The sequence below is a fragment of the Hoplias malabaricus genome, chromosome 16, assembly GCF_029633855.1.
Source record: "Hoplias malabaricus isolate fHopMal1 chromosome 16, fHopMal1.hap1, whole genome shotgun sequence".
In the NCBI taxonomy this organism is placed as follows: Eukaryota; Metazoa; Chordata; class Actinopteri; order Characiformes; family Erythrinidae; genus Hoplias; species Hoplias malabaricus.
In genome coordinates this window covers 4,515,888-4,637,838 of record NC_089815.1, presented here as the reverse complement: position 1 = coordinate 4,637,838, position 121,951 = coordinate 4,515,888, and the positions used below count along the sequence as shown (strand labels likewise).

At 41.7% G+C, this 121,951-nt stretch overlaps 8 protein-coding genes across 10 annotated transcripts in view; 5 read left to right on the top strand and 3 right to left on the bottom strand.

Moving 5' to 3' along the window:
* The first annotated feature begins 955 nt into the window (after nucleotides 1-955).
* Nucleotides 956-12,957, top strand: lrrc28 (leucine rich repeat containing 28). The gene is made up of 10 exons (XM_066648267.1): nucleotides 956-1,114; nucleotides 3,502-3,711; nucleotides 4,227-4,267; nucleotides 4,703-4,740; nucleotides 4,836-4,973; nucleotides 7,189-7,395; nucleotides 8,416-8,518; nucleotides 9,267-9,442; nucleotides 9,832-9,991; nucleotides 11,276-12,957. The coding sequence occupies exons 2-10, from the start codon at nucleotides 3,544-3,546 to the stop codon at nucleotides 11,343-11,345; spliced, it is 1,101 nt and encodes a 366-aa protein (XP_066504364.1). The 5' UTR covers nucleotides 956-1,114; nucleotides 3,502-3,543; the 3' UTR covers nucleotides 11,346-12,957.
* Nucleotides 12,958-15,499: 2,542 nt separating this feature from the next.
* LOC136671507 (myocyte-specific enhancer factor 2A-like) lies at nucleotides 15,500-45,897 on the top strand. 2 transcript variants are annotated; one of them, XM_066647209.1, is made up of 12 exons: nucleotides 15,500-15,966; nucleotides 17,591-17,707; nucleotides 20,405-20,480; nucleotides 32,098-32,299; nucleotides 35,786-35,894; nucleotides 39,594-39,731; nucleotides 39,858-40,056; nucleotides 40,271-40,327; nucleotides 40,459-40,616; nucleotides 42,972-43,089; nucleotides 43,198-43,327; nucleotides 44,116-45,897. In XM_066647209.1, the coding sequence occupies exons 4-12, from the start codon at nucleotides 32,283-32,285 to the stop codon at nucleotides 44,432-44,434; spliced, it is 1,245 nt and encodes a 414-aa protein (XP_066503306.1). In that variant the 5' UTR covers nucleotides 15,500-15,966; nucleotides 17,591-17,707; nucleotides 20,405-20,480; nucleotides 32,098-32,282; the 3' UTR covers nucleotides 44,435-45,897. The 2 variants fall into 2 exon arrangements, with proteins under 2 accessions (XP_066503306.1, XP_066503305.1); XM_066647208.1 differs by having other exon boundaries at nucleotides 35,691-35,894; nucleotides 44,116-45,894.
* Nucleotides 45,898-48,983: 3,086 nt separating this feature from the next.
* On the top strand, nucleotides 48,984-75,195 carry mctp2b (multiple C2 domains, transmembrane 2b). The gene is made up of 23 exons (XM_066647283.1): nucleotides 48,984-49,118; nucleotides 60,055-60,604; nucleotides 63,397-63,462; nucleotides 64,445-64,565; nucleotides 67,011-67,153; nucleotides 67,239-67,315; nucleotides 67,401-67,512; nucleotides 67,698-67,721; nucleotides 67,821-67,988; nucleotides 68,272-68,402; nucleotides 68,541-68,727; nucleotides 69,137-69,230; nucleotides 69,319-69,421; nucleotides 69,524-69,626; nucleotides 69,898-69,999; nucleotides 70,112-70,186; nucleotides 70,273-70,392; nucleotides 71,090-71,203; nucleotides 72,986-73,027; nucleotides 73,606-73,715; nucleotides 73,842-73,951; nucleotides 74,154-74,251; nucleotides 74,518-75,195. Exons 2-23 carry the CDS (start codon nucleotides 60,107-60,109, stop codon nucleotides 74,584-74,586), a joined length of 2,667 nt encoding a protein of 888 aa, XP_066503380.1. The 5' UTR covers nucleotides 48,984-49,118; nucleotides 60,055-60,106; the 3' UTR covers nucleotides 74,587-75,195.
* Nucleotides 75,196-77,950: 2,755 nt separating this feature from the next.
* si:ch1073-365p7.2 (GTPase IMAP family member 8) lies at nucleotides 77,951-84,495 on the bottom strand. The gene is made up of 6 exons (XM_066648104.1): nucleotides 84,362-84,495; nucleotides 82,184-82,861; nucleotides 81,172-81,951; nucleotides 80,977-81,053; nucleotides 80,016-80,130; nucleotides 77,951-79,930 (listed from the first exon to the last, which is right to left on the bottom strand). Exons 1-6 carry the CDS (start codon nucleotides 84,390-84,392, stop codon nucleotides 79,824-79,826), a joined length of 1,788 nt encoding a protein of 595 aa, XP_066504201.1. The 5' UTR covers nucleotides 84,393-84,495; the 3' UTR covers nucleotides 77,951-79,823.
* A 1,485-nt stretch (nucleotides 84,496-85,980) lies between these two features.
* Nucleotides 85,981-103,803, top strand: ero1b (endoplasmic reticulum oxidoreductase 1 beta). 2 transcript variants are annotated; one of them, XM_066646967.1, is made up of 17 exons: nucleotides 86,294-86,394; nucleotides 87,603-87,797; nucleotides 88,809-88,928; nucleotides 90,644-90,727; nucleotides 90,932-90,973; nucleotides 92,298-92,380; nucleotides 92,493-92,566; nucleotides 92,870-92,990; nucleotides 93,122-93,168; nucleotides 94,303-94,314; nucleotides 94,816-94,842; nucleotides 95,560-95,652; nucleotides 95,785-96,031; nucleotides 97,225-97,294; nucleotides 97,592-97,678; nucleotides 99,201-99,334; nucleotides 99,670-103,803. In XM_066646967.1, the coding sequence occupies exons 2-17, from the start codon at nucleotides 87,708-87,710 to the stop codon at nucleotides 99,728-99,730; spliced, it is 1,392 nt and encodes a 463-aa protein (XP_066503064.1). In that variant the 5' UTR covers nucleotides 86,294-86,394; nucleotides 87,603-87,707; the 3' UTR covers nucleotides 99,731-103,803. The 2 variants fall into 2 exon arrangements, with proteins under 2 accessions (XP_066503063.1, XP_066503064.1); XM_066646966.1 differs by lacking the exon at nucleotides 87,603-87,797 and having other exon boundaries at nucleotides 85,981-86,394.
* A 620-nt stretch (nucleotides 103,804-104,423) lies between these two features.
* gpr137bb (G protein-coupled receptor 137Bb) lies at nucleotides 104,424-112,082 on the bottom strand. The gene is made up of 7 exons (XM_066646968.1): nucleotides 111,371-112,082; nucleotides 109,153-109,202; nucleotides 108,594-108,816; nucleotides 106,912-107,061; nucleotides 106,474-106,602; nucleotides 106,091-106,212; nucleotides 104,424-105,633 (listed from the first exon to the last, which is right to left on the bottom strand). The coding sequence occupies exons 1-7, from the start codon at nucleotides 111,773-111,775 to the stop codon at nucleotides 105,525-105,527; spliced, it is 1,188 nt and encodes a 395-aa protein (XP_066503065.1). The 5' UTR covers nucleotides 111,776-112,082; the 3' UTR covers nucleotides 104,424-105,524.
* Nucleotides 112,083-118,481: 6,399 nt separating this feature from the next.
* nid1a (nidogen 1a) overlaps nucleotides 118,482-121,951 on the top strand; it is a 29,554-nt gene continuing 26,084 nt past the window's right edge. Inside the window, exon 1 of the mRNA XM_066647074.1 lies at nucleotides 118,482-118,710. Within this exon, the coding sequence (XP_066503171.1) occupies nucleotides 118,489-118,710 (222 nt within the window). The 5' untranslated portion in view covers nucleotides 118,482-118,488. The remainder of the gene's footprint in view (nucleotides 118,711-121,951) is intronic.
* eif4a3 (eukaryotic translation initiation factor 4A3) overlaps nucleotides 119,183-121,951 on the bottom strand; it is a 244,192-nt gene continuing 241,423 nt past the window's right edge. Inside the window, exon 13 of the mRNA XM_066647076.1 lies at nucleotides 119,183-119,192. The gene's annotated coding sequence lies outside the window, so the exon portion shown is untranslated. The remainder of the gene's footprint in view (nucleotides 119,193-121,951) is intronic.

Sequence of the window (121,951 nt, the reverse complement as noted above, 5' to 3'; positions counted from 1 at the left end):
TACGGACACTTTTAAGTTGCCAATCCACCTACCAACATGTGTTTTTGGACTGTGGGAGGAAACCCACGCAGACACCGGGAGAACACACCACACTCCTCACAGACAGTCACCCGGAGGAAACCCATGCAGACACAGGGAGAACACACCACACTCCTCACAGACAGTCACCCGGAGGAAACCCACACAGACACAGGGAGAAAACACCACACTCCTCACAGACAGTCACCCGGAGGAAACCCACACAGACACAGGGAGAAAACACCACACTCCTCACAGACAGTCACCCGGAGGAAACCCACGCAGACACAGGGAGAACAAACCACACTCCTCACAGACAGTCACCCGGAGCAGGAATCGAACCCACAACCTCCAGGTCCCTGGAGCTGTGTGACTGCGACACTACCTGCTGCACCACTGTGTCGCCTAGTTATTCTATTCATTTTATTATTTAAATATAGACACCTATAGGTTATTGTATCCAGGTCATATGTTAATATTTATTATTTTGGGAACACTAGGAACTTACGTACTGATAAATATTACTGTAATTACAGATTTATGTCTTTTCTTGGAGGCAAATTTTTAGTCATTTACAGTGATTATAGTTCAGCTCGGTCTGACATTCCTTCACATCTAACTTTAGTAGAAACCCGTTTTATGCTCCAATTCATTCATGTATTTCTCTTGTTTTAAATTACTTAAACATACAACATACCCATCAGTGTCACGATGGACTGACAACAGTCCTCCTACTGTCTCTGACTTTACATCTACAAGGTGGACAAACGAGGTAGGTGTGTCCTGGACACTGTGTTTAAAATCTCCAGCAGCACTTGCTGTTTCTGATCCACTTGAACCAGCACAACACCACGTCAGTGTCAGTTTAGGGCTAAGAATAGGGTGTAAGGGGGTAGCAAAGCATGCAGAACAACATATAAACCGCAGTCTCTGACTGTAGAGCTATGGAGTGCGCCTGTGTAGTCAGTAAAGCTGAGGACCGTGTCTGTTGTTATTTTGAAACGGCCTCGCCGTGGTCCACCGGAAGTGACGTGTTCCGTTGGAAAGACGGCAGAAAAAGAGAAACACGCAGAGCCTACATACCCTGCGATGTGACGTGAGTTAAACTACGTTTAAACTCTATTTAAACACACTTTCCAGGTTTTAATAAAGTGGTCTAAACTCCAGGGGGCTGTGCTGGGTTTAATACCGCGCACCGTGTTTATACTCCCGGTCTGAAACTAGCTGTAGCGGCTAAAACAAACTGCAGCTTAACTCACTTTAAACAAATCCAAGCTTTGTTTTTGCGTCATGTACCTCTTTTATTAACTCTCCTTTAACATTAATAACACTGTCAACTCCTTTAGCTTTCGTCACGTGTTACTGTAGGGTTTAAATTCCCGTCTTGTCCTGCAGCTTCTAACGCGAATGTTCCGTTCCACCTTAAATAGCATAGCATCCTTCAAGCGCTCTTAACCGTGTAAATACCTGATATACGCGAATATAACGGTATATTCTCCTAATGCCGAGGTCCCTTTTGTAAATTGCGTGTGATTTAATGAACTAAAACAGCCATATCTCAATCTGAGTCTAAGCTGTTTGTGTTACTGTGTCTTTAACATTCAAATATCATGTAAATTCTGTCTCACAGGGTAGCCAATCAGAGCAGTGGCCATCTGCATATAAAGTCACAAAACACAAGCAGCTTGGGCTACATGCAAATGAGCTCCACTCTGAGTGGCTGCCCAGTGGTGTTCCTTCTTTAAAAAGCATGCGAAGACACTATTACATATATAAACAATATAAAATGTTTCAATAACAATTAGGAGTGGGCGATATGGCCCTAAAATAATATCATGATATTTCAGGCTTTCACGATAACAATATTCTTGGCAAAAAAAAAAAAATACACTGAAAAATACTTTTATTAATTTCCAGAACACACTATTGCAACAAGATAAATGATGTATTGTTATTAAATAGATTCAATTAATAATGTATTTAATTTCTTATTTAAATTATTATACATAACATTTTATTTTGGAAACATATCTATTAATTTCAAACATTCAGAAGGAAGAACAAATAAATGTGTAAGCATTTGCTTATTTCTTAAAGCAACCGTAAGATTCTGACGTAAAAAATATGTACATAATATTGATATTTTATTTCCAACCCACCTCCACACGACTGAAGTCACTAGTCTTTTGGAGCAAATTCTTGGAACGCAGAGCAAATTGCTACCGTACATGTTGCTGTGATTCACTTAAATGATTCACATAATGAATTTGAATGAATGAATTGCATTTACTGTCACATACAAAGTTATACAAGTACAACATTGCAGCGAAATGATTATTTCCACTCGCCCGTTTGAAAAAGTTTTGCGATATTATTGAGCATGATACTATATGGCACAGCCCTAATAACAATAATATAACTGTAAACCTTTTCAGTTTTTCAATATACATTATTCACAGCATCTGTCACTGACTAGGGCGGCACGGTGGTGCAGCAGGTAGTGTCGCACAGTCACACAGCTCCAGGGTTCGATTCCCACTCCGGGTGACTGTCTGTGAGGAGTGTGGTGTGTTCTCCCTGTGTCTGCGTGGGTTTCCTCCGGGTGATTGTCTGTGAGGAGTGTGGTGTGTTCTCTCTGTGTCTGCGTAGGTTTCCTCCGGGTGACTGTCTGTGAGGAGTGTGGTGTGTTCTCCCTGTGTCTGCGTGGGATTCCTCCGGGTGACTGTCTGTGAGGAGTGTGGTGTGTTCTCCCTGTGTCTGCATGGGTTTCCTCCGGGTGACTGTCTGTGAGGAGTGTGGTGTGTTCTTTCTGTGTCTGCGTGGGTTTCCTCCGGATTACTGTCCGTGAGAAGTGTGGTGTGTTCTCCCTGTGTCTGCGTGGGTTTCCTCCGGGTGACTGTCAGGGAGAACACACCACACTCCTCACAGTGTCTGCGTGGGTTTCCTCCGGGTGCTCCGGTTTCCTCCCATAGTCCATAAACACACGTTGGTAGGTGGATTGGTGACTCAAAATTGTCTGTAGGTGTGAGTGAGTGTGTGTTGCCCTGTGAAGGACTGGCGCCCCCTCCAGGGTGTATTCCCACCTTGCGCCCAATGATTCCAGGTAGGCTCTGGACCCACCGCGACCCTGAACTGGATAAGGGCTACAGATAATGAATGAATGAATGAATGTCATTGACTATTACTTACTACGGGGTGCTGCTGTCAGTTAATTGCACTCAGTTTTAAAGCTGGTTTAAACCAAGAGGCTAATGTATGACGATAACGTCATGTTTCTTGTTTGTTCTGTAGGTTTTTTATTGCATGTCAAAATCAGAATTATGTTGTATCGACCAAAATTAAGACCTACATCGTGAATTAAATTTTCCCCATATCGTCCAACCCTAGGTTATGTCCGTTGTTAAAGACTTATGTGGGTGTCATGTCGCCTCATGAATAAGGGCTTGTGGCTAACCGTTACAGTTCCTCTAACTGTTATTTTAGGGTCTGATCACCATCCTGGAATGGAAAGAACCCACCATTACCATGGCCTCAGAACTGCACGAAACTATATTTACAGCCAAACGAGAGCGGCACAAGAACCTCTTCCTGAACTACAGGAACCTGAACATCTTCCCCGTGGAGCTCTTAAAAGATGAGGGTTTACAGTTCTTGGAAAGGCTCTACATGAAAAGAAACTCCCTCACAACACTGGTAAGAGTGAAGAGCAGTAATTGAAAGCTTGTTTTTTCCTTATGAAATGTACTTAATACTGAGCTTCATCAAACGGCAGACCTCGGGCCACACCTAGACAGAGTGATAGTTCAGTCCAGATCTTTAACCAATTTAATAAATTAATCAGAATAAATTACATTCATGATGCATTAATTATTCGGGATAGTCATGGTAATACACAGCAGACGCACCTAGTCCAGTTAACACAATAATAAAGTCTCTCAGTTGAGGCAAGTCTAATATGTTGTTGACCCTGCGTAGTCAGTTTTAAAGAGGGATGGGACCGGCTGAATGTGGTCATTTGTATCGGGGCCTGTTCTAAACCAGTGGGTCTCACAGGGTGCCAAAGCAAGGCGTTAATCAAGAGCAGCAGTGTGAGGCACCGCGATGAGACAAAGCACAGATCTATGGTTTGGACTTGTCTGGGAGGATATTTTAACAACTGATTATTATTGATTTACATTCATACACGTGTTATGCTCTCTTTTTTCCAGCCTGATAATCTAGCTCAGAAACTTCCCAACCTGATTGAGCTGTGAGTATTGAATTGCTTTGCTCTGATTCTTCTGCTGAATTCTAAATGTGATTAGTTAGCAATTGACATACATGATTCTCATCTCAGTCTTTTGAATGCTGCACCCGCCCTGCAGCCCCCCACTTTGGGAAACGTGGCACTACATTGAGGAATTTGGCTAGGATTTGATTTCCTGGGTCATATTAGATGGTCTGCCATTACTCCAGAAAACTCAGCTTCTCTGCTACACATCCTAGTGCTCTGGGCTCCTCATACCCCTCTGTCCAACGTTTGGCATTGAGCATGAGGATTTTACAGTCATTTGTGGCCGTTCCAGTGCTCTCAACATCTCCAGTGCATTTCTGTGGAGACACTACAAACTCTAAATGTAGTTGAACACATGTCAAATGATGTATCTTCCAAATGATATCTCTGATCACTCATTTTCATATGCAGGTATTTGCACTCCAACAATATAGCCATCATTCCACAAGGTAATTACACAGAGCATGTCACATGTTTCATATTTTATATGGTGTTTGAACTGTGCAGATTTTCTATTGTTGAACTGCTGTAACTGTACACGCAGCTATCGGGAACCTGGTGAGACTACAGTCTCTGGACCTGAGTGACAACGCGCTGCAAGTGATCTGCCCTGAGATTGGCCGGCTGCGGTCACTAAGGCATCTGAGATTGGCCAACAACAAGCTGAGGTTCCTCCCTCAAGGTTTGTAATAGTTATTAATGCACATGTTGGTTAGTTTTCATGTAGCGATATACGCAATCAGTATGATCACCAGAGCCTATCTGGAATCATTTGGCGCAAGGCAGGAACACACCCTGGAGGGGGCGCCACTCCTTCACTGGGCAACACACACACACACACACACTCGCACATTCACTTACACACTCACACCTACGGACACTTTTGAGTCACCAATCCACCTACCAACGTGTGTTTTTGGACTGTGGGAGGAAACCAGAGCACCCGGAGGAAACCCACGCAGACACAGGGAGAACACACCACACTCCTCACAGACAGTCACCCGGAGGAAACCCACACAGACACAGGGAGAACACACCACACTCCTCACAGACAGTCACCTGGCGGAAACCCACGCAGACACAGGGAGAACACACCACACTCCTCACAGACAGTCACCAAGAGGAAACCCACGCAGACACAGGGAGAACACACCACACTCCTCACAGACAGTCACCCGGAGGAAACCCACGCAGACACAGGGAGAACACACCACACTCCTCACAGACAGTCGCCCGGAGAAAACCCACACAGACACAGGGAGAACACACCAAACTCCTCACAGACAGTCACCCAGAGGAAACCCACACAGACACAGGGAGAACACACCACACTCCTCACAGACAGTCACCCAGAGGAAACCCACGCAGACACAGGGAGAACACACCACACTCCTCACAGACAGTCACCCAGAGGAAACCCACGCAGACACAGGGAGAACACACCACACTCCTCACAGACAGTCACCCGGAGGAAACCCACGCAGACACAGGGAGAACACACCACACTCCTCACAGACAGTCACCCAGAGGAAACCCACGCAGACACAGGGAGAACACACCACACTCCTCACAGACAGTCACCAGGAGTGGGAATCCAACCCACAACCTCCATAATAAATACAGTAAGATATATATGTTTTATATTGCAGTTGTGATATACTTCACAAGATATAAAAACATTATTCTGAAAAAGAAAGCAGGTATCGTGATGAAGAAGAACTAGTGATACATCGTGCAGCCCTCCTGGACTCCAGTGAGGGGTTTTTTTGGAATACACCCTGCACTTTGGCAGAATAGTGTTTCTGGGCCGGAGACGAGGCCCTGGCACCAGCACTAAATCAGCCTCCTGCCTTTTTGGCAGTGCCATTCTGTTCCTTCTCCTTCTCTGTTTTCCTAATTTAGCAACAGAGAGTAAAAAAAAACTGCTGTAATAAATGGAGTCTGATGTGTCAGGCAGGTGCCCAGAGAACACAGATCGGTCTCTTTCACTTGGAGAACACAGCGAGCAGGATGTACAGCCAAAAACCTCTTCGGCTGAGTCCTCCATAACTATCATCACAAATACATTTATCCTCATCTTATTATTATTATTATTATTATTATTATTATTATTATTATAAGCAGAGCACCATATGGAACAGGCTTGTAACACACTCACAGACTTACAACCTCAAGCACAGTAAGCATTAATGTCTCCATTAGGTGGCGTCACACACTTTTAGAAACTGCTCACAAGGAAATGCCCTCTTTATCATTACAGCCATATTATTAGGATTAGCCAATATTTATGGTGATTTTAATAATAACACTTAATTAACACATATACTATGTATATGTATTAGTAATTACTGATGTCTAATTTAATTTCTTATAATTATTTACATTTTTTCGTTTATTAAGTCTGTGGTGTCCTAATAATCGCAGGCTGCATTTCTTTCTCTGTCCACAAGATGGCAATGTTTCTTCCCAATGAGCCCAAGGGTTCTGTCAGTGGAGTCTTTATGTTCGTGACTCACGGGATCAGTAGTTAAGCAAAGCTAGCATGCTATAGAAGCTGTTGCAAATATTTTAGCAGTTTCAGTTGAATTATAGCCTGTTGAGTGATTATATTAATAAATAAAAATAAAAAAACGAAAGGAAAATCTGTCATAAGCATCAGGCTGCGGTTATATTTCATCAAAGTAGTGAAACAAAATGTTCTCATTTAAAAAGATGTACTTTAACTCTGGCTTCTGGTCACGCTTCATGTGTGGTCGTATCTGTTTGTTCCATTTCACATTGTGTGTGTGTGTGTGTGTGTGTGTGTTATACCGTTTAAATCCATAGTGACCTTCCAGAAATGCTGCAGAATAATCTTAATTTTGTCTGGATGTGTTTGTGTCGTGATGGTGTATCAGAACTGGGAGACTTGAAGGAGCTGGAAACTCTGGATGTGTCCATGAACCTCCTGGGGACTCTTCCGGAGAGGCTGGCTCAGTGTGTGTCCCTGCAGTGTCTGACTGCCGACCGTAACCGGCTGCACTGTGTCCCCCGACAGCTCTGCCTTCTGCCTGACCTCAACGAGCTCTCCATGGCCGCCAACTGCCTGACCTCACTGCCCCTGGGTGAGTCCTGCCGTCTGTCTGCACCAGTGGTCACCCGTCGTCCTTTTTGGACGTCTACCTTACTGCGGCTTTCAGCCCTGATTCAGGTCTTAAACAAAAAGCCTAGCGTTTCCGTGGTGTATTAAGTCCTTAGATGAAGAATGCTGGATTGTCAGTTAGATAGATAGTCGGTTCCAATTCTGCGATCCTCAGCTCTTCACCTTGTTCCACATCCTCATCATTTTCCACCTGCCTTCCACCCCTCCACCACAAGGTCTCAGACAGCAGCCCCCCAGCTGGGCTCCTCATCGCCCCTGGCTGTTAGTTGAGCTGAAGTTAGCGAAGGGGTCACACGGAGCTGCAGGTGCTGTGGTGGGCCGCCCGCTGTGAGGGGCCCCAAGGGCATTGTGGGTGATAATGAGCCTGGAATGCTTCTTGTAATGGTGTTCACACTGCTTCCGTGTCTCTCTCTCTCTTTCTCTGCTAAGCTATTCACAGCTTCAAAGGCTTCCATTCTCCATGATAGCATCTAACGCAAGTTTAGCTCAAGGACAGAGGTCTGTCTCTTTCTCAGTCAGCTGAGCGCTTTGATTTCAAGCTCCATTATGAATGAGTTTAATGTGCACCTTCAAGACGTGATAATTAAGCAATAGAACACGGGAGAGGGGTGCGTTACCACCAACAAACACCACAGCTGTGATTCAGTCCTTTTTTTAGGTGCAAAGAAAAATTAAAATAAAAACGTGATGAATAGGAATCTCATTTCAGTCTCAGTGGTGTTTGTTCCTCTGTCCCGTTTTCAACTGAAAACATGTCCAACGACAGGTTTGGAATCCAGTCAGGTCCTTCAGCGTCTGAGCAGAGAGCTGCAGCTCAAATACAACCTTATCAAAGTGAAACAGTCATTACTAGTCATCACTTATCATCCGATACCGATACCTCAGCCTGGACACCGGGCTCTGAGTGTATAGTCATAACTAACTCTAAATGAACATAATACACGATTGAACTTGATATTCACCGACTGTAATCCTCTCACAGATCTGGGGCGCTCCATGGAGCTGCAGTTTGTGTTCGTGGACACCAACATTCACCTCAAAGGCCTGCCATCTTACCTCTATAACAAAGTCATCGGCTGCAGTGGGTGAGTAGAGACTACTCGGTGGAAGTGGAACAAGAGGAAAACATATTTTTAATCCGTACCCAACAGGTCTCAGTTATTCTGCTTGAAATTTGACAGATTTATTTGACTTCAGAAACACTTTCTTATCAGATATTGGTTTTGGAGTCAGGGTCATTTCATTTGTTGTCTGTCCTTCATTGCTGTAGTAACAGAAAGGCTTTACACTACATGCCAGGCATCGCTGTGAGGATTTGTTAGCATTTGTTAACGTACTGAGATTGCTTGCTAACGTTGGATGACCAGCTCTGGGTCACGGATTCCACTTCAGCTCATTCAAAAGCTACTGAATGGAACTCCGCTGCTTTCAAAAGTGCAAGTCCACTGCTCTTCAGCCCAGTGCTGGGAGGCTTTACACTCCACCAGTCCATTAGCATTGAGCATGCTGATCTTATGCCCAAATTCAGGGTCCTAATTATATCACTAATGTGCAAATAAGATCTATGAACTTTAGAGTTTATTAGATGTTTATTAGAAAATGTTTTCCTAAGGATGGACTGGGATTTGAGTTAATGTTAATATCCAGGAATCTTCATGTACTGCAGTGATGTTGTGATGCTGTTACACGCATTGTTCTGTTTGACTGGTTAATTTCAGTTCACTATTACGAGTGCAGAACAAGTGGTACACTCTTATCTGTGCTAATGAAACGTGTTTTCAGGAATACTCTTTGTAGACGATCGTGTGTGTGTGTGTGTGTGTGTGTGTGTAGGTGTGGTGTCTCTTCCCAGGTGTCTGAAGTGAATCAGCTGTCTCTGGCTCTCGGAGACCTGAATGTGCCTCTTCCGTCAGAAGTGAAATCCCTCGGCTCTGAGGCTGATCGTGTGTTGACCCTGGAGGAGATGGCCATGAGGACGCTGCATGAGGCCTACAGTCGGGCCAGGAAAGGTGACCCTCCATCAGCCTCTTTCTGCTTTTCATAAAACAGCATGCTCTATACTCTGTATGCTCTATAAAATATGTATGTGTACCATTTTTAAAATGATTTGAATCTGTTGATGCTTGTTTGTAGTATTTTCAGAATAATGAGTCTCATACTTAACAAAAATATAATAGTGGCCTGCTGTAGATGTTAAAGCTATTCAGTTATATTTGTGATCATTTTGAATTTGGAAAGTTTGGAACATACAATGTGTTCTAGTCGAATGCGCTGTTAAATATAGCACTTCATGTAACTCACTCTCTCTCTCACATTTAACACAATGCTCAGGCAAGGGTCTTATTCAGTGCTTTGCTTCAATGACCTGTGTGTCCTGGTTTACTTGCTCTCTGCTCAGATGGGAGTTTCTTCCCTCCGCTCCTGCTGCCCAACAGTCTTCTGGAGCTGCTGCAGTGTCCTCTGGGTCACTGCCATCGCTGCAGTCAGCCCATGTTCACCATCGTCTTCCCTAAGCTCTTCCCCCTCAGAGAGACCGCACTGGCTGGAGTACACAGAAGGTTCAGACATTTACACGAGAGCTTTGAATACATTATTATTTCAGAAATGTTTCATATTTTTAATCAAATAATCAGAATGTTTAGACTTCTGTGGTTTTCTTTTCCGTTTAGTTTGACACACTGCCCCTATCATTTATACACGGCATGTCCAAAACTCTGTAGAGACCACGTCCAATTAGTAAATCCAGCTACAGTTCTCGATAGAGAAGCATGAAATGAAATAGGACCCTCTGGAACAGATGGACACAAGGGATTCATGCCTAATGCCAAGTGCTGGCTCAGGGTGTATTAAGCCCCCACCCCCCACCATTAGGCTTTAGAGCAGTGGGATTGCTTTCTCGGTTATGACACAGATTCATTCTTAGGGATGATTTGAGGTGGTTTTCGTGACCCTATATTGATGATCCCACATCAGTACCCGACCTAAGGTTCTAGATACTAAATACAGTCAAATTCTGATAGAATATTCCTACAAGGTGCAATGAAGCAATAGCGCCCCCTTTGCTTCCCGTAGTGTATTGCAGTCTGTCAGAAGGACCATATGTAATCGTGAGTGTCATGGCTTTGTTTTTGAACTCTTTTCCATTGTTTTCTAGGTTGTAGCCATAATGAACCTGCATTCTCAACCTCACCTTTGCACAGTTTCCCTGGTTCACTCACAAACACTTTCAGACCCTATTTATCTCTCCTTTCTTCATTTTAATTCCCCGTGCTCGCTTTCCCTCCCCTTATCTCCTCTCATCTCTCTCTCCTCGTTGATAAACTGATGAGTTGGCTGTTCTGAGCCGGACTCACTCTGCTGCCTGTCACGGCTCATTTGTAACGGGACACCAGCATTTCCGTATCAACATCTCCCACGCTAACTCAATCACAGCAACTAATTGCCTGGACTCAGGTCTTCCACATGCATTAAAGAGATTTAATCGGCCCGCCAATTACCTCTGGACCAGTCGACTGCGGCTTGCTAGATTAGTAGTTAGTCAGCAGCTGTGGGTGTGTGTTTTTTTGGTTCTGTATGTGTGTGTATATGGGTATGGGTGTACACAACATTCAAACGTTTTTTGAACTAAATTGAAACAAAACTAAAAGATAAGAGAGAACACTTTATTGATCCAGAAGGAAACTGCAGTATCACAGTGCTGTTCTGTGCAGTAATCAGAATTAATAGGGTTGGGATATAGTCGTAATTTGGGGAGGGTTGCAAAAGTAGTATTCAATATGTATTTCCACAATAATGCTTTATTTTATGTCAATAACTTGTGTTTTGTCTCTGTCTCTCTCCAGAACGACTGTGAGTTTTGTGGCGTACTGCTGCTCGAGTCAGTGTTTGCAGATGTTTGATCTGCAGGGATGAGCTTCTCATTCCTGCAGATCCCTCCTTCACATCCCCCCTCCATGGTGCTCTCCTACTAGAGGATTAGACTCCAGATAGACTTGAGCTCCACTGAGCTGATCCTAAAAAACCTGAAAGCTGAAGGCCCACTACACACTAACAACAATAAACGCAGCACGTGTCAGAAGACGTCCTGGTCCGACAGAGACGTTCGACCGCCTGTTCAGAGTGTACTGTGATTTATCAGATATATTTTCCAAAATTAACGCTCACAGAGAATAGCTGAGGCTGCTTTTATGTTTTATCATCGTCCCAAGAGAGATGCGCTCAAATATTTTTCATCTTCATGTTCACCAAATGTCTAGAAAGATCAGATTTATTTTGTACAGAATATTGAAGAGGTGTTTTTACATGATGGAAGTTCAAGGATTTTAGAGAAATGTTTTTCTGAGCATATATTACTAAAGTATTTATTGTTATGAAGATTTACATGTGTGATATTTTTGGATGGTATTTTTCCTGAGAGATATTAAACCCTACAAAAATATATATAGTTTGATATTTATGATGGAGCTAATTAAAAATCATGTTATATATAAATAGTGACCTTGTGTCTTTGCACTTAGGTTAAATAGTGACTTGAAGGAATATGCAGTGCCCTTTAAACTTATCACTTTCTCACACATCTGTACTTCACCAGTGATGACCGTAAATTATATTTCAGGTGTTTTGCTGTAGTCCATAGAGAGTGTAATTTCCAGTCAACAGTTGTGGACTAATGAACTACAAAACCAGTTTAATTCTCTTTGTGATGTCACAAAGCAAGTACGTTTACGGCTTACAGCAGTTTAGCTCCGCCCCTTCGCATTTATAGTTGAAAGAAATGTTTATGCCGAGACTGCTTTTTGTAGGAGGAACAATACAGACAGCCAATCATAACAGAGCGCATTTACATATGTCAGGTTTAAATGCACAATAAATAAAGCATCCACTTATGAAATGAGTTTGGAAAATGGTCATAAGTAATTACCATTACCACTTACGCCCTCTTTAGACAACATTAGAGTTACAATTTTAAACATATGGAATAGGTTATGAATAAACATGAATTTGGACTATATAATGCGAATTTGAATCAGCAGCCTTTTCAAACATACATTAATAATACTTAATAATTACTTAAACAATTAGCCTAAACTGAATTGTAGATTAAATTACAAATACAACCTAACAGTACATTTCTCGTAGGCACTTAGCAAAATATGAGCTTTAACGTTGTGTTGATTGAAGTAATCAGTGACTGCCCTTTGGTTTCCATGAGTTCTGAGACGGCAAAAACATACTAAAATAATTGTACACTACAAATGTGGCACGTAGAGATTAGCTCAAAAATACCGGAGTATTAATTTAAAAACTACAGATCCATATCTGCATCCAATGCTGCCATTCAGGCTTCTGTGATGTTTAACTCTGTGACTCAGCACTTCATTGTGGCGCTTGTCATTAATCTTTCTGTCTCATTTTCACTGAGTGGGACCCTTGTTAGATGATGTTTGTCATTGTTTCAGGCCACAAGGCCATGTTTCCAATAACGTCTAATTCTCTGTAGGCATGGGAACATTAAATAAATTAACTGCGCTAATGTTGAGTATTCATTTGTTCATTCATTCGTCTTCTGTAACTTCTAAATCAAAATCAGGGTTGTGTCTGGAGCATGCCTGGAATCACGAATCACGAACACACACTGGACAGGGCACCGATCCACACACACCCAGTCGTTCACACAATCACACTTGTGGACAGTTTCACACACTCGCCAATTTACTCACACACACATACCACTGGATTCTTTCACACAGCCAGTATACACCAACATGTGTTTTTGCACGGTGGAAGGAAACCCACACACACATCACACTCCTCACACGCAGTGACGCAAGGTTGGGATGAAACCCACAGCCTTAGGACCCTGGAGCTGTGTGGGGCCACCTCCTACAGAGCTGCCCTAATATTTGACTATCAGTTTGTTTTAAATGGTTTCATTTTTATTTTCTAACACTTTAAATGAAGGAGTGAAGAAAGACACAGGTAGAAGAGGCAGGAGGGAAAATATAAATGGTTTTAACAGAAACTGAATTTTTTCCGATGTTCTTTGGATGGAGGCACTGTCAATCTGGATAAAAATGTCCTAAAACAAAGAGGATCAGTCAGAATAACTTTGCACTGGTTTGCAATGAACCTTCCCTCTATACTACATTTTAAATCTGTCCTGTTCACGTTTCAGATGCTGAAAATCAGATTTGAGCAACCTGTGTGAACAAGGCTTTCAAATATATCTGTTACCATCATGATCCTGGGCCCGAGAGTTCATATATATACACCACAAACAACATGAATTTCTTGATAGTCTGGAAGTAGTCAAATTGAGACTCATGTCTAACGCTTTGCATGAAGCCTTGGAGACTCTGGTGCAGTTACAAAACAGTAACTATCAGTACATTTTTGACGATAGTTTAGTCAGTACAAATTAAATTGTGTGTCAGCATCTGCCAATATTATTGGCCAGCCTTTATATCGGTCAGGCTCTGGTCACTGGTGTTTTTTGTTCCGTTATTAAACATGGTGAAACATGGCTGTGTGGCAGATAGAAAAGTAGAGAACAGAGGTTGAAAATCACTGGAAGATTTACTGAATAAAACAGATTCTGACAAAATTCTTTGAGTTCAGCCCAAACTATTGTATCAGACCAGTGCCAACAATTACAAATCACAATAGCAATAAATTGGTATGTATTTTTTAGTGTAGCCAGAACATCACAATTCATTTCAACAGAACAAAATCTCGAGGACTCTCTGGAAAATTCCCTGACAGTTCTGCACTAGATAATAGAGCAACCAAGCCCCCCCTCCCCTTCTTTGGAAGGACTGGAAAAACAGATACCTGTGTCTGGTGCAGTACCACTCTTGAAAAGCAATGGAACGGTAAATTAGTTTTGACAGGTTAATGTGTTACAAAGTTGTCCAATAAATACATTCTTTGAGGTCTTATTTCAAGCCTAAGTTTCACAAAGTAGACACAACTTATTGAACACGTTGAACTAGTCCTCTCCCCATGTGAACACACTTATTATTTATAGACAATAATTTATGACGAGAATGTCAGAACATGTAATAAATTTTAAAGAGGAGTTATTCCCAGTCTGCAGAACCTTTTGCAGTACTGATTTTTTTTAGCCTCTTGTAAGTGGTTGGTATACTGACACGGTAGAAAACTTATTTAAATAAAAGCCATATCTGTATATATATATATATATATATATATTCCCCAGATATTGCCATGATGAAATTAAATTCTGCATTTCCCCCGAAGGCTAATGTCACTTCGGTTATATACCACACGTACAAATGGTTCATATTTCTCGCAATTAGTTTTCAAACTACATAAATGTGCACTAATCATCCAGCATCACCTCATCACCTTACCTTCCTAATGTTGCCAAGGCTGAATGCCATCAAACCCTCATGGACGTGTTCCAACATCTAGTCTTCAGTCTTCTGAGAAGAGTAAAGGATGCTGCTGCAAATAGAAATCAGATGTGTCAAATTAATACAGAAATTGCGTCTCCATCTTTAAATCTATTTTAAAGTTCTCAACATCAACTGATATACTGACACACAAAAAACATGGGGTCATTGAAGTAGCGGCCCAGTCTAAAAACACTTTAAATCTATCAACAATTGTCCCTACCTAATTACAGATTAAGAAGTTATTTCCAAGACAAATTTACCCTAATGCGTTAAAAGTGTTTTGAGATATAACTCTGCACCTTCACCGTCATTCAGTCGACACAATAAGTCGAAATAAATGAATATGCAATAAGTCCCACACACAAGGGTTTGAAGAGAAATAAAATGGCTGTATTTGGGATGCAGACGTTGCAAATTTGGATTTGAAGCAACAACACTGTACATAAATCTGAATATATTTCTCTACATTTAACCATTTCACAACAAAACATTCTGAAAAAAACTTATCAACCATTAAATAAGGCAAACATTTTAAAGATTATAGAATCCTTTTTTCATCTTAAAATGCCTTTAAATCTTTAAAATGACCATTTTTACTTTTTCCACATTGTATGAATGCAGTAAACGACACCAACGCCATATTTCAGTTTTGTCAGTTAGGCCCGATATGACTTTCATATAGAAGTGATACACATTTAAAAGTAGTCATTTCAGTGAATTAATGTAAATGCTATTTAACACAGGTCATAAATATGACCTCTACAACATAAGGGATTTAACCTGACCCACTTTTTAAAAACGAAATACAAAGCTTATTAATGAGAGGGTCATTTCAATCGTTTATTTTTTAGAAGAAACGGGCAGTGGGAAGCCTCCAGGAGAAAAAAAAAGGGAGCAGCGATTCAGCGGGACACTGAGCCAACTGTGTCCGCCCCTCGGGTGACTTAGCTCGGCTGTGAGGGAGGAGTCACGCCGCTGGAGCTTCTGACGGAGGATTACTACACCGCACATCACCAAATAAGTCGAGGACGCAGATGTAACTGACGGGGACATGTTTGCCTGAAAATGTCGATATTATTGGCCAGCTGGGTTTCTTTTTTTCTCTCGGAGAGTGGGTAAGTTACTGAAAGCTGATAGCAACGGTGCTGTAGCGCTGCCAGCCTGAGGGGAATTCTAACGGTTTTTTTTATATGCGTTAAAAGCATTTTCCTTGTCTTTAGCCGTGTTGTGGTTTATTTACACTTATTAACTCTAGTTTTGAGTGTGTAGTGTCCGGTTAGATGTGTTCTGTTTACCGTTTTAACAAACGCTTTACTGAAAGCTGTTTATAGACAGTACTGAGAAAGTCTAGAAATGAGAAAGAAACGTGAACGTTACTGAGATGTTAATCACGAAAGTCCGAATTCCTCACTTTAGCCTTTTACAAAAACATGTGTTGGATTCTTTTACATTTACAAAACTCAAACAGGTTTATAATACCGTTATTATCATTATCATAATCATAATATTCATTACTTTTTATTAAACATCTTCATAATTTTAATGATATTATTACTGAGGGATTTGCTAGTTACATTGTACTTGCTGTTAAACTGTAATAGCATTATTTATGTTACTTTTGAACCTTTGAGTTTTACCTTATTTTCAACTGTAGCTTTAAGCTTTTGAAACATTTTTAAGCCATTAGAGCTATATTTCTTAAAACTTTAATTTACATTACTTTAATCTTCCTTTGCTTCATTCAAAATCCAACAGGTGAAACACTCCTTATAACGTCATACTGAGTGGGCGGGGCTAAAGCTGCTGTAGGCTGAGTGGGCAGATATTAATACTATCAAATACCTTGGTTTTCATGACACAGCACAAAAGCAACTAGATTAAATACATTTTAGTTTCCATAAATTAACTCTATTTGTAGTTAATATTAATAACGAACATAATACCACAAATTATTCCATGTATTGGGGAAAAAAATGATACACGGACAATTATGCACTCCATGATATTGACTTTTGAAATACTAGCCTCACTGGGCACTGCTGTAAACATTAATGTTGTCGTTATATCAGGCTCAAACATAAATAAAAATAGCTCAAGTCTTTTTTTTTTTTTTGCAGCTGTGTGGGTTGAAAATAGCATACGCTGTGAGTTAATGCACATTCTCTGACTATTCCTGGGCTCTGAGGTTAATAGTGGACAGTCTATTAGGTTAGGGCACAACCTAACACCGTGTGCTCCAGATTTCAAAACATGGGCAATTTGATTAGACTGAGTGATGCCTGCTCTGAAAATTATACACATCACTGTGTTCATATGGTAAATCATGAGGCAGCACATTGAACATAACTGTATTACAGTACGCTCTTGCACTCATTCACTAGACTGTGATGCATGGAGGCATGTACATGGATATGCAGTGCATTAATATATGGTCAATCAATCTGTACATTGTGTTGAAGCCAAGAAAGCATGCAGTATGCACTTAAATGGGCTGGTTTGAGGTTACGTCTTGCTCATGAGCACTTGGCATAGTACTTTCTTCTGACTGAAACACTGCACCCTTATTTCTCCTTTACCTTGTGGTGGTATGGAATAGCAAGGGGAGAGTGGATGGTAATTCAAGTCTCCATCTCAGAAGACCAATGTCATGTCCTTGAGATGTGGTCTCTCTCTCTCTCTCTCTCTCTCTCTCTCATTCTCCCTCTCCCGCTCTATCACTCCGTCTTCGTTCTCCTCAAGATTTCTTTCAAGAGGAGCAGAAGGAGCCTAACTAGACTGCTTCACGCTCAGGGCTTGAAGAGATTTGGAGCTCAGGGCTTTCTAATCTGGAGAACCCACCCCTGCTCTCATTTCTTGGTAAGACTAAGACATTTCTGTCATTATTGACTAACTCTGTTACCATTTGTTTATGGGTTTCATCTGGGATGAATCTCCGAGCTGTAAACTCTGATGTCTTTATAGTTAATTTATGTTTTGATTAATACGACTTCATTACACCTCTTGAAAACCTCAGCTCTTCCCTTGACTTTAGGTTACAGTAACAACTGCAGAGTCGCTGTGAACTCATTTTTCTCAACACTGCTGCCGTAGTCAAGAATTAATTCAGTCTGGTGATGTTTAAAGTACTTTTTCTCTTTTTTAATCTCCTGAGCTCCTGAATCTGTTATTGTTGCTGTATAGTTAGCTTTACGTAATGTGGGTCTTCACGTTTATTTTTAACGTGGTACTTTAAAACTTTACAGTCTGTTTACTATTGTTATTAGAATTAGATCAATGGAAATCTTTTACTCAAATATAATGCATTATATATTTGGTTAACCACTGTATTACTCAAAACCTTATATATTGTAATGTATATTCATATTAAAAATATAATCACAAGTAGTATACCTTTTATTAGTTGTGACCATAAACACTAAGCTATAAACATATAAGTACGAACTTAAACAACTGACACTTATTACTGTAGATTTCTTTATACATGTAGCAGGTGTCTGTTGTTATGAGAGTTTTATGTAGTTTAACTCCTACATAAACACTCATAACAGACATAAACCTATGTAAGTGTTACGATTACATTTTATGAGATACCAGGGTTAGTTCTCAAACTATTATATATATTATAATCATATATATCTTTTATGACTGTATACCGTTAAATCAACATTATGACCTTCTCCTTCTCCTCACTGTCCATTCTCTCAGCTCCACAAAGAGGATCACTTTGTAGTTCTACATCTAAAGGGAGTAGTCCATCTTTGTTAGCCCTCTTTGACTCTGTTCTGTTAGGACCCCTACAGAGCAGGTGTGATTTGGGGCGGTGGATTATTCTCAGAGCTGCAGTGACACTGACGTGGTGGTGGTGTGTTATTGTGTGTTGAGCTGGTATAGAGTGGATCAGATACAGCAGTGCTGCTGGAGTTTTTAAACGCCGTGCCCACTTACTGGACACACCTGCCTTGTAGATGTAAAGTCAGAGACAGTAGCTCATCTATCGCTGCACAGTGTGTGTCAGTCGTCCTCTAGTCCTTCATCAATGGACACAGGACGCTGTCAGTGGGATACTTTTGTTTGGAAAACTATTTTCAATCCAGCAGTGACACTGAGGAGTTAAAAACACTCCAGCAGCGGTGCTGACTGGGCTACAGTCTGTAATTGTAGAACTACAATGTGCATCTTTATGGTCAGTGGAGCTGATAAAATGGACAGTGGGTGTAGAAACAAGGAGGTGGTTTTAATGTTATGGATGAATGATGGGTTTATATTTATATATAATAAATAATAGCCATTCTATTATATTTGAAGCCGTAAGTCAGTAAAGACCTCTAAACCGAATGTTGTGGGCAGCGCAGTTGAGTATAAGTTGAGTTGAAGTGTGAAGGAGGGAATGAATGTAGTCTGTTGCCAGACCCTAGTTTCTCTGAGCAATTCTGTCGTATGATTTGAGCTTCTTTGGACTCTCTTTTCTCTCTGGCTGTGGTTTTTGGAACACGTTCAGCTCGCAGCTGAAAGCTTATCCCTGTGGGGTCTCCCTCTAGTCTCATCCCAGCTCTCCAGCTCCAAAACCAAAAACCTCTGGCTGCCTCCTGTCTGACCACCAGGCCGCACGTTTGATGCTAAATAGGTTCCCCACGAGTCAAAAATTACACTCAATAAATAAAGAAATCAAATAAAATTGTCTGCAAATATTAGCTCCTCAATCTGCCTTCCTGTAGTCTCATGAAGCCGGCTTTTGTGGATTGTAAATAGAAACCTTCGTACTTGCCAAATCAAACTGTGAATCAGATCTGGATGGCAACTCGAGTGCGCTTTACTGACCTTACTGTTAAGATCCAGCGCCGGCATCCAGAGCGGAGCATTCGAGGCTTTGGCCCTGTGCCCTGGCAAAGGCCTGCAAACCGCTTTACACTTTATTACAGCGCCTGGCTTGCTCTACACACAACTTAAAGAGCATGAAAGAGCTCTAAACCTGAGCAGCCTCAGGTATTTCCTTTGGTGTGTGCTTCGAAAAAATCTACAGTTTTTTTTCCTTTCAGAAATACTGAGTGAAAACCTCATGATTTGAAATAAAGTGTTAGGAAATGGTGTAATTCCTGCACAAAACGTGATTAATATGATGTGAATAAATATACTTTATGGACATACACTCCTCCGATGTTTCCTCTGGAATGACAGCTTCTGCTGTTCTGGGAAGGCTTTATACTACATTTTTGAATATTGCTGTAAGCATTTGATGGCATGGATGGAATCCATCTCATACCAAAGGTGGAGCCAGTGCTGGACAGTTTTAAACCCATTTAGCCAGTGCTTGTTATTGGGCATGAGGAGTTCAGTGCAGTGTGTGTGTGTGTGATGGAATGGGCATGATGACCCAAGGTACATGAGTGTGTACACCAACATTCATAAAATGAAAAGTACAGCGTACAATGCTAGTTTCAGGCTGGGACGCCCTTTTTATTGCGAGAATGCTAATGTTATTGGGATGTTAATGAATATTCGTGCTATTCCACTGATGTTAAAGTTGTGACATGTCTAAAATGTATTCCTTTCCAGCACCAGGTTGCCTGCCAGGATGCGATGTTGAAGCAGATCCGAGAGAACTTTGGTGTTTTCTGTTCCAGTGGATAAGGTAAGGCTTTGGAGAGCTGCTTCTACATGAACATAAAAGGCAACTTCTAGCTTCAGTGAAACAGTGCTAATGGAAAACTAATTTTAGTCCTTATTTTTAATCAATTATTAAGTCAGCAACGTGCATTACAATCCCCGAAGGCGCGTGTCGCTGCGCTGCAGGCTTAACATTAATTTCAGTCTTGGACGCTAATGCGTGCCGTTCCCTTGGCCACGGTTCTAAACTGAAAGAGAGATGATGTACTTCTGAAAAGTTCTCCGGGAAAGCCCCAGCTCCGGCCTCCAAACGCGTTCGCTGACAAACAAGGCAAACGTGAAGCATCGTGCCAAAGCATATTTATCTGTGAACTGGAATGCATTTGGTAAGAATTTCCCTTTTCCCTTGGTGTCAGCGTGTGTGCGCCCCTCCACTGACCGCTCAGATGTGGTTTGTCCACTCTGTTCAGAGCCATCACTCTTCTGACCTTGTGAAGAGCGTGGAGCAGTTGGAGGGATCCTGAACTAATTGCCGTTGCCAAATACTTTGGCTAATCCTCATCCTCAGACCAATCCTCTTCTCTCTCTTAAAGGGCCTTTGACCTCAGAAGGTCAGCAGTGCACCGTATGGACAGAGTTGATATCACAGGGCTTGGTCTCACTGAGGGGAAAACCCCCTCACTTTTACTAATATCGCTAGAGACTTTGGCCATACATAGTTCTGGTCAAATAACGTGTTGATTTTCAGAGTGAAAATATATCGGGATAAATAATTATACATATATAATCAAGCATTAAAATCTGCAGAGGTGTATTCTATGTAGAAGGTGTGTTAATAAACAAATTATGTAAATTCTCTGGAAACATTAGCAGGCTACGGTATCGCCCCACCCCCAATATATCCAGAGACCCCTTCTACTGTAAAGAAATTCAGTTGTACTTACATTTAAAATAGATCTCTATAAAAATGAAACAACAAACACAGTGCAGTTCTGTAGAGTAGATCCACGTCAAGCCTTGTGTGGGCTACAGGTGAATAAAATTGTTCAGAGAATTATATAGTGGTTGGGCTTGATGCTATGCAATTGGATTAGCAGTGAAGTCAGAAGCGGTTAAGGCTCTCTGTCTTTGGGTAGTACTCAGTACAACATTTAAAAAAATGTGTGTTGTGTTCTTATTATTTGAGCAACATATTCATAATGATATACCATTGACTTCATGTGTTTTAAGAACATTACAGAGATGTACAATTTGGGATATACACTGGAGGTGTGTCATATTTACCGCAGAGTGGACGGATTTTCCTTTAAGGGGTTTGGTTAATTTTAGTTGTAAATATACTATAAAACAATTTGGGAAATAACCAGAGAAGTATAAATCTACCAACACTGTAATTAAGTACAAATAACTGAGTAAATGTAGTTAGTTAATGTAATAATAGTGACGTCACATTCCTGATTTATGACCCTCCCCTTGCACATTTCTCAGGTCACAGATAATCATTTCTGTTCGTTTCCCGTTAAATTGGTGCTTCTGAATTGCGAGCGCTGCTCCCTCTCTCAGAGGACAGGTTTCAGCTGATACAGAGAGAGTGAGGAGCCTGGAGCAGGCCTCGCAGCCCACCTCCCAGCAGGGGCTCTACATCTCTATTTATTCAGCCTCAACATAAAAAGGAAGACTCGAATCTCAAGCAGAATGAAAGACCAAATCCGAGGAATAGGAGATAATTAGATTTAGCAGATCAAACGATTTAGTCGAGTCCTGCAGTGGCGAATGCCTCGCAGTGTCAAGAGAGTTCCTCTGATCTGATACAGCAGCCTGGCTAACACGCATTAGAGAGCGTTAGGGCTGAACGATGCCGAGGTAATCGTCACATTGTGATATTATACGTGTTTGCAATATCACTACGCTTTCACTTGGATGCACTATTGTTAACATTCATTCATTCACTAATTATCTGTAACCCTTATCCAGTTCAGGGTCGCGGTGGGTCCAGAGCCTACCTGGAATCATTGGGCGCAAGGCAGGAATACACCCTGAAGGGGGCATCAATCCTTCACAAGGCAACACACACTCACACATTTACTCACACACTCACACCTACAGACACTTTTGAGTCTCCAATCCACCTACCAACGTGTGTTTCTGGACCATGGGAGGAAACCGGAGCACCCGGAGGAAACCCACGCAGACACAGGAAAAACACACCACACTCCTCACAGACGGTCACCCGGAGGAAACCCACGCGGACACAGGGAGAACACACCACACTCCTCACAGACAGTCACCCGGAGGAAACCCACGCAGACACAGGAAAAACACACCACACTCCTCACAGACGGTCACCCGGAGGAAACCCACGCGGACACAGGGAGAACACACCACACTCCTCACAGACAGTCACCCGGAGGAAACCCACACAGACACAGAGAGAACACACCACACTCCTCACAGACAGTCACCCGGAGGAAACCCACGCAGACACAGCGAGAACACATCACACTCCTTACAGACAGTCACCCGGAGGAAACCCACGCAGACCCAGGGAGAACACACCACACTCCTCACAGACAGTCACCCGGAGGAAACCCACGCAGACACAGGGAGAACACACCACACTCCTCACAGACAGTCACCCGGAGGAAACCCACGCAGACACAGGGAGAACACACCACACTCCTCACAGACAGTCACCCGGAGGAAACCCACGCAGACACAGGGAGAACACACCACACTCCTCACAGACAGTCACCCGGAGGAAACCCACGCAGACACAGGGAGAACACACCACACTCCTCACAGACAGTCACCCGGAGGAAACCCACGCAGACACAGGGAGAACACACCACACTCCTCACAGACAGTCACCCGGAGGAAACCCACGCAGACACAGGGAGAACACACCACACTCCTCACAGACAGTCACCCGGAGGAAACCCACGCAGACACAGGGAGAACACACCACACTCCTCACAGACAGTCACCCGGAGGAAACCCACGCAGACACAAGGAGAACACACCACACTCCTCACAGACAGTCACCCGGGGGAAACCCACGCAGACACAGGGAGAACACACCAAACACTATTGTTAACAGTGACACAATATTAATTCCACTTGTTACATGGTGTAGTTGTAAGAGTTCAAAGGAGAGAGAGAACAAGGAACAGAGAAAGAAAATGAGGTAGAATAGAGGAAGAATAGTGGTGTTGAGAGAGAGAGAGAGAGAGAGAAGGGGGAATTTTGAATGGAAATGTAATTGGGAGAGGCAGCATATGGTGCTTTTTAGTAAACACACTAAAAGAGAGTAAAGTGGCAGAGGACATGGTCAGAGCAGAGTGACCTCACCCTCTACTCCCAATAAACCACACCTTCCACAGAGAGTAGCCTTCAGTTCTAAAGTTGTAAAAAAATTATACTGTAGTTAAAACGTATTGTACGAGGCAGATGAACTAAGCAGGTGTTCTTTTATCTGGGAGAGTGTGTAAATACGGTGCCTTTTCTGAAGAACCATGACAGAGGAATTACACATTTCAAGCCTCCCAAATGAATCCCAGATGTTTTTAATCTTTTCAAGCGTCTGCTGTCACTCACCACTTACAGTGGAAAACACTCACTCATGAAATAACTCCTCAGCAAGGCCTAGCATCCCTCAGACATGTTCCTCACTCTCCATAACACTGTATCTCCATTACCATATGATTTATAATGCAGGACAGACATGCTCTGAACAGCACAGTCGCTGTTATATCATATCTTAATGTCCTGTCATGTCTATTAAGTTCTGCCTGAGCTAAAGCATGCGCTTTCATGAGAACAATAATACAGAGACAATGGCTCTTTACATTCTTGTTTATTCTGTGTAACACGCCATGCTTTCTCTTTCCCTGAGACATCAGCTTTACCTGAATCCAGAGACCCTCGGTGCCAACCTACAACAAACCTGTTAGTGTATATACACTACCACAGCATATTAAAAATCACACTCTTTGTCTAGGACTTTTATTATGTATTATTGAACATATTAACATAACACACACTTCTGCTCTGGGGGGCTTTTTGTCCTCATACAGGGGTCCAACATCAACCAAAACTACACAATGCTACATTTCTCACATTACTTTTGTTTTATAAAAAATAAAAAACACCAATCTTAATAATTCTGATTGCGAAATACAAATGTCAGTGTATGACAACAAAAGCTGTTTTAGGACAGTTGTTTAAATATTTTTTTTTGCTTCCTCACATCTGACCTGCAAGCCCCACCCAGCCCTCTACCTTGTTCTGTTTTTAACAGCTCCCAAATGAGTTCAAGCTCAAATAAACAAACATTACTCGTTGCTGGTGTTCTCCCTGTGTCTGAATGGGTTTCCTCCGGGTGCTCCAGACTCCTCCCACAGTCCAAAAACATATGTTGTTAGGTGGATGAGAGACTCAAAAGTGTCCGTAGGTGTGAGTGTGTGAGTGAATATGTGAGTGTGTGTCGCCTTGTGAAGAACTGGCGCCCCCTCCAGGGTGTGTTCCTGCCTTGCGCCCAATGATTCCGGGTAGTCTCCGGACCCACCGCGACCCCGAACTGAATAAGCGCTTACAGACAATGAATGAACGAATGAATTCTCATTGCTGGCTTTTAAAGGCATCTCAGCACCAGCCCAAAGGCAGATCTTTTGTTGTTTTCGCGTCTCAGTAAATGCATTTTTTTGGACTTTATTACTTACATGTGGAGCCGCAGCAAGATATCTTACTTTATCTGAGTCAGAGCAGTTTCCAACATCATTTGGGAGTTACTTTGAATCAACAGTTAGAAGGAAAGACAGCTAATCCTCCAGTTCAGCTAGCAGTAAATAATTAACACAAAAAAAAGACATAAAAAGACCAACTAGACGTGTGTCTGCAGAGAACTGAATAGTGCTTTTGGTGCAACACAACGGCTTTAATTCACACGCGTACGTTTCTCATTGCCTGTGTTGTGCCTTTAGAAAGATCTCAGGCAGTTCACACGTAAACAGAGTTAACCATGTTTAAATCAGGACACAAACATCACGTTGGTTAAGACTTCTTTCCTCCAGAATGCAGCTGAGTGTGTGTTTGAGCTGAGTGAAAGCTTGCGTGTCTGTGTGTGTGTTTACACTCGCATGTACAGGGGGATAGTTAATAAACCAGGCCAGAGCTGGTTCAGCAGGGATGTGATCTCCTCACTGACCCTTAAGATCTGTTCTGAAATGAACTGCACATAGTCAGACTGAGCACTTTTGATATGCTCATTGTGTTCTCCAGCTCATGTGCTCATGCTATTCTTCTGCTTTACATTACAAGATGATCAGGTCTGTACATGGTCACATGACCATTGTCCAATCTACCAGCTGCTTTTTTACAGACTTTTGTTTTACAGTAAGACTGAAAGCATGTAAATAGAAATATAACTGTGTTAGGGTCTTCATTAGAAGAACATATGTGTATTAATTGAATTAATGAATTCATTCATCTTCTGTGAAGGCTTCATCATGATCTGGAGCCTATATTATTATTATATTTAGTAAGTGCCATTAAGATTCCAATACCGTATGGATAGTGTTTCTCTAAAACGTCCTGGCTTCTGTTTGGGGTTCTTTGGGTTTCTTAATGGCTCCTTCATTATTTCTTTGATTGTATCCAACCGTCTTGTTATCCTTGTGCTCCTTTAACTTCTACATAACTGTTCCAAACATAACTGCCTTTTCCAATTAACTGGTTCGTCCCATAATGTGTCCAGAACAGTTTGGTTATCTGGGCTGTTAGTGAAAGGTGAAGCTTGATTTGGTCCAAAAACTATTTGTGTTTCCTTAATAGTCCAAGGTATTCTCAGAAGTGTTTTCCAACGCTGAAGTTCAAAATCATCTTCCGCCTTTTACATCCATAAAGAAATACAGAAAAGACCATAGTCTGTGCAGTTCTGATATTTGTTTTGGAGAGACACATCATTACATTTGAAAACCCTTTCCAGTTCCTTCATCCTGGCTCGGCCGAATACCAGTCTTTGTTGTATTTCCTGGCTGCTGGATGCTTAGATGTTGATAATGGATCCAGGCAGGCTAAAGCTATCCACTGCTAACACCTCTTCTCCATTTTTGTCTTCTTCATTCTGAACTGGAGACCTATCCTTTCACTTCAATTTTTAACTTGCCTTCAGTGCACATTGAAGATTGTTGATGCTTCTTCCACCATTCTTGAATCATCCTCAATCACCTTCCTCCAGTCCTGCTTTTCTCGTTGTTTATTCAGTGTATAGTTTGAACAGGTATGGTGACAGAATGCAGACTTGTCTTATTCCTTTGCTGATGTGAAACCTGTCTGGTCATTTTCGTAAGTCGAGGACCCCCTGTATAGAGATTTCCCATGGTCACCACAGTCAAAGGTTTTGTTAAAGACCATGAAACATGACGATTTCCTTCTTAAATTCCTTGGCCTTTTCCATAATACAGCATATATCTGCAATGATATCTCTTGTTTCTCTCTTTTTATATAAATCCTACATGCACATCTGGAAGCTCTCTTTCGAAGTCAGGCTCTAGTCTACATTGAATGATCTTCAGCATAACTTTACGGGCATGTGGTATCAGGGAAATTGTTCAGTAGTTTGTACTGTCCTTCCTGTTTTCTTTCTTTGATATTGGCATATCAACTGACTCCTTCCAATCTGTTGGCCATTTAGTGGTTTTCCAGATTTTTGGCACAATTTGGTCAGCACTGTAACTGGATCTCCTTCACAATCTTGGAATATTTCCCTTGCAATGTTATCGATTCCTGTGGCTTTCGTTTTTTGGCGGCGATCTCGGGCCCTGTCTGACTTCATCTTATACAACAGAAGGTCCTTAGTTGAGTTGTATTTGAGATCAACAAAAATGTCATGGTGACTAACATCTTGTTTGCAGAGGTCTTCTGCATATTCTTTCCATCTTCATTTGATCATCGTTTGGTCAATTATGACCTTTCTATTGGCATCGTTTAGCATAGCAACTCAAGGTTGAGATTTAGTTCTTATCTCACAGATCTTCAGAAAAACAAAACTTCAGTGTCTTTGGCCTATCCTCAATTCTTGTGCAATATTCACCGATTCATCAGTCTTCCTCTGATTTCTATGTCCTTTGCATTCTACCCAGTTTCTTCTCTGATTCTTCCTTGATGATCCCTTTCAGTTCCACCCATAGTTCCTCAGGTTCTTTGCCCGATGTGTCTTGCATCTGAAAGTACTTCCTGATGATTTCCTTGAAGTCAAGTATGTGGTAAGGCGATATGTTCTCCAGGTCATATTTTGGAAGTCTAATGGCTTGATTGCTTTTACTTAGCTTTCTCCTGGAGCTTTCTCCTGGAGCTTAGAAGTTTGTGGTCTCTCCTGCAATCATCTCCATGCCATGTCTTTGCCAATAAAATGGAGCACTTCCATCTCTTGGTGCAGAGAATGTAGCCCACTCGATTCTGTGAATTCCATCTGGTGAGGTGGTGGTGTAAAGGTGTTGCTTTTGTTGCTTAAAGAATGTATTTGTAAAGAAAAATAAATTATACTCCCAAAAGTTTACTATTTATACTTAAAATATGAATATATATAAATCATACCCTTGTACACACAGACCACACGTGATGTTATAATTCTCAGTTTGTTAAATCCAGTAAACAGTGATTATACATGAAACTGTGGCGTGTGTTTTACTGTTGATTTTTTTTTCATGTGAGTTACTGAACTTCATCATGTTTTACACAAATAAACCACATTCACAGACACATGCACTTGTGAAGCTTATTAACAGACGGAGAAGCACGTGTTCTTTCTGTTTTTGGAGATGGCGGTTTCGGAGGTGTGAGCCACACTAACGGTTGCTCGTTTTCTTCACTGAGAGGCTACATTTTGTGCAAAACTTCACAGATTTTGGGGCGTGCAGAATAATTAAAAATGATAGTCATTTTTAAAATGAGAAATTATAATTTACATTCGTTGAGTTTCTTCTTCATCCATTTGTTCTTTCAGTGTAGACCTCATCCACTGCAGCTTATTAACTAACTGTCAATATTCAGTAGTTCCCTAACGACAACAGAAACATTTTCACGGCTGTTTCTAAAGTGTCTTTCAATTTGAACACATATTTATTAAATTATGTATTAATGACACAGTTTAAGAGAGTGTTATGGACCAGTAATTGTCCTCCATTTTGTGTTCTCCTGCCAGTGTGGAAGCAACAGTCTACAAATATGCCTTCACAAGTCTACAATTATTAAAAAAAAACACTGTACAAGGATTTAATTAATTTAGCTAATGTTATCTACTTGTCTTCAACTGATATTCAAGTTTCCTTGGCCTCCTTCTACTATTAGTTTCAAACCAGAAGCAAAATAATGTAACATAATTACCATTTACTTTATTTGTAATGCACTGCTTAATTGTCTCAAATCTCCATTCCTTTGCAAAGCTCTCCAACCACACCCTGCTGAACTTCGATGCAGTTGGTTGGCCTTATTAATGCTATCTAATGTGTTGCCCTGGTAACGGAGGAGATGAGAGGGAAGGTGTGAAAGCCACTGAAACAGAAGCTGTTGTTTCTTCTCCTTTCTTGCCAATGTACTATTGTTTTGGTTTGAACTAGCGAGCAAAGCAGCATCCACCCTGGCAGCGAACGTTAATACAGCCCAATATAACCCACTGTTTTCATCTGACATTTTCAATTATTTTTAGAGCGCAGTAAATTCATACATTCATACATTCCTGCTGATCCTCAGAACAATAATTACTGTGAAACAATGGAGCGTCTACAAGACTGTGTGTGGGATGTTGCTGTGTTTTTACATGGCGTGGAGCTGGTTGAGTAGAAAATGACATATTGCATTGTGGGCTCTGTTGGCACGAGCTGCTGGTTATGTAAGTGCAGGACAGCTCACAGTTGGGTGAACTTGTCGTGCTCATTGAAGGATGCTATTGTAAAACAGGGTTTGGTTTCATGCTGCAGAGGAGAGAGAGAGAGAGAGAGCGCGACTCATCAACTTTCACGCACAAACCGGATCTCTGCTTCCTACTTCTGTGATGAAGTTCTGTTTCATTTTTAGCCGTCGTCTTTTGGAAGTGCTCCATTCATAGGCCTGGCGTACTGGTTCAGACAAAGATCTAATTAAAAAACTTTAACTTTCCTTTAATTCCCGCTCCGGGTGACTGTCTGTGAGGAGTGTGGTGTGTTCTCTCTGTGTCTGCGTGGGTTTCCTCCGGGTGACTGTCTGTGAGGAGTGTGGTGTGTTCTCCCTGTGTCTGCGTGGGTTTCCTCCGGGTGACTGTCTGTGAGGAGTGTGGTGTGTTCTCTCTGCGTCTGCGTGGGTTTCCTCCGGGTGACTGTCTGTGAGGAGTGTGGTGTGTTCTCTCTGTGTCTGCATGGGTTTCCTCCGGGTGACTGTCTGTGAGGAGTGTGGTGTGTTCTCCCTGTGTCTGCATGGGTTTCCTCCGGGTGACTGTCTGTGAGGAGTGTGGTGTGTTCTCCCTGTGTCTGCGTGGGTTTACTCCGGGTGCTCTGGTTTCCTCCCACAGTCCAAAAACACACATTGGTAGGTGGATTGGCGACTCAAAAGTGACCTTAGGTGTGAGTGTGTGAAAGATTGTGTGAGTGTGTGTTGCCCTGTGAAGGACTGGCGCCCCCTCCAGGGTGTATTCCTGCCTTGTGCCCAATGATTCCAGGTAGGCTCTGGACTCACCGTGACCCTGAATTGGATAAACGGTTATTGAATTGGATAACTTTCCTTTAAGTGTTGTCTATCAGCTAAGACATGTTTGTTCTTTTCTTCTTCAGACTTTTCTTCTTTGCTATGGCTCTACAACTAAAGTTCTGGAGTATGGAGCAATCGCTTATATATAAGTGCTAGTCACATGAGATAATTCAAATTGCTTTGTAGTTTCTAAATGATCCTGTTTGTGCTTCATAGGGCTGGTCTCTCACGTGGGGATGGCAATGTTGAAAATAGATTTTGAAACAGAAACTCTGACACATCCAGGCCAGTAGGTGTCAACATAATATATGTTTTACGAAGGAGATTAGTGCAGAAAATGACTGATTTCTCCTTTAGGCTGGTCATTTGTTGTATTCTGAATATACTGTTTTCTATATGTTCATTAATTAATGTAGGGTTTGTTTGTACTAAACATATTAAATAATGAATGATATTATGTGTTTAATTAATTCCTCTCCTTTGTGTAACTGTAGGAGCAGCATTGGGATTACTTGTAATTACCTTGATTATTCACTCCACTCAAACACATGAAGCAGCTTTAGTGAAAAAAGTGTTTTGGCACTGAAAGGGAAAATCATAAAAACAAGAACAGGAAATAAAAAAAAGAATTAAAAACTTAAAAAAACAATGATATGACTTAAAAAACGAAAATGATAAATAAAAACATACATTCATTCATTCATTATCTGTAACCCTTATCCAGTTCAGGGTCGCGGTGGGTCGCCTACCTGGAATAATTGGGCGCAAGGTGGGAATACATCCTGGAGGGGGTGCCAGTCCTTCACAGGGCAACACAGACACACACACACACACATTCACTCAGACACTCACACCTACGGACACTTTTGAGTCGCCAATCCACCTACCAACGTGTGTTTTTGGACTGTGGGAGGAAACCGGAGCACCCGGATGAAACCCACCCGGAGAACACACCACACTCCTCACAGACAGTCACCCGGAGGAAACCCACGCAGACACAGAAAGAACACACCACACTCCTCACAGACAGTCACCCGGAGGAAACCCACGCAGACACAGAGACAACACACCACACTCCTCACAGACAGTCACCCGGCGGAAACCCACGCAGACACAGAAAGAACACACCACACTCCTCACAGACAGTCACCCGGAGGAAACCCACGCAGACACAGGGAGAACACACCAACTCCTCACAGACGCGGGAATCAAACCCACAACCTCCAGGCCCCTGGAGCTGTGTGACTGCGACACTACCTGCTGTGCCACCGTGCCGCCCATAAAAACATACAGAAAAAATATTAAAAACAAGGCTGTCTTCTTGCTGCAGATGGGGTGCTGTTTCTACAAAAAATAAAAATAAAAATCTCTGCAGAAAATTCCTGCAATGCAAACAAAAAAAGATAACAAGCTAACCGCTAAAGCTAGCATGGGAGTTGAATGCTGCAGCAGTAATAGTTTCTGCTGCATTATTTAAGGTGGAATTCTAACTGAGATATTGGACACCAGTCGTTTTATTTCAGCTCTCAAGTTATGCTTATGTTGTTTGAAAGAGGAGAAAATACCATAAAGTGGGATTTCTTATGGCAGCCATATTTGTTGAAGCTTTCTTTACTCAAAATCCCATAATGCCTTTCATGTTAGTGTTAGCAGTTAGCTTGCTGAGTTCTTTGTATTAAAGCAGTTTTCTGCACAGACGTGTTTTTTTGACAGGGAGAAACAACACCTCATTTGTGCAGCAAAAAGGAAGCCTTTCTTTTTAATATTTTCACTGTTCTTTTGTGTGTGTGTTTGTTTTCATCTATCACTGCTTATATTTTACATGGAAGCCTTTTCTTAATGTGGTTTTCCCCTTTAAGGCCACTGTAAAACACACTTACTTCATCTGAATTAATGAACACCGTGTTATGTTCTCTTTTCCACAGGATTTGGATCCACAAAAAGAAGATGAGAGTGTTCATTTTCTGACGATGTATTAGTGGACAAAGTGTTTGCAGAAACGATTTTACCGAATCCGGCCCATTGTTTGGGTTTTAGAAGAAGAAAAATAGTAATAAGAAGAAGGTGGTTAGAATGGGGCGTAAGAAGATCCAGATCACTCGGATCGTTGATGAAAGGAACAGACAGGTAAGAGCAGCCGATCTGACCTCATGGGTTAATAGAGTGCATGACTATAACTCCAGCCTAATGTTGCCAGATTGGTCGCGTTGGTTCCTAGCTGAGAGCACTAAGGACAAACACGGCTCCAGCTCAAATAAACAGACATCACTCACCCTGCCCTCTAAAGACATTTTAACACCACTCAGATGTCTCAGTAGATGTTACCTGTTTTTTGTTTACATGTGTTGATGGCAGTCAGCCACCAGAACGACAGTGAGATCATGGATGTTGGACGATTAGTACTGGGTCATTAGCCAGTGTTCAACGGCTCAGCTCAGCTGCTTCAACGTATCCTATTTTATTTCATGCTTTTTTTGAACATGTAAACATATGCAGGAGGAGCCTAGGCTCATGTGCAGCTGCTTCTAGGCATCCTCATTTGATTTCATGTTTTTCTAATAGAGATTTTAGGTGTTTAAAATGTCCACAACGGTGCACCTTAGTCTTGTGTATAGCTGTATATGTTGCGATGTTTGATTTTTGTTGACTGACCACTCTTTCTGGTAGATGAGGTTGTGAGGAAAACTGTGTGTGTGTGTGTTGTTCTGGGAGGAGACTTAGTGGCCACACACTAGGGCGCTTGTCCTGCGTCTCACTGGACCTGCTGTCCCTGTGGTGTGGTTGCAGTAATTAGAGGAGTCTAGGGCTCTGTATCTCTCGTTAGCCAGCAGAGCCAGTCTGAGGAGTCAGTCTCTCTCTCTCTCTGTCTCTCTCTGTCTCTCTCTCTCTCTCTCTCTCTCTCTCTCTCTAACCCCTGATGGCCATCACTCAAGCCGAAGCCGCAGAGCTAGGCTGGAATCCGCAGTCTGCCCCGTGCTCTAAATATAAACCTCGCACAAGCACAACAAACCATATCTTGTCTGGAACAGTTCTTGTTTGCTACATCATGCACTCAGTGCAAACTGTGCCCTTTTGATTGAAATAATTTGACATTTGCATATTTTATTTAGAGTTTACTTCCATCTCTTCACCTCCTTTTGGGCCTTTTCAGTTGTAAAGCCATACGCCTCAGAATTTAATACTCAACGTCCAAACTGTAGGGCTGTGGACAACATTCTTTGGAGCGTTGGATCATCCTCCATTGCCTTTTGGATGAGTTGGATTGTTTTTTGTGTTCCACAAATAAAACCTTACCAATATATGTAGCAAAATGCAATCAAATATTCACAGAAATGCTCCAACATCTCTTGTAAGACTTTCCTAGAAGCGGATGCTGCTGGAAAACCAGGATAAACCCCATATTAATACCAGCGATTTCAAAAGAAATATATACTGTAGCTTGTCTGTGACATATAAGGACTTTAGTCATAAAAACTAAGAGTATTTTTAAGGTTAGGTGCAAACAATCACCTCGGAGCCTGACTGGAATGAAAGAATGTTCCTCGTGTTCTACAGCAATTGGAGTGGAGAATTCTTGTGTTATGGGCCAAAATCATGTCTTATTCTCAGAGGAAATGTCCCATTTATGTTCATCCCTCTGCAACCTCACACTCAGCGGACCACAGTCTGCTGTCAGCAGAACCAAACGTCGCTGGAGTATCCTCAAAATGCTGAGCACAATTTGAAACATTGTGAACTTTACTGGATGAGGAACCAGCACTGCACTTTACTTAGTTCAGGTGTCTACTTCACTTTCACTTAGCAATTAACATTCATTCATTATCTGTAAGCACTTATCCAGTTCAGGGTCGCGGTGGATCCAAATCCTACCTGGAATCATTGGGCGCAAGGCAGGAATACACCCTGGAGGGGGCGCCAGTCCTTCACAGGGCAACACAGACACACACATTCACACCTACGGACACTTTTGAGTCGCAAATCCACCTACCAACGTGTGTTTTTGGACTGTGGGAGGAAACCAGAGCACCCGGAGGAAACCCACGCAGACACAGGGAGAACACATCACACTCCTCACAGACAGTCACCCGGAGGAAACCCGCGCAGACACAGGGAGAACACATCACACTCCTCACAGACAGTCACTCGGAGGAAACCCACGCAGACACAGGGAGAACACACCACACTCCTCACAAACAGTCACTCGGAGGAAACCCACGCAGACACATGGAGAACACACCACACTCCTCACAAACAGTCACTCGGAGGAAACCCACGCAGACACAGGGAGAACACACCACACTGCAGCCATTTTATTTACTACACGAAAAAAAACAATAAAACTACACTTATCTTCCGATGGCTTATAAGTTGTTGATTATGGTAAAATAGTGAGGAATCATTTCTTCTTTAAGTATTTTACAAAATAAAGCTTCATGTGTACCTCTCCATATATTTAACCATAGTGTGACTCAGCTTTTGAAGCATTAAGATGCCTGGTTCCTATCACCACCCCCTATAAAACATTCTGACTTGGTCCGTCTCTTTGTAACGAAGCATTGCACAACAGTCCACTCCGGTCTGTTGGTTTAAATATTAATCATTTAATGATGTGGAGGTTTGGAGGAATTGATGGAAATACTGTACACAACTGAATCAAGTAAATCCCTGTTATTATTTTTTCAGAGTGGTTAGGACCACAGTGAAAACCCTTGCATTTCGAAAGTAATAATTTGTAATGGGTTTTTCACAAAGAGTTTGACATTGCCAAACCTGCTCAGTTGATCATTTTCCCAGCCAAGCCTCGTTCAGCTCTCTGCAGCCTGGTGCTCAGCAGTGAAGTGGTGGACGGTTTGGGATTCCTCGGAGAGGGGAAGTAATTGGCAGGGAACATGACGAGATCTGGCAACCCTGACAGCTGGGTTCTGTCACACTGCCTTGAACAACAGAACAGAACTGTGTTCTCCTGACACTCCTAATGAGACCATTACAGTCTTATATCTCTAAGGGCAGGATGCTGCGCCATTAACAAGAACCTCAGAGTCTAGAACGACCGGTGTCTAGAACACAAAGTGTCTGCAGTAGTATTTAAAGGAACAGATTGTTTAAAATGCTATTCAGTTATCCCAAATGTTATATTTGATCAGCTAATGTTTGTTGTCATATGTTTGTTTCACAATGTCTATGATGCTAATATAGTTAGCATGAACTGGAAGCATTATTAGCATTGTGGAAAACAGTCCTCATTGCCTCAAAACAGACTTGATTTTATGCTCAAATGTTAATGTGCGCTATCTAATGCCTACTTCATTACTTGTAATCTACATTATCCAAATATTTCCAGCCAATCTGAAGAACGTCTTTCCCAAACATGTCTTGACTAATCTGACATTTATAAAGGGGAGAGGACAAATCTGTTTTCAGACTGGGTTTCTAAACTAAGCTGCTTTTCTTTGCCGTGTGCTTGTGGATGAGCTCACTTTATAATGACCTTCTATTTCTCTTGTGGTCTGCTGTCTAGGTAACTTTCACCAAGAGGAAGTTTGGGCTGATGAAGAAGGCCTATGAGCTGAGTGTGCTGTGTGACTGTGAGATCGCCCTCATTATCTTCAACAGGTCCAATAAGCTCTTCCAGTACGCCAGCACAGACATGGACAAGGTCTTGCTGAAATACACAGAGTACAACGAGCCCCATGAGAGCAGAACCAACTCGGACATTGTGGAGGTGAGCAGAGATTTTAGGGCCTGACCAGTCTGAAACTGTAAAAGCTAATCAAACTGAATAGCCATCATTTAAGTTTTAAGTAGATTTCATTATTCGAATGCTTTCCAGTGACAAAGCAGCATATCGTAGTGTGTCCAATCGTTAGTAGTCCAAACAGAGAGGCAATAGTGAAAATGAAATAAAGATAAGGCACTGATTTTCTGATTTCCATCATGGCTGTGCTCTCGCTCTTCTTATCCTCAGAGTGAAAAGCCGGTGGGACATATTTTCAGATGTCTAATTGAATCTGATATGAATAGAACTGTCAATTGATGGTAAATAGATTAGAATAAAGCAGCCGGGACTACAGTGTCTGGGAATGCAGACTCCTTTTGCTGATGCTGTGTTATATTTGTGTCCAGTCCGTTCCCCATTTGGCTGCAATGCTTGCAATGATTACAGTTCATTCGGTCAATCATGCTAGTAGCATGTGCTCAGATTGCTATGGCCATACTGACCTTCACTTTTACTCCATTTGCTATTACCCATTAGCTATGAGTAAATTATCCTGTTCGTTACGTATGTCCTTGCTTGTAGTAATGGCTTCATATAGTCCAACTCAGCACAGTTTGTTCAGTCTGACATGCACTGGGACCGGTTACTGGAAACCAGGGTCTAAAATACATAAAAAGGTATAATTGATATTTTGTAGGACTTTTTACTATATTTATCTACACATAAATTAATATTATTTATCAGTGTAAAGTTGTCAAATTTAGTCAATCTGCTGCTCCGTGGAAGGATGCTAAGCTCTTTTTGGCTGTTCTTGGATGTTTAGTGGATCCCAACAGACATCAGGTTGCTTGAGCTCAAATGAACAAACATTACTGACTTCTGCTGTGTAAATATGTTATTAATAAACATCAAATAAACAAGTATTACTCAACACTGCCCTCTAAAGAGTTTCTGACATGAGTCAGAAATTTTGTTAATAATAATGAGTTAAATTTATATCGTAGGCAGCATGGCAACGCAGCAGGCAGTGTCGCAGTCACACAGCTCCAGGGGCCTGGAGGTTGTGGGTTCGATTCCCGCTCCGGGTGACTGTCTGTGAGGAGTGTGGTGTGTTCTCTCTGTGTCTGCGTGGGTTTCCTCCGGGTGACTGTCTGTGAGAAGTGTGGTGTGTTCTCTCTGTGTCTGCGTCGGTTTCCTCCAGGTGACTGTCTGTGAGGAGTGTGGTGTGTTCTCCCTGTGTCTGCGTGGGTTTCCTCTGGGTGACTGTCTGTGAGGAGTGTGGTGTGTTCTCCCTGTGTCTGCGTGGGTTTCCTCTGGGTGACTGTCTGTGAGGAGTGTGGTGTGTTCTCCCTGTGTCTGCGTGGGTTTCCTCTGGGTGACTGTCTGTGAGGAGTGTGGTGTGTTCTCTCTGTGTCTGCGTGGGTTTCCTCCGGGTGCTCCGGTTTCCTCCCACAGTCCAATAACACACGTTGGTAGGTGGATTGGCGACTCAAAAGTGTCCGTAGGTGTGAGTGAATGTATGAGTGAATGTGTGTGTTGCCCTGTGAAGGACTGGCGCCCCCTCCAGGGTGTATTCCCACCTTGCGCCCAATGATTCCAGGTAGGCTCTGGACCCACCGTGACCCTGAACTGGATAAGGATTACAGATAATGAATGAATGAATGCATGAATAAATTTATACCACAGCTTTCACAAACCAAGGGTAATTTCATAAAATAAAAATGTTGCTGACATTTAACAATGAATTAGTTTTCCATTTGCTTTAATTACTTTAATTTGCCTCAACTCAACTGATGAAAATGGTCCTGTTTCACGTGCTGCTTATTAAAGTTTGAACATACTGTGGATGCAAAAAACTGTGGAAAATGAAATGATTGCAATCAGGCGATTATGCAATAATCATGACTGGCTCGGTCTGAGGGCCACAGATTATTCCTGCCATCTTTTTGAAAAATGAATTGCTGGAAAGTTGCCAGCAGAAAATGACCATGTCCTTTCGGAGCGTGGTTTGGGATTTGGTGCTAAGAAGAGCAGATAGTTCACATGGAGCGATGAAGGCATTCCTCACTGAAGCCTGTGTTGACCAACACATTGAGAGGAAGTGCTGCTTTCAGGTCGGTGCTAAAAATACAGACACAGCCCTGTCCAAAACACACAGAAACTGGAGATGCTATCAGTCAGGACCTGGCACACGGGCTTGGCACAGTCTGCCGGTGTTTGCCCACTGCTAATGGGACATTTTGAAAAATCGGAATCACTTAGCCTGTGTGGACTCGGCAGGCCTTGGACATTCATTGCATTACATCTGCTTGTTTACCTGTTTATTTTTCAATTTGCTGGTACAGATTCACATACTTCTCAAGTTAGTGAGGAAAAAAACGTTATAATAAAACAATATTTTGTAGTGGAACAGTACAATTCCTAGGAATAGTGATCCAGAAGGTCGTTTTTAAACACTATTATTAATGTGTGAATTTATTTTAATAACCAAAGGTAAAACAAAAATAAATGACATGTTATTGGTTTAATATTTATATATGTTCTTTATATATTTTAAACACCATTCCAGGTAATACTCATTTAAATAGCAACAGATTTAACTATGGTGGCAATATGCATTGATCGTAGTTGGGGGCATGTTAATCAGCTGCATTGGTTTGGGAATATTATCCATTAAAATCATTAATTCATTCATTGTCTGTAAGGGCTTATCCAGTTCAGGGTCGTGGTGGGTGCAGAGATTGGGCATCATTGGCAGAAGGCAGGAATACACCCTGAAGGGGGCGCCAGTCCTTCACAGGGCAACACACACATTCACTCACACATTCACTCACACCTACGGACACTTTTGAATTGCCAGTCCACCTACAAACGTGTGTTTTTTGGATTGTGGGAGGACACCGGAGGAAACCCATGCAGACACAGGGAGAACACACCACACTCCTCACAGACAAGTCACATGGAGGAAACCCACGCAGACACAGGGAGAACACACCACACTCCTCACAGAAAGTCACCCGGAGGAAACCCACGCAGACACAGGGAGAACACACCACACTCCTCGCAGACAGTCACCCAGAGGAAACCCACGAAGACACAGAGAGAACACACCACACTCCTCACAGACAGTCATTCGGAGGAAACCCACGCAGACACAGGGAGAACACACCACACTCCTCACAGACAGTCACCCGGAGGAAACCCACGCAGACACAGGGAGAACACACCACACTCCTCACAGACAGTCACCCGGAGGAAACCCACGCAGACACAGGGGAGAACACACCACACTCCTCACAGACAGTCACCCGGAGGAAACCCACGCAGACACAGGGAGAACACACCACCCTCCTCACAGACAGTCACCCGGAGGAAACCCATGCAGACACAGAGAGAACACACCACACTCCTCACAGACAGTCACCCGGAGGAAACCCACGCAGACACAGGGAGAACACACCACACTCCTCACAGACAGTCACCCAGAGGGGGAATCGAACCTACAACCTCCAGGTCCCTGGAGCTGTGTACCTGCTGCGCCACCGTGCCGCCCCTCTATTAAAATCAGTTATAATAAAATTAAATATGTTTGCACATCGTCTTTTCCAAATTAGATTATCTTTCGTGCACTGTTTAATGTTTAAATTGCCGTCCTTACGTCACATTTATATATTCATTGTTGTTTTAAATTATATTATACTCCAGGCTCTGAATAAGAAAGAGCAGCGCGGCTGTGAGAGTCCAGAGCCGGACACGTCCTCCTACGTCCTCACACCACACACAGAGGAGAAATACCAGAAAATCAATGAGGAATTCGACAACATGATGAGAAATCATAAACTTGTAAGTCTTTGTTTCAGAAATGATATGAAATTCAGAAATTACCGTTAAATATTTGTTACTCCACAAACCAGTTTTTAATTCAGCCGTTGTAAACAGCCCTGTGTGTGTGTGTGTTTGTGTCTGTAGCCAGCCGTCGTGTCCCAGCAGAGCTTCACGTTGCCCGTGGCCATTCCGGTGGCAGGTGACCCCAGCACACTCTCCTACAGCACGGCGGGATCACTGGTCACTCCGGGTGTGCCCTCAGCCACAGTGTCCCTAAGTGAGGCAGCCATGCTGTCCCTTTCCTCCAGTTCACTGCACACGTCTCCCAGCACTGGGTTAGCAGGTCTGTTATACAAGCACTGCTCTTTCTCTCTGCTTTCTCTTGCTCTTCTGACTCATACTCAAGTGTCTCTGATGTTTAATAAATGGTTTAGTAAGGGTTAACCATGGGGAGGGGACACACCAGGAAGGATGGAACCATACAGCAAACACTAAGGATAATGTAATGCAAGATATAGTTTGTGATGTTGGTCATTTTGCTTTATTTTGGTGTTTAGGTGCCATTCAGGGTTCTTCAGACTCTACATCCAATGGTGTACATTCCAGTTCCATAGGTAAGTCATTCCCAAAGAACCAGCCAAATGCACAAACGTGGGGAGTAGCTATTTGCATTTACTCAGATGGAATAGAAAATATTAAGCTGATGTCTTTCTTGCTTTTCTTTTCTGTGTGTTCCCTTACTCAGTGAACGGCTTTATTGGTACTAAGGGAGATAGCAGCTTGGGAAGGGGACTGCAGGCCAAATCTCCAGCGCCCCCTGCAGGCAATCTGGCTCCTGTAGGCCAAAAGCCGGAGCTGCGGGTGCTCATCCCACCGAGCTGTAAAGGCACCGTCCAGACACTGGTGAGATCACAGCCATTACAACATTTGTATGTGTGTGTAAATCACTCTAGTAAATTAATCAACACTATATATCCTCCCTACATTAAACGACACCTGTTATAATGAGTGACTTCAAGGTGCAGCCATTATAGGTTTGTGTTTAATGGTACACACACGGCACGTGTAAAAGCAGAAGGCAAAATGAGCTCAGCAGCATTGGAACTTTGTTCTCTGAAGTAACTGAGCTTCAGCCAAATGAGTTTGGAGTGGCGTTGGGATCCAGAACTAATCATTTAACATCAGCACCTGACTCTGTTTAGTGTAAAGACTTCCCCTGAAAAGTACAAGCTGTTGCTGCAGCAAAGGGGACGAAGGACATAATGATACCCTTGTTGTAGTTGTAGTTATTTGTAGTGCCTGTAGAACTAGGACAAATTTACAAACTTTGTAAAAAAACCTATAATGGGCGGCACGGTGGCTTGGTGGTTAGCACGTTCGCCTCCCAGCGCTGGGATCTTGGGTTCAAGTCCCATCTGGGTGGAGTTTCCATGTTCTCCCCGTGTCTGCGTGGGTTTCCTCCGGGGGCTCCGGTTTCCTCCCACAGTCCAAAAACATGGAGGGTAGGTGAATTGGCTTCTCTAATAACTGTCCTGGTGTGTGAATGAATGTCTGTATGTGTGAGCCCAGATATGGATTGGCACTCAGTCCTGGGTTAAACCCTAGTGCCCGATGCAGTCCTCCAGGTGGACGGTCGTTTCTGGTTGAGAGTACGCTGTGCGCGTTTGGCTGCCGCTTCTCGCCTGTGTGTGTGTGAATTGAGCGTTCTGAGCAGTGTAGATTGTAAAGCGTCCTTGGGTGTCTAGAAAGGCGCTATATAAGTGTAACAATAAACTACCTCTGATACATCAGATAAACTGATAAAACTGGTCTTGTGATGTGTAGTTTTCTGTAACTACTTTAATGAGGGTGTAGCCCTTTTCTACCAAATGAACGGGTTCCTGAACTGGTTCAGTTTAGGGTTCTTAGATCCTTGGTGCTATCCGGCGAGCCAGCCCATCTTTGCACCAGATTTGATGGGAACCACAGCTGCATCACTTCATAGTACATAGCACCGGAGACATTGATTAGATCATAGTGACCATGCCTCGAGTCAAACAGGAGCAGCATTTTCCTGTTTTTATTTCCTTGTGATTTTCCTTTTTGTTTTCAGATGAGAAAGAGGATTACAGCTCCACTGTGCCCTAACTCTTTACTCTCTGCACTATTTCTGGAGCTTCTTTAACATCACATGCCAACAGACATGACTTTTTGGGTTTGGGAACCCATTTATGTTGCTGAACCTTTCCAACACTGGTGTAAAAATGGCTCACAGTTTCTTAAACGTGAAGCCCCTGGTGGAGAAGGTCCTGTGTGTTTGTGACTGAGTGAGATACAAGCCAGTTCTGTGAAGTGCTTTGTTTAATTACCACCCACTGACAAGACACAACACTATTTAATATCATGGACATCATGTTCTAGAAAAGTCACAAAACTGAAAAAGGCAGACTCAGAAATCCCTGAGCAAATGGAGTGTGACATAGAGGGTCTGTAAATTGTGGCTTAAAATCTCTCTCTTGCACGCAGCCAGAGGAGGGAGAGGGGGATTTGGTAAGTGAAAGTATTAACGGATGATTATTTACCTCTTTGCCTTTTGTTAATTTCCTCCTCATAGTCAGTGTGTGTTGTGTCTGGGGCACACGGCTGATTCAGCTCATACATTTATAATGAACTCAGGAGGCAATCCGGGTGTATGACATCAGAATGTCTGCATTTTCTTACAGTGTAGACTGAACTCCAAGACCAGTAACAGAGATGTTTATTGACTGTGAATATCTGGACATTGATTCTATCGTAGTACATCCACTGCTTAAGAATATTCTGTTTGAAGGGGAAGTCCACCAATGTTTGAAAAAGACATGGACACTGAAAAAGACTTCAAATTAAACTCACCAACTCGTCACCACCAACAGATTTCTTTACACCGGTTCATGTATTAAGGTTTTGTGTGGTTCCTATCACACTGTGAACAGTTCTCATTGTAATTATATTTAGAAGAAAGCATATGTTAATTTATAATGCAGGAATTAGGAAAAACTGGTGAACTTCCCCTATTAATGAGTGTGGTTAACGAATATTTGTCAAAGCATCATGTAAGTAACGCACTCATATAATCTGGAAAGTAAGTGGTTCCATAGGGACCCCTGGTGGACATACTGCTCCCAAATATTAAGAGCTTTCCACTTGTCAGTGGAGAAAAAAATAACATTATGTTTTACATCTGAAAAGTTTTAGAGATTATATTCAGCTCTGCTCTTCCTTGTTTTATGTAAATCTCAGCGGATAAACAGCCCACAGTCCAGCCAATCATTGACCACGCCGGTGGTTTCCATGGCAACACCCAGCCTGCCGCCCCAAGGTCTGCCGTACACGACCATGACATCTGCTTATAACGCAGGTAAACTCCCATCTGCACCTTCCCTCCCTTCCCCTGTGGGACTTGTGTACTGTCAGTAAGTGCTGGGGATGTTCTACAGTCGCCTTCTCTTTGTTTTCATTATTTCAGATTATTCACTCAGCAGTTCAGAGCTCAGTAACTTCAACAGTGGCTTTAACTTACCAGAGAGCCTCAGTCTTACCTCCGGGTCATCGTGGCAACACACTCAACTGGGCCAATCAGCACCCACTTCTCAGGGGTGAGTGGTAGTGATGCACCATAATAAACAAATTGATTAAAACTGAAATTCGGGAAACACCAGGCTGAGTTACCAATGAATACACGCTAACGAGGCAGTATTTATTAATTATCTTTCCTAATCTTCATTACTGCTGACCTGATTTGTTATTCATTCATTCATTCAATGTCTGTAAGCGCTTATCCAGTTCAGGGTCGCGGTGGGTCCAGAGCCTACCTGGATTCACTGGGAGCTGTGTGACTGCGACACTACCCTCTGCACCACTGTGTCGCCCCCTGATTTGTTATGTTTTATTTTAATCATATTATTTATGATACGATTTTTCAAAAATAATTGTTATTAATGACATTATTTTAGCCTAATGCTAATAGCTTTTTCTCTCAAAATGTCTCTCTTCAAATGGGTTTCTTCATATTTTCTGCTCATCCATGGAAAATGATGCCGTGTCTGAAATGGCTCCCTATTCATTATTCCATGTGTTCCTCACTATATAGTGCACAATTATAGGGAAATGAAATCAGGGCGGTTTTAACCAAACAAAACAGTGGATTATGGGTATCCATTATTCACTAGTGTACATGGGTTGTACAATATGTTTTGTGGTGCACTGTGGGATTGTTTGAGTTCACAGAAAATTTTGGACCATATTACACAGTGGCAGAAAATAGTGCACTACACACTGTGAATTTGGCACAGTTTGGGACTGAGTCTCTGCCCATCCATCCATCCATCTACAGCTCTGCAGTAATGATCAAAAGAGTAAATATCATTTTTTCTTTGTTCCACAGAGTCTCTCTTCCCCTAACTCAGGTCTCCAGCTCTTCTCCGAGTGTTGATATCAAAGCTGAACCCATTTCCCCACCACAAGAGCACGGGACCCCGCTGGCCTTCCTCACTCTGCCCCCACCAGCATCCAGACAGGAAGTGGGCCGTTCTCCGGCAGAGAGCCTCAGCTCATCCTGCAGCTCGTACGAGGGGAGTGACCGTGAGGACCAGCGCCGAGACCACGCTCACTCCTCCGTCCCAGGACAGGGAAGACCCCCAGGGCCTGAAGGTAGCGGGGGTCCGTCACTCAAACGGCTGCGTACCGAAAATTGGGTCACATAGCGCCCCCTAGCAGCCAGGTGGAATTAAACACAGGGATTGAGTGATGGTCAATATTTATTGCAGTTAATGGCAAAGCCATGGCCCCTTCTTTGTGCTTTATGTAGCGGGACCTCTGGGGCCACCCAGAAATACAGGACTGAAGGGAATAACAGTGTAAAGATTGTTCTTGCAGTATTCAGCACTGTACAGGTGACTGATACATTTTAAAAGTTAATTCTATGAAATGTCTGAGAGACTGAACTTGTGTCATCAGGAAATGAGGATTAGATTTACTTGCTGTTTTTGTAGAACTTCAGTCTAAAGCCAAAAGTGTTAGATTTCTTCTTCTTCTTCTTCTAATTATTATTATTATTATTATTATTATTATTATTATTATTATTACTGGTTTGTGGTTATTTGACCGAAGCATGAACGTGAGCCAAATGTTTGTCCTTCATTATCCTTCAGACTCTTTTCTGTGGTGCTCTTGGAGAAGGACATTTGCTTTCTATTTTTCATGCCCTTTTTCTGAAGCTAGGCCTGAACTCCTCCGTTATTAAAATTCATTGTTGTTTTGGATAATTAATGAAGAAGCTGAAAAATGTGTTTGGTTAAAGTTGAAAGTGATAGTGGAGCGCGTCTGACTCCACCGCATTCTTCAGAATTGAGAGCTGTGTCTAATCTTCAACGTGTGCGACTTCCCACCACTTTATCAGTGTGACTGGACACGTCGTGTTGGAGCGGAGTAAAAACACCCCACAACTGTGGTCTTTTATCGTAGGACCTCGGCGAGACTAGGGCTGAGTATGGTTAAAGACATTTAATACAAAAACCATTTGCTATATTCCAACACTCGTCAGTGAACAGCACTTCGGTAAGACTTGGGCACCCCTGGTCAAGTGTCTGTGTCGTCGGCACATGTGCAGCTGCATTGGAATAGCCCCCTATTCTTCTGGCTGTAAGGGTCTGTGGAGATTACACAGCTCTACGTGCAGTTGGACGGCTGCTAATTAAAAAGGCTGTCTGGATGCTGTGATACAGATAAACAGCATGTTCCGCTGAAGTGAAAGTAAGTGCTCATCCTCTACAGAGAACACATTTCAATCCACGGTTCCTTCTTGTTTGTGAAACTGTACGTGTCGAAACGCCAAAATTAAAATCTTTCAAGTGCAAAAGTAATGGTACGTTTGGTATTTTTGTTTTATTTTGTTCTGTTAAATAAATAGAAATGGTGTGGTTTAAATATCATTGACACTGTTGATGTTATTTTCACTAAGACCTTGACTGGGGGGGTGTCCAAACTTTTGAATAAAGCTGTAGACGCTGGGTGTTTCTGATAAATTGGCCAGTGAGAGTAAGAATAACCAGTTTAACCCTATCATTCCACATCCAGGGGTGTGTGCACGTTAGGATTTGGACATTCTCAGGCTGAGGGCGCTTTCTCTTCATATTCTATTTAAGTGGCAGTGCTCCACAGACTTGTATTTGAAAGGAAAACATCCTGGACGTTCATAATGATGCTATTTATTAATACATTAGCAGTGCTGAGGCTGATATATGATTTATACCGTGTGTTGTATATGGTGTAAATACTGTTGCCTTGAAACAGCTGCATATGAAACATCTTTAAAGACGTGGAAGATGTTTAAATCACATTTTGTCCATTTTCTCTCCTTCATTTGATCTTTCTCTTCTTCACACCCACTCTGAAAATAGGCTGCTTGCTACAGAAGGATGTCAGTGGGTGTTTGGTAGGATGTGACCTATTTAAGGTTGATTTAAAGTTAAGTTCACATGATACCCCCCCTCCTCCTCCTCTACGCTAGCGTTCTCTGAAGGTGACTCACTCCATACCACATACTATTGAAAAACCTCAGAGGGAATAGTGTCAGATATATGAGTCATAAATACACACACATAGCCCACACCCCCACACTGTGGTGCATGGTGTGCTGGGTAATTAAAAGACGTGTTTGATGTGACATAGTATTTATGATTAACTTGTTGAATTGATACTTACTCACAATGTCTACACTGCACATATTCAACACGTTCAGAAGTCACTGCTCTGATGCTTAAGAGGTATTAAAGAATTCCTGGTGAATGTATAGGTTACTTAAGAGGGTTGCTCAAAGAAAAAGGGGAGCAGTGGAGAATTCTCAGTAAATTACCTTAAAATTACAGCGTCAAAATCACTGTGATTCTTCACTGACCTGTAATAGGGAAAACAGAACCTCCGTCATTGCTACTCCAGGTTCCCCAGTAAACATTTAACCGTTGATTCAACGTTGAAATAACGTAATGACTGCCGTCTAATCAACGTTCTCTTAAGGTTGAAAATGAAAGTTGAAAAGACGTCCAAACACAGACATGGAAAAGACGACTATTAGATGTATTTTGGACGTCCACTGACGTTATCGATTGGTCACCACTTAACTAACTTATTAAGATGGATTTTGGACGTCCATTGACGTTATTAATATGTCCTTGACGGACAGACTACTTTTAGACCTATTTTGAATGTCCAGGGATGTTCCTTGTTTACTGGGTCAGCACTGCAGAATCAGCACTATGTAACTTTGGAGTAAAGTAGTAAACCACGCCCTGCTTCCTCCTCCCCACTGATTTTAGGTACAGTGCTGTAAATGCAAATTACTCTCTTCGACGTAAGGGGGAGATATCTCCACACACACCTTAACCACTCACTCGGCTCGAAAGGATTGTCTATTGCATAAACACCACCACACAGACCTGTTAAACATGTCATTTTCACTAGAGGGTCTTTAAACAATTCATGCAGTAACCTTCTATGAGGAAGCTTTCGGGGACAGACACACTGTGGGCAATTTCTGTGTTCAACCACTAGAGGGCAGCAGACTTTCTATTATAAGCCCTTCACTTTCACTTAAGGTGGCAGTGAACTTGAAGGGAAGTAGCTAATGATAAAAGGGAGAAAGAAAATAAAAGCAGAGATTATATTATTAGAGTATGAATCTAATGCATTTAGATTTTATTCTAAACAGTACAAGCTTTACCTAAGGAACTCTAGGTTGTTTCCTACATTGTAGTCTTGTGTGTTCTTGTGTTCTTGCTTGACATCCCATTCCACCACCCAAGTTTCCTTCCAGAATTACAATCACAAAGTATCTAATACCTAGATGTGGTTCTTACTTTCCCCCAAATAACAGGGACACAGGGTTCCTTGCATTGCCAACCAGAGTGACCTAAATGTCCCATCATTCCGTGCAGCTTTACGAATTTGCTTTTGCTAGGTTAATACCTAAGAACACTGTTCTAAAGCATGCCTTTCTGTAGAACACAGGTCCATTCTCCTTGTTCTTGCTGGTGAGAAAAGGCCATTGGCTGCTCTTCTGCAATGAGAGCACAATGGTTACGGTGACATATCGAACTTCCTCAAGTTAATGCAGTTCCTTGGTGTCTTAAGGTGCATTCAAACGCAAGTCGGGTGGTGGATTCTCCGAGGTCCAGCTCGTTCCCCCAAATTGGTTGCATTCATGTGATTTTTGTGAGGTGTTGTGGTGCCAATTTTGCTTCGATAAAACCATAAAACCAACAACACTTGATTGCAGCAAGTTGAAATTAAACATATGTGAAATGCTTTGGTTAAAATACCACAACACAGCTCTGCCCTGGTTTCAGTGTCTGTCAGAGATAGAGCTCACACTCAACCTCATTTTATCTGTTTTAGCTCAGTTCTCTTCCTTCTCCGTTCTTGTTTTCACAGGCTGTGAAATGCCCCCTACTTATTATTCCCTACATTACTCACTATATAGGGCACTATTACAGGGAAGTGAGTTCAGGAGGGCAGTGTATGATTTCAGACACCAACACAGACTTTTTTTTTTCTTAATCAAACAATGCAGTGTATTATGGGTATCTGCTAGTGAACATGTGTTGTCCACTACTTAATGTGCAGTATGTTTTTGACAGAACTACAAAATGGAACCCCAGATGATTGCACCAGTGAATAGGACAGAGCTTCTGACAAACTAAGTGTTTTTGATTGGGTCTCTCGATTCTCCAGTGTATTCCTGGGTTTTACAGGGTTTACATTCACACTTTCACATAAACATAGGTCCAGCGCTGTGACTGGAGAGACCCAGACAAATGGAACTTTAAAATTCCCTGAAAGTCTCAGCACGTGACGTCAGAAGTCGAGCAAAATCATAACAGCTCATTATAGCCAAAGTTTTCTGAATTGGGCAGCCCACAAAAACCTGACTGGGTGATCATATTTCACATTGTGTGTGGTGGTCGGGTCCAAAAAAACACACATAGGGGATAGTGTGCACTACATAGGAAGTGCGGCACATATTATGCACTTCATAGGGCGTATAGTGTCATTTGTGACGTAGCATTGTATTCCCCGCTCAAGTGCACTGTGAAGGACAAGGAACAGTAGTTTCCCCATTGTAGTGTTGCATAAAGTGTACTATATAGGGAATATGAATCGGTTTGGAACGCTGTTCCTCTCTCTCTCTCTCTCTCTCTCTCTCTTTCTTTCTCTCTCTCTCTCTCGCTCGCTCTCTCGTGCGTGCGTGCGTGCGTATGTATTTGTGAGAGAATTTCTTTCCTCCGCCCCTTGTATTTCTGTTTGCACATGTATCTCTCCGGTGTTTCGGCACAGAGAGTGGACGGATGCAGAGGAGGATGGTGTGACAACATTTTAAACTTTGAATATGAGGTCAGTAATGATTTATTTAATCTCCACAAACAGAGAGACTCTAGCAAAAGTGACTTACTCTTATCTAACACTTTTTGTCCTCTCTCTACACCCACGACTCTGTCGGCGTATCACTAGTAACCCCACCGTGTGTCTCTTGACCGTCTTCTCAAAACCCTGAGCCGGAGATGTCACTGTCTCTCTGGGTTTTCCGGAGAAGTGTAAAGTTGCCTAAAACCTTCGTTAAAGTCTGTCCAGTTCAGCTCTTTGTTAGGCTTAGTTCCATATCACAGTTTTAAATGTAAATAAACCTACATTCAAACATAAAAACATAAAGGAGTGAGCTCCATTTTCGAAATAAAATGGTTGAAATGAACGAGGTTTCAATGTTTTTGCGTAAAATGTGTAAAAACTCATCATTTGTTAGAAATAAATTGATATCTCACTTTTTATATATTGTTTTTAATGAATAATTCACTTTGAAACTATGCATCTGTCAAACCTGGCTTCTCCAGTCAGTATCTTAGTATACTTTTACATTATATATTCATAATAAATTCAGATATTCAAATGTCATATTGTTGGACATGTGGAATAATCCAGGTGGTAACAGATGTCCGTGAAAAAAGACTTTAAAGAAAGGTTCTAGTAATGTTTTTAAGTTGTTTCTCTGAAATATGTAAATGAGGTTTTGTGAAATGTGCTTTACTAGAGTGACCAGACGTCCTCTTTTACCCGGACATGTCCTCTTTTTTAGATTTAAAAAAATGTCCGGGCGGAATTTCATAAACGTCCGGCATTTTGTTTTTCTAGAGCTTACATGGAACTTCGAGAAGCGTTTCGTTCACAAACTAGTCCCACCCTCCCCTACTCCGATTGGTTCGCTTGAGTGAGAAGGGGGCGTGGTGAAGTAGACTAAAATCTTCTGATTGGACGGTCTGACTGTAGCGCTACCATTATTGGTCGATAACCTTCTCTGTAAACATTTAATTGGTCAGTCTGCACGTCAGTAGTCGTACACCCCCCCCCCTGGAGACGTGTTCTCTTTTTCACCGTCTCAGATCTGGTCACCCTAGCTTTACCTTTGAATATTTAAGTATTATATTGAGAAATTATATTCACTTAAGTCTGGTTTTCTCAGGTAAAGTAAATTTGTTTACCTTCGTTAGTTAAAAAAACATTACAGACGTTGGAAGGCAGAGATAGTCTTTAATAAGTGTACAAAACAATTAAAACACCATGTGGTGATTATAATGATGTATGATAAGTTTACGATTAACTTCTTAGTATAATATAGGGAAAATGTGTCCAGGAGTTTGTGCACACATCACACCACACATCATGCTTCTTCAGAATAAATAAAGGGTATTGATAAGTAGTTTTTCCCCTTGTCATAGTCTCTTGCCGTTCTTCTGCTACACAGGCCTTTTTGGGAAGCTTTACACTCTTTTAGTCGACACTTGGCATTGAGTAAATTTATCTTAAGATCTGATGCATGATGGAAATCATCCCGCTTTATTTCACGCCTGTCCCTGGAGAATACACAAGCTGTTATTTATGATGTGGGTGAACTTAAATTAGCTTAGTTTACTGTCAGATGCTTATTAAATTATTTGGACTATTGATGCAGTCACACATTTTTTTGGTAAACGGACACGTCTAAAGTATATTAAAGCTTGTCGACTTCTATGATTATGTCATTGTGCACCAAAAAAAAAAAGTAGTAGCCAATAATATTATGTTGCACCTGTCTTTTCTATCGTTGAACATTTTGAGGTTTGAGAAAGTGTAAGACGATTTTAGCAAACAGTTTACACAGTAGCAGACTACTACCATGCATTAATTTTTAGTGACATTAGTAGGAATGAAACATGAATGGTTTTATATGGAATTACAGTTTTAAAAAAGCAATTTTTAAAAAACAAGAGTTTTAAATATAGACTTAAATATAGACTAGGGTTTAAAGGCTAAGCACCACTTAATGGACCTCCATGAATATTTCACATTACATTAGTTACTGACAGATATAAGTATGAATTAAAATGAAAATAGCAGCTTAATTTGCTTTGAAACTGACAATTTTATTCTTGAACGCAACCGTGTGACGTCACTGATGGACAACAGCTGAACAACACCGTGGTAAAACACCGTTATGACTGACTTGGAATGCGAATTTTCTAGTGCTGGTTCTTCAGATTCCGATGATATTCCGACACTATAAACCTTCGTAATGCAACTAGCATACGAAGCCTAGTATAATCTGAGACACCGAGTTTAGCGAGTCAAGCTAACGTTAACTAACACCAACTAAAACAGGCGAAGTGAGTGTCCTTACCCTGTTTACCTCCATGTTACAGAGGCTCTTGAACACCTTTCGTTGGTGTCCTTACATGCCCATATTGTTGGAAAAGCGCCAGTGAAATGAGCTACAGATAACGGAGTGAGCGGATGGTCCTTTCCAAAGTGCCCGTTTAAAGTTGACAAATTTAGTCCATTTTCTGGATATTGTGGGATCTTTGGGCCATTTGTTCACAGATGTCCCACTGTACATTGAATGATTGCAGCCACAAACAACACACCTTTTCGTCATTTTGCATTAAATTAAGTGCAGCTTCTAGAGTGTTGTCCACCATCTACGTCACAGGGAAGATGCCTATTAGAGTTTCCCAACACCGTTTGGTCTTTTGTTCCAACGGTCTTTTAAACCTTATTCCTTGAATTAGTAAGAAATAACATATTTTCTGACTATCAATAAACACAACTCAAATTCCACTGTATTTATTTGTTTGACTCTTTCATATCGCTGGTGCTTAGCCTTTAAGTGTTAAATTGGGGCAATTAGAATATAAATAATAGAGTTAGGGCAATCCAAGGCCACTGTGCTGTGTGCACGACAACAACCACAAGCTGTGAATGTTCTGCTGAAAATTAACATCAGATCTTGGTTCTCCTGGTTATAAAAAGCGACCCAAACCTCAATTTACAGAAAATAATTGTAATTTAAATTGCGCCTTTACATCAGTCTCATAGCTGCTTTGCTAAAATGAAGACGCAAATGTCAAACCCCAAACAGAGGAATATTGGTATGTTTGGTTTTCACTAAGCTGTCCCTTCAACATACAATGCATTTTGCAGCCGTAGTGAACAGTGGGCCAGGTTGCATTCCTTTCAGATTGCTGTATGCTGCTTAAGGGCGTTCCTGTAAACGCAACCAAATACTCACTGGCATGGGAACCCTTCACTTGGCAGGATCTCGTACAGAACAGAAACAATCTGAAAGCTGTTCTGATCAGATCTCTGCTATAGACACACGCACTTCTCATTATTTCCCACCCTCTAAAAACAATAAATACATTTAAAAAAAACCAAACATTTTTTCTGTTTTGCCAAGAGGAAATGTAGTGTTTAACTGATTTGGAAACTCTTAACAGCATTCCGGTCTTGTAAGCATCTTTTACAAACAAATGTTTGGGAAGGAAACACAGTAAATGCATGTTAAATTAATCCCCTCTGGGTTGTTTTTGCTTTGTAACCACAGATTTTTTTTCCGCCTGATCTGCTTAGTGAGTGGGAGGGCGTAGTATTCTCGTAACAGCTTGTCAGTTTGCCCTGGCCTGCGCGCAGCTGGACGATGAGAGCCTGAATGAATGAGCACATTAAGGTAGAGGAGGATTAGTGGCCAGTTTGCTGAATGGAAATGCGCGTGGTGGGCCCAGCTCTGTAATGTAGCGATAGGAGAAAACCACTCGTCATTGGCTGGTGTTCAGTCAAACCCAGCACTTTGTTTACCTGAGAGGTTAATGATTGTGTGTGGGCTTGGTGTAAGTGAGAGCGGCACTTTATCTGATGTAATGGGTTTGTAGTCCAGTCTTATTATCGTTGGTAGAGATGCCACAGATATGACTCCAGTCAGAATTTCAAACTGATATTTGATATAATATCATATGTCATTTGATATTCATTTTTCTGTTTTTGTAACTATACAGAAATTATGATTTATAAGACGTGTTTGGAGCAACAATGCTAACATATCACAAAAGTAATGGATGCTGCTGGTTAGCGTTGTGAAAGCTGTTTAGCTAAACTCCTGCAGGCTTATCTCAGGCCTTTTCAAATCCTGAGGTAAACTTCAGTAGACCTTCTTGTTTCAATTTCTGTGATATACATTGTGATATAAGTCCAAATAAGTACAAAGTTCAGACCTAATATAGGCCACAACTGTGTGCTTTTTTTGTTTGTTTGTTTTATTGTACTTTTGTGTAAATGTATATGTTTGGAGCAAAATAATTTTAAGAACCACTAAAAAAATTAAATGACTGGAAACAAACGTTAAAATCTTTCCTGTCATAGGTGTGAACAAGTCAGTAGTCAACCCACCCAGTTCAGCAGTCAGAGAGAGACAAAAAAAAAAAACTGTGAATCAACTTCTTAGCATCTCTCAGCATGTGGGAATGACTAGTGCTTCGTTCATGTTCTAACAGCTATCGGCTTTAGTCACATTATACACTTGTCTGTTTTTTAAAGATTGTGTAAGGGGTGAAGCCAAACCTGGGCTTCTACATGTCACTTCAGTTTTGATCTGTGGGGTCAGGTTAGCGAGCTAGCCCTTTGCTATTTTTAAGAGTCAACATTTACTTAGTATAGGCTCCTCTACATCCACCTCACATGGAGAAAGAGCTAGACAGTACTGGTTATATATGTATATGTTAATATCCGTATAATCTTAAGACTCTATTTTTTAGCTTTATAAGAGAAAGTTTAGCATTTATGCTAATGTAAAAGATTCAATTTGGCATTATTTTAAAAATCCCATTGATATTGTAATAATATTTCCCCAGATCATCTGGGCAGAGTCACTTTAATCAGATTGAGTGTTGTAAAGGAGAAGTCATTACTGTAATTGCAACCAGTGTTCAGATTTTATTCATGTTTTTTTGTATGCTGTGATATCAGTTAGCATAATTAGCCCTTCTTTAAATATCCTTGCTATGTTACTTCTGCAATGTTCTCTTGGTCTGCAGATTTTGTTTTCTCATTCTCGCAAACAGTTGAACTACCACAGTATCAAATCTGCCTGTCACTGCATTAAAACATATAGTTAAATTAATAATTTAGCAAGAAAGCAAATTAATGATATATGAATGAGGTGTGAGGGAGGGTTGCATGCTTATACCTACATTACTCAGTGAGATTATGGAAAAGAAAAAAAGAAAAAAAGTTTGTTCTGTAAATAATGTAATCCAACCAGAATGCATGGATTAATTTAATTAATGTTTAATAGGGTGTGTTGATCCGTGTTGTTAGCTCACTTAGCGTGATTGCTAGCTGTGAACTCTGATCGCTGTGTTTTGAAACCCACCAGTAAGTACATAGTAAAGTGTATATTATTTTGAGTATTTTGTATAAATATCTAATTTATTGTGACACAAAACTAGATTTGAAGCTTAGTAATTACAGGAATTACACTGAGTTACCATCATCATTCATGCAACCTTTGAAAACCACACTTAAAGCATGTGACTCTTTGCTGCGTGAGAATGAACACTAACAATACAGGGGCTATTACTTCAGCTGCCCACTTTTTACACTGTAAAACTGTAAAAAATAAAGCTGCTACAAAGGGTTCTTTGAGCGATGCCATAGAAGAACCACTTTTGGTTCCTTAAAGAACCGTGATTGTTTAAGAACTCCTTGTTACCAATTTAAAACAGAATGGCAAAAATGGTTCTTTCTGAAACCAAAAGTGGTTGTTCTGTGACACCGCTCAAAAAAACCCTATGTAGCACCTTTTTTTTTTTTTTTTTTTTTTTTGCTGCCTTCTGAGCTCAAGCTCAAGTTGTGCACACTCATCTTGTATCTTCATAGAAATGGGACCCTTCACGTGGCCCTAAGGTCACCATTAGCATCATTGTTCTGTGGAGCATTGGAACTGCATTAACAGAAGTGACTTAGCAATAAATTCCCAATTACTTGTTACCCGTAATCTCACCAGAAATCCCAGTAATCACAATATTGGCAATGTATAGTTTAATATTAACTCATCTGTCAAATAAAACGGAACATCTTGATATCATTCAATGCTTCTGAACATTTTGCCCTGCCGTGTTTAATACTGCAGCCGCCTGCAATATTTCAAGGCCAATATTGCAATAATGCAATGTAAACAAATGTCATCTCTTCCCTGAATACACTGTGTTTGCAGTTTTGTCCGTGAAGCGTTGTTGGCAGTTTTTCTTCTTCTGTTAGGATCATGTTGGACAGATGAGAGTCGTCCAGCAAGACGTAACGGTTTATCATTTCTCAAAGAAACTATTTCCAGCTTCAGGATTCGGGCGGTCTTTTACTGAAAGTTCCAGCATCAGTTGTTACTCCCTATCACACAATTTATCTGTTTACAGACTTGCGTGACGTCCTTTCTACACCCAGTGTGCCATTTTCCCATTAACTTTGCTTACAAGCTCCTTCCTGACGTGGTTCCCCTCGAAGACGCCTCAGCCGAGGTCATAAAAGAGAATAGACCTCAGATGCTCTTTTAAACTGCAGGGTTTAAATGAATCAGCATTTTATTTTATTTATGTATTTTTTTACAGGATGACGTACGCAGGTGTTATGTCGGATGAAGTGCAGCATTGTGCTAATCCAGAACTCTTCCCGTCCTGTTTCTGTCTCTGCTGAGTGCAGCTTAAAGCATTAACTCCCATCAGCCCCTGCCCTTCATGTTTGCGCAGCTTATTAATGTAGTCCGTGCGGTATTACTGCATGTAGTCCAGGATGCAGTGGGGTTTTTGCTGCTGATATGTTTATTTTGGCTACGTCTGAATGATAAAAACATTGTGGAGATGCTCTTTAGATCATATCAGGCTTTCAGCACCGTTTAACCATAGAGTACAGAACAGCCCATGTTTTATTGTGTTATTTGTCTTGTGTTTTATTGAATCTTCTGGAAATCGTATAATATTTGTGGGGTGTTATGTCCTCTATAATATATTCACATTGCATTTAATAGGTCAGTATTTATACCTCTAGTTTCTTAAGAATAAAATATGACATTTTGTTACTGTGCCTTTTAAGAATTTTATATATAAACGACCTCTGTTCTCATTGGTGGCCCTGTGTTGTGTCCTATATTCAAATAACATCTGCTTGGACAGAAATCCTCAGAGGAAACATGAGCTTTAAACACTTGGGCGAATGGATCTTTGACAGCTTTTGTTATTACATCACAGCCTTGACAAATTCAAAATGGGTTATTTTTGCAGATTTCTTGCTTTCTATATATAGCCACACGGACCAAGATTTTGGAGAATATCTTGGACAACAAAGGAGCAGGAAGGTAGATGGAGAGACAGTAAGAAATGACATGACTAAGCGAGTAGACACCAGTACATACATTAATCAGTGGTTTCCAGCTGTGAGGCTGAGTTTATGACAAGAAAATAGTTGGACTTGACAGTTTGTCACTGACTGACTGTCTTCACACAAGCGGAGTATGAGGTTACACTTAATACTAAGAATAATAAGTACAGGGGAAGTGTCGTCTTTTCATACTTCATACGTTTATGTGGTGTACCTTTTTCAGAAAAGAAAAGGAAATCTTTTATCGTTGGTGTGGACTTCTCAGAGATCTACCCTCTCAGTTATTTCACCTTCAGAAGATGGAGTTCAGTTGCAGTCGTTAGCTCTGGTTTGGAACACATTCCCACAGGAAGACCCACAGGTCCGGGAGGAATTTACCACCAGTGCAGGAAAAGCTCTGTGTGAAGGTGTTAATGAAGTTAACCCTTTGAGCTGCTGTTCAGTTAAAGAGCCTGTGTGTGAAGGGCTCACAATGAGACAAAATAAATGTGGAACACGAGGCTGTAATTTAATATGGCTTTGGATGATAATTATATGGTGATGATTTCAGATATCTGAGACCTTAATACATTGTTTCATGAACATGTTACGAGTACATTGATGAACAACTGAAATATTGTTTGAAAAGTAAAAAAAAAAACATTAATTATTTGATTAAAAAATGAAAAACGAAATAGACCACAGTAGAAAGTTGTGTTTTTTAAGATATAGATTTACATATATCCCAACATGTGCACAATAAACATTTATATTTATGTGTAATTATTAGTTACATATTCTACACATTTATCCATGTTTCTGGATCTTAATGAAGCATCAGTTTCCTGCTTTGGTCAAAATACCACAAGGATCAAACCCACAGCAACATTGCCCCCCGTCTATACAGTAGCACTGCCCCAATATTTACTCCTCTGTGTGGCATTCACAATACGTCTTTGAAAACATAATTCTTCATTTGCCAATCAACGTTGATGAAATGACACGTCATGGTTACAGACGCTTCAGTTGTACATGAAGTCCAGCCATCTGTTGTAATTACAACTTGCCCTGCACCCAGGAGCTCCTGTTTAATACCCTCCTGCACTTCTTTATACAGCTTAGGTATGCAGGTTTACTGAAGTGTTGTCGAGAGAGAATGTTGTATTTCGGCTTCAGTACGTACAGCAGCTCACAAACAGCACACAGAGAGGAGTCATGCCGATGACGGAATATTTCTACGTCTCATTGGTTCATCGGACCGTTTGCTGTTTGAGTCTGTGCATCGATACAGATAGATGGATTGTCACATCACTATTCTACAGCCCTGTTCACAATGGCTGAATTCAGTGCCTGTTCCTTTAAATGATAATGAGCCGCTCGCTGTTCGTCCTGACCCCGAGTGCACAGCAGTGAGGAACGAGGGGTAGAAGCTCTGGTTTTTAACTGTTTTCGCTCACTCCTCTTTCTTCTTCATTCTCATTTTCTCTGTTTTTACTCAGAGCTCTCCTTTCTCCTCGCTCATTTTGTCTAGCTTCGTTTAACCTTGTCTTTGCATTCTCACATACACATGGGTCCAGTGCTGTGAGAATTGGAACAGGGCCGTTCCAAAGTCCCTGCACTCTACGAAGAAGCAGTACAAGCTTCTGAAAGGCTTGTTTATGCACTGTTTTCTGACTTGGGCAGATCACAATAAAATGTTAAGTGGAGTGCTTGGCCATAGCTTTGAGCACAGATTAATTTGAAAGCTCCATCCGTTCAAGTCTCCACCTGTTTAATCTGTCGTTCAGTGATATCAGGAAATATTCAGGGAGTGGAAATTTCCTGGTATTTGGTGACTTATTCAACAGCTCTGTGTCTTCTTTAAAACGAAGACTCCCAAATCATTGACAGGGAGAGCACATCTGAGAATAGAATGGATCACAAGCATTCATATCACAGAGGCTATCAGGAAGTTAGCAATAGCTTTGAAGGTTTATATTTAGCTGTGGGCAACATGAGCTCTAACCACAGCACAATTAGAAAAAGACTGGTATGGAGAGGTGGTTCTGATCGTGAGCGTTTAGAATGAATTATAGTTTTCTTAAGAACAAATATCCTCAGGTGACTGTACAGTGTTTGCTTTCACACAAAGCCAACCTTTAGGCGTATAAGCTCTAACCAGATGTAAGGACTGTATATTTGGTTCAGTGTTCATAGGTCCGAGCTAAAACTGCACCAGCTCAGTTTTGAACAGGTTGTGAAAGCCAAAATATACAGAGCCAACAATGAGTGGGTATATCAGTACTTGTAGAGTACTTTAAAAACCTATGGGTGGTTTGATGTGATGAGGTTCATTGCAGGAAATGTATATATTCAGGTCTCTTTAGGGTTCGTTAAACATGCTAATCCTCCTCGTGAGGACGCTGTATCAGGGGTGTATTTAAGATTTTTGTTTCAAATAGAAGATGTGAAATGGGTTTCTGGAAGTTTTCTATGTGCTTGGTGACAGTGGGCTGATCAGACTGCAGATTAACTCTTATCTGTGGTATTCTGATCAGTGTTAAATGCAAATCATTTTTAGAGAACAGTATTTCAGCTGAACAGAAAATACTTGCATCATCATAATTGACCCGCAAGTCTCTGCATGTGAACCTGGAGCTCTTTTAACACTGAACTCCATTTTAAACCTGCACCTCTGAGCTTTGATAATGTGTTTTTGCTCATTCATTCATTATCTGTAAGCGATTATCCAGTTCAGGGTTGCGCTGGGTCCAGAGCCTACCTGGAATCATTGGGTGCAAGGCAGGAATACATCCTGGAGGGGGCGCCAGTCCTTCACAGGGCAACACAGACACACACACACACATTCACTCACACCTATGGACACTTTTGAGTCGCCTGGAGGAAACCCACGCAAACACAGGGACAACACACCAACTCCTCACAGACAGTCACCCGGAGGAAACCCACACAGACACAGGGAGAACACACCACACTCCTCACACAGTCACCCGGAGCGGGAATCGAACCCACAACCTCTAGGCCCCTGGAGCTGTGTGACTGCGACACCTACCTGCTGCGCCACCGTGCTGCCTTTTAATATTATTATACAGTATACATCTGTATTTATTGAAATGCCTTAGTGATGTGTTTTTATGTCATCTCCCGAGGTATATCTACCTCTTTTAGTCACTTTAGATGCTCATGAGAAAGAATTATGTAAGGCAACTGGGGTGTGTCAAACGGAAACAATGTCAGTGACACCTTGGGGAAACCACGTTAGTTGGAGGAATGTATGGGTAACACTTTTAGTTTAATAGAAGCGCTATATAAGCAGATATTATTTGTTAAATATATTTTTGTTTATCTTTATAACGGCCATTTTGTTTGGAAATTAATTTGCTGAACCTGAAGTCTGTGAGTTTTGCAGGGTGTTGTATATTGAATTATATTTGGTAGTACCCAGTGATTCCGGGTAGGCTCCGGACCCACCACCACCCTGAACTGTAAAAGCGGTTTCACACAATGAATGAATGAATGAATGTTGTATCTTATTATTTTACTATATTTTTCTTCACATGATTTTATTTAATATTTTAAAATGCTGTACCTTATTATTATATTATTATTTTTGTCCTCACAGGCCTTGGTGATTTTCCTGCTGTTTTATATGAGTAGCCTTGAAGACTCTTGGGATGGATCCCAGCTCTGGACACATAAAGACAGTATTTGGGAACCTACGGCAGAGAGCCAAGCCATTTATTCACCGCGTTCGGGGCAGCAGCCACAAAAGCCCCAGCAAACCAAATGTCCGGCCCGAACATCAGCTGGACCAGAGGATGGCTTCCCCAGTGCCTGAGATGAGACACACGAGACAGACCTCCTCCCCCTCGCGTCACAGCCTCCAGTCTTCACCGCTACAGGGCTCCCCCTGCCATAGCAGCCCCTCCAGCCCCGCCAGCCCAGCCAGCAATCCCCTACGACATAGAGGGGGCAGTGCACAGAATTCTGATGCCTTGCTTGACGTACCCAGGAACACTTCTGATTGGACGTCCCAGGAGTCAATCAGCGGCAGCCTACTTGAGGAGCAGGAATATTTTCTGGAGGCTCCAGAGGAGATGGAGGTGAGACAGGTCCCTTCTCGGCCCACTGCGGACCTGCATTCTCCGGAGGCTTTGGAAAACTCAACAGAGGTAGCCGTTATTATTGTTTACTCTCAATTTTCAACAGTTTAGTAGTTGATACAGAAATACTGCAGTGTGTTTCAGCCTGAGTATTTCATCTACCACCTACTGTTGCTCTGAATAAAAAACCCATAAACTCAGAACGTATTTACATTTGAAGGCAATGGGCAGGTGCTGAAAGAAATACATTCTTTTGTAAGCAGCAGGTTACTCTGGTCTTGATTTAAGCACAGAGTAATTATTCAAAACTATTCTCATGGAGAACCATGAATAATAATAGGTGAAAACAGTGGCGTATTTCTTGTTTAAATGTAGAGGAAGGTCTGCAGGCTTTCTCTGTTTGACATCCTGGAAACTCATTACATAATCAGCATAAAAAACTGATTTTGGATTTTTGTTAAATGTTAAATTATAATAAAAATGTCAGTGCATTGTTTATATTGTTTACCTTCCACGTCTGTACTGAATAGCTCCTGCCGCACAGTAGTTCGGTTTTGAGTTTTGAGTCACACCCAAGTTATTTCAGTCAAATGAAGTAGTGGTGAATTTAAATAGAATAAAAATAATGATAATAATATTCAGGGATTCAGAAATCTCCAAGAATTAAACTCTTCAGACGTCTGGTTCAGATGTCATTTCTCATGTTTCTCAATAACAGCATTTCACACCAAATCTGAACGACTTGGTTAACATCGCTGTAGTTATTCATGCCAAAACGTTCATAGGTTTTTGCATGAACTAAACGTAAACTTTTGCAGCCCAGAAAATAATTGAATATTTTACTGCTGAAGAATTGTATTGTAGCGAGTGTTTGATCTCTGATACGCTGGATGTTATTACATTCCTTGTCCTTGTTACGTCTGTAGATCAGGTTCTAGCCGTGTTTGGGGAAGTCTTTGTATGAATGCATTCTTTATTTCTGCATTGTCACGTTCAGACATTCCTTACACAGAGCATTGGTCGCAGGTTACAGAAATGATTGAGAATGTCTGTAGCAGGCTAGAAGACTACCACTATTAAGCTACGTTAACGTATTAAAACAGTTTTCTAACTTAGCTACACTTAAGTCACAAGTCCTAGGCAGCGTACTATGACCCACTGAAGTGTTACGATCACATATTAATCAAGAAGGTTCAGCGTATTCCCACTTTTCAGCACAGGCAGCATATATTTCTGTAAACTTTGCTTTCATCATTCTCTCAACATTAGTTTGATCACAGACAGGCTTTGCATCCATCAATTTGCAGCAGCTGAATGGAAATATTTGCTAAAGTCAGCTGTGCTAACACTGTTGAATATAAAAGCATTTATGCAAATCCCGCAGACAAACATGGGTGTCCTGTTGAGGCTGGTTGGACTAGTACTGTGCTGCGGATCTTGTCTTTTTTCCTCTGTGAGGTGGTAAAGAGCGAGGAAGTGTATTTTATGATGTGTCTGAAGCTGTCTTGGTTGACAAAATGCCTTTAAAACCATTAAATAAACACATGTAGGTGTAATTCTGTAAAAGCCTGAGGATAAAGGAAGAAATATTTCACAGAAATACTACATTTACAGTCGTAGCCCATTGGTCAAGACATGGGCAGTGCCCACAGCTAATTTCCATAGTTTTGTACTTGAGCTGTAATATAAGTCTTATGTTATTTGTTGGCTACAGCAGCCTTGTAGTTCCAGCGCAAGATTAAGAAGTAGACTATGGACATTGAGCAGGTATTGGCCAATCAACAGCATTTGGTCTAAAATGGCTGTTTTGTGGTTTTTATCATGTTAAACCTGATTGGGGCGGCACGGTGGTTCAGCAGGTAGTGTCGCAGTCACACTACCAACCTGGAGGTTGTGGGTTAGATTCCCGCTCCGGGTGACTGTCTGTGAGGAGTTAGTGTGTTCTCCCTGTGTCTGCATGGGTTTCCTCTGGGTGACTGTCTGTGAGGAGTTAGTGTGTTCTCTTTGTGTCTGCGTGGGTTTCCTCCGGGTGACTGTATGTGAGGAGTGTGGTGTGTTCTCCCTGTGTCTGCGTGGGTTTCCTCCGGGTGACTGTCTGTGAGGAGTGTGGTGTGTTCTCCCTGTGTCTGCATGGGTTTCCTCCGGGTGACTGTCTGTGAGGAGTGTGGTGTTTTCTCCCTGTGTCTGCGTGGGTTTCCTCCGGGTGACTGTCTGTGAGGAGTGTGGTGTGTTCTCCCTGTGTCTGCATGGGTTTCCTCCGGGTGACTGTCTGTGAGGAGTGTGAGTGTGTATGGTGCCCTGTGAAGGACTGGCGCCCCCTCCAGGGTGAATTCCCATCTTGCGACCCTGAACTGGATAACCGCTTACAGACAACGTATGAATGAATAAACCTGATTGATTAATCATTTCATAAATAAATATGTATAAAACATTCACAGTTAAATAAGGTCTAATGTTTGTGACAGTTATTGAGCTGGTGTTTACTATGAGTTGTGTTGTGGAAAATGGAAATTGGAATTCTTCAGCGTCTTTGTGTCTGCTCCAATGGCTTAAAATTCTTTATTGCCTGTGGGGAAGGTATTTTTTAATAAAGTTAATAAGCGTTCTTTCCTGCTTTTTCTCATGTATCCAGCTCCAGAACTGAATATAAGCATTGGCAGCTGCCCAGAGAGAAATTAGATCGAAACAAATTATAAGTGAATTCAAATATAATTCAAAATATGGTGTTATAATAACACTGGGTACCCGCTCATCTGCTGGTAGATGGGGTGATTTTGGCTCAGGAGCAAGAGTAAAGACTTAATGGTTTTTATAAATCAGCATCTAATTCCCTATTTATTATTAATCCCTTTTTGTTACAGCAGCGTCAGCGGATTGGGAACAATGACTCCGACTCCCTTACCTTTTATGACGCTGAGCAGAATACAGTAAGTAACGTCGTGGACCGTGGGTGTGTTCATTTGCTTAATTGACTTAAAGGACTTGAGGCTTTTCACAAAATACTGTTATTGGTTGTGGTGGGCGTTGTGGCCGACATCTGATTCATGATATGATACCTATCACAATGTCTAGTTTGAAAGGTTTAGATGATTACAATGCACCAGAAAACTAGTGTCAAAACTGATAATGAAACACGTACAGGTTTATTTTTAATCATGGAGAATAGCCGATTACCCAGAACACCACTTTAACAGTCTGTTAAATGTTTCTTTTGGTGTTCAACCATGTATTTTACTAAAGAACTACTGCAGAACCCCTTTTTAAGAACATAGTGCAACTATGAGAACAAAGACATCGATTGTCCTTCTTTTTTTAAACACTGAGCAAAATACACCACAGCCTCTGCCACAACTCTCTTTCATTCTTACCTCTTTGGTGTTAGTTGGCAGACACGTTTTTCTTTTACCTGTGCTTCAGTTGTGGCTGTACACCAAGGTACAACAATTCCATTAACTATTGAGGCTTTTTTACATTTACATTTACATGTAATATGAGTTATCAGACACTCTGGATAAAGGCCTATTCACAAGTGCGTGTGAACCAACAATCATATCTTTTCAAACAGCCTATACACCAAGGTCTCGGACCTCAATACACTGCAAGGAGACCATTAACTTCCTTGTTCTCTAAGCTAACACGTGCCCACATTGGCACGAGTGTGCCTCCGCCTCCTGAGAGAGTGTGAGGCCAGTGTTTATATCGTTTCACCTATTGGCATCACTAGAGATTGCCTCGATGTAAATGTTCCAATACTAGTGCATTGTGTTTGTTCCAGTTCCTCAAACTGTAGAAAATGTGATGTGCATGGCGTCCTTGCCGTGTTGCTCACCACTCACTGCGGTCCAGTCGTTCTGAGAAGTCGTATGGTGGATGAGTATTAAGTGTTGTTATATCTTGCTTCGGTCACAGATTCTGGACATGTCGGGTGAGACGGGGAGCGCATGTGAGAATCAGAGAGAGTCCCAGAAAACGTACCTGCTGACCATCAACCTGAAAGAGGGAAGAGGCCTTGTCATACGGGACCGCTGTGGTAAGACTCCATTCTGCTCTCAGAGACTCCCCTACACCTCATGGGCATCGATTCGAGCGTCCTTTTCAACCCCTGCTTGTTTAACTTGGTTGACGTTTGCAGGAGAACTTGCTGAACTCTTGCTGCTCAGATGGCTGGGCTATTTCAACATTTCCTCCGATGGACGTTAGAGCAGGGGTTGCTAAACCCATTCTTAGCTTGCCTTGTCTGACCAGAGATTCAGTCTCACAGCGGATTTTGGAGCCTTGTTCTGCATTCGGATTAGCTTTATTTCTTTTGTGCTTTTTTTTCTAGTTTGTTTTCTTTTTTTCTTAGTTTTTTCTGTTTCTTTCGTTTACTCTGTAAATGGAAGTGTTCTGTTCTTGTTAATTTAGTTTTCCGATACTTGTTTCCTTCACATATTTAAGCAGAAACATCTGGTGTTTGCTGTCTGCAATGTTTAATTATCTTTGGTGCTAAAGGAGGTGTGCACCTACATGCCTCGCTTTTAAAGTCAGCATTCCACACACAGCAAATCAAAACCTGTCTGGGGCCACACCTGTTAAAGCCAGCAGCACACCTTCCACCTCATTCCACTCATCTGTTCATTTGAGCACAGTGGGGACCCCTAGTTTCACATTGAACTCACGGTGGTGAATGACTTTCCGGTATTCATTTATTGGCTCTTTTATTGGTTGTTGCAGGTGATTTAGTAAAACTTCAGAAAGCTATGAAGCATCGGTTCTACGCCTTGAATGTTTGATGCATCTTAAGAGGTTATGGTTTGTATGGTTTGTGGTTTAGATTTATTGCTTGTTTCCTTTGGTTAGCCTGATCTTTCCCATGCAACAGTGAACTAATTACAAAGGAAGTGTCTGTTTAAGTGCAAAAAAAGGTTCCTGCAAAGTTTTGTCAGCACAGAAAAAGCTTTTGTTTTTAAAACGATGTATTTGTTTAAAGAAAATGCTACACAAATTATATATGAACAGGTTTTTATTAATGAAATGTCCTGTTTAGAAACAGAAGTCACTGAAATTTAATCAAGCTGCCTCATTGTGGGGGGGTGAGGGTAGATGTAAACAAATCAAATACAAATAGACAGTGCTTTAAAGCCCTGTTATTGAGTCTTATGCTGTTCTATTACATCTGTCACATCTTTGTTTATTAACACTGCTGTTGTTACAGGGTGCAGTCAGTAAGACGATGACTTGCATTGTATTTACGCTTTTTCATGTTCCGCTGCCTATTTTCTGAACTTTGGGTGTATTTCATCTGTTGTTTTCTTTATTTATACATTCTCCCACCACTAGCTGTTGACTCACAGCAATTGTGTCCTCAGGAAATGATGAGGTTTGAAGTCATTGCACAGTTACCACATCCTCCTTAACATTAGTGTTGGGCCACTGACACGTGGTTGATCGCGTAAGGAACGAGAGACGCCAGTTAAAACATGACATCTTAATGCCAAATACAGCAGCTTGTTGTGAGTGTTTGATTTTGTGGCAGTGTCAGATGAACAAGTATACAACTTAACGTGCACTGAACGAAACCCATCATTCCCCACATCGACCCAGCTCAGACAAACACATGAACCTCATTCATTCATTCACTCATTTATCTTCTGTTACTGCTAGAGGCAGGCACACTCTGGACCGGGCCCCAGTCCATCAAAACACATCACATACACTCGGTCAAACCAAATAATTCAAAATATTAAACATGGATTATCATTTAATCTATCTATCTATCTTTACACTTATATAGCGCCTTTCTAGACACCCAATGACGCTTTACAATCCACACTGCTCAGAACGCTCAGAACACTCAATCCACACACACACACTGGCGAGAAGCGGCAGCCAAATGCGCACAGCGTACTCTCGACCAGGAACGACCGTCCACCTGGAGGACTGCATCGGGCACTAGGATTTCACCCAGGACAGAGCACCAATCCATATCTGGGCTCACACTCATTCACTCACACATACAGACATTCATTCACATACTCACTCATTCACTCACACACCAGGACAGTTTATTAGAAAAGCCAATTCACCTACCCTCCATGTTTTTGGACTGTGGGAGGAAACCAGAGACCCCGGAGGAAACCCATACAGACACAGGGAGAACACACAACCCTCCTCACAGACAGTCACCCGGAGGAAACCCACGCAGACACAGGGAGAACACACCACACTCCTCACAGACAGTCACCCGGAGGAAACCCACGCAGACACAGGGAGAACACACCACACTCCTCACAGACAGTCACCCGGAGGAAACCCACGCAGACACGGGGAGAACATGGAAACTCCACCCAGATGGGACTTGAACCCAAGATCCCAGCACTGAGAGGCGGACGTGCTAAACACTAAGCCATCGTGCTGCCCATTTAAATTTAAAAATTTAAAATTTATATTTTCCGAGCATTTTATTGAATGTTTCAATGTTTCTATTTTTTTCTAGGTACAAGTGACCCATATGTAAAATTCAAACTCGAGGGGAAAACATTATACAAAAGCAGAGTGGTGTATAAGAATCTCAACCCAACTTGGAACGAGAGCTTCTCTTATCCCGTCCGCAATCTGCAACAGAAACTCTACATCAAGGTAATTATCTATTACCTGAATACGTATCTGAAAAAATAGCAGGGTATTTGATCTACAAACTCCCAATACATCTGCTTTTCTCTAGGTCTATGACCGAGACCTGACCACAGATGACTTCATGGGTGCAAGCACGGTTGACTTGAGTGAACTGCACCTTGAGAAGTAGGCGAATAAAACTTTTTCAGGACTTTATGTGCGTCAGACTTACGTTTGGAGCTTACGTTTGTTGAATGTTTTCTTTCTGCAGGACAGTGGAAATGGTGCTGCCACTTGATGACCCCAACAGTCTGGAGGAGAACATGGGTGTTATTGTCATTGATATCTGTCTCTCAATCAGAGACGGAGACAGCAAAAAACTTGTAAGAAATATAGACACTGAAACGTTATCTAGGTTTTTAGCCCTGTTTCACCCAGATATTACAATTAATTAATCAATGAATAGATCCCTTTTAACTGTGTTTATTAGCACTACATACATATATTTTTTAACATAACTTTTCACTGATGTAATGAAAGTTCTGTCTTTTTTATCCTCTTTGAAAAGATTAAGAGAAAACGAAGCATTAAGGTAAGGAGACTAGAGTTGTTTCATTGTACATTAGTAACATTCTTCCCTTTCAACAGGTTGAAGATGACTTTAAACGTGTGTTTTAACTTTCGGTTGCAGTCAGGCTCGTCTCCACAAACCAAACGTCTGTCAGAGACTCTGAAGAAAAGCCAGCTGTGGACGGGGGTTCTGACCGTCACTCTGGTAGAGGGGCAGAATCTGCCTGAAGATGGACAAGGAGATATGTTTGTGCGTTTCAGATTAGGAGACCAGAAATACAGGAGCAAGGTATGAAGTTGGGAGTAGTCACTGATATTATCTGACAGTATCTGACTCGATCTTCACATGTCTGTAAAGCTGCAGTCTTTGGTAGGCTTCGTCTTAGCAGTGCGCTAATGCTGTTGTGTGACATTTGTAGATGGTAATAGTTTGCAGTTTGGGTTAATGTAGTTTTAAAAATCCGTCATAGCCCCTTTGGACTGGGGGAAAATCAGAATTGCAGTTACACTGAAAGATGCAACATTTATGTACATAATTTGTGCTGAATTAAGGATTAAACTAATCTTCACAGAGTCAGTGCAAAAGGCCCAACCCTCAGTGGAGAGAAAGATTTGACTTCAACCAGTTCCCTGACAGACCAAACCTTTTGGAGCTAGGAGTTTGGGCCAAAGAAGGTCGTAAATATGAAGAATGTTATGGACTGTGAGTTTCTAAATGATTAATTATGCAACGAAATATGGCTTCGGAGCTTCCATGTGATGAGCTCGTAGGGATCAAGGCTTGAGTCTCGTACAGCATTTGTGTGGATCTTGTGTTTACATCTGACTGTGTTGTGCGCAGGTGTGAAGTTGACCTCTCCGTCTTGTCGTTGAATAAGCCTCAGCTGTTCACCTGTTCTCTGGAGCATGGCCGAGGCCGGGTGGTGTTCCTGGTCACTCTGACCACCTGCACTGGTGTGTCAGTCACCGACCTGGATGCTCCACCCCTGGAGGAACTACACGAAAGGGACAACATGCTGAATAAATATGTAGGCTTCTAGTATTTAGGGTTTTTTGGGTGTTTTCCTGGGGCAGTTATAATTTTACCCAAAATACAGGTGATCAGCCACTTGTCACACAGTTTAAACTAACATCATACAACTGCATGTTAAAATCATCACACGTATGTGATGTCTAAAAGTGTACGATATTGTTATTTATAAAAAAATTTGGGAAATTCAAGCTTAAAAATAGCTGCTAATGGAGTTTTAAGCAGTCAGAAAACAACTACACGTCTTGGCTAATCAAAAAGAGAAGTGGGGTAAGGAGGGATAATTTTCTTCCCTCTGAACTGTTCCTTTAAGCCCAACACAAACATGCTGTAGCTTCATAAATGGTCCTCACCCCACAATAAGATTTCCCAGTCTGATAAACCTTTTGAATTGTTTGACTCTTCAGGGTTTCAAGAACTCCTTCAAGAACCTCAAGGATGTTGGCTTTCTTCAGGTCAAAGTTATCAAAGCCTCCGATCTCAGGCCTGCTGATTTGAATGGTGCGTATGATATCACACACTTCACAAACCTTAAGTCAACAGTGTCAAAAGTTGAATGTCAAGAACAGTTTGTGGGTTGTGTTTGTAGGAAAGAGTGATCCTTTCTGTGTTTTGGAGTTGGGCAATGACCGGCTGCAGACTCACACCGTGTACAAAACACTCAACCCCGAATGGAATAAAGTTTTTACGTTGTGAGTGGGAGTGTTATTTATTTTGTAACGTAAACTTTCATCAGCCATTAACCGCCTGTGGGTCATGTGGAGATAAGCTGTGAAATTCGTTTTTGTGTTCAGTCCAATCAAAGACGTACACGATATACTGGAAGTGACGGTCTTTGATGAGGATGGAGACAAGGCTCCAGACTTCCTGGGGAAAGTAGCCATTCCTATACTTTCAGTAAGTAACGGAAATTTTAGCCTGTTTCCTCAGAAGTGTATGTGCTACATTTTAGTGCGAATCAGTCTTAAAAAGATTCACACTGAGAAGGAGTTTGTACAACGTTACATTTATACACTTAAAAGCTTAGAATGGCATAAGATACGTTATGAAAGTAGGATCTTTAAAGGAATGTTTAGCCATTCTTATGTCTTCTACATTGTAATGAAATCAGAGACTTGTTTTTATGCTAATCCTTAAGCTGAAATTGAATTCATCTTCTTTGTAACAGATACACAATGGCAGAGTTATTTCTTGTCCATTGAAGAAGGAAGACCTGGGGAATATATCAAAAGGATCCATATTATTGGAGCTTGAAGTTATCTTCAATCCAGTAAGCCACATTTGCCATCAGCATTTTATATAATGGTCCGTGTGATTGTGTTTCACATTTTTCCACTCATTTCTTGACTGAATTTTCAATTCTGAACCCCTTCTCAATTTAGATCAAAGCCAGCATCAGGACCTTCAAGCCAAGGGAGAGGAAGTTCCTTGAAGACAATCCAAAATTTTCCAAAAAGGTGTGACCATAAACCTTTTTGGGACCAGGGTTTGATAGGATCTGACTGTGTGGCTTTGTTGACTGAAACTTGCTCATTTCTTGTAGGTTCTGGCAAGGAATGTAATTCGTGTGAGGAATGTCTACAGAGCAGTGAGACAGTTCCTGCTGTACATCAAGAGCTGCTTCCAGTGGGAGAGCATCCAGCGCAGTATCACTGCATTCATGGTGAGCGCAAGTGACTCCTTCATGGTCCAATTAATGCAAAAGAAATACAAAACATTATTATTCATTTGCCAGAAACTTGCAGTAAAAATAACTTCTGCAAATGTAATCTAATATTTATTTCAACTCCGTTGAGTCTCTGTGCGTTTACACTTTTTTTAAAACTGTCTTTGTTAGTATCAACCTCCAAATTAAGGATGATTTTAATCTTATCTGTAGTGTTTTGACTTCATACTTTCACTTAAGGTTCAGTGAATTCGCAAATGTTTGGGCACTCATGAGCAGACGATATCAGCCAACAGTGCTGGCAGATACTATCAAGCAGTTGATTTATCAGTCAGGCTCCATGTCTTCTCTTTAAAACAGATTTCTTGTGTTTCGCTTTTGATTTGATGAAGGCCACACAGACTGGGCTCATGAAGAAAGTGAAGATAGGGCTGTTACTCTGGCGTGTCCGTGTGTATCACTGTAATGTGGGATTGTAGTGCCTTCAACAATGGGCTGAGTCCATATCTTCTCCTGTTTGGTTTTTACCTCTGTTTAATCATGACAGGAAGAACTACTAATTAAGCCTGAGATTACTCAGAACAGGAAAAGACCCCCACACCCCCCCATTACGGAAAAAATAATGCAAAAACAAAAAGCAATCAGCAGATTTTTCTTCAGACTTCTTTATCTTTGGCTTCATCTTTTCCTGCAGATCTTTCTATTCACGGTGTGGTATTGGGAGTTCTACATGCTGCCCCTGTTCTTGGTCATTCTGCTCATATGGAACTATGTACAGGTCACCTGTGAAAGGGTCAGCCACGAACTGGTAAGTCTAGGGTCGTATAGTATGGCAGAAATGTTATAATGAGATATTTTCCAAAGGTTTGTTGTTATATTTTGGCACAGAGCATCTTTGTACCAGCTCCACAAAATACCCACCAATATCCATGATAACTTAAGAAATGCAAGCTGGTTATAGCAATAATAATAAAATATTTTTGAACTGCCTACTTACAGCTGAGTGTTTCATAAATCTCAATAGAGCTCAGGTTCTGTCTAATGTTGTAAGTGAATGTAACATTGACCAAGTTCAGTGTTTGTCACACTGGAATAACCAAGTTGTTCACCAGTGAAATTCTGTGATGAATAGACTCTCCTGTTCATTTCTGTGATGAATAGATCACTTGAGAAAAAAAAAGTGAAGACCATTCGTAAGTCATATGCCTTTATAAATAAAAAAACAACTACAAAAAATAACCCAAAGTAGCATTCCCACATCACCATGGTAATACTCTCTACACACAAGATAACTCAATGTAGCCCTTTTATGAAACTTTATATTTATATTATTATATTTTTATTTTCAATAACTGGCAGTGCTGTCACATCAGTATGACGTAGTATTTTCTTTTCTTTATTATGAATGTGAACACAGCTTCTGTCGTAGTTATGATTAGACCCAAAATGGCGACAATGACTTGGCATAAAATCTTTTTGTATTCATTTATACTAGAAGTTAGTATTGGAATATGTTCTTATATACAGAGAACGTTTTATCTTCATTGTCAACTGATCAGTTTTGAGGTACATGGTGTTGTTAGCACACTTGTGTTCGTTAGCTAGCAGCAGTTCAGAGAGAAAGCTGTTTCTGACTGAAAACTTAGACGTCCCTCTAGTGGTTGTTGTTGGAAACTGCAGTTTGTTGACCTTGTGGGTGTGTGCTAATCTCTAAAGAGGTTCTACTGGTTTAACTGGTTTTGTTTTCACTGCTTTTGGGCAGAGGTAAAATAATTCACCTGAAACATAGTGGTATAGGATGTTTGCACAGTAATCCACATACTTTGTGGCTCTTAAAATATTTAGGGCCAGTTTAGTGGGTTTGGAAAGGTAGACTAGGATTTAACTGTATTGTCGATGATGTTTAAGTATTAAAAGTCATATTTAGCCTGGCCTTAAGATTATTCAGGGTGTGGGGATCTGTCCCTAGGGAATGTTTTACATATTTGCAAATTTCAGATTTAATCTGTAAACGTAGGGTAAACATTTCTGCTGTGACCTCTGTCTCAATTTTGATGCTGAAAAGACACACTTTTCGTGTGTGTGTGTGTGTGTGTGTGTGTGTGTGTGTTAATCAAAACACATTCAAACTTTATCAGTTCCTTTTAAAGATACAATTCATGTCCAAAAGTTTGCAGAGGCTTCTTCTGAATTCAGATTCTTTAGATCCTCAATTCACTGACACTTTCATTCATTATAGTCTCCATAGAAAAGTGGAATCAAATGTTCACTGAAAGTCACAAATGAGCCTAACATTATGTCCAAAAACAAATATAATCTAGAGGTTAAATAAAAAAGCCCCTCAGTGTTGGGTTGGGGATCTGTAGTTTGGGATGAACTGAAGTTGGATTTGTGACCCAGAACTAACCATCCAGCATCAGTGTCTGACCTCAGTAATCTTTAAATACAGGGACTGCATCAAATCCTCTTAAAGATGTTCCTAAATCTATTGTAAGTCTTACAGAAAGCAGAGCATTTAAGTGCAACAAAGTGTACAAGTAAATGTTTAAGTGAAGATGCAGTGTTCACCTGCTTTCTCTTTCGTTTTCAGGACAGTGTGGATTTTGCAGATGAGGACGATGAAGATGAAAAGGTAGGACTTTCATCGTCATCCTAATTATTGTAATAATATACATTTAATATGATACCACTTAGTGTCGCAGTCACACAGCTCCAGGGACCTGGAGGTTGTGGGTTCGAGTCCCGCTCCGGGTGACTGTCTGTGAGGAGTGTGGTGTGTTCTCCCTGTGTCTGCGTGGGTTTCCTCTCGGTGATTGTCTGTGAGGAGTGTAGTGTGTTCTCCCTGTTTCTGCGTGGGTTTCCTCCGGGTGACTGTCTGTGAGGAGTGTAGTGTGTTCTCCCTGTTTCTGCGTGGGTTTCCTCCGGGTGACTGTCTCTGAGGAGTTTAGTGTGTCCTCTCTGTGTCTGCGTGGGTTTCCTCCGGGTGCTCAAGTTTCCTTGGTAGGTGGATTGGCGACTCAAAAGTGTCCGTAGATGTGAGTGTGAGTGAGTGTGTGTGTTGCCCTGGCGCCCCCTCCATGGTGTATTCTTGCCTTGTGCCCAATGATTCTGGGTAGGCTCCGGACCCACCGTGACCCTGAACTGGATAAACGCTTACAGATAATGAATGATACCACATTGCAAAAAATAAATACTCATGTTATTATGTAGGAATCTGAGAGAAGAGGCTTGATAGAGAAGATCCACATGGTCCAGGATATTGTTATCACAGTCCAGAACCTGTTAGAGGAAATAGCATGCTTTGCGGAGAGAATAAAAAAGTGAGTATTAATATTTATAATATAATGAAAATGCCAACACTGCTCTGAATGTAACTGAAGGAACTATTAATAGGCAAATGTAGCTGTTTGACATTAAAATTCTTCATTCCTTTGTTTGTTTTCCAGCATGTTTAACTGGTCAGTGCCATTTCTGTCCAACCTGGCCTTCCTGGTTCTCATCATCGTCACAGTGATCACATACTACATACCGCTGCGCTACATTATTTTGATATGGGGTAAGAACCAAGTGTCTGAAGAGGGAGATGAATTGTGATTCTGAGCAAAATCATGAGGGACTTCAGACAGTTACATTGTCTGTGGTATATATTTGTGGAGATATGTGAAAGCAATGTAATTTACAGCTGCTCACGGGCTCTCCCTGGTGGACACAAGCTTTCATTGCAGTGATGATAACGGGCTTTTCTGCTTTGATTGTAGGTATAAATAAGTTTACAAAGAAACTCCGGAATCCGTACGCTATTGATAACAGTGAGGTGATGGATTTCCTCTCCAGAGTGCCTTCAGATGTCCAAAAGGTAAGGCCTTACATAATACATATTGTTGCATCATCACTAGGCTTGTGCTTCTGCTTCTCGCTTCCCTATTTACATTTGTGCTTTTCTATGGAGTGTGTATAAGCTGAGTGTGCAAAATCTGTTCTGGGTTCACTTAAAGTACTCAATATCACTCAATAAAAGTGATATCCACAAACGTTTGGACATACAGCGCAATGCTGGTTCTGTGATACTTCAGCTTGGTTTTAACCTCTGCTGTTATCTTATGGATCTTAACCCTTCTGTAGGTGCAGTACTTTGAGCTGAAGCATAGCCACTCTCAGAGTCCCATCAGGAGAAAGAGAGCAGCCCAGTAGATCCAGCATCACATCTCATCAACTGAAGCACTTACCACACACACTAAACATCTCGGTGATGTTCACTGCTAATTTGATGTTATTCAGAAAAACTGAACTTCAAATTCCAGAGTAATTTATTTTAAAAGGTTGATGTGTTTTTAAATGGCAGACCTCCACTGTTGTCTGTGTATACTTCTTTTATTTCTGATGAGTTGTAACCTAAGAAGCTGCTGCTGCTCTGAGACGATTGGCCTTTAATCGAGGGCTGTACAGTTAATCATTTATCAGATCACTGTTTGAAAGAGTGCAGTTTTTATTATTATTCTGTATTATTCCATAGTGATGTTACTGGTTTTAAGGAAGGGGATGTTTTACCTAATAACACAGAGCTACTTGATCCCACATCTGCTGCAGGTTTAAAACTGTAATTCTGTAAATGTAAATCATGTTTAGAAGTTAAGCACCTCATTGAACTTTCTTGTAACTCATTCACTCACATACTCCCTCACTCATACATACATACTACATACTTAATCACTCATTCATTCACTCACATACCCCCTCACTCATACATACATACTACATACTCAATCACTCATTCATTCACTCACATACCTTCTCACTCATACATACATACTACATACTCAATCACTCATTCATTCACTCACATACCCCCTCACTCATACATACTACATACTCAATCACTCATTCATTCACTCACATACCCCCTCGCTCATACATACTTACTACATACTCAATCACTCATTCATTCACTCACATACCCCCTCGCTCATACATACTTACTACATACTCAATCACTCATTCATTCACTCACATACCCCCTCGCTCATACATACATACTACATACGCAATCACTCATTCATTCTCTCACATACCCCCTCACTCATACATACATACTACATACTCAATCCTCATTCATTCCCTCACTCATACATATATACTACATACTCAATCACTCATTCATTCTCTCACATACCCCCTCACTCATACATACATACTACATACTCAATCACTCATTCATACACTCACATACTCCCTCACTCATACATACATACTACATACTCGATCACTCATTCATACACTCACATACCCCCTCACTCATACATACATACTACATACTCAATCACTCATTCATACACTCACATACTCCCTCACTCATACATACATACTACATACTCAATCACTCATTCATTCTCTCACATACCCCCTCACTCATACATACATACTACATACTCAATCACTCATTCATACACTCACATACTCCCTCACTCATACATACATACTACATACGCAATCACTCATTCATTCTCTCACATACCCCCTCACTCATACATACATACTACATACTCGATCACTCATTCATTCACTCACATACTCCCTCACTCATACATACATACATACTACATACTCAATCACTCATTCATACACTCATACTCCCTCACTCATACATACATACTACATACTCAATCACTCATTCATTCTCTCACATACCACCTCACTCATACATACTACATACTCAATCACTCATTCATACACTCACATACTCCCTCACTCATACATACATACTACATACTCGATCACTCATTCATTCACTCACATACCCCCTCACTCATACATACATACTACATACTCAATCACTCATTCATACACTCACATACTCCCTCACTCATACATACATACTACATACTCAATCACTCATTCATTCTCTCACATACCCCCTCACTCATACATACATACTACATACTCGATCACTCATTCATTCTCTCACATACTCCCTCACTCATACATACATACTACATACGCAATCACTCATTCATTCTCTCACATACCCCCTCACTCATACATACATACTACATACTCAATCACTCATTCATTCACTCACATACCCCCTCACTCATACATACATACTCAATCACTCATTCACTCACATACTCCCTCACTCATACATACATACATACTACATACTCGATCACTCATTCATACACTCACATACCCCCTCACTCATACATACATACTACATACTCAATCACTCATTCATACACTCATACTCCCTCACTCATACATACATACTACATACTCAATCACTCATTCATTCTCTCACATACCACCTCACTCATACATACATACTACATACTCAATCACTCATTCATACACTCACATACTCCCTCACTCATACATACATACTACATACTCGATCACTCATTCATTCACTCACATACCCCCTCACTCATACATACATACTACATACTCAATCACTCATTCATACACTCACATACCCCCTCACTCATACATACATACTACATACTCAATCACTCATTCATTCACTCACATTCATGCTCACACACACACACACACACAATGTTAAAAAAATGCACCACAAAGGTGCTATTCACATTTAGGAACTGCTCCTCAAGGGTGCGCAATTTTGACTTGCATTAAATGCAACTTTAGTTACTGATTGCTAAGGTGTCAGTGAGTCTAGAAATGCTTTTTATATTTTTGTAAAAATCTGGATGAGGCGTTATATTGTGCCGTGTGTACAGTCAGTTGGCCCTGTAGACAATGATGTGAGATTTGTTCTTTTAGAAAATATACAAAGTGCAACCCGGGGTTCACCTGTGAGTCCTGTGTTAAGAGCGAGTGCAATAATGTAATTACTTTTATCTTCTGTTTGACCAAAAGCTTAATGTGTTGCTTGTGTCAAGAGCGCACAAGTCTAAAGACTGTGGTTTTCCAAGGTGAGCCTTAGTTGTGGTGTTTTTTTTTTGTCATTAAATGACAAGCAAAGTTAAGAGATTTTTACCTTTTGGAATATTTATGTACATAATTTTTGTACTAGTAAACCATGTAACGGTTAGTTATCATTACAGCTGTAAAGATATTCCACCCCACAGCACATAAGCAGGTGTGTGTATAGAAACAAGTGCCTTCTGTATATTATATTACTGTATATAAAGCTACGTTCAATCTGCACCTTAGTTACTAAGTTGTATATGAGATGGAGCACAGTGACAGTTACATTCCTAGTTCATTATTAGTTTTTCACACTTAATTCACTCCGTTTATGAATGTACAACTTACATATAGCTTAATGTAAACTGAGACGTTTTAAAGTTCAGTAATGTTTTGTTGATGTTTTGCACAGAGAAAACACTGCAGTAATTCAGTTCACTAAACTGACCAGATACTGTACAGTGTACACATTGTTGTGATCAGCAAATCAATAAACAACTCGGATTGCAAGGTTTCGTTTGTTTATTTACATTGTTTTAGGAGATGTTTTTCTCATTATATATCAATCGATCAATGAAACTTTATATATAGCACTTTTCAGACAAATTCAAGGTTCTTTAAAATGGACTGATACAAAAAATAAAATAGACATAAGACTAAATAAGAAATTTCCAATTTTAAGACAACAATGAATAGTAAAATTAGAGAAATAATGGATGATAAAACTTTGTGTTTTTAAGTGTATAATATATAAAATGTAAAATAAAACTGCAAAAATTAAAACTGCCTGGTAATGGATAGCTATCGTAAGAAATAGAATGTAATAAACTATAGTTTGTGTAGTGGAATTATTAAAGAGAATCATCTCTATTAGACACATGAATCATTAAGTATTGTATGAGTATTGCAGCTGAACAAAATTCCAGTAAAGCGGTTTTGTTTGTATTGGTATAAATGTGAACATTTATGACTTTAACATCTATAAAATAAACTGCAGCAACCACATTAATTGTAATATTCAGTCCAAAAATCAAAGTTTTAAACATTCATTCATTCGTTATCTGTAAGCCCTTGTCCAGTTCAGGGTCGAAGACACAGGGAGAACACACCACACTCCTCACAGACAGTCACCCGGAGGAAACCCACGCAGACACAGGGAGAACACATCACACTCCTCACAGACAGTCACCCGGAGGAAACCCACGCAGACACAGGTAGAACACACCACACTCCTCACAGACAGTCACCCGGAGGAAACCCTCACAGACACAAGGAGAACACACCACACTCATCACAGACAGTCACCTGGAGTGGGACTCGAACCCACAACCTCCAGGTCCATGAAGCTGTGTGACTGTGACACCTACCTGCTGCACCACTGTGCCAACCTTTTTTAAACATAAGGATAAAAATACAAAATGTAAAATACCACCAACTACAAAACAAATTACTAGAAATAATCACATATTTATTATTTATAAAGTAGTTAAGTATAAAGCACTTGCTTTCTGGGATTTATTTACTTATTTATTATTGTTTTAGTTCAGATTTCCTTATATTATTTCAAATATATCTGCACTAATATTCTCAACACCTATAAAATCCCAGAGCCCAAGGGATGATGGGTCAAAAGGTGCTGGCTGCCTGTTTGTGCCTTGAATATATCTCAATCTATGGCAGGAGAAAGAGCCTTTTCATATAGAACCCCAGGCTTTGTAATAAATTACCAGTTCATGTTTGGGACCCAGACACAGTCTCGGTTAAAGTCCAGGTTAAAAATCTATATATTTGGACAAATATCAGTAAAAAAAAAATATCTCTGCCATGTGTAACAACAGCCCATCCATGATGAAGACAGTCTGAGCGTGCCGGAGCGTCCACCATCGCCTGACTGCTGGCACTGAGCCCAAACTAAAACTCTTCTCTCTGCCTGTTTCAGACTAATCATTTAGATTAGCACAGTTTTTTTTAGTGTGTTTCTCAGTAAGGGCTGCTTGACTTTACGTTCTGACCCCTCGTGTTTAGTTGTCTTTCCACAGGTAAAAAATAGACACAAATACACAACTCTTCAATATATTTTTTCAGATCTGAAGCAAGAATGGAGCTTAATGTTTCCCATCTCTTAAAGAAAAAAACTATTGTTTATCTGATGTGAGCAGTTTGTGGGTCTAACAATTCTTGCGTATTTATACGGAGGGCCATATTCTCTAAAATTATAAAAATTATAACCCCAATTTCAGTTTCTGTATTTGAGCAAATGCAAGCAGAAAATACATAATTTGGAACGTGAAATGTGCACTTGTGTCTTCCCCTTTAAGCCCATATGTGGCAGTGAACACACACACACACACACACAAATACACTAGTGCACTAGGGGCTGTGAACACACACCCAGAGCGGTGGGCAGCCATCCCCTGTGCTTGGGGAGCAGTTTAGCTTGTGCACCATACATGGAATATCAATCAGAAGGAACTGAGGCATCCTCTAGGTTCTCATTGACATTACTTCTGTCTGCTTTCTTCTTTCGAAGGTTCACAGTGTGAAAACCACCAAAGCACTGTCTTCATCGATGCCTTGATCTCCTCTTCACTCACCTCAGAAGAAGTTTCTGTAGAAATGATACATTTATTAAATATCATATTACCTCGTTTGAAAAATGTTATTATGTAATAATCATTCAAACTGTATCATACCTTTGGTTCGGCTGGCCCTAAGTAATGCACATATTATTTCCATCACCATTGCTTCATGTCTGCTGAACTCTCTCTCCAGGAGTGATATCAGCTGCTCTGGTAAATTCTCACTAACCTATATTTGGATTGGAATGAGGATATGGGCAGAAATTACATCAGTAAAAGAGTAATCTCCTGTACCTAGCTAATGATCAAAGAAAATTTGGTCTGTATATGTTTAAAATTTGACTGTCTGTGAGGAGTGTGGTGTGTTCTCCCTGTGTCTGCGTGGGTTTCCTCCGGGTGACTGTCTGTGAGGAGTGTGGTGTGTTCTCCCTGTGTCTGCGTGGGTTTCCTCCGGGTGACTGTCTGTGAGGACTGTGGTGTGTTCTCCCTGTGTCTGCGTGGGTTTCCTCCGGGTGACTGTCTGTGAGGAGTGTGGTGTGTTCTCCCTGTGTCTGCGTGGGTTTCCTCCGGGTGACTGTCTGTGAGGAGTGTGGTGTGTTCTCCCTGTGTCTGCGTGGGTTTCCTCCGGGTGACTGTCTGTGAGGAGTGTGGTGTGTTATCCCTGTGTCTGCGTGGGTTTCCTCTGGGTGACTGTCTGTGAGGACTGTGGTGTGTTCTCCCTGTGTCTGCGTGGGTTTCCTCCGGGTGACTGTCTGTGAGGAGTGTGGTGTGTTCTCCCTGTGTCTGCGTGGGTTTCCTCCGGGTGACTGTCTGTGAGGAGTGTGGTGTGTTCTCCCTGTGTCTGCGTGGGTTTCCTCCGGGTGACTGTCTGTGAGGACTGTGGTGTGTTCTCCCTGTGTCTGCGTGGGTTTCCTCCGGGTGACTGTCTGTGAGGAGTGTGGTGTGTTCTCCCTGTGTCTGCGTGGGTTTCCTCCGGGTGACTGTCTGTGAGGAGTGTGGTGTGTTCTCCCTGTGTCTGCATGGGTTTCCCCATGGGTTTAAAACTTTTGTTTTTGTTATTATTATTATTATTTACCTTGGAAATAGTGGCAAGACGTTTTCTTCTTTTCTGTGGTGGGCTATCCATCTCACATAATTCCTGCTCTTCAGAAACTACAAAAGAAAAATACATGTCTATTCAAACTCCATTTAAATAAATAAATAAATAAATAAATAAACATAGTGGGAAAACCCACAACAGAAAATATTCATGTACACAGTTCTAACTCACAGTTAGGAGGGGAATCCCTGCTTTGGTTACTTTTCATGGGCCTAGTCGGTTCTGTCAAAATTTTTCCTATGTTTTCTTTAAAATCCATAACTTTTCTGTTCCATCTTGTCATCAGTGTATCCAAAACATCACTCTCCTCATCGATTTCAAGCAGTGGATCAGCGTTTAATATATTTAAAGCTGTAACATCAGGACGGAACAAGCAGTTTCCTGCCACCATTTCTTCAACCTTATCCAGGAGCTCAGTGACCTGAGAATCATCACCACTTTTTGTATTGTCAAAGACATGATATCTGTTTCCACATTTGTCTATGAGCCACTGGAGGGCCTCGCCTTCACTCTCGATGTGCTGCTCGATGGAGGCATCACCCAGGAAATCCCCCCAGGTGAAGAGCACAATGGTGTGTCTCCATATTTGTTCACCAAAAACATCCATGTTTTCTTGAATGGTCTTTTTCTGTTCTTCCTTAAACGAGGTGTCTGCAGGAAGCACCAGGAGCATGGCATGGGGATACTTTTTACATCGTAAGACGTCCTGAAGGACAGCAGTTTTAACCCACTGTGGGTTGAACTCGGATGAGAAGAACTTCCACCAGCCAGGGGTGTCCAACACAGTAATCTTCCTTCCAGCCATTTTTCCATATGCTCTTTTACACTTCATTGTCCGCTCCCCCGTCAAAAACTCTTCGTGACCCAGCAACTTGTTTCCTACTGAACTCTTCCCAGATATCATCCAACCAAAAAGTATGATTCTCACCTCTTCAAGGCGATGTATGTTTGCTTAGATTCAATTTTATTTGCAAGAAAGAAACAAACATCTTTATTTAGTATATTACATCACAACATTTAAAAGCCAACAACTTATCAGACTAATGCTAGAAGTGTGTATTAAACTGTTAGAAATCCAACTAATTACAAGTAGATCACTACAAACATCAACGTCTTAACTGTCTATGTCTAACATCTCAGAGAAATGTAATGATATTTGTTTATTTAAAAGAAATGAACATACCTTTTTCTGCAATTATTGATTTTTCTTTCTGTACCTCGGATCTCCTGGTAGATGCTCGTGTCTGAACATCTTCCCACTTTCTCTGATGTTCTTGATGCACCTTTAGATTAATCTCAAAATGTTTGCCACCATTTTGCCTCACTACATTGTCTATTTTCTCAAACAATTCTGCAACTTGAGTGGTATTTTCTTGGTTAATGACATCAAAAACATGATATCTGTTTCCACATTTCTTTAAAAGCTTCTGGAGAGGTGGCCCCTGACTTTGTATGTGCTGCTCAATGGTCACGTTTAGTAGTGAATCCTGTCCTGTGAAGAGTATTATGGTATGTTCCCAGACTCTCTCACTTAAAAGCTCCATGCGCTGCATTAGTGGTTCCATGTGCTTCTCCGTAAACAACAAGTCTGCCTCAATGACCAGGAGAAAGACCTGGGGCCCTGGTGGACACAGAGATACACTGCGTACTATTGCTTGTTTGGAAAGTTCTGGTGAATCTTTTATACTCAGGTCTTTCCACCAGCCAGGGGTGTCAACCAGTGCAATTTTCCTTCCGTTAACATATCCCTCTTTCTTCACACACTGACCACTAACAGCAACAGCCACACTGGGGCCTAATATGGTATTGACTACTGATGTCTTTCCAGCTTTGTGCCACCCCAGAAGCACTACCTGGAGATCTGTTGATAAACAGAGAAAAAAGAGAGAGATACAATTATGCCACTTAATTGAAAACACAAATGTATGTCTTCAGGAAGATGGGAATACAAGAGCATCTCGTTGTTCTAATGAGGAATCTCTATACTGATCAGCAAGCCACTGTCATTACTGAAGATGAACAGACTGGTTCAACATCGTCAAAGGATTGAGACAAGACTGCATTCTGTCATCACACCTGTTCAACCACATACAATGAGAGAGGGATGACTAGAGTTGATCAAGGATTCAAGATTGGCAGAGGAAGCATCAATAACTTTCAGTCATTGCTATCCAATGAAAAACTTCCATTCTTTGTAGATTTTTAATTTACTTTAATTTACTTAATTCTTGATGAATGGTCCAATAGGGCATCACGGTGGTGCAACAGGTAGTGTCGTTGTCGCTCAGCTCCAGGGTTCTCCTAATTTCGCCATATATCGAAATAAACATTATTTTTACTGGAATTTGCAATGCTATTATTCCCAATTCCTAGAGTGAAGACACATGAAACTTATATCCTGTGTACCTGAGGGCATGTTCTTAAACACTAGAGTGGAGTTGTTTTAGTAACGGTTTGATTTTCAGTTTTAACAGTTTTAAATATTAACTTAATTTCCTCAAATTTATGGATTTTTCTGGTCTGTTTAAGCATTATACGACATTCTTTTAGCTGTTCAGGTCTGTTTCTTTGGTTAAACCTAGTGGATTATGGAATCAAATTTTAGAACACATTTAGTTTGGAGTTTCTTGCGCTGTGTCCGAAATTGTGCCCTATTCAATATATAGTGCACTATTTGGGAGTTCCGCCATTTTGTAACAATTCTGGACAATTTTCAGTGCACTCAAACAATCCTACAATGCACTGCAAAGTGTAGTGTACGGCCCATGTACACTAACAAATATCAGATTACCCATAATCCACGGCGTTGTTTGGTAAAAACCAATATGAAATAGTGTCCAAAATCATTCACGTCCCGCCTGAATTCATTTCCCTATAATAGTGCACTAAATAGGGAATAGTGAGTGTATAGGAAGCCGTTTCGCGTTTTTCCGCGAGTTCCCCTGCACGCTCGTACACGTTCTACCGTAAACCGTGATGTAGATGCCCACGAGATTCCGTAATAACTGCGTTTTGTGTTCGCGAAGTGCTGATGACGTCACCGCGGTAATATTTGTGTAGGGCATTTTAAATTTTTTCTACTCGACACTAAATTAACCCTTTCGGTGTAGACATATACGGCCATGTACCGCTGGTTAGTTCTGTATTTGGCGTGAGATAGTTTGATTTGTGTGTGGTCTAAAATGGTGAAAGTGAAAGTGTCAACACTACCACACTGCGTATCAAGAAACTGAATAATTATTTTTTTTTTTACCTTGATCTTTTCATATGGTATCATGTTAGAACACTAGCAGTTTGACCCAGATCGATATCAGTAACACAATTCAATAATTTCATATGCATATAAAACCGTATCACTCACCATTACAACGAGATTCTTCTGTTTGTAACATGTTTTCAGACAGAACCTGTCAAAACTCCCTGGATAGTGTCCCACAAAAATATCTCTGCAGGATGGAGATTAGCATGTGGGAGGGTCATACACAGTAAGTAGGCGGATACCAGCCAGTGGACGTCATCGTTAGGGTTAGGGTTAGGGTTATGGATACTGAATGTGTCCCAAACCCTAAATGTCTGTTTACAGTTGAGCTCTGATTAACACAACACTGCTAATTTAACAGAGTTCTAGATATTAGCACAGTGCAAGCAGCTGAGAATGCTGAACACAATCTGGTTAACTACGATGCTAAATTCAGCATATAGCTTTATAACTGTATGGGCCTCAGCATAAAAAGAAAAATTATTATTCATGAAATTACTGGATTTCCATTTTTAACCTTAAACACAACACAAACACAGACAGAATGTGATATGACAGAGCCCTGATCAAATTAAATCCACAACATAAGAAGAAAACAGGAAAAATTTCTCACTTGTAAAGTGCATCCAAACGGCAGACAAAGTCATTTTGACTATCACAAGCATTCGGGGCAAAAACCGTCTTAAAGTTTATATTTTGGTTACACATTTAATAAAATTTTACCGTAAATGTGAATGTGTTTTATTAAGCTGCTTCTTTATTTCTTTATAATCTGCATTATTATTTTCTTTAGTCTGATTACTTTAGATTTTATTATTATGCTAAAAGTAGTATTTTGTCCAAGTCACCCGGAGGAAACGCACACAGACACAGGGAGAATACACCACACTCCTCACAGACAGTCACCCGGAGGAAACCCACACAGAAACAGAGAGAACACACCACACTTCTCACAGACAGTCACCTGGAATGGGAATCAAACCCACAACCTCCAGGTCCCTGGAGCTGTGTGACTGCAACACTACCTGCTGCGCCACTGTGCCACCATGCCTGAGTATTTGTTCCTGAAATCTGTATGGTGTGACTTCATCAATACATTGGATTTATCAGTTACACTGCAAAGGGTTTTCTGCCTTATTATAGATGCAGTGAAATATTCAGACATTGATTTAGCAATTATTCTGACTTTTGTTTTCCAAATTTTTCTGACATTAATCTCAGAATTATTCTGATATTTAAAAATGTACAATGTAAATATGCAATTATATGTAATTGTACAACATACAACGGAAGGTGTCTTCCACATTTAACCCATCTGTGGCAGTGAACACAAGCACACACACACTAGGACACTAGGGGCTGTGAATACACACCCAGAGCAGTGGGCAGCCCTGGTGCCTGGCGAACAGTGGGTTCTGTGCCTTGCTTAAGGGCACCTCTGCTGTGGATTAAGGGAGGAAGACAGTACTGTTCCCTCACTCTGCCCCTAATATTCCTGTCAATCTTGGGAATCGAAACAAAGGACCTTTCAGTTCTAAGCCCTCTTCTCTAACCATTTTTGAAAATGCCGTGGCCCTAAAATACAGTCATAGAAAACAAAGACTGAGACAAACTAAAATATTTCTACACAAGGGCACCCTAGAAAATGCGGAATTCCTAACTATTTTACTGGGGAACAAGGGATCGGTGTGGATTCGGGACACGGCCACAGAGCCATCTCGGTTTCCGTAGTGAGGAGAGCCCAGCACTGAGAAAACGGGAGCTAAGTTCTTACTTTCTAACAGAAGACATTTTCGATTCAGGTTTTTGTCCATAAGGAATTTATAGACGCTGGTACCGAGGAAGAGGGAGGGTTTCCTTTTGGGTTTTGGTGTTTGTTTTGCATTCCGCAGATGCTACCGTAGTTGTTTAGCTAAGTTAGCCAGCGACCACTGGACTGTGTTGTGTGTTTAGAGACAATATTCAGTTCAGCGATGGTTAAACAAACCTCACACAGCTGTGTGGTTTTATTGATACTATGTTTGGTCTGGGGGGACTTAGTTTTGGGATGGTTTCATTACGGGAGTCAAGGAAAAACTCAACAACAACAGACCAGAGACACAGAGGACAGCACCGAGCAGAGCTGCCTATGTCACGTAAGTCCAACACCGACCAGTTAAACAGTAACTAAAAAACAGGAAACCAGGCGCTAGCGTTTTAACGGTCACTTTATCACAGCGCCCCACATTTAGCCCTTCGCCTCGCGGTGCAGCCTTCTCGCACTTTCTAATCTCACACCTGACGTCACCTGGACGCTCTTCATTAATTGGTTCATTTCAAGTCGCGTTTCATAATATTAATCACCATCGCGCTCAAGTAAAACGCTGGTAACATCCCTTCAAAACAAATTAAGGCGTGTGAAAAACATATATAATGAGTGGGAACGAAATATTCAAGCAACTTGTTACCACACCTTATGAAGTCACTGCTATGCATTAAATATATCGTCCCCGACGTCTTAATAAGTCGTTCCCACCTGTTAAAAATCTCAAAGTATTTTACTCAGCTTACTTTGGATTACGTCATCATTAGGGTTCACTAATAAACGTGAACCCTGTACTTTTTATCAGTAGCCCATCTTCACTTTTTTATATTTCACTAATCGTCATTTATGTGCACAGTTCATAAAGAATTGGTCAAAGGAAGTATATCCAAATATGATTTAAATTAACACTAAACGTGTATTAAAATGTGTCTACCCGTGTAAAAGTTATATATTTTGCTAGAATTAGTTGATTTATTACAACAACTGTGTTTGAAATATGGAGAAACTGCACATGCATCGGTTTTATGGTCCATTTGTGTCTGCTCATCACCGCGACCCTGAAATGGAGAAGCGGAAAAGAAAATGTATGTATGTGTCTGCTCATTATTGATTTGGTTTATGGAGAGAAATGTGAATTGTTTATTTAATCCGTATTAGTTTAGTCCTCTTTCAGAGTTGTTCCTGACCTTTTTAAAACGTCCCATAATGGGATGCTTCATATTCCTAATTCTGCATCTAAACCACAGCGAGCAGCAGAAAGTAAAACCAAGCAGTTGTTCAGCGTGGTGTTGTCTCATTGGCTCTGAGCAGATTCGGCCCTCGCGGCATTGTGGGATTTGTAGTTTCTACCGCGTTCCACTTCCATTCAGCAAAACGGCACAGCAGATGTGTAAAAACTACAACTCTAGGGGCGGGGCTACAAGTGACGCGATCTGTGTTTTGGAGGCGTGTCTCCAAAGACATGTGGCTGTAAGTGGCAGCTCATCGTATGCAAACTCTCCCTCCCTCCTTTTTCAAAGTTGGGTTTATATGCGGCAGGTCTTGGAGTAGGTCTTCTCTGCAGTTCTGGTTGGTGATGACAGCTGTTCAGACCAGAGACAGTGCACAACTTTGCATTTGAATGAGGATAACACAATTATTAATATGCCTGAAGGAAGATACAGCCAGTGGAGGACAGCCTTTCTTGCCACCTGCCTTTTTGGACTTTTGCACTATTGCCAGATCACGCAGAGCGTAAGACCAGTAATCTCATGCTTATTAAGATCAGTTTATAGCAATTCTGTTCTTAACTCCACTGCTCTACTGTGGTTTCATTTATGTTCCCTATTGAAAGTGACTTTACTGTTAAAGGGGAATTCCAGTAGATTTTAAAGTGTATTCATAATTCAGTGTCTGAGGTGTAAACAAATCCTTTAAAGTCATTTGATGAGAAACTACGAATGTAGTTTTAATTAAGGCAGCGGTGATAGGAACCAGATTTTATAACTACAACAAATATAGACACCTTCTTTACTATTCAAAATAGCCACCGAATGTGGTTTTCATGTGATGTAGACCATTGTGATTTGGGTAAAGAAATGTGCCTTAGAGTGTCCTGCATGTGCCTTTGAATACATTTAAAAAAAACATGCTTCAGGCAAAGCATGGTCTCAGTGCTGTTGTAGTTTCTCCAGGTTCTGTATTTGCATTGTTCTGTGAAGAGCTTTAGAGGCATTAAATTCTACAGGTATCTACCACCATGAAAAAGTCTGACAATGCAGAGACTCTCTAAATTTTCTAGATCTTCACCTTTCACATCTGACCACTCTGAATGATTTGCTTGCCTTTCATTGTTTCTGTAGTGCATTAAATATAAAACAAAGCTGGAATTTAAGAGGCCAATATGAAATCCTGTAATATAATCCTGTAATATAATGAATTTTGGGACCTGTTGCATTGATTGGATGAAGGTGTTAATTATTTAAGCGAAGTTCGTTTCAGATATCAATGCAAAGTCCCACAGACAAAGCTGCTGTTTATTTATAATGCATGACGGCAGATAAATAAAGGTAGTTCATATCATGTGAAGAAATGAGAAAGAGTTTGGAAGATTCTGTTTACTAATTCTACTAAAATTGTTATTGGTTTAAGTCGTACTGGCTTCAGAACGATGAATGTAAGTCTCTGTATTGCGTTTGCACATTTGATACTTTTCCGCTTTCTTCTCTTCCCTTTTTTAAAAATATCCTCTCTTGTTTTCGTCAGTTGACAGGTGTCTTGGACGACTGTTTCTGTGACATCGAGAGCATCGACGTCTTCAACAACTTCAAGATCTTTCCCTTAATACAAAAGCTCATTGAAAGAGACTTTTTTAGATATTACAAGGTAAGTCTCTCAAGTGTTTTCTTACACAGTTGTATTTACATTGTCGTAACAGAGCCTCATTCAAATGTAGGTAATTATTACAAACTGTGTTTCTAAATAATTACATCACTGTTTCTCTGCCAGGTGCTTAATCTCCTGATTTGCGTTTTTCCTCTGATATGCTCCTTGGATTTTCAGTTGCACTGTATGCCTTCCCTGTTATGAACAGCGTACTCATATTTGTAGTCAGTGGAATTGTACCATGCTCTTTATGCTTAAAAAAATGTTGCTTGCACCAGTTCACACACGAAAGCACCTTCAGATTTTAATCTTGATTACACCCAGTGCCTGCAAGTTTCTGAACGTTAAATGAGTCATCTCATTTACCCAAAGCATGGAGGAAGAGATTTAAGAGTCTCATGTGCAGGCCCAGTCGTGAAATGAGGTGACAACATGTCATACTTTTAGTGCTCCTTTTCTGAACAGGAAAGAAGCTGTCGCTGTTAGTGCAAGTCACAGTGAAGGAAGTGGCTTAGCCTTAGAGATCAGTATGATTTAGTTCTTAGTGTCAGAAATCATGTAAAACAGACGAGAGGTTAAAATACTCTGACTCTGACAAAAGTGGCAAAACTTGAATCGTCAGGTGCGACTGCTTTGTCTCAGTTGTCAACTAAAGAGCAGAGGTTTGCAGGGACTTACTATAAATATTATGGTGTTGGGTGTGGAATTTTCCAATATTTATGCAGCTGTTGCTTGTATGTTGTATTCACGTAGGAGCTTTGGGTTATTACTTGTATCCAGATGCAAATAAACAACAAGTCTCTGAAGCAGTTTCACTGTCTTGTCTGTGAGATAGTTGCTGGTATTGATAAATTCATGTAACCTCAGCGTTATTCATTCATTCATTGTCTGTAACCCTTATCCAGTTCAGGGTCGAGGTGGGTCCAATGGAATCATTGGGCGCAAGGCGGGAATACACCCTGGAGGGGGCGCCAGTCCTTCACAGGGCGACACACACACTCACACATTCACTCACACACTCAGACCTACGGACACTTTTGAGTCGCCAATCCACCTACCAACGTGTGTTTTTGGACTGGAAACCGGAGCACCCGGAGGAAACCCATGCAGACACAGGGAGAACACACCACACTCCTCACAGACAGTCACCCAGAGGAAACCCACACAGACACAGAGAGAACACACCACACTCCTCACAGACAGTCACCCAGAGGAAACCCACGCAGACACAGGGAGAACACACCAAACACCTCACAGACAGTCACCCGGATGGAAACCCACACAGACACAGAGAGAACACACCACACTCCTCACAGACAGTCACCCAGAGGAAACCCACGCAGACACAGGGAGAACACACCACACTCCTCATAGATAGTCACCCGGAGGAAACCCATGCGGACACAGAGAGAACACACCACACTCCTCACAGACAGTCACCCGGAGGAAACCCACGCAGACACGGGGAGAACACACCACACTCCTCATAGATAGTCACCCGGAGGAAACCCATGCGGACACAGAGAGAACACACCACACTCCTCACAGACAGTCACCCGGAGGAAACCCACGCAGACACGGGGAGAACACACCACACTCCTCACAGACAGTCACCTCAGCATTAGCCAGCTGATATATTACCTAGTCTTAATATGCCCTGATGGTTGTTGGATACGGTTGCAGTCAGCCATTCATTTCCCTCATTCTCTCCTCAGGTAAACCTGAAGCGCCCCTGTCCATTCTGGGCTGATGACAGCCACTGTGCCATTAAGGATTGCCACGTAGAGTCCTGCCCAGAGGTCAGAATTGATCACCGCTTGTCCCACAATATTTAAATTGGGGGCAGATATCATTCCCACATTTGTTTATCCTAAACAGAACTAGAGATTCAGTCGTGTTATTGTTTATTGTAATATATATGTATATATGTATTATAAACACTCTTTGTGTTTGATGCAATGCTCTTTGCATTTTCTACATATGCTGTATTTTTCTTCGTACAGAGCAAGATTCCAGTGGGGATTAAGTCAGGCAACTATAATAAGGTGAGAGAACCTCTGGAGAATCTCTTGCCGTATGTTACTTTGAGTAAACAAGGTACACACAAGGGTTACCTGCTAATAACCCTCTAATGACTCCTTGCTTGCAAATAATATGTAGCAACTTTCTGGTCCCTCATGAATCTACTGAATAGATCCATGTTTTTAAAGTGATGGTCTTCCCAACTCCATTTACACTACTTTTTTTTTATTAAAGGTATTTTATGGCCGTATGTAAGCGCAGTGAGATCTGCACGCATAAATCACCACAGACCTGCCTCAATCCTTGTCTAGTCTTCACAGATACACTTGCTTATGTCTACAAACAAACGCATATATGATGTTCAGTCTTTAAAATGACATCTGCTAATGTTTTTTCAGGCTTCCTGCATCCAAAACAGAGGGTCAGAGAGTGTCAGAACACAGATCTGTTTTAGATTACTTAACTTGTGGTTAGAGGGAGATGTGTTAGGATGTAGACATCCAGTTTGCGCAACGCAGACAGCTGTAAACATCTATTCCTATTTTACTACATTTGCCTTGTAGCCCCAGTGCAAAAATATAAGAGTAAAGTTGAACTAATTTAGAGGAAAATTGTTCATTTGCAGTTTTGCTGAAAAGAAAGTTAAACACTCTTGGAAATTGTATTAGGCGTAATGTATCCCATTCCCACTGCATGATCGACTGGGGCGTTAAGTGCGTTTTGTTTGTTGTAAGCTTGCAGGTTTGTGTAATGAAGCAGAAGGCTGAGGATAGCACTTAGGGTAGAGTCAGCACACAGCTCTCTTCTAGCTCTGACTGTTTGCTCTGTAATTCATGTACTGAGTGCATTGACATCTGGCTGTGTGATAGCAGTCAAGGTCACACAGGCTGTTTCACTTGTGTTGATTTGCACATATCAGACTTTTTCGAATAACAAGTTCTGAACAGAAATAGTAAAGACATATTGCCTTTTAAAAGCTAAAATGGGTTAAAACTGACTTCAAATTGTTACCTATTTTTGTGACAGTAACTTCTTTCTTGAACAAAACTATGGTCAGGTTCACCTATTGTGGACGAAGGTGTTCAGCTGTGTATATAGATGATATAATCGTAATAGAAAAGCATTGAAATGACTGGAAGGCTATAAGGGAGCTGTACATAAGACGACAAGTAGCATGGGCTCAAGTGTTCTGCACAAATGCTTAACTCATGTTGGCATTTAGAGCATTTATTATAAAACTGTTTGTTTAATTGTGTCTTTTTAAGGTGTTTCTGTGTGACATTTGAGCACAGAGTTTCTCTAAACTTTGTTAGCACCAGCTCTGACATTTGTCTCTTCTCCTGGCAGTATTCCCAAGCTGCCAACACTATCAGAGACATTAAGGAGTGTGAGCAGGCTCATGAGCTGGGTGCCATAAACAGCACTCTTAGGTATGTGTTTAAACCTCAATTGACCATGCTATTTCTGTCCTCCTATCATCATGTGTTCATCAGCATGTAGCTAACACTGTGTGATACGTTCTTTCTTCATCAATGTCTACAGTAATCAGAGTAAAGAGGCGTTTGAGGACTGGGCTCACCATGATGATGCGCAGGATCATTTCTGCGGACTGGACGGTGAGACCCAGCATTAGCTTGATGCACACAGAAGTATAGGGTTGGCCATGTGCTGTTATTATAATAAGTTACATTACAGTGATTCACAAAGATGAAATGCTTTGCTTGTAGCTGAAATTCAGGAGACAGTATGAAAACCAAAATCACCTCCTAGTAACTGTTATATAACCCCCTCAAAAAACAAATTAATTGTAAAAAATGAATATTTGTTAAATTGTTTTCTCACTTTGGCCATTTTGGTGGCTACATGCCTCTGGACTCCCAGTGTGGGACACTAATTTTCAGTGTTTTTTTTATTGTTAGACGAGATGTCTCCTGAGGCTGAGTATGTGGACCTGCGGCTGAATCCTGAGCGCTACACAGGATACAAAGGACCCTCTGCATGGAGGGTATGGAACAGCATCTACGAGGAGAACTGCTTTAAGTGAGTGACCTGTGCTTCAGCTGAGTATGAAAGTCTAGTCTTTTTTTTTTTTTTTTTAAGATTCAGTGGACACATTCACTATTGTGATTTACTTTTTTTTTTTTTTTTTTTTTTTTTTTTTTTTTTTTTAGGCCAAGATCTGTGTATCGACCTCTTAACCCCTTGGCTCCAAGTCGTGGTGAGTTTGACCTCTTTGTGTCATAGTGAGAACTTTTCCTTACACTCACATAGGACATAGAGTCCATAGCTGTATAGTGTATAGCTTTTAAATAATTAGCGCTTATCCAGTTCAGAGCCTATCTGGAATCATTGGGCGCAAGGCGGGAATACACCCTGGAGGGGGCGCCAGTCCTTCACAGGGCAACACAGACACACTCACACATTCATTCACACACTCACAACTACGGACACTTTTGAGTCGCCAATCCACCTACCAACGTGTGTTTTTGGACTGTGGGAGGAAACCGGAGGAAACCCACGCAGACACAGGGAAAACACACCACACTCCTCACAGTCAGTCACCTGGAGGAAACCTACATGGAAACGGGGAGAACACACCAACTCCTCACAGACAGTCACCCGGAGGAAACCCACGCAGACACAGGGAGAACACACCAAACTCCTCACAGACAGTCACCTGGAGGAAACCCACGCAGACACAGGGAGAACACACCACACTCCTGACAGACAGTCACACGGAGGAAACCTACACAGACACAGGGAGAACACACCACACTCCTCACAGACAGTCACCCGGAGGAAACCCACGCAGACACAGGGAGAACACACCAAACTCCTCACAGACAGTCACCCGGAGGAAACCCACGCAGACACAGGGAGAACACACCACACTCCTGACAGACAGTCACACGGAGGAAACCTACACAGACACAGGGAGAACACACCACACTCCTCACAGACAGTCACCCGGAGTGGGAATCCACAAACTCCAGGTCCCTGGAGCTGTGTGACTGAGACACCTACCTGCTGCACCACTGTGCCACCTCAGCTTTAAATAATGTTACTTTAAATATATTGTGTGTATATATAGTAAAATTTCATACCACTCCAAAACATATTTCATTATAATGACATATTTTACATTGGATTTACTGCATACACATTGTCTATACAGTTGTTATATTGTTTTTCTATTTATATGTCTATAATTATATTGTAATTTAAATTCTCTTTTAAGGTACACACTTGGCCATTGTTTTAATTTGCTCATACCTTGAGGGTATAAAATCTGACAGTGTTTATATTAATATTACCTTTTAAAACCTATATTTGTTTGTGTGCTTTCCCCTAGGTGACGATGATGGTGAGTTGTTTCTCCTTTGCACTAACCACATCTATGTGTATATACATGTCCTTTTAAACTGTAAGCTATATATTCACTCATGTACCTCCATGAATGATGAATTAAGGTGTGGATTTACATAGACTCTTATATGTCAGACATTGGTTACATGAATGTGTTCCTGTGCCAGGTGACAGCCCACATTGAGTGTAAAATCCTACTTGCCTGTACAATAGCCTCCTAAAAAAAAAATACCTTTAAAGACAGCCCCAGACCACAAACAAAACACTTCTGGGTCTTGGGGGAAACCAGCAATTACCAATACATGTTTTTGTTTTGGAATCTTTTCAAACATCACTTGAATAAGAGCTCCCTTACCAGCACAGGACTACATGGATATGAAAACCAAGTCCTTCAACAGCACTCTTTAATACATGCTGCTGGCTCTATGTGGAATCAGCTGAGAGAGGAGGCTTTAACTCCCATGCTCACACACTGTCTCTGTTGACTTTGTTCACACAGGTGAAGGCTTTTACAACTGGCTGGAAGGTAACTGGATCTTACCTCTCCTTATCACCACGTATGCACAGCCAAACACAACACTGCTGAGCTCAAAAACACTCACAAACTCAAGCACCCAGACAGGGATTCAGGGATTAGACACATGAACAGTCCTCCCTTTGTAAACTGGTCAGTGTAATATTCTTTTCTGTTTTGTCAGCACCCCTCTAAATGGACCCTTTTATCTGCCTGTGCCTTCTTTCCTGCTACAAGTACCACTTCAGTCCAGTTCAATAAAGATCTCATATCCCTCTCCCAGATAGGGGGCACTGGAGGGGAGATGTGCTAACAGCCTGCTGCGGGAGGACTAGAGATGCCACGTTTATTAAATATCTTCCCAAAGACACTATTGCTGCATTTTAGCCTTATTTGTATAATCAGTTTATTTCAGAATTTGAACAATCAGCCCATTAGGTATTTTTCTTGTGAACCACAACTGATCATCCAACATCAGTGACTTCTGCTAATGGTTTTGTGGCTTCCATTTGTTTGAACCCCTTTTAGGAGCAGGTGTACACAAACATTTGGCCAATTCAACTCGACTACTTCAATCACAGTGTCTATTTTTTGACAGTGGAGTAGTTATAGCACTTCTATGACCACCCATTCCCCCGCAGTCATGTCCACAGTCAAATCTGTTTTAACAATGTTGTAGGATAATCATACGATTTCTAAATGTAGCCTGTGGCTTTTTCTGTGCTGTAGGGTTGTGTCTGGAGAAGAGAGTCTTCTACAGGCTCATCTCTGGCCTCCACAGCAGCATTAACATCCACCTCTGTGCTGAACACCTCCTGGATGGTAAGTGCTATACACTCAAACAGTGATGTAACATTTTTGCTGACACTTACTGTATGTTTGTGCACAATAATCAAATGTTGCTCGTGTATCACTGTTCATTGTACTTTAACATCTGATGTCATTTCCATGCAGAGACCTGGGGAAAGACGGTGTGGGGGCCAAACGTTCATGAGTTTCGGCGGCGCTTTGACTCGGCCGAGACTAAAGGAGAAGGAACTCGGAGGTTAAAGAACCTCTACTTCCTGTATCTGATCGAGCTCAGAGCACTGTCCAAAGTGGCGCCGTATTTCGAGCGTGCCTTCATTAATCTGTACACAGGAAATGCTCTGGAGGACTCCATTACCAAGGAACTGCTGCTGCAAATTCTCAATGAGACCAAGTGAGACACTGCTAATGCATCATCCAACATGATCTGTAACGTTTTTCCAGAATAGCAGTGTTTGTTAGCAATGTTGTTACAGGAGTAGTATAATGTGATGTTAGGAGTCTACTGTTCCTTTCTGAGCTAGGAATCAAACCTCCATCTGTAATGTGGGCTGCAGTGCTGCTATCCACTATTTTGGTCAATTACAGTTAAAAACCCCAGGGTTTATATGGTTTTGGCATGTCATTGCATACAGTTTTAAGCAACATTTTCCACAGCAGCCCAACTTTTCTGGAATTGGGATTTGCAAAAGTACTTAGTGATTTTGTTTTAATGTGTTTTTTTTAAATGTCAAAGAAAACTATTTTAATCATAAAAAAATTAAACAAATAAAAATTGAACAGAATTAATATATTTGGGGGGCAGCACGGTGGTGCAGCAGGTAGTTTCACAGTCACACAGCTCCAGGACCTGGAGGTTGTGGGTTCGATTCCCGCTCCGGGTGACTGTCTGTGAGGAGTGTGGTGTGTTCTCCCTGTGTCTGCGTGGGTTTCCTCCGGGTGACTGTCTGTGAGGAGTGTGGTGTGTTCTCCCTGTGTCTGCGTGGGTTTCCTCCGGGTGACTGTCTGTGAGGAGTGTGGTGTGTTCTCCCTGTGTCTGTGTTGGTTTCCTCCGGGTGACTGTCTTTGAGGAGTGTGGTGTGTTCTCTCTGTGTCTGCGTGGGTTACCTCTGGGTGACTGTCTGTGAGGAGTGTGGTGTGTTCTCCCTGTGTCTGTGTGGGTTTCCTCCGGGTGCTCCAGTTTCCTCCCACAGTCCAAAAACACACGTTGGTAGGTGTATTGGCGCATCAAAAGTGTCCATAGGTGTGAGTGTGTGAGTGAATGTGTGTGTCTGTGTTGCTCTGTGAAGGACTGGCGCCCCCTCCAGGGTGTGTTCCTGCCTTGTGCCCTATGATTCCAGGTAGACTCTGGACCCACTGCGACCCTGAACTGGATAAGCGCTTAAAGATAATGAATGAATGAATAATATATTTGGTCATTTTAGAGTCAGAGTTTTCTTCCTCCTTACACAGACTGAACTAAGAAGATACCAATCCTGACCTCTTTTTAGAAATCATTAGATTAGAGCGTCTGTGAGCTGATATCAACTTTTTTTATGTATGCCTTTGAGGGGGAAAAAGTTAATCCTGTTTCCTTCTACCTCTCAGAGCCTTCCCCATGCACTTTGATGAGAGCTCCATGTTTGCAGGCCACAAGATTGAAGCCAAAAGGCTAAAGGTGAGCGCACACACTCTAAACATGCAGGGTAAAGTGCAATGCAACTTTTTTTTATTATTTTTGGTGCATGAATGTATAAAGCTTTTAGCCGATTTCCCTGTGCACTCTGCACAGCAGAGCTGAGTCATGTGTGTGAAAATGCATTGATCTGAACCAGAAGTCTTGTAGTCTGACGTTTGTTCTGATTTTCATGAATTATAATATTGTGATATGTTTAGTCAAATTATGCAAACGTGCCAACTTAAGGCTCCAGAGTGTTTTTGTGTAACCAGAATGATGCCTGTGTTTTTATGGCAGGAGGAGTTCAGGCTCCATTTTAAGAACATTTCCCGCATAATGGACTGTGTGGGCTGCAGTAAATGTCGGCTATGGGGAAAGTTACAGGTAGATACATTTATTTTTACTTATTCGTCTAGGTTTGGTGTGGATTTGTAAATAGCTCAGAAATTTACATTTTATTCTTTTGCCTATGAATGAATTTTTTTAAATTTTTTTTTAAATAAAAGAACATAACACACTTTTCCCACCGATATGTAGGAAACAAAATTGATAAAGTGTGGTTTAAAGGTTCTGAAAAACAATAATTAAAAAAGAAATTAGTAAATTCTCTCAGCAAAAACAAAACTTTATTTGTGAAACTGATTTTTTTTATTTAATATTCTCACTCTCACCACATGGGGCAGCCGTGTTTATTCATTCATTCATTATCTGTAAGCACTTATCCAATTCAGGGTCGCGGTGGGTCCAGAGCCTACCTGGAATCATTGGGCGCAAGATGGGAATACACCCTGGAGGGGGCGCCAATCCTTAACAGGGCGACACACACACTCACACATTCACTCACACCTATAGACATTTTTGAGTCTCCAATCCACCTACCAACGTGTGTTTTTGGACTGGAAACCCACGCAGACACAGGGAGAACACACCACACTCCTCACAGACAATCACTCGGAGGAAACCCACGCAGACACAGGGAGAACACACCACACTCCTCACAAACAGTCACCCGGAGGAAACCCACGCAGACACAGGGAGAGCACACCACACTCCTCACAGACAATCACTCAGAGGAAACCCACGCAGACACAGGGAGAACACACCACACTCCTCACAGACAATCACCCGGAGGAAACCCACGCAGACACAGGGAGAACACACCACACTCCTCACAGACAATCACTCGGAGGAAACCCACGCAGACACAGGGAGAACACACCACACTCCTCACAGACAGTCACCCGGAGGAAACCCACGCAGACACAGGGAGAGCACACCACACTCCTCACAGACAATCACTCAGAGGAAACCCACGCAGACACAGGGAGAACACACCACACTCCTCACAGACAATCACCCGGAGGAAACCCACGCAGACACAGGGAGAACACACCACACTCCTCACAGACAGTCACCTGGAAGAAACCCACGCAGACACAGGGAGAACACACCACACTCCTCACAGACAGTCACCCGGAGCGGGAATCGAACCCACAACCTCCAGGTCCCTGGAGCTGTGTGACTGCGACACCTACCTGCTGCACCACCGTGCCGCCCCGCAGCCGTGTTTAGATTAGTTTTAATAGAGAAATTCTTATATATCCCGTGTCAGTATATCAGCAGTTTTGTAATGTGGTAAAAAAGAATTATTGGAGAAAATGCCTGATGCACTCCTAAATATATTTTTTTTCTAAAACTTATGAAACCTGGTGTAGACGCTTATTTCATTGTCATTGTGGATTCTCAATTAAATGTACATTGAAAAATATGAAAGATTTTTAAATAAAGTCATCTTCAGTCTGTTATGATTCTGAGATGTTTTTACTTGAGTCTAGTCTGGGTTTGGAATCATAACATAGGCATCTATACCTCACTCAGCCTGATCTTACTGTCGCCCTCTCTTCAGACCCAGGGCCTGGGCACAGCTCTGAGCATCCTGTTTTCTGAGAAAGAAATCAAGAACCTTCCAGAAAACCTTCCCTCCAAAGGCTTCCAGCTCACACGTCAGGAGATTGTAGCTTTAATTAATGCGTTTGGGAGGTAAGATTTCTTTTAATGTACTTTCAGATGTGAAGCACTACATGAAACTGGCTTCCAACACTTTAACTCACAAACATACTCACTCATGTTTAGGAACTCCTCCACAAGAGGGTGCTGTTCATTATTTGTACCAAAGACATTGTGTGCTTGTTTTAAATGGTTATAGGTCTTGTGTGCCTCTTATGCTGCTTGTGTTTACAAATTTGAATGTTTTAGTTGCTCTCCAGTTAAGAAATCCGGTTTTAGACACTACGTAAACATGCCCAGTCCTATTAACAGAGCCGGGATTTGCTTTTTCTCTCTTTTTCTTTGTCTGTCTCTGCCCCTTTTTATAGACTCTCCAGGAGTATAAAAGAGCTGCATAACTTCAGGACCCTTCTGAAGGATCATAGGTAACACACATGTAGGCCACCAGGTGGCGCCAGCCCAGAGGACACTGCAATAGTCTTATCTTCCTCAGAGTAAGGCCTCTATCAGGGACTTCAGGATCAATATCTGGACAATGGAACCCTCCCCTGCTCTTCTCTGCTGTCTGACGAGCTGAAAACCACCACAAACCAGAGTCGTGCTCTCTCTCAGCTTCTAATGTAGTAAGAAAAACAGCGGCACTCGGTGTCCGTGAGCGCCCACACATTTTCAGCTTTGTGCTTCAGTGATTTCCAGGTTTTAACCCCTTCTCTTCAGCTTTCTCAAATGCTAGTCCCTCAAATGAAACACCTCTCAATGCCTCCTTTTTTATGGCTGTAAGTAGTCATTTGTGCGTCTGCTGTATGCCTGCTGTGTGTGAATGTTACATGTATTTCCATCGTTGGCTTCTACATCAGGCAGTATGTTAATAACAGTGTTACACCACTAAAGGCCTGCAGTTCACCTTCAAGCCATTTGACTTAACCATGTTCTCAAGAAAACACTAAACTGTAGCTTTGATTCACAAATTTGTATTTCTCCTCACACAGACAGTCAGTCAAAAGTTTAGACACAACCCCAAAAGTCAGCTCCTCCTTTAAAGGCTTTGTCCTAGAGACTTAGGCTTAATTTCCTCTGTTCTCATCAAACAAATACGTTTTGTTTTTATATTTATTACAAAAAATAAGGTTAATTTTTTAGGCACAAACTTTAATGGCGATTGTGGGAAAATCCTGATATATAATGTTTTTTTAAACATTTATAAGCATTTATAAAATGTTGGAAAGGAGACAGATTTCATCCGTATTCTTTAAAAAATCAAACTTTTATTTGTAACAAAAATGCAGATCTTCTATCACTGTTTTACCAGTGTAACCCCAAACCTATTTGTTTTTCCAAGGACATAAAACACATCGTCAAAAATCTATCATATGTCAAATATTATAATCTGCAGATTATATGTGGGAAATGTGTCCAAACTTTTGACTGCTGCTGTAGGATGCTGCCTGAAAGAAGTGTAGCACTGTGATGTTACACACTGAAGCAACTTATAACAAGCGGTTAACAGGCTTTGTCTGTTTTTACACACTGTTAATAGCTGCTATATAGGAAGTCAAAGGTTTGGGCACGTTTACGTCTAGAGTAACGTTTTGTATTTTTCCAGAGGAGAGCGTTGTTTCTGGAGTCAGTGCCTGTTGCGTTAAGGTTAAGTGGCCCGTTGCGTGGGCCGCAGCCACTGAGCTGTAACGCACTGGTTCCACAAGCTCAGATTATGTTTGCAAAGTGCTTTAGATTCTTTTTTAGGCAGCTCACAGTCATCAACAAACCTTCCCTCTAATGGACCTCCTGCTTCCGCTTTAGATTCAAGGTGCTTTTTTGTTTATTTTTGACATTAAACGGTTTATTTATAGTGCTCAGTATGAAGGGATGTTGGTGTGTGTTGGTGTGTGTGTGTGTGAGAGGGAGTTGTGTATGCTTTGTTGAACATTTTGTCAGCCTGCTGTATGAGAGCAATCTCATCTGTTCAGTTCTCCATTACACTGCAGTTTGGACCAAAGACTTTTATTTTGTCTTAGTCATATATCACTTAAACACTTAGGTGGAGGATTCCGTATGTTTTGTGCGGCCTTCTAGAGGAGTCCAACAGATACAGGACAGTGCAAAAACAAGAGACCAATGTTTATTTATTTAGCCTCAAGACAAATTACCAGTGAGTAACAAATTATTCATGTTACAACTAAATATACAATATATGCATCATATGTAGTATTTTCCAGATTTGCTTCAGTTGTTTTGGGAGCCTACCTTCTGTTATTTTTCCTTTGGCTTTCCTCCTCCTGATGAATCTGGATTGTTTTATATCTCCATCAGACCCAGACCTACTCACAAAATCTCCTGACTAATGAAAAACAATAGGGTGGTTGCTAACAATGGCTCCTCTAGGTTTCTAATGTCCCCTAAAAAAGCGTGAATTTGCATGTGCTGGAAATCATCTTCCATAAACATGTGATATCTGTAACACTGGTCTATGAGAGCATGATCATAATGTGGGGATTACATAATAATTACAATAGTGATGAAGATAAGAGCAGCTATGTGTGTGTGTGTGTGTGTGATAATGAGCATTGCATGCTTTGAAGAGCACCAGAGCATACTTGTCTGCCTTAACAGTTCCAATACCCTGTTTGTGATGGAGCCCGTATAAACAGACTCAGCTGATTGTGAAATCTCTGTCTTTAGCATTGGCTACATTTTACACATTTTCCTCTCTGCCTTTCAGAATTGAAGAAAACAGTCAGTGGTGAAAGAGTGCTGAACATCATACTTGAGCTGGCCAGGTTTAAAATGGGTATAGTACGTCTAGGCGCACACATGCATTATACTTGTCATTGTACTGTGTCTTCCGCATTTAACCCATCTGACAACACACACACACACACACAGAGGGCAGTAGGCAGCTGTCCCCTGTTCCTGGGTAGTTGGGGGTCAGATGTGGATTGAGGCACGAGGTCAGTGCTGTTCCTTTACTCCCACTGCCCCCAGTTTTCCTGCCAGTCGTGGGGATCAGACTAATGCATCTAGGACTCCTTTAAATGTGGAAACCTGCACGTTTTTGGTAACTTTGGGGCAGATCTAAGTCACAACCCTATTTTGAAGTTAGAAAAGTTACTATAGTCCTTAATTATTATCTAAATTGTCTGTGTCATGTGCAGAAAAATGGAGTACGTTATCAGGACACACATTTAGTAAAATACTGTAATAGACTGTAATAGACTAAATTGGATAAGCGGTTACAGATAATGGATGGATGGATGTAATAGACTGTCCATATTACGGATTTATACAGGTGTGAATCTTTATAACAGTGACAAAAAATATTTTACAATATGCCAATGTTATAGGTTCACTCCTATGGCATTTAGTAAATTATTTGATTTATAATTATTCATTCATTCATTATCTATAAGCGCTTATCCAGTTCAGGGTCGCGGTGGGTCCAGAGCCTACCTGGAATCATTGGGCGCAAGGCGGGAATACACCCTGGAGGGGGCGCCAGTCCTTCACAGGGCAACACACACACTCACTCACACCTAAGGACGCTTTTGAGTCGCCAATCCACCTACCAACGTGTGTTTTTGGACTATGGGAGGAAACCGGAGCACCCGGAGGAAACCCACGCAGACACAGGGAGAACACACCACACTCCTCACAGACAGTCACCCGGAGGAAACACACGCGGACACAGGGAGAACACACCACACTTCTCACAGACAGTCACCCGGAGGAAACCCACGCAGACACAGGGAGAACACACCAACTCCTCACAGACAGTCACCCGGAGGAAACCCACACAGACACAGGGAGAACACACCACACTCCTCACAGACAGTGACCCGGAGGAAACCCACACAGACACAGGGAGAACACACCACACTCCTCACAGACAGTCACCCGGAGGAAACCCACACAGACACAGGGAGAACACACCACACTCCTCACAGACAGTCACCCGGAGGAAACCCACACAGACACAGAGAGAACACACCAACTCCTCACAGACAGTCACCCGGAGCGTGAATCGAACCCACAACCTCCAGGTCCCTGGAGCTGTGTGACTGCGACACCTACCTGCTGCGCCACCGTGCCGTAATTCACTATTCCAGCATCCTACATCAAAACCTCAAGAAATGAATCTACTATATTTATTGGTTAGAAATTTCTTTTAATGTTGTCAGACCATAACTTTATAAATGCTCATGTTCAAGTGTGTTGATCAGCTTCTTTCTACCACTGAAGTCCACTCAGGACTGTGTTTCCCAAAAAATGATGTGTATGATATGCAAAGTCTGGAGATTAAAGGAGCAATAAGTAAAAATTTTCAAAGAAAATTTGATGTTTTTAAATCAAACTTTTTACAAAAACATTGACAAAAAAATGTATTTTGTACAATTAATGATTTTGTGACCAACCGTGGAGGAATAACATGCTACTGACAAATCACAGCGGATGCTCCTTATTGTACCTTTAACACAAAGGCGAGCGGCTGTAGTGTTTCTGTTGAATATTTTGAGAAACTCAGCCCTGATTTTTGCATAATTTTTAAAAGAAGGAACCCTTTTCATTTCCCGATTAACCGTCTGTTTACCGTATATCTGCTCCTGTGTTACTGTGTGTACTTGTCAGATCTATTTATTTGAACAGAGGAATAAATCTACTACTTAAGCTTTCATTGTCTGTGTTTTTAAACGCATTATTTCACAATCCAAAGCTTCAAACAAAAAAAACACATTTTCAAATGTTATTTCTTTATTGGTGATCCTTCACAATCTTTGTGATTCACAAAATATTCCCAATCGACAAAATTCCACAAAAGAGACTTCACTAAATGTAAAGGAATAGCTTTAGATGCTCTATAGGAACCAAAGCAGTTTGTCCTTTATCGGGAGGAATAAATAAACAGAAAACCCAAGTGTTCTCTTTCGCACAAACACAACGGGATATTTTTTTTCCCCCCGTTTTTGTCCTCAAGACAAATACATAAAGCAAATAACACATTCATGCGGTACATAATAATAGCTTATTTATGGTTTTTATTTTAATTTTCATGAACTAATATGATGCTGACCAGACATGATTGTACATTACAAGTTACCAGTGCTCATCGGTGTTAAAGGTACTCTAAATAAGATTTTTTTCGTGTTTAAAATGCATTCTCTTTGTGTGAATATTTGTGTTTTTGAAAAGTGATAAAAACTACAGAAACAACCACAAGGTTCACAACACTGAATAAGGTTTGATGGATGCATCATATGCTTACTTTAAAACAAGGATTTCAGTGAAACTGTGACGGTTAAAATCTAGATTAGTGTACCTTTTACACAAGTTAGCATTATATTTACCTCAATGGTTGTGATGCTACAGTGCAACCTACAGTTCTCCTTTTTTAACTCTTAAGAAAATCCAGCCCTGTTCAGTTACCATGGAAATTCCTGCATCACTCATCTAGGATCACCAGGGTAATCCATGCCTCAGTTTCTGGTCATTGTCATGGTAACTGCCCCATCTTTAGCTATGATTACACCGATAGTGCATGCATCACTCATCTGAGATTACCACGGGAACGGTGACAGCATTTTGGCAGGATCGCCACGGTAACATGAGCATAAAAATGGATTACCATGTCATATTAAGTGAAATATCCCTTAGGAGGGATTACACCAGTCACTTGCATCTCATGGCTATGATTACCATGGTAACACAAGCTAGGATCCACAGGGATTGGTTGCTATGGTAACTAATCTCTCACTTTACCTGGACTACCATGGAAGATATTTAATCACTTAATTGGGTAGCTGTGGTAAAAAATGAGTAAGAATAGTTGGTTATCTCTGAATTGGGATTCCCATGGTAACTCATTAATTGTAATTCATGCATAATGTAGCTATGGAAATTAGACCATCAGGTAACTGGGGTTGTCATGGTAATGGGTGCATCTTTCAGATGAGAAAACCATGGTAACTCATGCATGTGTGAGTTAATATTACCTTGCCAACTCTAGCATCACCAAGCTGGGATTACCATGGTAACTGATGCATCTCTTGGCAGGGATTGCCATGGAAACGTACTCTGCAGGATTTTCTTTCCGTCTGTGGCGCCTCAGTAGCGTTAGCTGACTGTAAAGACACGTCTAGGGTAGCTGTGTGCATGTATGCAGACGTTGCGGACATTAAAGTGCAGTGCAATCACAGAGCTTATTTACACACAGCAAGATATGAGCCTGGGGCTAGCGGTTTAGGCAGGGGGTCACTGGGGACGAGCGCTGATTCTCTCCTCCAAGGTTCACTAGAAAACTGCTGCTCCGTCTCCCCCAGTCATAGCAGTCTGTGGTCAAACTGAGAGAAATGAAAAATTAGGTATGAATCACGGCAAAGTGTTGTTTTTTTTTAGCTGAAGCATTATTACTGCAATTAAACATCTGGGTTGCCAAGGCAACTGCACCACTGTTTTACGGAGGATTACCCTGACAAATTATGGATCCCTGAATGGAGATTACCATAGTAATGGCAACATTAGTTTGGTAAAAAGACAATGCTCAAATCGCTAATGTAACTGCTGTCATAATGGATGCATAGCTTAACTTAGATTGCCATGGTAACAATTACATCACTCAGCTGGGTTACTACAGTAATGCCTGCACCACTTAACTTGGATTGCCACGGTGACTGATGCATATTGCAGCTACTGTTATTAAAAATATAATTTTTTTCTTGGAATTAGTGCAATTAGATCTAAATGCAGTTTAATTGCCTCGGGACCCCTCCACGGAAGGTCCTGGTCCTCATATTTTACCTTGTAGAGGAGCTCTGAGGATGCGAGCCCCAGGCGAGGTCGTCATCACTGTCGTAACGTCTGGGATTGTCGAAGAAGTAGCGCTTAGTGGAGAAGACGTGACTGGGGATGGCAGAGGTGCTCTATACACAAGTTGAGAAAGACTCACTGTTAGTTCCCTTTATATCTCTCGGGTCAGTGCTTATTCATTTGTAATATACACACAATCTGAATTTTAATATCTCTCTCGCTCGCTGTCTCTCTTCCTCTCTCACTCCCACTCTATCTCACACACCAGAACATACACATACACACACTCTCAGTCTCTCAAACACACTCTCTCTATCTCTGTGTCTCTCTCTCTTTCTCACACACACATCTCCCTGTCACTTTCACTCACTCACCCTGTCCTGTGCTGGTTTGCGGACTCTGAAGAAGAAGACCACCAGGGACGTGGGCAGAAGCTCCCACACGAAGAGAATTATCCCAAACACCACATAACCAGCATCTCCCAGACTGGACCTCAGGTCGGCCTGGAGGATACACAGGAAAAGGAAGTAAGCCTCTGTGTGTCTCCTGAATGTGGAGAAAAATATCTAAAACCATATCTAAATACGAATGAAGGTAAACAAAACTAAAAAAAATGGGGACAGGGTTGGGGGTTGTGGGCGGGTGGGTGTTAAGTAATAGCACTGTCTCCTCCCTCGACATCTACGGCTGAGTTGTCCTACAGCAAGGCCCCTAACCCCCAATGGCTCCCTGAGGTGTTCCACTCCAGGTGTATATAAAGGTAGTCATGAATAACTCACATAGGACATCTGCATACACACATTTGTACTCACCTGGTCAGATACATTGTACCAGTCATAGTCGAAGGAGTTAATGGTCTCGATGTCTGTTAGTGCCAGAACCACCAGGTTGTAGCAGGCTCTGGAGGCGTAGAGAAGAATCACCATGATCCCAATCAGAGTCACCTGACACACTGAAGTCCCCTGTGACCAAGAGCACACACAGAGATTTAGATACATTGACCATTGTCCTGGTAACACAGGCGTGGCTGATCAGACCATTGAGCTCTTTAGTTTTGTACTGGAGCTACAAGGGTAATGTTGCTAACAAGTAATAGAAGCTTATGGCTTAGCGGACCCAAGTGTTTAATTCATTATTATGATATAAAGGGTGGGCCATTTATATGGATACACCTTAATAAAATGGGAATGGTTGGTGATATTAACTTCCTGTTTGTGGCACATTAGTATATGGGAGGGGGGGGGAATTTTCAAGATGGGTGGTGACCATGGCGGCCATTTTGAAGTCGGCCATTTTGGATCCAACTTTTGTTTTTTCAATGGGAAGAGGGTCATGTGTAGGGTGACCAGGCGTCCTCTTTTACCCGGACATGTCCTCTTTTTTAGACTTAAAATGTCTGAGCGGAATTTCACAAACATCCGGGATTTTGTTTTTTCTAGAGCTTACATAGAACTTCGAGAAGCGTTTCGTTCCCAAACTAGTCCCGCCCTCCCCTACTCTGACAGTCTGCACGTCAGTAGTCGTACATCCCCCCAACTCCCCACCCCCCCGGAGACGTGTCCTCTCAGATCTGGTCACCCTAGTCATGTGACACATCAAACGTATTGGGAATTTCACAAGAAAAACAATGGTGTTAATTGGTTTTAACGTAACTTTATTCTTTCACGAGTTATTTACAAGTTTCTGACCACTTATAAAATGTGTTCATGGTGCTGCCCATTGTGTTGGATTGTCAATGCAACCATCGTCTCCCACCCTTCACACACTGATAGCAACACCGCAGGAGAAATGCTAGCACAGGCTTCCAGTATCCCATTGTTTTTCAGTAACCCATTTTTTAACACCATTGTTTTTCTTGTGAAATTCCCAATAAGTTTGATGTGTCACATGACCCTCTTCCCATTGAAAAAACAAAAAGTAGGATCCAAAATGGCCGACTTCAAAATGGCCGCCATGGTCACCACCCATTTTGAAAAGCCCCCCCTCCCATATACTAATGTGTCACAAACAGGAAGTTAATATCACCAGCCATTCACATTTTATTAAGGTGTATCCATATAAATGGCCCACTCTGTATATTGTCTTATAAAGAAAAAAAGTGAATATTACAACTACTTTACTGCTCACAGAAAAGAGTGGAATGACCACAATTCCCAAACAAGTGTTGTCAAAAAAGGTGGGAAAAGATATATTTGTAACTGAAAGGAGAAGCAAATTAAAGCAGCTATCTGGTTAGTGCTAAGGACATTGGGAATGGAGATCTAAGACCTGGTGGCACCTGCTAGCGGACCACCTAGGCCCCCATTTGGCAGCCTGTGTCTCAGCTTGATCTCTAACACTAAACTATACATATCATATACATAAGCTACTCTAAGCCAAGCCATTAGTAGCAGACACCCTGAAGCCTCAATACTGAGATAAAGTCAGTAAGATGGTTGGAGCTGTGGTTTTGCTTGGGCTGAGCTGATTGGCCCTCACAGGTGATGGTGTCTACCTTGGATTCCAGATAGATGCTGGCCAGCGACATCTTGGCCACTTTGTAGAGGCAGACGGAGAGAGAGACAGCGCACAGGACGAAGAGTGAGTCGTTAATGGTGACCCGCACCAGGACGATGGTCTTCACCTGAGTGTCTGTCATTTTCACCAGCAGAGCGCAGGCCAAATTCACCAGCAGGAACAACAGACTCACTCCCACGAAGAGCAGGTACAGAGGAAACCTGAGAGAGAGAGAGAGAGAGAGAGAGGAAGCCAGAGAGCTTTTATCATGTCTTATTACTAGAACAAATGAGTCATAGTGTTGTGTAATTGTCAATTAAACTTCTAGTGGTCATCTGATAATCATTCAGTCCATTACAAGACATAGAATCAGGAAGTGGATTATTCAGTAACATTTTAAAAGCTGCAGAGATGTTTTGGCTAATAGATATGGGTTAAAAGAACACTGTGCAGGTTAAAGAGCGTTGTGCAGGCTGAGGTACTGAGAGAGATGGTGGTAATAAAGGACCACTCACTGACCAATAACTGGTGAGCGCAGGTTTCAGAGCATTACTCACTTGTATTTCAGCAGATGAGGAGAATACTTGGACTTGGCCTTGAAAAAAACCTGCCAAAAAAAAACAAAAACAAGACTTCACGTAAGCCATTAAATTCAAGCTCATTTCAGTGCATCTCCTCTGTGAGAAAAGCTTTCATTTGTGTGTCTCCCCTTTGTACAGTAGCAGCCTCTTCTCTCCTGGATCTTGGAACACTGATGAATATGATGGCAGCTAAAACACATTAGTAAATGGTGTATGATTAGTTCTGAATCACAAACACCACTTCAGCTCATCCCAAAGCTACTGAATGGTACTTTATCACTTCCACTGCTCCACGGCCCAAAAGGAGCGCATTATACCCCTCCAGCCCACACACGTCATTAGCCATAACATCTTTCAGTCCCTGTGCAGCTATTCCACAACATCCCATTTCATGCTTTTGAATACAATCAAACATTAAAGGGGTCGTATTCTCCCTCTTTTCCACAAGTGAACACAATACTGGGCTTTGGTCAAACCACCACAAGGATCAAACACCACAGCAGCATTCTCTCTCTGTCTAAACAGCCCTGTTTAGAACGGGTTCAGCGCCTGTTCCTTTAAAGCAGTGAGGAGCGAGGAGCAGAAGCTCTGGTTTTTATCCGTTTTGGCTCAGTGCTCTTAATTCTCTGTGCTCGTTTGTGTTTTTGTTTTCTCCATTTAACATTGTTTTTACGTTCTCCTATAAACAAAGGTCCGGCGCTGTGATTTGTCCCATGTTCTCTGGTATTGGCAGCCCACAATTTTATTTTGAGTGGTCCTGTTTCACAGTGTGTGGGTTAGAAGGCTCCAGATACCAAATGAATGTGCACATGCACTGCACAAGTGATTTTTTTTTTAAATAATGTCTAATAAATTCCCTAATAAAGAGGTGTCCACACATATCTGGACATATACAGGGTATTAAAGGCACTGTCCACTCCCCTGGACTGTGAGAAGGATAGTGCAGTGCTGATGCTAACAGTTTAATGCCAGTCCTTTTCCGGTTCCAGCCTGAGTCTGTCTCTCTCTGTGACTAACCCGGCTTTTTTAGCCGCAGGTTTAATCCAGGAATTACAGTGCTGGAGCCAACGCAGCGCGTCAGTGTGGGTCCACGTCATCAATATGTAACACAGGTTCCCTCCAAAATGTAGGTCGCACATGGGGGAGCATGTGCGCTGCTTCTGAATAATCTACAAGACTGGAACTTTTCTCTTGCCTTAATCTGTCTTTGTCTCCTGCTTCAGTCTCCTGCCTTGAGCCAAAAGACCAGAACCATTGTCCAGCCCTAATCTCCGTCTGTCTCCTACCTCAGCCTTACTGTCTTCTGCCGTGAGCTACAAGACTGGAACCTTTGTCCTGTTTGAATGTGTCAGAGTCCTCTGCCTCGGCCTGCCTTCTGCATCTATCCCTCCTTCTCCTGCCTCGCTTCGTCAGTGTTTATTGCCTCAAACTGTGTCTTCTGCCTCCGTCTGTCTTCAGCATGCATCTCCTGCCTCTACTGTATTGATCTGTCTGTATTTCCTGCCCTGATCTGCATGCGTCTGCTGTCTCAATCTTTTTGTCTACTGAAAATATATGTCTCCTACCTTGATTTGAAATGTCTCTGGCCTTGAAGCATCAGTCTCTCTAGCCTCTCTGTATCCCCTGTATAGATTCATCCGTACCCCCCTACGTCACTTTCTCTCCTGCTTTGAATTATCCACGTCTCTGTCTTCTGACTTTTATATTCTTTAGGGACATAAGGAAGTCTCTTTAAACACCACCAATGACCAGCGTCCACTTGGACAATGCGACGGGGGTCACACGATGCGGGTACACTCACAACACACCAGCTATGATGTATAGCTCATCAGCTATGAAGATGAGGACGATCAGGAGGCCAGAAGTGACCACAGTGGTTGATTTAGTCAGATACTGGGGTAGCATCCTGACTCTTTCCAAGAAATTTTCTGAAAATACCACGTGAGTCTACTTGCTAAATTACTCACGAAGACACAGGGAGATCATGGAAACTCCACCCAGATGGGACTTGAACACAAGATCCCAGCACTGAGATGCAAACGTGCTAACTACAAAGCCACCATGCCACACGTTATCCTCCTAACACCACTGTAAGTGTGTTAGAAGCATGTCTCGGCTGGTCAGCTCTATCTAATGTTAGTTGACAACACCGTGTGGCTGTAATGTGTGGGCCCTGCCCCTGCTGGGCTCTCACCTGTGCGCAGTAGAGGTTCATGAGGCTGAGGGTGAAGAACTGCAGGCAGACAGGGAAGCAGTAGAGCAGCCAGAAGGAGAACGGGCCGAGCGCGTTGGCGGTCACACAGTCGCGAAAGTAGAAGGAGAAGAGCAGAGCTCGGAGGGCAGCCCACAGCAGGCACAGGAACAGGAAGGCCGTCTGGTAGCTGAAACGCTTGTGCCGGTAGCGGAGCACCAGCCACAGCTGAGCGTACACGAAGGCAAATAGGAGGGAGTAGAAGGCCGTGTAGGCCACGGTCAAGCCCAGCTTCACGTACGGAGGTACGGCTGGACTCAGGGTTGGTGGAGACAGGGAGCCGTTACCCCCCGAAGACCTGGACACCTCACCCCTCCTCTCCTCCACTGATGAAGAAGAGCCCTCCATCTCTCTACCACTCTTTGTATCACTATCTCACACCTAGGCTCTCTCTCTCTCTCTTTCTGTATATCTCTATCACTCGCTTTCTCTGTCTTTTCTCACTCCCTCTCTCCCTGTCTGTCTCACCCTCTCCCTCTCACTACCCTTTTTGCAGTCTTTTTTTTAAACTCACGTTCTGGGTTTTACCTCTTTTTTTCTGTCTGCACTGTCTCAGTTTCTCACTCCCTTTTTCTCACACATTCTTTCTTTTCTTTTTATTGTCTTGGCTTTTTCTTTATCTTTCTTGCACACTCTGAGTCTGTTTCCTTTTCTTACCTCTCTCTCTCTCTCTCTCTCTCTCTCTCTCTCTCTCTATTAGCAGGTTAAGGTGCAGCCTCACCCCAACAAGGTGCACCTCCGCTTCTGTGGTTTTTGGTCCCGATGGAGTCGTCCATTTTTCTGTCCATGCCTCTCAGTGCAGACGTACCTGACCATCGCACACAAGCGGAGTGGAAGAGAGAAAAGGGAAAGAGAGAATGATTCAGGGAGGGGAGGGTGTGAGCGAGAGAGGGAGGGTGAGGGGTGATAAAGAGGGGGCGGAAAGAATAAAGGGAATGAGACCGGCTTCCTGCAGCAGTGAGGAGAGCGAGGCAGGAGCACATGATCTAAATGGAGACTTCGTCATTGGTGGAGAGAGAGAGAGAGAGAGAGAGAGAGAGAGAGAGAGAGAGAGACAGACAGACAGTGAATACCTCTCCATCTGTGTGTGCGTGCATGCGTATATTGGGGAGGAGCTACATCACAGTGTGCTATGGCCATGTTTCTCCAGGGATGAAGGCTGCCACTAAGAATTTTCCACATCAAAGGATGCTGAGCCTCCAGTTATTACGGCCCACAATATGTCAGCCACTAGGTGGCGGTGTGCAAACATTTAAACCCTGTAATCCACAACCTGAACTGTAGGCCTAGTACAAAACCACATCATCATCACGTTGTTTCAGAAAGGATCAAGGAAGGAAAGTAAAAGGGAAAAATGAAAGAAAGACAGGAGGAAAGTTGAGACATAAAAAGGGAAATAGGAAAGAGGGATAGAACGAAGCAAGGACAAATTAATGAAAATTTTAAGATATATATAGTACCTAGTTCTCAGACGTCTGGAATCATGTTGTTGTTTTAAAGCTTGAGTCATGCCCTTATTAGGATTTCCAGGACTAAGCTGTATTTCTCAATGACAAAAATGAATGGAACTGAAAAGGTGCAGCTATTGCATTCTGTGGTAAACAAAAATACTGTAAACCTCAATTGCCTGGTTCTGTGTACACTTCCCCAACATAACTCCATTGGATGCTCTGAATTATGAGGTCAATTAATTTATTCATTATCTGTAAGCGCTTATCCAGTTCAGGGTCGCCTACCTGGAATCACTGAGCGCAAGGCGGGAACACACCCTGGAGGGGGCGCCAGTCCTTCACAGGGCAACACACAGTCACTCACACCGGAGCACCCGGAGGAAACCCACGCAGACACAGGGAGAACACACCGCACTCCACACAGACAGTCACCCGGAGGAAACCCACGCGGACACAGGGAGAACACACCACACTCCTCACAGACAGTAACCCGGAAGAAAATCCACGTGAACACAGGGAGAACACACCGCACTCCTCACAGACAGTAACCCGGAGGAAATCCACGTGAACACAGGGAGAACACACCGCACTCCTCACAGACAGTAACCCGGAGGAAATCCACGTGAACACAGGGAGAACACACCGCACTCCTCACAGACAGTCACCCGGAGGAAACCCATGCGGACACAGAGAGAACACACCACACTCCTCTCAGACAGTCACCCGGAGGAAACCCACACAGACACAGGGAGAACACACCACACTCCTCACAGACAGTCACCCGGAGGAAACCCACTCAGACACAGGGAGAACACACCACACTCCTCACAGACAGTCACCCGGAGGAAACCCACGCGAACACAGGGAAAACACACCGCACTCCTCACAGACAGTCACCCGGAGGAAACCCACTCAGACACAGGGAGAACACACCACACTCCTCACAGACAGTAACCCGGAGGAAACCCACGCAAACACAGGGAGAACACACCGCACTCCTCACAGACAGTCACCCGGAGGAAAACCACTCAGACACAGGGAGAACACACCACACTCCTCACAGACAGTAACCCGGAGGAAATCCACGCAGACACAGGGAGAACACACCACACTCCTCACAGACAGTCACCCGGAGAAAACCCACACAGACACAGGGAGAACACACCACACTCCTCACAGACAGTCACCCGGAGGAAACCCACACAGACACAGGGAGAACACACCACACTCCTCAGAGACAGTCACCCAGAGGAAACCCACGCAGACACAGGGAGAACACACCACACTCCTCACAGACAGTCACCCGGAGGAAACCCACGCTGACACAGGGAGAACACACCACACTCCTCACAGACAGTCACCCGGAGGAAACCCACGCAGACACAGGGAGAACACACCACACTCCTCACAGACAGTTACCCGGAGGAAACCCACGCTGACACAGGGAGAACACACCACACTCCTCACAGACAGTTACCCGGAGGAAACCCACGCTGACACAGGGAGAACACACCACACTCCTCACAGACAGTAACCCGGAGGAAACCCACGCAGACACAGAGAGAACACACCACACTCCTCACAGACAGTCACCCGGAGGAAACCCACGCAGACACAGAGAGAACACACCACACTCCTCACAGACAGTCACCCGGAGGAAACCCACGCAGACACAGGGAGAACACACCACACTCCTCACAGACAGTCACCCGGAGGAAACCCACACAGACACAGGGAGAACACACCACACTCCTCTCAGACAGTCACCCGGAGGAAACCCACGTGGACACAGGGAGAACACACCAAACTTCTCACAGATAGTCAGGAATCGAACCCACTACCTCCAGGTCCCTGGAGCTGTGTCACTGCAACACAACCTGCTGCGCCACCGTGCTGCCCATAATGAGGTCAATAAAGAGTTAAAATATGAATTTAGCAACATGCAAGCTACCCTTATTCACATACTTCACATCGACAGAACCGAGCACATCACTCCTGTCCTCGGGTCACTGCACTGGCTTTCAGTTAAACACAGCATTGATTTTAAAATGCTATTAATTGTTTATAAATCAATAAACTGCCTCGCACCAAAATGCATTTCAGATCTGCTAGAAGTGTATGAACCCAGTGCCCCTCAGATCACTCAGGACTGGTCAGTTCATAGTGCCCCGGGTCAGAACCACACAGGGAGAGGCAGATTTCAGTCAATAAGCTTCCTGCACCTGGAACAGACTCCTGGACTCCAGATTGGCCTCAAATAAGTTACGCTGCACTTAGACTGAATTAAAAATGTAGATTTACTCATTTAACCCCGCGCATGGTGGCGCAGCAGGTAGTGTCGCAGTCACACAGCTCCAGGGACCTGGAGGTTGTGGGTTCGATTCCCGCTCCGGGTGACTGTCTGTGAGGAGTTGATGTGTTCTCCCTGTGTCCACGTGGGTTTCCTCCCACAGTCCAAAAAAAAAAAACCACACGTTTGTAGGTGGATTGGCGACTCAAAAGTGTTCGTAGGTGTGAGTGTGTGAGCAAATGTGTGTGTGTCTGTGTTGCCCTGTGAAGGACTGGCGCCCCCTCCAGGGTGTATTCCCGCCTTGCGCCCAATGATTCCAGGTAGGTTCTGGACCCACCGCGACCCTAAACTGGATAAGCGCTTACAGATAATGAATGAATGAATGATTTACTCATTTTTTTTAGTACCATTTTAATAACTGTCCTTTTTTATTACTCTGTTTTATTGTCTTTTATTTTGTTTTTTTTTTCTTTCATACTTTTAAACTGTTTTTATTTTCTTTTACTTTTTACATTCTAATGTAATCTTTCTGTTTCACGCTGTAAAGCACTTTGAATTGCCATTGTGTACGAAAGGTGCTCTATAAATAAACTTGCCTTGCCTTATGTAATACAAAAATGATCAGAAACCAAAATACATCAGACTCGTGAGTTAAGTTGCTCTGGCAATATTAGCCTACTGTTTGAGTAACTGCTATTAACATCTAAGTTCATTCATTCATTGTCTGTAACCCTTATCCTCTTTTTTACCACTCAGGAGGGAGACAAGGGAACCTCATCAATTGAAAATGTTAGGGGCCTGTCTTTTCAGAGCTGATTTAGAGTCTATAATGTACTTCATCCAATGCTTCTCTAAAGTACAGCCAATGGACAGTTGGGTTCATTGTGTTTGAGCTGATTCTACTGTGCAGCTGCATGGAGGTCATATCTCTCCACCCCAGACCTTTTTGAGAGTCGGATGTTGTGTCTTTGTACTTCTTGTTTGGGTTCTTGGTTTGTTGTAATTAAAGCCTGGATGAACATCTATTATTTGAAGTTAGATTTTTTTGGTTAAATTTAGGGTTATTATAGTTTTGTAATCATTTTAAAAATAAACAACCAAAACCACAAAATATTAGTACATTCAATCAAATAAATGAATAAAACCAAAAGATAAGAGATCAAATCTCATACATTTGCAGAGGCAATCATTTTCTGGTCACATGTTTATCCCAAATATCTTCTAAACAAAAAAAAAAATATTTTAAAATGGGTCCCTCCTTTGCTACAGTAGGACATATTTGGACACATAGAGTAACAGCCCCTTCCATTAATTTAGTTTTGAGAGTGTGCTTTATACATACAATTACTATCCTATAATGTTCATAAATAAATAATGCCAAAATGTGTAGTACTTCAGGTTAGGGGTTTGGAATGAATTAATACCAAAGGACATAAAGGATACAGACGTTGAAACCTATTAAAAGTGCATGAATCTGAGCTTTGAGTGTGTCTGTAGAAGCCAAAACAAGAGGACAGTGACCACTCTCATCCGCTAAATCACCGAGGAGGAAAAGGGTGGAGGATTTGGGCAGACATTCACAACAGTGGAGAATGGGTGGAACTGTTCAAATGCAACAATACTACATCTGTATCCTGCTTCAGAGATTCAGTTAAAAATTTCAGAATGTCAACTTCCATACTTCAGACACTGGGATCGCGGCTGTGTTTAAAGTGCTGATCGAAACCCGAAACACGTCATCAAACTCCACCGTGTTGTTATTGTACATGTCCTTAGCTTACTTTACTTTATCTGGTCTTTTCTCACCTTACCTTGTCCTATGTTATCTATTCCTTTTGTTTTAATTTGTTTTATCTTTCCTTACCTGGTTTTATCATATCCTGTCTTATCTTACCTTGTCTTGTCTCATCTTATCTTTCATTATCTTATCTTACCTTATCCTGTTTTATCTAACCACTAAGCCGTGCTCCCAAAATTAATGACAGTGGATTGCCAAGGTAAAGACACTGGGATTATGGACTAAAATAAGATACAGTGTGAATAGTGGCACAGTCCCCTCCACTTCCCTCGGCCTGTGCATTAACACCAATGCGCCCTGTTGCTGGAATAGTGTTATGTTTCTCAGATTGTGCCCCTTCTTTTGTTTCCTATTTGAGCCAGAGCCGAGTAGAAGCACCAGTGGGGTGACCAGATGTCCTCTTTTACCCGGACATGTCCTCTTTTTAAGACTTAAAAAATGTCCGAGTGGAATTTCACAAACGTCCGGCATTTTGTTTTTCTAACGCTTACATAGAACTTCGAGAAGTTTCGTTCACAAACTAGTCCCGCCCTCCCCTACTCCGTTTGGTTCGCTTGAGTGAGAAGGGGGCGTGGTGAAGTAGCCTAAAATCTTCTGATTGGACGGTCTGACTGTAGAGCCACCGTTATTGGTCGATAACCTTCTCTGTAATTATTTAATTGGTCAGTCCGCACGTCAGTAGTCCTTGTTTACGTTAGGCAAAGCTCATGTACCCAACCTCATCTCGAGCAGCTATGCCGAAACGTAAATGTAAGTTCTCGGATGAATTAAAAACGAAATTCCCATATTTTGTGTAGCAAATAAAGGTGTAAAGGACCTAAAAGTTCAGCTAAGCATACAACGGCAGCGAGGGGAGAGAGCTCATCACTGACAAACCACGCCCCCTGCTTTGAATGCACCAATTTTTCCAATATGTCTACATTACATGAAGAGTTGTGAACTGTTGCATTCTTAATCATGCGTAATATACATGGCAATAAAATAATATTAAACCTGACAGAATGTTTTTTAGGGCTTTGTGGGCCTCTCTGCCTCGAATGTAAAACACAAGTTTTAGAAAGAATCTCTTGGCCGTATGGTGGCCCTGAAGGGTCATTTAAAAATCTAATTTTCATAACGTCATCGATGAACACCTCTCACATAGGCATTTTTTTCACAGGACACAAATACAGCTGGACACGTTAGTTCCATGGACCTGCACTATTTTTACACATGTCATGGTGGAGGGAATATGGTGCTGTGGTTAACGAGGAGGGTGTTTTTGTTCTACGAAATAATGTTCTAAAAAAATTAAATAAAAAGAATCGTCAGGTAGTTTTTTTCAAGGGTGTTCAGAACATATCACAAACAAACACAAAATATGAATAAAATAACTCGTAAACGAATTTTACACATCTAGCTAGTTACCTCGTGAAGTTTGTTAAACTGGGGGTTTTGAAGGTGGGACCCCAAACTCCTCCCAGTCAGGAATACAGGGCGTAAAACGGACTCGGATCATTGTAGTCTCTCGCGTAGAGCTGCAATGATGTTCACTGGGATGTCGTCCCGCTCCCCCGCGCCAGCGCTGGTGCCCGTGTTGGTGTTGATATTTTCGGCCAGCGTGAGAGCGTTGAGCCGCGGAGAGCTGCTGGAGTTCGGAGTCGAGTTCGGAGACCAGCTCCTGCCCCAGGGCTCGGACTTTACTCAACAAATCCCGCTCCAACTGTCCGTGTTCTTCTTCGACGAACATTTCGACAGCGTTTACGTGAGTATTTTCGCGTTTTTAGGGACTTTGCATGTTTTTTTTCGTTTTAATTCCAGTTTTACGAAGTTTTCATTTTATTTATTTATTTATTTTGCTCTTTTACGTTGTCGTGTCGTAAATAATAATAAACTAGTTCTCGTTTACAAATTGTACATACATATTTTCTTGTGTTTTTAAGTTTTTAATGTTTGTGTACATTTTTAGACGTTTCCTTGTTTGCTTATACGTTTCATTTGACGTTTTGAGTAATGTAAAATCTTCCTCACTAAAATGTATCTTTGTTCTGCAAGTTATTTACAATATAAAAATCCCTAGTTAAGTAACACTTTGCTTTCATTCACTGAGCGCTAAATATGCTATTAATCCCACTGTTCTCCAGAGGCTTGAAAGCCCCGCCCTGCAAGTTGACAGGATTGGTTCCTAGGTTTGTGACTTAAGAAACACTAGATGTTTGAATTCTGAAGTTTAAAAAGTCCAGATTTCTGTTTTATGTTGAATTTAAAACAGAGTTTCTCTCTCATTCATTCATTCATTCATTGATTATCTGTATGCGCTTATCCAGTTCATGGTTGCGGTGGGTCTGGGGCCTACCTGAAATCACTGAGCACATGGCGGGAACACACCCTGAAGGGGGCGCCAGTCCTTCACAGGGTGACACACACAAACATTCACTCACACACTCGCACCTATGGACACTTCTGAGTCACCAATCCACCTACCAACGTGTGTTTTTGGACCGTGGGAGGAAACCGGTGCACCCGGAGGAAACCCACGCGGACACAGAGAGAACACACCACACTCCTCACAAACAGTCACCAGGAGTGGGGCCTGAACCCACAACATCCAGGTCCCTGGAGCTGTGTGACAGAGACATGACCTACAGAACCAACATGCCGCCTAAAATTAATTCATTAATAGTAATAATTAAAAAATGGGTAAATTAATATATTGTGCAAAATGTTACAAAATTTTACTAACTGATATTTCTTTATAGTGGTGATTATTATGGTCACTGCCACACATTTATAGATAATATATCTACAAGCAAACACCTACTTATTATAATGTTTACATTGGTGTAATTATATTAATTTTGAATCTCAGTACTTCTCTCTAGAACAGAGCATTTCTCATCAAAACACTCATTGACTTTGTTTACATTGTGACCAGTTAATTACACAGATATTTTGGAAAGTCAGTGGAGTTTTGTTGTAATGAGTGACATAATATGTGCTCTACTTGACCAGTGATGGGGGAGATTATTATTTTGTATTCATTCGTGCAGTTTTAACACTTAGAGTTGGCTCTTGTGGAGTGGGTTCATTGATGAGGCTAGTTTTAGAGCTGTATATTTTTTGGTGTTTTCAGGTGTTACTTAATGTGTTTGCGTGTGAAGCACTGATACCCACTATCACCCTCGCAGAAATCTGCTGCTTTCAATTACTTTCACATGTGCATTGATCTAAAAAAAGTGCTTTTTTTTTTTTTTTTTTAAGCTCCAGATTCTCATGGATCAGATTTCACCTGGCACATGCCTTACAGTCCACTGTGATGTTTATATAAATTTGCAAATATTACTGTACAAAAAGCATGGATCTCAACATTTCTGTTTTTATTTTTCTGCATCATTTGGACACAGATGTTCTTTGCATTGTGTATATTTTCTGAAGTGAAATATCTGACCAGATATTAATGCTGCAAAATGACTTAGGATGAAGCCTCTTGAAAAATGGTGTAGTAGGAAATATGAATACACATCTTGATAGTTTTCTGAAGTTATCATGAGTATTTCTAGAACACTTCACAATGGCATAAAAACACAGATTTACTGCAGTTACAGAGAGGCTAGAAACCAAACCCAGTGAATAGTAATTCTTTGTACTCATGGTCATTCAAAGCCATTTTAAAAGAGAACTGCACTCATTATTCTGCATGTCTGCATAATTCATTTGTCGGGATGTAAACAAAGTCATTCAGAGTTGTTTGATGTGAAATGGTTCTTTGTAGAGAATCCTACCATCTCCAGTTTCTTTACAGTGGCTGTGATAGGAACCAGGGGTCTCAGTGTTTAGCTCTTATACCCCTCTAACCCACAGTGGTTTTCTATGAAGACATATCTAGAAAGCTTTGGAAAGGTTTTCTAGCAAACCACAATCACTGGCATGGTCTTGATCATTTTGAAATACCAAAAGTTTCTGCTTTTAATTTAAAACTGCTGTTTTGTGGGAGAATTGGTCTGTTCCAGCTTCTTCACGGACTTCAGAAAATGTTAATATTAGGATGTAAATTGTGTATCTTGAGAATGCCTTTGAGTATTGTGCTGTATCGCCCACTCTTAGAAAGATTAGGAATGTTTTCTGTGGACATGTGCCATGACACTGCATTACAGGACACAGTTATACGCTCTGTATCTGTTTCTCGCTCTCTCACTCTCAGCAGATTTATGAAAAGGAAGACGTCCAGCCAGAGATCTAAATATTTATCCTCATTGCCAGTCTCTTCTGTAACAGGAATCATTAGTCACTGGAGCGATCTCAGCACAGCTGATGCTTGACTTGATGGAAAAAGACCCCTTCCCACACTTTTCTTTTCCTGTGTTCTCAAAAGAGTCTGAAAAAACGTCTGTGAACGAGATTCATGTCATGTTCCTCATGGTTTATTTAGTTCTAGCACTGATTGTTTTCTGATGAACCCTTTTTTACAAACAGTGCTCCAGTAACATAAACCCCCTCCCCCCCAGGGTTTACTAATTAACTTATTCTCTGTGTTTGTTTGAGCTAAAAACATTGTGGATCTCCTCTCCTCCGCCTCCATTGTTGGGGCTTTTTTTGTGAAAAGCTGATCATGCAAATCAGATGAACTCTCTGGAGATTAAGCTGGACTCTCTTCACCTTTGTTCTTTATTTTATCACCTTTACACCTCTCAGTAATGATTTAGGACTAATCTTCTCTAGCTTGTGTGGAAATGTTTTAGGGGTTAGCTGTGCTTGATAAATGCTAGTTAATGCTAACAGTTAATGCTAGCATTATAATGTTATTGCCACATGCTGCGTTGGTATGCTTTTTAGAATGCCCTGTTGATTGGTTTAGTTAATAATATTTAAACGATACAGTCACTAACCCTAACATAACTACATTATTATTTTGTTACTTTTTATGAAAAGTCATACTGCAATGTGAGCATTTTACCAAATACATTTAGTCAAGTAGAGGTAGTGTTAAGGCTAACTATAGTAGCTAA

Bases quoted from the DNA above. Each gene is read 5' to 3' on its own strand.
- lrrc28 (XM_066648267.1), top strand. From the start codon at position 3,544: ATGGCCTCAGAACTGCACGAAACTATATTTACAGCCAAACGAGAGCGG. The intron at 9,443-9,831 runs GTGACCCTCCAT...CTCTCTGCTCAG, and splicing joins CTACAGTCGGGCCAGGAAAG to ATGGGAGTTTCTTCCCTCCG. The intron at 9,992-11,275 runs GTTCAGACATTT...GTCTCTCTCCAG, and splicing joins CTGGCTGGAGTACACAGAAG to AACGACTGTGAGTTTTGTGG.
- LOC136671507 (XM_066647208.1), top strand. From the start codon at position 32,246: ATGGGGCGTAAGAAGATCCAGATCACTCGGATCGTTGATGAAAGGAAC. The intron at 35,895-39,593 runs GTGAGCAGAGAT...ATTATACTCCAG, and splicing joins CCAACTCGGACATTGTGGAG to GCTCTGAATAAGAAAGAGCA. The intron at 43,090-43,197 runs GTAAACTCCCAT...TCATTATTTCAG, and splicing joins GACATCTGCTTATAACGCAG to ATTATTCACTCAGCAGTTCA.
- mctp2b (XM_066647283.1), top strand. From the start codon at position 60,107: ATGGATCCCAGCTCTGGACACATAAAGACAGTATTTGGGAACCTACGG. The intron at 68,403-68,540 runs GTGAGTTTCTAA...TGTTGTGCGCAG, and splicing joins TATGAAGAATGTTATGGACT to GTGTGAAGTTGACCTCTCCG. The intron at 73,952-74,153 runs GTAAGAACCAAG...CTTTGATTGTAG, and splicing joins CTACATTATTTTGATATGGG to GTATAAATAAGTTTACAAAG.
- si:ch1073-365p7.2 (XM_066648104.1), bottom strand. From the start codon at position 84,392: ATGTTACAAACAGAAGAATCTCGTTGTAATG. The intron at 81,054-81,171 runs GTGAGTTAGAAC...TTTCTTTTGTAG, and splicing joins CAGGGATTCCCCTCCTAACT to TTTCTGAAGAGCAGGAATTA. The intron at 79,931-80,015 runs GTATGATACAGT...TCATTTCTACAG, and splicing joins TAGGGCCAGCCGAACCAAAG to AAACTTCTTCTGAGGTGAGT.
- ero1b (XM_066646966.1), top strand. From the start codon at position 86,233: ATGGTTAAACAAACCTCACACAGCTGTGTGGTTTTATTGATACTATGT. The intron at 92,381-92,492 runs GTATGTGTTTAA...CAATGTCTACAG, and splicing joins GCCATAAACAGCACTCTTAG to TAATCAGAGTAAAGAGGCGT. The intron at 96,032-97,224 runs GTGAGACACTGC...TCTACCTCTCAG, and splicing joins CAAATTCTCAATGAGACCAA to AGCCTTCCCCATGCACTTTG.
- gpr137bb (XM_066646968.1), bottom strand. From the start codon at position 111,775: ATGGAGGGCTCTTCTTCATCAGTGGAGGAGAGGAGGGGTGAGGTGTCC. The intron at 108,817-109,152 runs GTGAGTAATGCT...TCTCTCTCTCAG, and splicing joins CCTCATCTGCTGAAATACAA to GTTTCCTCTGTACCTGCTCT. The intron at 106,213-106,473 runs GTGAGTGAGTGA...ACTTGTGTATAG, and splicing joins GCAAACCAGCACAGGACAGG to AGCACCTCTGCCATCCCCAG.